This window comes from Doryrhamphus excisus, linkage group LG23 (assembly GCF_037039965.1).
Source record: "Doryrhamphus excisus strain RoL-2023G ecotype Guam linkage group LG23, RoL_Dexc_Guam_v1.1, whole genome shotgun sequence".
In the NCBI taxonomy this organism is placed as follows: Eukaryota; Metazoa; Chordata; class Actinopteri; order Syngnathiformes; family Syngnathidae; genus Doryrhamphus; species Doryrhamphus excisus.
Genome location: NC_136379.1, coordinates 4,683,520 through 4,809,472, shown reverse-complemented (window position 1 = coordinate 4,809,472; position 125,953 = coordinate 4,683,520). Strand labels below are relative to the sequence as shown.

Genomic DNA, 125,953 nt, shown 5'->3' with positions numbered 1-125,953 from the left:
GTTATGTAAAGCATGGAATTTGGGGTAAAGTGGTAATTTTGGAGATCAGGAAACTTGTTGGTCCAAATGCCCAAAATGAGCTCAATGGTTTCATGTTGGAATGACTTGAATCAGTCGAGAAATGTGAAAAATATGGAACTTCATTTATAATGGGAATTTTGCTGCAAATCATTCATCAACGAAGAGTTGTGTCTCAATACTTTTGTAGTGGGGGTGTTTTCTCTCACACTGTCATTCACTTTCTCTCTATACTACACACACACACTCTCTCACACACACACTATCCCCTGCATGGCTCCAGGCTGTACAAATGAGCTGGGCCACTTGAGAGAACTAAAGAAAACTATTCTCTTGTCAGTTGGAATTATTGAGGACCGTTTTCCCACAGCGTCACCCCCCCGGCCCCCTTGCTTCCTCCCCTCACACACACACACACACCTCCCGCCTTGCAGTCTCTTCATCCGAGTGTGACAGAGAAACTTCTCACTTTAATCTGATCCAGATTTCACACTTTGTCACAGTGCGTTTTAGTGTGTAAATGTAATCCCCCGCGGGCAAGACGTGACATGAACTAAATGATTTCACAGCACAGATATTTTGTCTTTTGCGAGGAGAACGTGAGGCAGATGAAGACCTTAGGCTTTGACACATACGTTTTAAAAACAGGTTCAGTGTTTATTGTAAATGTTGCGGTGTGTGTGTGTGTTTTTTTTTTATATATATAAACCTCATACTTCAAATGTCAGGCTGGTGTGCTGAGTCAGCAAGGTGATGTTGTTGCCACAGTGCATCCAGGAAGTATTCAAGGTGCTTCACTTTTTTTTAATATAATTATTTTTTCCTCAAAAATCCTTAACGGCATCATATTTAATATTAGATATAAAAAATATTATTTTTAAAATATTATTTCATATTGTTAATATTAGACATATTAATGAGTATCAATGAAAAATTAACTACAAACACACATATTATTGTGTGAATATATAAGGCTGGGAATAATATTATTATTTTTTAATATTGTAATATTATTTTGAATATTAATATAATTTTTAATATTAATATTATATCATATTGTTAATATTAGAAATATTAATGAGTAATCAATGAAAAATGAACTACGAACGCACATTATTGTGTGAATATATAAGGCTGGGAATATTAATATTATTTTTTATATTATTTAATATTATTTTTTATATTATTTAATATTATTTTTTATATTATTTAATATTATTTTTAAATAATATAATTTTTATTATTAATATTATATCATATTGTTAATATTATAAATATTAATGAGTAATCAATGAAAAATGAACTGTGAACGCGCTTTGGACACCCATTTATGATGGAATGACCTGCAATACATGTTTTTGCCCTGAGGTGGCAGTATAGTTAATGTGTATATGATGCATGTCATTGACAGAGTTGGGAGTAATGATGTTATTATCGGAGTTATTGTTTTCCAGTATTAGATAATTCAATTAATTACAAATTCTTTAGAATGTTTTTTTTATTAAAAAATATAAAAACATATTTCTGAACATGGGCGGCACGGCAGTCGAGTGGTTAGCGCGCAGACCTCACAGCTAGGAGACCAGGGTTCAATTCCACCCACGGTCATCTCTGTGTGGAGTTTGCATGTTCTCCCCGTGCATGCGTGGGTTTTCTCCGGGTACTCCGGTTTCCTCCCACATTCCAAAAACATGCTAGGTTAATTGGCCACTCCAAATTGTCCATAGGTATGAATGTGAGTGTGAATGGTTGTTTGTCTATATGTGCCCTGTGATTGGCTGGCCACCAGTCCAGGGTGTACCCCGCCTCTCGCCTAAAGACAGCTGGGATAGGCTCCAGCAACCCCCGCGACCCTTGTGGGGATAAACGCTAGAAAATGAATGAATGAATATTTCAAATCAGCAGCAAAATATGGTGTGTCGCTTCGGTCACCACTGTTCACTACTACTACACAGGAAGCTAAACAGCTAGTCAGCAATAGTTGTATTTGTTTACTTCAAGCATAACACTGCGTCTTAGCTTTCTGGTAGACAATTGCAAGCCACGAGCTCAAACCTCGGTGTCTCATATCTCACGGGCATACGCTGCTACAAAGACATTGACCCTTATTAGAAAATCAAACATGATGCACACGTGGTCACAAAGGATGTGTTTGAGGACCCCCTCCCCTCACACACACGTTCCACATGTAAAGGCAGGCAGGCTGTTGTTTTTCGGGGAGGCCCCTCTCTCCAACTGTCCAGGGCATACTTGAGTGATGTCAGCATGGCTGCCGAGAGATTGCAATCTCCATACACCCATAGATTGCAGACGTGGAAAATATGATCATATTCAGGTTTATTTTTTGTATTGTTAAACTATGCACCTGTACTTCTTAGTTTGACTAACAATAACATTCAATCTAACATTTACTATCGAATTCTTGCTCACATATGTGGGCCAGCATATGTGTGTGTGTGTGTGTGTGTGTGTGTGTGTAAGGAAAGACGACAGCAAGATTAGGATTTGTCACGCCTCCATGGCAAACTTTAAAGGTCTCTGCTGCCATCTTCTCCGTAGTTTGCCTCCTTTTTTGTGTTTTTGTTTTTCTACTCTTAATGGTGGCTTTGTGTCCCAGTGAAGGATGAGTTAGGAGAGAGGCAAACACAGCCAGGTGTGTGTGTGTGTTGTGTGTTGTGTTGTGTTGTGTTGTGTGCATCTGGGCCTTTTGTGTGCCAGCAGCATATACAACTTCCATCGTGTACTTGATGTGTCTTTTCATGCTTTCCTCCCTCCTTCCTAGCCTGTGCAGCTTTATGTTTTGTGAGAATGTGTGTGTGTGTGTGTGATGTGTGTGTGTGTGTGATGTGTGCGTGCGAGGCCTTCATGGTGGCTGCTTCTATTCACCTGAGCGCTTCTTTCAAAGTGAAAAGCTCTTTGGACAGCTCCTCTTCATCACCAAGCACAGCTGCTGTTGACTCAAACGTACAAGAATCTCCTCCATTAGATCCACACCCTTTTTCTAAGCAGCCAACGTCATACTAGAACCAGCCCACAGTGGATTTGTGATGGACTGATTAGCACAGCATCAGCCGGACTGGCCACAACATTAGGTACACCTGCACTATCTACTTTCCGATGCTGCTAATGAAGCCTCCAGACATCTTCCTCTCATCCCAAATATTACATTTTCACCCCAAAACCTTCTTTTCTGCTTTTTCCTTTGAAAACAAAATGTAAGGTAATGTTGGTGCTGTTGTTGGTGGCCTGGTTGTTAGTGGTGTTCTTCCTGTACAGTATGCGGTGGTTGTAGGCGTTGTTCTTGGTGTTATTGGTTGGCTGTTGCTGTTGTCGTCAGTGGCGCTTATGTAGATGATGGTAGTGCTGTTGTTGTAGTTAATGGTACTATGCGGTGGTGCTGTTGTTAAAGTTGTTGTTAGTTTTGTCGTCGGTGGTCAAATTGGTGTTTTTTGTGGCGTGGTTATGTTGTAGGTAATGGTGCTGTTGTTGTTAGTGTTGTTGGCACTGTTGTTGGTGGTGTTGCCATACATTATGTGGTGGTTGTAGGTGTTGTTCTAGGTGGCTGCTGTTGTTGTAGTCGGTGGTAGTGCTGTTGTTGATAATGTTGTAGTTGATGGTACCTTTCTTCTATTTGGTGGTGCTGTTGTTAAAGGTGTTGTTAGTTTTGTTGTCGGTGGTCAAAGTGGTGTTGTTTGTGGCGTTGTTCTGTTGTAGGTAATGGTGCTGTTGTTGTTAGTGTTGTTGGTTGGTGTTGGGGCTGTACAGTATGTGTTGGCTGGAGGCGTTGTTGTAGTTGGTGGTGATGGTAGTGGTGTTGTTGGGGGTGCCGCTGTTGCTGTAATTGATGATGCATATGTAGTTGGTGGTGCTGCGGTTGTAGTTGTTGGTGAAAGTGTTGTTGTTGGTGGCATGGTTGTGTTGTAGGTAATGTTGCTGTTGTTGGCATTGTAGGTGTTGTTGTTCCTGTACAGTATGTGGTGGTTGTGGGTGTAGTTGGCTGTAGTGGTGGTGTTGTAGGTGCAGTTATAGGTGTTGTTGCTGTTGTTGTCGGTTTTCCTGTCAGGGGTTGCTACAGCGTATGGATCACACAATTTGTCGTAGTTTTTACAGCAGATGCCCTTCCGGACCCAAACCGGGGTTTGGGACCAGCACTGGACGTCCAACGGCCGGGTGTTGGTGCTATCCAGTTTGAAGGTTTGAATGAGTCAATTAAAATATCAGAAGTAGTTCTCAATATGATGAACTGCGGTTGAATGATAAACAAGAGTGAAATCCTGTGTTGTCACTTTTTGCAGCGGTCTGTTAAAGCCCGTCATTTGAAAGCATGGAAAGCAGAAAGGAACATACATTTTTTTAACTATAATGTAAAGCAGCTGGAGGTATCTTACGTAGCTTTCCATGTGCTCTGGAAGACGTCAAAGTTCCCAAAGAGCAAATCACAGTGATCTTTGTGATGGAACGCTGGGATGAATCACCTTGGAGAGATTGATGAAAGACACAAGGTGTTGTTTCATCTCAGACGTGATCCTCTTCCTCCTTTTTTCCTCCATTTAGGGAGAATGAGGGAGGAAGATGGACAGAAGAGGAGGTGAGGAAAGGACAAGCAGATGTGCGGAATTCAAAAAGGAGGAACATCTCAAACATTCCCCCTTGGACATGGAATAACCATCCTTGACAGTGTGCAGGAGATCCTCACATCACTCAAAATCAATACGGTTCTTGATCCCAAAAAGCTGGGAAGCATAGCAGCACACCGTCCAGTTACCACAGATTGGAGTTTTTAATGGCAACAATAACGTGATTAATGATGAGGCAACTGTACAAGATTGTCCATACAAGGATTAATGACCTAGAAGGTTTTGTATACTCTGCCAGCACGTATAAATACAATATCTTACACTGAAACCAACTCATGCAGTATAATGCCCACAGTCAATAAATTACAAATAAAATACACTTTTCTTTTGGGGTGGCTAATTTATAGAACATTTTAGGTGGGGTGATTCCATGTAGCAGTGGTACTCTAAGTGCACATCAGCCGCTGTGCTAGTGGTTAGGCTCTTTGCTTTAAAGCAGGGGTGTCAAAAGGAGCCAAAGGTTGCCAGCCGATCACGCCTATGGATATTTATTGATTTTTTTAGAGCTGCCAATAAACATAAAATGCATATTTATGGAATATGGGAGGAAGCCGAAGCATCCGTAGAGAACCCACCCAAAGGGGAGAACATGCAAACTCCACACAGAGACGTTAAGTTATACATATATACACTATATATAAATATTCAGTATATACAGTACATGTAAATAGACAGTATATGTATATATTTTAAAGTTGACAAAGCATACAGTATTAATAGTTATTGTCTCAACATTTCAACTTTTTTTTTTTTGCATTTTATAGCCATTAAATAGCCTTTTTAAGTAATCTAATCGCATTCTTTTTATAATTTAATAGAATTATTTGGTTTTGCAATTTAGTAGAATTTTTAAGTAATTTAATGCATTTTTGTAATTTAATTGCATTCTTAGTCATTAAATTGCATTTTTAAGTAATCTAATTTCATTTTTTTCATTCTTTTCTATTGTAATTTAATATAATTTTAAAATTACTTTAATGTATTTTTTTAGTAATTTAATGGCTTTTTTAGTAATAAAATTGTATTAAGAAATTATTTGTTGGCATTTTTTAGGAATTGAATTGCATTTTTAGTCATTGAATTGCATTTTTAGTCATTAAATAGCATTTTTAAGTAATCTAATGGCCTTTTTTCTATAATTTAATAGAATTTTAAAACTAATTTAATGCTGTTTTTTGTAATTTAATGGTATTATTTTCGTAATTCAATAGAATTCTTTCTTTTTGTAATTTAATATATTTTTTTAATATATATATATTAGTTTAATGTATTTTTTTAGTAATCTAATGGCAATCATTTTGTAATTCAATAGAATTCTTTTGTGATTTTTTTTAATTAGCATATAAAATTATTTATTGGCATTTTTTAGTAATAGAATTGCAGTTTTAGTCATTAGATAGCATTTTTAAGTAATGTAAAGGTATTTTTTTACAAGCAGCAAGCTCCAAAACATCCCCAGTGCTGCACTTTGGAAACCCCTGCTTTAAACGGGTCAACATGATGAGAAAACAAAACAAAACAAAGACAATATTAAAGCATGCAAGAGTGGAAGGAAACCAATTTTAAAAACCTGACGTAGCTGCAGTCCCGTCAGCTAGCAGGAGGCTCACCGATTATCGCCAATATGGCAAAACATTCATTTCATTCATTACTTTATCGCTTGCAAACTGGAGAGTAAAGCTTTTTGATTGAACAATGACAGGTCACGTTGACATGGCAACAAAACATCAAAATCATACGCAAAACATCTGAATGACCTGTGGAGGGGAACTGTACAAAAAAGTGATAAAAATAAGAGTAGAAAAAAAGCTTCACAGGTTCAAGAAGGAAGATTTGATACGCAGTAGCAGGAAAACTGGATGGAACAGAAGCGGTAAAATATATATTTTTATAGAAAATATATATATATATATTTTAACTCCTTGGTGTCTCTGATATGAAAAACTATAGTTCATACAAGCAGCATGCTAAATGCTAAATACTCATACCGGACTATGCAGGCTGGCTCCAAAACAACGAAATGTTGAACAAAAGGCCAACATTTCAAAATAAAAAAATCACTTTGCGATGGTTTAAAAAAAAAAAAAAAATCTTTACATTCTTCAATCGTGCTCCAAAAGTCCGTGCGCGGGCGCCGCTGCTAACACTGGTAGTGGATGTGCTGGTGTTGGTGCACTTTGCCGTCCACGTGCGAGTGCGTGTGCGTGTGGATGTCGGTGTAGATTTTAGGGTACAACTTCGGGGCCAAGCCGGAGCCGCCCTGAGCGAGCAGCAGCTGCTGCTGGTGGGCCACGTAGTCCTCGTAGGACAGGCAGTCCTTGTCCGCACCGCCCGGCTGAGCCGAGGGGCACGCTCGCTCTCGCCCCGCCACCGGGAGGCGCTGGGCCGCGGGAAGAGCGGAGGACGCGTTGGGAGAGGAGGGGCAGGCGCGTTTGGACTGGCAGAACCAGAGGAGGGCGGTGCCCAGGATGAAGGCCACGCCCGCTGGTATCCCGATGATGACGGGCCAGGGGAGGCTGGGGGACGCCGCTGAAACCACTAAGTTGTTTTGGGGCTTCACATCTGCAAGTACACGATACAACTCATAGAAAGCTAATTCAATAGCGAACGACTGTAAACGGTTGGGGCGTAGAGCGTATCTGGCCTACAGAGCACGCCCATATAAGGAAGCCTGGCTCCTTGTGACATCACAGGGAGCCATTGCTAGAAAAACTCTCTGAAACGGAGCATTTAGTGCCATCCCAAACTTTTTTCAGGACTCACGTCCAAATGCAAACTTTTTCATTATCTGAAACTTTGGCCTCGTTTAACACGAGAGTATAAAACATTTTATCTACATTTATAGGTCAGAAAAGTGGAAAAAGCATCATGGGTCCTCTTTAATGGTCATTTTTTAACAATAAAATAAAATGTTCATATGTTTCATGGCAGTTTTGGTAATTTTATTGCATTTATTGGCATTTTTTGACTTATTTAATGGCATTTGTTATTGTTTTTTTTAAATGTATTTAACATTTTTGTAGTAATTCAATATTCAGTTATTTCGTGGCATTTCTTAGTAATTTTATGGCAATTTAAAAAACAAATGTAATTGTTTGCATTTTGAGTTATTTTATTGCATTTTTAGTAGTTTAATGGTATTTTCTGTTACTGGTGTTCTTTATTTATGTAACAATATTTTTTATAGTAATTTAATTCCATTTTCTGTGCCATGTTTTCCTAATTGTATGGCATTTAAAAAAAATAACAAGTTTAATGGCATTTGTTTTCATATTTTAATGATTTTTTTTTATTTAATGGAATTTTCAGTTGTTTGATGGCATTTTTAGTAATTTTATTACATTTTTAGTAATTTATGGAAGTTTTTGACATTAAATATATACATTTCTTTAGTTATTTAATGGCATTTTTTAGTTATTTAATATTTTATAATATAAAAATAAATTTATTATTTAGATATTTTGATTTGAGCAATTTAAAGGCTGTTTAACAGCATTTTTTTGTTATTTGATGGAATTTTGTAGTTATTTAATAGTCATTTTATTTCATGAAAATCCACATGGAATCTGGCATTTGTTTTCATATTTTTTTGTAATTTAAAGGAATTTTCAGTTGTTTGATGGCAATTTTATAAAATTTTTAGTAATTTGTGGATTTTTTTTACATTAAATGTATACATTTCTTTAGTTATTTAATGGCATTTTTTTAGTTATTTAATATTTTTATAATATAAAAATAAATTTATAATATTATTTAGATATTTTAATTTTAGCAATTTAAAGGCTGTTTAACAGCATTTTTTGTTATTTGATGGAATTTTGTAGTTATTTAATAGTCATTTTATTTCATGAAAATCCACACGGAATCTGTGGAATTTAAGGCAAGGTCGGAGTTGGTGGAAGTGGTGTGTGGGGGTGTGTGGGGGGGGGGGGTACCTGGCATCACGGTGAGGTAGGCGCTCCTGAAGCTGTATCCCATGGTGTTAGCGCCCAGGCAGATGTACATGCCGGCGTCCTCCATCTTGGCTCGGGTTATCAGAAGCTTGTTGAGGTAGGACCCGTCGGGTCGCGACCAAACCTCCCCCGTGGGCAGAACCACGTAGTGGTGGTCCCCCACCTAAACGACAAACATCCACACGCTCATCTTCCCAGTTCTCGAGCTGGTTTGTAAACCTGGTTTGTACCTCAATGGTGGAGTTGAACTTGCTCTCGTCTCCCGCCTCCACTCTCTTCAGCCATTGGATGACCGGCTTGACGTCACTGCGTACTTTGCACTGTAGAGACGTGGTCCCTCCGTAGTCCACGGTGGTGTTGACTGGGTGGGTTCCCGTCAGGATGGGTTTGGAGTTGGTCCGCTCTGTGGACGCAGACAAACTCACTAAAAAGTGAAATGACGTCACTTCCCCTTTAAGAAGGCGATGGCTGACGACTTACGTATGACTTCTACTTTGTAGGTGGCGTTGATGTGGCCCGCCGGGTTAGTCACATGACACGTGTACTTCCCGCTGTGCTCCGGCGTCAGGCTCCTCAGACTCAGAGTCCACTTCTTCTTCCTGGCCGCTTCCACGCCACCACCGCCGCCGCCGCCGCCGCCGCCGTCTTTCTCGCCTCCCGCCAGCGGCCGACCGTCCTTCATCCACACGATGTCGGGTCGAGGGTTGCCGCTGGCAGCGCACTTGAGGCGCACGGAGCTGCCCACCGGCCGAGCGATGACACGCTTCCTCATCTTGGCGGGCTGGGTGAAACGAGGCCGCACTGCAAGCCAATGACGACAATTACCATAGCTGCTAAGCTAGCTAACAATCGACCTCTTCTTCTTCTTCATTCATGCATCAGGTCACATGGCTAATCAAGCAAAACGAGTCGTTCATAAGCCACTCACCATTTTTCTACCTATTGGTGCATTTTTGGCCTTGTGCGACTTATACTCAGGTGCGACTTATGTATGTTTTTTCTACCAAATTATGCATTTTTTGGCCTTGTGCGACTTATACTCAGGTGCGACTTATGTATGTTTTTTCTACCAAATTATGCATTTTTTGGCCTTGTGTGACTTATGTATGTTTTTTTTATACCTAATTATGCATTTTTGGCCTTATGCGACTTATACTCAGGTGCGACTTATGTATGTTTTTTCTACCAAATTATGCATTTTTTGGCCTTGTGTGACTTATGTATGTTTTTTTCTACCAAATTATGCATTTTTGGCCTTATGCGACTTATACTCAGGTGCGACTTATGTATGTTTTTTCTACCGAAATATGCATTTTTGGCCTTGTGTGACTTATGTATGTTTTTTTCTACCGAATTATGCATTTTTGGCCTTGTGCAACTTATACTCAGGTGCGACTTATGTATGTTTTTTTGTACCGAATTATGCATTTTTGGCCTTGTGTGACTTATACTCAGGTGCGACTTATCTATGTTTTTTCTACCGAATTATGCATTTTTGGCCTTGTGTGACTTATGTATGTTTTTTTTCTACCGAATTATGCATTTTTGGCCTTGTGCAACTTATACTCCGGTGCAACTTATGTATGTTTTTTTCTACCTAATTATGCATTGTTGGCCTTGTGCGACTTATGTATGTTTTTTTGTACCTAATTGTGCATTTTTGGCCTTGTGCGACTTATACTCAGGTGCGACTTATGTATGTTTTTTCTACCGAATTATGCATTTTTGGCCTTGTGTGACTTATGTATGTTTTTTTCTAGCGAATTATACATTTTTGGCCTTGTGCAACTCATACTCCGGTGCAACTTATGTATGTTTTTTTCTACCTAATTATGCATTTTTGGCCTTGTGCGACTTATGTCTATCAATGTCAATCCGGAGCGACTTGTAGTCCAGAAAATAAGGTATACACCCTGACCACACTGACCATTTATGTAAATATAACACTTTGAGCATACCTGTATTACATGTATGCTAACATGCTAACACCACAAATTTACACCCTGAACTGGTTTCACGTGGTTTTACATTAGGCATCAGTTAAGTCCTCTGCTCCTGAACCACGGCACACAAAAAAGGTGAAAATGTGTCAAAACATCCACCTCTACCGTGTTAGCCGTGCTATTGTTTTTCTGACAAATACACCACATGGTGGCGCTGTTATTAAACCCCATTGACTCCAAAGTAACTCTGTATTTAGACAAATTACCACTCAATTTCGTACGCTCTCTTATGGGACCAAAATGCTAATAAAATTAAAATTTTAGCAAGATTGACTGAAAAAAACATGGCTGCAATCAAACAAACGTCTTTGCGGGGCCATGCACAGGCAGGACCATTTGTGCGTCGTGTATTGTTGACATGTTGTGTTGTTCGGATGGCTTTTTTTTTTACCACCAGCCATACATAGGGGGCGCCAAAAATGTCATTCCCAGTCCTGTACTGATTTAAAGGTTCCTATCTCGCTTTTGCAGCAGACGACTTGTCTTGCATGCTTGTTATGGCAGCAGCGTGTAAGCAAACAGGCGGAAAGAGTTATGTGACACCTCCTTATAAATGGACTCTAAAACCGGGCGAGATCACACAACAAAACATTCCCAGAAGGCTTTCAAGTCTCGCCTTTTGTCCCTAGCGCCTCGCAGAGAAGCTACGGGAGCGCGGCCGCTCCAAATAGACGCTCACCAGAGGAGGAGTTGCTTGTTTGGACAACGTGGCGGAGATAAATTCTACAGGAAAAACATTCGAAAAGAAGCAAAAGGCAGATTTATGTTGTTTAGCATGAATGAAAGGAAAGAGGAGGTGAGCAGGGAGTCGATGGAGAGGGAGGTTCACAGCGGGGTCGGCCAGTAGCAGACGCCTGGAAGAAAAGTGGCTAAGAAAGAAGTATAAGTACTAAGAAGTATGAAAACAGGCGAGGGTGCAAAAACGCATGGCGGTGAAGCGAAACAGCGGGCGCAGAGACACGACGAGGTCACGCTTGTTTTACGTCTCAGGAGTCGCATTTCATTGTGTAAAAAAACAAAAACAATTCAGACGCCCCGACTCCAGTGCGACTTATGTATGTTTTTTTCTACCCAATTATGCATTTTTGGCCTTGTGCGACTTATACTCACGTGCGACTTATGTATGGTTTTTTTTGTACCTAATTATGCATTTTTGTTTTTTGTGCAACTTATACTCCGGTGCAACTTATGTATGCTTTTTTTCTACCTAATTATGCATTCTTGGCCTTGTGCGACTTATACTCACATGCGACTTATGTATGGTTTTTTTCTACCTAATTATGCATTTTTGGCCTTGTGTGACTTATACTCAGGTGCGACTTATGTATGGGGTTTTTTTGTACCTAATTGTGCATTTTTGCCTTGTGCGACTTATGTATGTTTTTTTCTACCAAATTATGCATTTTTGGCCTTGTGCGACTTATACTCAGGTGTGACTTATATATGTTTTTCTCTACCTAATTATGCATTTTTGGCCTTGTGCGACTTATGTATGTTTTTTTCTACCGAATTATGCATTTTTGGCCTTGTGCAACTTATGTATGTTTTTTTTCTACCTAATTATGCATTTTTGGCATTGTGCGACTTATACTCCAGTTCAACTTATGTATGTTTTTTTTCTACCTAATTATGCATTTTTGGCCTTGTGCAACTTATACTCCAGTGCAACTTATGTATGTTTTTTTTCTACCTAATTATGCATTTTTGGCATTGTGCGACTTATACTCCAGTGCAACTTATGTATGTTTTTTTTCTACCTAATTATGCATTTTTGGCCTTGTGCGACTTATGTATGTTTTTTTCTACCGAATTATGCATTTTTGGCCTTGTGCAACTTATGTATGTTTTTTTTCTACCTAATTATGCATTTTTGGCATTGTGCGACTTATACTCCAGTGCAACTTATGTATGTTTTTTTTCTACCAAATTATGCATTTTTGGCCTTGTGCAACTTATGTATGTTTTTTTCTACCGAATTATGCATTTTTGACTTGTGCAACTTATACTCAAGTGCAACTTATGTATGTTTTTTTTCTACCTAATTATGCATTTTTGGCCTTGTGCGACTTATGTCTCTCAATGTCAATCCGGAGCGACTTGTAGTCCAGAAAATAAGGTATACACCCTTCTGATCCAGCAGGGTGACCCTATTTCTGCACCCCAGTGCACAAGCAAGGCCCATAAATGGCAGGCTTAGACGATGACAACAGAGCAAATACTGGCTACTGGTTCATCAGTGATAAGTAAGCCACAATAACAACAGATGGCATAAAAGGTATGTGAGAAAAACATTCGCAACCAATATTTTTAATAATGCTTTATTCAGTCAAGTAAGACTGCATACAACAATGTGAATATAATTACATATAATTCACTATGTAGCAGAAAGCTTGTATTCGGCTAATTAAAGCAATCTACCACAATGGGGATTTTTTTATACGCTTCTGAGGAGATCTACTTCAGAAGAATCAGAGTAAATGTCATTTCACATTAAAACATTACCCATAACACCACACTGCAGAAAGTTACATTATCTGTGAGACCAGAGGGCCACTTTGATATTTTTCTAAAGCGACACAAGCGACATGTATGATGCGTATTTATTAATTATGCTGTTATGCTATTTTACTTAGTTAAATATGAGTCAATGACAACACAAGTGAATGCAGTTTCTCGATGAAGCTTTTTATTATTAAGAAAAAAATTGCATCCTTATTAAAACACAACTTAGCTGAGATTATTTGAGATCTATCAGTCTGGAAAAGGTAATACAGCCATTTCTACAGATTTGGGACCCCAGCTAACCACAGTGAGAGCCATTATCCACAAATGGTGAAGACATGGAAGAGTGGTGAACCTTCCCAGGAGCGTCCAGCCAACCAAAATGACCCCAAGAACGCTGTGATGACTCAGCCAAAAGGTCACAAAAGACCCCACGACAAGAACTGTAGGCCCTTCATGACTCCACCATAAGAAAGACACTGGGTAAAAACGGCCTGCATGGCAGAGTTCCAAGACCAAAACCACCAAAAGACCATCTTGATGATCACCAAGACCTTTGGGAAAATACTTGGTATACAACTTGGGTTCTGCAGCAGGACAAGGATCCAAAATGAATGTGAGTGTGAATGGTTGTTTGTCTATATGTGCCCTGTGATTGGCTGGCCACCAGTCCAGGGTGTACCCCGCCTCTTGCCCGAAGACAGCTGGGATAGGCTCCAGCACCCCGCGACACTCGTGAGGATAAGCGGTAGAAAATGAATGAATGAATGAATGACCGTAGAAGGTGTTCATCCAAGTACAAACTTCCTTTGCAAATCTACGCCAAAATGGCTGACTTCCTGTTTGTTTTTGAACAGGGTTTCTTCAGACTTTTTAGGGTGTCTCGTCACGATAGACGTCTCCACCAAATTTTGTGTCAATCCATGAAAGTGATGGCAGGGGCTAATTTCTTCTAAACCTATAGGGGGCGCCACTAAGTGTACTAAATACTACAAAGTTTCATTTAAAACCTGTTCAGTTGTGTTGTCAGTATTATTAAAATCGGTTTAATGATCTCAAACATTGAAGTGTGACAAACCGGGGTACCCGGGGCCGCACTTTGGACACCCCTACGTTTCAGAATGGCTTCACAGATAGTAGATTCCTCTCTCCAAAAAATGACCACAATCATTTAAAAAAGTACACAAGGAACAGTAATTCATACTTTGAAGTTTTCTTCACTTTCATTTACTTCAATTTGTAAAATAGTGCAACTTAATTTATCCTCATTAGCTGGTTTGATAGACCCCACATCACATGACTTTTCCCACAGGGCAAAGCAATAGAGTACAGAAAGCTGGGTTTGCTTTTTCCTATTATTATTATTATTATTATTGCAAAAACGACAATCGTTACGTGCATACAAATAGTTGTGTATTGTTTTGGTATATTTGTTAAAATTTATATAGCGAGATCGATTCCCAGGTACCAGGTACCGGTACTGTATTGATTAAAATGTGAAAGGTACCCATCCCTAAGAAGACACCACCAATTAAAAGGTCAGTATGAAGAAGTATTGTTTTCATTACCAAGCTTCAGGGACAGATCTGGAGCATGGTCCGTTCCACTTCCTGCTGTTCTGGAACTGGAATCATCTGCACGGAAGAACAGACAGACACGTCATCGTTATAAAGTTATCACCAACCTGTCAATGTCGTACAAATCATCAAGACCCGATACACCGTGTTCGTTTATTCATAAACAGCTGATGTGTGTCAACGTCCACATTTACATGAGTTTTTCCTCTTTACGAATGACTTTTCCGAAAACAATGGTATCCATGGAAAAGGAATATTCCAATTTCTTGTCTACATGTGTTGCTATAATCAACCAGAATAGTCAATGGGGCATGCTCAGTAAACGTAAACATCAACATCACGTGATACAGACTTCCGAGTTTTTCTTTCACTTGTTGGAATAACTGTCAGTTTTTCATTCATCCGGTCTTGAAATTTAGTTTGGATCAAAAACTTTCCGCAGCAGTCCAGTGCCGATTACTGGCCTCCATTTTTAAAACCGAAGAACGTCAATCTTGCTAATATTGCATAATTAAACTATACACGGTGGCCTAGTGGTTAGCGCGTAGACCTCACAGCTAGGAGACCAGGGTTCAATTCCACCCTCTGCCATTTCTGTGTGGAGTTTGTATGTTCTCCCCGTGCATGCGTGGGTTTTCTCCGGGTACTCCGGTTTCCTCCCACATTCCAAAAACATGCTAGGTTAATTGGCGACTCCAAATTGTGAGTGTGAATGGTTGTTTGTCTATATGTGCCCTGTGATTGGCTGGCCACCAGTCCAGGGTGTACCCCGCCTCTCGCCCGAAGACAGCTGGGATAGGCTCCAGCACCCCCGCGACCCTCATGAGGAAAAGCGGTAGAAAATGAATGAATAAATAAAAACTGGATTTGTGACTAAAGTAATGAAGGGTTTAGATTCTGTTCCAGAGATGGCGCTAATGCACACGAAAGCTGCTTGCCAACCGCTAATAAACAACAGAAGAAGAAAAACACCACAACCGTTTGAGCGGGTACAAGATACCTCAATCGGATTGGAGAAACGAATATTCCACCCCTGGGAATGCCATTATATATTCATTCGGATTGGCACTTTTCTTTCGGAATGAGGTGTATACAAAGGTTTGAGCAAATAAACCGATTGCAATTGGAATATTTGGGTCCATGTAAACGCGGCTATTGGTGCCTATTTAGAATCACCAATTAAGATAATGTTTTTAGACTTTTTAACAAACCCCCACACAGGGAGAACATGAAAACTCCACACAGAGATGCCCAAGTGGAGATCCAACAAACATTTGCAGAGCTCCAGTGTCCTTATCATACAAACACACACACACACACACACACACACTGGATATATGTCTAACAGCTGTTTGCATGCTGGAAACATGAGTCCCAACTGTCTCGTGTGTGTGTTTGAGTGTGTGTGTGTGTGTGTGTGTGTGTGTGTGTGTGTGTGTGTGTGTGTGTGTGTGACCAGGGGGCCAGTATTTTCCTAAAGGGTCATGTCCTTCCAGGATTTAATACACAGACACTGGATATGTGGACACAACCTGTGTGAGAAAAGAGAGCATTGGTGGTTGCGGCATCTCAGCCAAAAGCAGCCGCCATGACGCCATGACGGACCGACCAAACCACGGTTAGTCCGGTCCAACCGAAACAAAAACTATTACCGCACCGATGGAATAAAAACTGCAACACAATCCATCGAATTAACCTTTTACGTTATATGGGCAATACTTTTTGGTATAATTTGGTTTCCGACTAAAAATATTCACCATGATTTTGCCTGTCTCGGTTACAAACACACACACACACACACAGTGTTGGTGTGATTTATGTGTTGGCTATGCAGCCTGATGGAAGCCATTATCTCCATCCTCCATTAAGACCAGAGAGGAGCGATGTGATGAAAACATGAAGGACGGCGGAGAAGAAGATTTATGAAGTGAAGCCACAGAGCAGACAATCGCACACCATCGTTAACGACGACACAACATTGTGATGACATGCAGTAATGTGACATGTTAACAACATGGGCCAGAATAAACGACAGACTACAACTTCCCTCGCACACACACACGGTGTGCCTGGTTTTTTTTTAGATGATGAACTTTGACCTGAGCTACCTCTAGCGCCCTGGATGGCATATCCTTGTTTTTTATTGCAATATGAATAGCAATGTAATTCATTAAGGAAGAGCGGTTAGCGCGCAGGCCTCACAGGTAGGAAACCCGAGTTCAATTCCACCCTCGGCCATCTCTGTGTGGAGTTTGCATGTTCTCCCCGTGCATGCGTGGGTTTTCTCCGGGTACTCCGGTTTCCTCCCACATTCCAAACCCCAAAGTGTACTCCGCCTCTCGCCCGAAAACAGCTGGGATAGGCTCCAGCACCCCCGCGACCCTCGTGAGGATAAGCGGTAGAAAATGAATGAATGTAATTATTAAGGACTGCACGGTGTACAAGTGGTTAGCGCACAGGCCACACAGCTTGGAGACCAGGGTTCAATTCCACCCTCGGACATCTCTGTGTGGAGTTTGCATGTTCTCCTCGTGCATTCGTGGGTTTTCTCCGGGTACTCCGGTTTCCTCCCACATTCCAAAAACATGCTAGGTTAATTAGCGACTCCAAATTGTCCATAGGTATGAATGTGAGTGTGAATGGTTGTTTGTCTATATGTGCCCTGTGATTGGCTGGCCACCAGTCCAGCTGGGATAGGCTCCATCATCCCCCGCAACCCATGTGAGAATCAGCGGTAGAAAATGAATGAATATCCATAGAAGGAGTTCATCCAAGTACTTCCTTTGCAAGTCTACGCCAAAATGGCTGACTTCCTGTTTGTTGTTGTGGGGGATGTCAGGGTGCTGGGATAGGCTCCAGCACCCCCTCGACCCTTGTGAGGATAAGCGGTAGAAAATGAATGAATGAATGAATGTCCGTAGAAGGTGTTCATCCAAGTACGACCTTCCTTTGCAAGTTTACGCCAAAATGGCTGACTTCCTGTTTGTTTTTGATCAGGATTTCTTTCATTTTTTGGGGCGTCTTGTCAGGATAGACGTCTCCATCAAATTTTGTGCCAATCCATGAAAGTGATGGCAGAGGCTAATTTCTTCTAAACCTAAAGGGGGCGCCACTAAATGAATGTTTTTGATTGGTGAGTTTCCATGCGTGTTAACGGCGAGGTTTGAGAAAAGCGCCGTGTCATGAAGAAAAGTCAGACGCCGTGAACTTTTCCTCCTGAAGTAAATCCATCATAAGTCCGTCTGTAAGCGAGAAGAGTGTAGTCTCAGGTGAGGCCGCTTCAAACGTGTCTCCTCGCTGCCGATCTTCCTGTGTGTGCGTGTGTGTATCCGTACAATAAATACGTCTGATCTACACCCAGACGTAGCGGAGCTCTCGTTCTCCTGCAGACTAAACAGTACGCTTTACAGGGAATCGTACACATTCAAGGCGTGTGTGTGTGTTTAACAAAAAGCTTGTACTTCCTGGTTTGATGTGGTGCCATGAGTGGACTCCATCCACTAATTAGACCCACCTGCGTGAGTATGAGTCAGCATAAATATGACATCACCAACGCAGTCGACGCCAGCATTACTGCGAGGTGAGGTGTTCTCTTTAAGAGCGACGGAGGTGGTTCTGCTCCAAGTTCAATTCTCTCGTTTGTGTTAACTGTCCACTATAGCGCCATCTGCTGGATTTGGAGGGTCACTGCCCCCACTCCCACCCCATTAAATCGAGATTCATTCATTTTCTACTGCTTTTCCTCATGAGGGTCGCGGGGGTGCTGGAGCCTATCCCAGCTGTCTTCAGGCGAGAGGCGGGGTACACCCTGGACTGGTGGCCAGCCAATCACAGGGCACATATAGACAAACAACCATTCACACTCACATTCATACCTATGGACAATTTGGAGTCGCTAATTAACCTAGCATGTTTTTGGAATGTGGGAGGACACTGGAGTACCCGGAGAAAACCCACGCATGCACGGGGAGAACATGCAAACTCCACACAGAGAAAGGCCGAGGGTGGAATTGAACCCTGGTCTCCTAGCTGTGAGGTCTAACCACTCGACCGCCGTGCAGCCATAGAGAATAATCGAGATTAATTAACAAAATAATCAGCAAACTGACTTATTTGTTCATATGATGCATACAGAGCAATAATATGCCTTATGAAGTGAGGCGTTCAGGTGCACTTGCCATGTCATGACAATGAATGAATTAATGATCTTACAGCCTTTTATTTTTTAATACGCGGTCCACTGTGGAAAAAGTTTGGACACCCCCATACTATACATGAATACAAGCAAGGTTAGACCTAAAAAAAATCTGCTTTCCTCCCGCTGACCCCGGTCTATAAGAGGCATGAAAAGAGAAATATTCCCACTTGGGATGGATGAAATATCCCATCATGCGCTCGTGTTTCAGTGGCGCTTCCTGCAAAGTGGCGCTCGGCTGGTGGGGCTGAAGAAAGACCTCCATTGTAACAAAGCAGCACAAACCTTATTCTTCTGTCCATGTGAGATTGTCCAAATACACACCATGTGATTAACAAGCCACATTTTTATGGCACGTCCGCTATTCCGGATCTGCTTTCCATCACTTACTCACTGATTCAACTCTCGTATATTTGCACACAGCGGAGCCAAACCGGGGTCGCTTACGCTCAGCGGACAGCTAAGAGACGCAGCAATAATATTTGGAAGTGTGTGTTTGCGTGTGTGTGTGTAATCATACTGTATTGTGTGTGTGTGTGTGTGTAGGAATGCATGGAAGAATGGAAGAAAAAGAATGCACGCAGAGATTAGCAACTGTGGACAAAAAGTGTTTAGAAAAATGTGAACAGTTTACTGCAAAAAGGACTGGACAAATAAAAAAGGAGTAGATTTTTTTGGGAGGGAAAAAAAATCTGTACATTTATGTCTACAATATTAGGTAGTAGGGGTGTTATTTTATGTCTAGAGGGCTCTAATAATGTTTAAAAAAACATACCGTATTTTCCGGACTATAAGTCACAATTTTTTTTCATAGGTTGGCTGTTCCTGAGACTTATACTCCAGAGCTCCATGTTTATTTTTTGTGTAGCTGAACAACCATTGTGTTAGCATATCTTACATATATTTAGCCTGTTCTCTGCTCTTTTATTATTGTTAGAACTTGCTTTCCAAGATGACGTAATGTCTGTTTTAGTCAAGTAGTTTGTAAAATAAATTACCCACAAAAATGCGACTTATACTCCAGTGCGACTTATGTGTGTTTTTTTTCGACCGAATTATGTATTTTTGGCCTTGTGCGACTTATACTCCAGTGCAACTTATGTATGTTTTTTTTCGACCAAATTATGCATTTTTTTTTTCCCAACTTATGTATGGTTTTTTTCTACCTAATTATGCATTTTTGGCCTTGTGCAACTTACACTCAGGTGCGATTTATGTATGTTTTTTTTTCTACCTAATTATGCATTTTTGTCCCTGTGCGACTTGTACTCAGATGCGACTTATGTATGCTTTTTTTTTATACCAAATTATGCATTTTTGGCCTTGTGTGACTTATACTCAGGTGCGACTTATGTATGTTTTTTTTGCTACCTAATTATGCATTTTTGGCCTTGTGCGACTTATACGCCAGTGAAACTTATGTATGGCTTTTTTTCTACCTAATTATGCATTTTTGGCCTTGTGCGACTTATACTCAGGTGCGACTTATGTATGTTTTTTCTACCGAATTATGCATTTTTGCCCTTGTGCGACTTATACTCCGGAGCGACTTATAGTCCAGAAAATACGATATTTAGATGGTTTATAAAATAAAGTAAAAATGCTAAATACTTGGTAAGACTTTTATATCTAAAAATAAGCAGGACCTTTAAGCTGAAGATACCTATTTTCAGAATAAACGAACAGCACATTCCTACACATACTTATGCTAGTTCCGTCAACAGCAGCATAGATACAGCAACAATAGTTAGGATGTCCATTCCCCTTGGGGTGGCTGTGTCTTCCAGCACGAGACGTGTGCTCTGATCCTCAGGTAAAAATGCTGACGCCATTCGAGTAAACCCTCCAACATCTAACGACCCTGAGGTGGTACGATTCAGACGCTGAAGACGCACAAACACACGTGTTGAACGCGTATTATTTACTGACATGGCCCTTCAGCAACTAAGAGGAACTATGACCCGAACTCTACTCACAGGACCAATTGGCAGGGGTAAGTCACCGTTGCTGCAGTACACTGCCAACAACAGAATCAAGTTTAATGATAGAAATGTCAGCAGGACCAGCAGTGGGATTTTGTGCGAGTGTTTCCACTCGGCGGCGTTTCCAACTTTCAAAAACATCCAGCATCCTGAGCTGGCGTGTGTTTTTAAAATGGAGACAATCTGGTCATTTTGTTGCTGTAAGCCTAGTTTTTTTTTTTTTTTTTTTTTTAAACGCAAAAGGTGGCCTTGCTTCTCGACACATTTGTCCACATCGCTGCATTGCATCCACATTCACACCTCGTTAACGCTACACGGAACACACGGGGGAGATTGGCCAAACAAAATGGAGAACATGTGGGCGTCAGAAAGCCAAACAAGCGCTGTTACTGTCTTGTATGCTGCATACCGTGTTGCTGCTACTGCTAATGGGAATGGTTTTATTTCATTTGAACATGCATCCGATTACAATTGAATGCATCACATAATCAGTTCACAGTTCCACATGTCCAAAAGGAGTAGGAAGAAGCAAAGCTTATTAAATCCTACCCCTCCATCTGGTACTTTTACAATCAGTTACATTTGTTTACTTCCTGCTTTCCATAATACAGTTTAAGGTTTCTTTTTTTTGTTTTTTTTATATGACCATACTAATCTAATCTAACATAACCTCTAAAAAGTGTCTGCGTTTAAAATCTTACTCCAATGCAAATGTTCCATAAAGCTGCATTCTTTGCCGTGGCCAGCAGAGGGCGACTTCATTGTCTCAAGATAACTTTCTTCCAGTTTTATCAACATAGTAAAAATCTTTATGATCACGTTTAAAATAGTCACAGGATGGCATTTAGGGCGATTCCTCTAACTGGGGAGGGGGGGGGGTCATGCCCACTTTTTTATTTATAGCGAGGTTAGCAAGAAGTATGATGGAAATTTAAATACTATACAGAAGTCAGATATATTTAGACTTTGGCTTCAACCTCAAACCACCCCGCGCTATAAAAAAAACGCTGTCACATCCCAAAAATAGATCACGTCGCTGTGATCAAAGTGGCGGTGCACCCTGCCCCTGCCTCCCCACCTCCCCCGCACACACACACACAAACACATTCATATATGACATGTGAAGGTCGTGATGGGAAGTTCATTCATTCATTCATTTTCTACCGCTTATCCTCACAAGGGTCACGATGGGTGCTGGAGCCTATCCCAGCTGTCTTCATACACCCTGGACTGGTGGCCAGCCAATCGCAGGGCACATATAGACAAACAACCATTCACACTCACATTCATACCTATGGACAATTTGGAGTCGCTAATTAACCTAGCATGTTTTTGGAATGTGGGAGGAAACCGGAGTACCCGGAGAAAACCCACGCATGCACGGGGAGAACATGCAAACTCCACACAGAGATGGCCGAAGGTGGGATTGAACTCGGGTCCCCTAGCTGTGAGGTCTGCACGCTAACCACTCGACCTCCGTGCAGCTGCAGATGCATGATCAATCTGATGCAAAATAAAACTTTGTTTTGTTTTCAGTGAGACCCAAATTATCCTAATTTTTATCCTAAACATTCCATCAGAATGTTTGGAATGCTGTCGGAAGACCCTAAGAATAATTTAGAATGCAGTCAGAGTGCAGTTAGAATCCCTTTTCAATGCACATCAGAAGTTTTTAGCATGAATAACAACATACGGGCCAGCCACAAGAGTGCTCCGGAATATTTGGAATGCACTCAGAATGCGGTCGGAAATTTTTTGACTATCCAGAATTAAACCTGAATTTTTCATTCCAAAAGGCCTTCCGGCTCGAATGTGACCAGGATTTAATTGATACATTAATTGACTAGTCCGGCGATTATTAACCAGTGGGTACTCAAACTCTTTAAGTGCAGTGACCAATATTTTTTTTTTTTGTATCAGGGTTGTCCAAACTGTGGGCCCGGTGTTTATTCTTTACATTTATTGAAAAAAATCACCATATATTTACCCACAGTAGATCAATATAAGCCCATTTTTCTACATGCAGCCCCTCAGTGGAAAAAGTTTCGACACACCAGCTCGAAATAATGTTCGTGTGTGTGCATGAGTATGCTTAGTGTATTTGTTTTTAGGTGATATTGAGTGATTGCATGTTATTCTATTTCAACATAATTCTACAAGAATGCAATCTGTCTTCTATAAGTATGTATACGTGTGTGTGTGCGTTCCTCCCAGCTGTGTAACTCTAGTCGACATCAAGGCAGCGCTCCTCTCTGATGAATCAAACAATCTCTCACGTCGGCCGCCACGTGCCGCCTTTGAAGCAAACGCACCCTCGGATTTGTCGCTTTCAACTTCCAATCAACCCCGGCCCGCTTTGGCCCACACGGGATAGTATTCCCGTTAAAGGGTTACTCATTAGTACTTGCGAAGTTTTCTTGGCAATTAACAACTGGCTCGTCTTACATTTCTGGACGCTGCAGAGAAGAAACTCGCGGCTGCTTATTTTGTTCTTAGTTTTGCTTTCTTTGGCTTTTATTGTCTCACGTTCTGCCCTGTTTTTCCTGAGCCAGACACACCACACGCACGTTGTGGGCCATGGAAGTCGTTTAAAACATTAAAAGTGTGTCACATCATCCACAAGGACAGGAGGTCCATCAAAAAACAGTACTGAGTTAACCCAATCTATCACCGTTTTTCAAAACTATATGAATAAATGATGCTGTTTTTGTGGTTGAATAGAGTCTATGACTAAAAATGGCTAAATGATGGAAAAGGAAAAGTATACACAAATATGGTGAGACCAGCCATGTTTGGTCTAGAGACAGTTCCACTGAAGAAAAGACAGGACGCAGAACTGGAGGTAGCAGAGATAAGGATGCTGAGGTTCACATTGGGAGTGACCAGGATGGATAGGATCAGGAAGGAATACATCAAAGGGACATTACATGTTAGGGGCCTTGGAGAGGCCAGACTGAGATGGTTGGGACATGTCCAGAGGAGAGCAAGTGAATATATTAGTAGAAGGATGCTGCGTTTAGGGCTGCCGGGTAGGAGGCGTAGAAGACCTGTGGTGACCCTGAAGAAAAAAAAAGCCCAAGGAGGAAGAAGAAGAAAAAGAAGACTAAAAATGACTAAAAATATGTAGTATTCCACACTGGTGTCAGTAATGTTACTGTAATGTTTGGTGAGACACACAAGCACCAGACTTGAACGCCGAAACAACAGACTTAACCCTCGGCAACATTATTTTTATTATATATATATATATATATATATATATATGGTCAAGTGGTTAGCATACAGGCCTCACAGCTAGGAGACCAGGGTTCAATTCCACCCTTGGCCATCTCTGTGTGGAGTTTGCATGTTCTCCCCATGCATGCGTGGGTTTTCTCCGGGTACTCCGGTTTCCTCCCACATTCCAAAAACATGCTAGGTAAATGCTAGGTACCTTCATAGGTATGAATGTGAGTGTGAATGGTTGTTTGTCTATATGTGCCCTGTGATAGACTGCTGTGATACCGCTAACTGGGATGCATTGACGGGGCCCCACAGTGAAAATATGGAAGAAATGGTTTCCTGCACTACGGATTACATAAACCTCTGCATGGATGTTGCTGTCGGAGATTAAAAAAAATACATATTTTACATATACATCTTCTTTTTACACTTGAATGACAATTTTGACTGAAAACATTGACATTATTTCTATAGACCAGAGGTCCCTTAAAAGATGCTGATTGGTCCTCTCGTGTTTACATTGGGTCCATATCAGCGGTGCATTCATGTGTGTGCTTCAAGTCACACACCAGCATTACATTACACACCTGAAAGGTCACCAATCAAGCCGCCCGGCCAGGCCACCACTCACCTGATGATGTTAAGTGTCAAACAAATGAAAGTGTTAACGCTGCAACGGGACCCGCGTCGGGCACCAGTCCAGTATCAACACACAAACCGTGGCACATTTCCAAGCTGAGCCTCCCTCAAGTGTCAACACGACACATGTTAGGCTTTGCACACGTCGGCGTCCACTCGCACGGGGGAATGTTTTTAACTTCAAAGATGGCATGGTATGGCGTGGTATGGCGTGGCGGTGTGAGGCTTCACGCTGACAACTCTTCTTTGATCAACAACTCTTTACAAGAATGTAAAATCCAGGTGGACATCATGACACGCTGCTGGGCCGCAATCGGCGTGACACATTCCTAAATACTGTCAATCATGCATCATGTATTTGGATGCAGCCGGGCTGATCTCCATATACGAATAAAAGTATCAGGATGTCTACAGGAAGTGAAAAAGTGAAGTTTTCTGATGGGCTTGTATATCATGCACTATCTTGACTATTCCAGTGTAATCAAAGCACTCCTATGATAAACAAAACAACATCAAAGTACAGCACATCCCCGTGTGACATTCCAAGAGCCCACACAAAATGGCAAAAATCTTAAAATGCCTATTTTTTATAATCGGAATCATATTCTACATTCAGTTTTGCACATTAAAAATGGATTACCAACACTAATCGCTGTTAGTAAAGATGCCTTGATGCTCCAGCGAACAAACGAAAGCAGAAACACCATGAAAGTGGTTCAAATAAGGGCGGTGGCGAAAGCTGATTGGTCCAGGACTCCCGCCTTGAGTGTATAAAAGGCCGGGCAGGGAAAGAAAGGGTGCTTTTTGCAGCTGTGCTGTAATAAGACCCGCTTACTTGTAGGCATACAGGGACTGCAGATAAGCCCGGAGGTCTGTATTAGGTATTGTTGTCAGGAATAAACAATCTGGTTCTCATTCTATGATTTGGTTCTTTAAGATTCCCTCAGCCTCTATTCGAAACCCACTTAAGAGTCCTCAAAGGGGAGGATTTCTACAAGTTTTGCACATTAAAAATGGATTACCAACACTAATCGCTGTTAATTGGTCATGCAATTTCCTTGCAAAAATCTTGCAACCTTCTAAAAACGTTTTTTTTTTACATTATTAGAGCGCTGTGGACATGAAATAACATCCCTAGAGTAAAAAAAAGTGGCTCCTCAAATGAGGTAGATCAGTGTGGATTAAGTGAGGGTATTTGCTCAGTTTTGCTTGTTAAAGATAAAAGCTAAAACAAACACAAGATACTTATACACGCACCGACACAATAAAGGACTAACGTGACAACTGACAGTTAAGGTGTAAACATCGAGCACGCATATGACATATAGCTTGCTTTGCAACAAAGGAAAAGCAGAATGTTCCAGGTGCCTTGATGCCCTTGCGAATAAACGAAAGCAGAAACACCATGAAAGAAGCGGTTCAAACAAAGGCAGTGGCGAAAGCTGATTGGTCCAGGACTCCAGCCTCTTACACAATCTTGAGTGTATAAAAGGGCGGGCAGGGAAAGGAAGGGTGTTTTTTGCAGCTGCGCTGTAACAAGACTTGCTTACTTGTAGGCATACAGGGACTGCAGATGAGCCCGGATGAAATTATTAGGTATTGTTGTCAGGAATAAACAATCTGGTTCTCATTCTATGATTTGATTCCCTTATCCTCTATTTGAAACCCACTTAAGAGTTTTGCACATTAAAAATGGATTACCAACACTAATCGCTGTTAATTGGTCATGCAATTTCCTTGCAAAAATCTTGCAACCTTCTAAAAATGTTATTTTAACATTATTAGAGCGCTGTGGATATGAAATAACATCCCTAGAGTAAAAAAAAGTGGCTCCTCAAATGAGGTAGGGGTCCGTGTGGATTAGGAAAATACAGTATATACTGTATATATAAGAGTATATCTTGTATATTTATATACAAGAGTTATTATCATAGGAATGGCTGTATTGTGAGATCATTATTATTTTGGGTGACTGGTTCGTATTCTCAGAGTAAACCAGGCAGTTCGTTTAGAGTCAGGGTGGTCTGCTGAGAAATTCTCATACCCCCCAAAAAAAAGGTCAAGGTCACATCCCACGAGAATGTGTTCCAAAACGTTCACCTCTCAGTATTATCTCTGACTTAATGAAACATTTAAGAGACGACACGCTGCGTCTCCGCTTGAAGAAGCTGACAGCCGCCTGTGATCCACACACACATGCTCTCCTGTCCTTCTGCGTGTTTCTGGAGATTAAAACACTCGTTAAACATACGCGCTAACTCCATGTTGGCACGCACCCCCCCCCCCCCCCCACTCCTCCCCGCCACACACACAAAGAGCCATCTTTACAAAAAGAAGAAGACTTTAGCAGCGTGTGAAGATGAAACCGCTGCTTGTTGACGAGACTTGTCTCACACACACACACACACACACACACACACACACACACACACACACACGGTGTGAATGGCGTCAAAATAGAGGAATGAAAGATTATGGGATGCATGCTTGTGTGTATCAGTTTTCAGCTGTCAAACTTGAGGCCGATAGCCGTGGCGCCGGAGAACCTTCACAAAGTTTGCATGAGGAACCACAGAGAACACACACACATACACACATACACACACAATGTACATTAGTGGGTGTCCAAACAGAGACAATAAAGAATGCAGGGGGTCAATTTGATACATTTTGTTCATTAAAGATGCTAAAAACAATCCAGTAAACTGTACGTCAATATATGTAAACAAGCTGACATCTTAGGTTTTTATATTATAGGTGACAAAGCAAATAGGTATCGGTGGTCGAGTGGTTAGCGCGCAGACCTCACAGCTAAGAGACCAGGGTTCAATTCCACCCTCGGCCATCTCTGTGTGGAGTTTGCATGTTTTCCCCGTGCATGCGTGGGTTTTCTCCGGGTACTCCGGTTTCCTCCCACATTCCAAAAACATGCTAGGTTAATTGGCGACTCCAAATTGTCCATAGGTATGAATGTGAGTGTGAATGGTTGTTTGTCTATATGTGCCCTGTGATTGGCTGGCCACCAGTCCGGTGTGTACCCCGCCTCTCGCCCGAAGACAGCTGGGGTAGGCTCCAGCACCCCTGCGACCCTCGTGAGGAAAAGCAGTAGAAAATGAATGAATGAATGAACTATATTGACAGTTACTATGGTACCCATTGTGTCATTGTATGGTCATATCACCTCGTAATACCTTACACCTTACGTAATAAAAAATAAAATAAAATAAATAAAAAAAAATTTAAAAACTATATTAGGAAAGCAGGAAGTGAACAAATGTAATGTTATGTTAGATTAGATTAGTATGGTCATGTAAAAAAAAGAAAAAAGAAACCTTAAACTGTATTATGGAAAGCAGGAAGTGAACAAATGTAACAGTTACTGATTGTAAAAGTAGCAGATGGAGGGGTAGGATTTAATAAGCTTTGCTTCTTCCTACTCCTTTTGGACACGTGGAACTGTGAACTGATTATGTGATGCATTCAAGTGTAATCTGATGCATGTTCAAATGAAATTAAACCATTACCATAACCATATTTAATAGTGTTATTACTGCAAGGGACATGCTGCATGTTATAAAAGTGAGATGTTTAGTCTTCCCCCTCCTATGCAGGAATCACATGACAGGAAGCCCCTGACATTATCACGACGAGATGGCTTCATGACAAATGCAGCAAGATGTTCCATGCAGGAAAAACAGGAGATGTGCAATACGGAGCATGGTAAGATGGCCGAGGATCAAAGCAACCTCACAACGGACAAACACGTCCGCCAGAAAAGGAGAAGAAGAAGAGGAGGGTCGCAGAGGAAGGCGGCAGGCGGGCATCTTTGAAGGCGACACAGACAAAAGTTTCTAAAAAAAACTTCAAAAGGGCTCTTTTCTTTTTCATTCCTCCTTTCCATGCTCTTCTACCTCCTCTCCTTATGCTCGTCTTCGCTAATTGCTAAAGCCCGGCCTGCCCTTTTCCCGGGCTTCCCACCCTTGTGGGCCACATGGGGCAGAACAGCCCGCTAACACGTGCTTGTGGAACAATGGAACCTGCACGCTCGATCCCTGCACTAATGAGAAAAAGCTCCTTGAGGGAAGGAGCAGCTCAGTCAATAGACGGCACTATTTAGTGTGTGTGTGTGTGTGTGTGTGTGTGTGTGTGTTGGAAAGAAGTGTCTTTTTTTTTTTTTTTTTTAAGTACAGGTTGAACAAAATTTGTGTTCAATTTCCCCTAACAGGAAGATAATGTCCAGGGTCAGACAACTTTCATACAAGTGTAAAAAGAAGTGAAGCCAGTTTTAGAAGTTACTTTAGAAGCAGTGGTGCTCCAGAGCATGGCCCTGGGGCCATTTGCGGTTCGAATATTGCTTTTTTTTGGCCAGTGAGACAGTAATTAACTTGAAATTTAAATACTAATAACAACACGTTTTGTCACCTTCATTCACTCATTCATTTTCTACAGCTTTTTCGCGGGGTCGCTGGAGCCTATCCCAGCTGTCTTCGGGCGAGAGGCGGGGCACACCCCGGACTGGTCGCAAACTCCACACAGAGATGCCCGGAATCGAACACCGGTCTCCTAGCTATGTGACCTGCACGCTAACCAGTCACATACCATGCAGCCTGGATGGATGATAATTTTTTTATGATAATGTAGTAGAGCTGTCAATCAATTGAAATCAAATAAAAATAGTTAATTTTGATTAATCACATTTAACTCACACTTAATCACAGTTAGTAGTTTGTATTCAATTTTTGCATGTTATTTCATTGATTCATTTTCTACCGCTTTTTCTCACGAGGGTCGCAGGGGTGCTGGAGCCTATCCCAGCTGTCTTCGGGCGAGAGGCGGGGTAAACCCCGGACTGGTGGCCAGCCAATCACAGGGCACATATAGACAAACAACCATTCACACTCACATTCATACCTATGGACAATTTGGAGTCGCCAATTAACCTAGCATGTTTTTGGAATGTGGGAGGAAACCGGAGTACCCGGAGAAAACCCACGCATGCACGGGGAGAACATGCAAACTCCACACAGAGATGGCCGAGGGTGGAATTGAACCCTGGTCTCCTAGCTACGTTTTGTCACCTATAACACAAAATATATACTATATACTATATATCTAGAACTGCTTTCAGCCAGTGAAAAATGAAGACTGTCAAAATGAGGTTCCACAGAGACTGAACTGTATGTGTGTGTATGTGTGTGTGTGTGTGTGTGTGTGTGAGCGCTCCAAACAATAGCAAGGCAGTCTAATCCTCCCCAGGCTGTATAATAGCCACTAAGCTGTCTATTCACCAAGTACATGCTAACTGCTCTGATCAGACACTCGCTCCATTCATTCCACATCTTTCCCTTCCATTCTTTTATTTAATTCCCCATTTCACTATTGTACTTCTTCCCTCTTTCATCTCCTCTGTGCTTTCTTGTCAATGTTCACTTCATTCATCCTAAGGAAAAAAAAACAACAAAAAAAACATCTGCAGAACATTATGAACTCAGACTAAAACATACAGAAAAAAGTTTTGGACTTTTCTGTCGGTTCAACCACCTGCCATCTTTTCATCCACTCTTGCCTCGTCTCCTCTTTCCTCCCTCTAATCACAGTGATGAAGTTTGTTAGAGGTCAAGCCATCCATGGTGAGAACGTGCATGGCAATGAATGCATGCTTGTGCATGTGTGTGAAGGACTACAAGGTATGCGTCTGAGGATGCTGAAGCATCTTCTTCTTTTATTTGTCGGACTGTGAAGAAGAGGAGGAGGAGGGGGAGGAGGAGGCGAGGGGTGATGAAGTGTTTGGAGTGTGTTCAGAAGCCACTTTCACGGTAATGAGCGTCTTGTTGAACATAATTACTGATGGCCACCATGCATGAAGATAAATCATCTGGTCGATGAGTGAGTCGTTCAACTCCAAACCAGCTTGCTTCTCATTCTCAGACTACAAATAATTAGTAAAGGTTGCTAACCCCTAGCATCAAAAAGAGCTAACAAGAGACACACCTATTTCGACTATGAAGCACTCATTGCAGTATCTTACTGCATTTTGATGTATATTGACGTCACATACACATACTTTTAATTAGCGACTCCAAAATTGTCCATAGGTATGAATGTGAGTGTGAATGGTTGTTTGTCTATATGTGCCCTGTGATTGGCTGGGCACCAGTCCAGGTTGTACCCCGCCTTTCCCTCTCGCCCAAAGACAGCTGGGATAGGCTCCAGCACCCCTCCCCCTCAGTGTGTACATATTTGTCTTGTACGGTAGTGTTGTGAGTTATATACAAATTCTTTACGGTCTGTGTTTCTGCAGCAACGCTATCTATCCATCTCGGCCTGATGTTCCAAACGTGTCCCATCTTGAATGTGCACAAATATTCCTTACTTCCACTTGATGACATCTTCTGTTGGAAGCCCGAGAGAAAAAAAAAAAAACTTCATCCCATCCATCGTCTTTGTGTCTCTTTCAGTGGAGGTGAAACCAGGCATAACCAGAGGATGTGGGACAGACAGCCGTGAAATGGAGGAGCGTTAAAACATCCGTGTGTGTGTGTGCTTGCGTGTGCACGGACATACAAGCAGTGTGCAGTTTTGCCTGTTTTTTTTTTTTCTACACGCCACCCAAAGCATCTTTTGAAATGCAACCCCCCCCCCCCCCTAAAAAAAAAAAGTCAACCCACAGATTGTTTCATAGCAGCCAGCATGTTTACATCTGGCCTTGTCACGGTGCCTCCTTGATTTCCGGCCGTGGGACCGACTCTGAACCACCATAGGGGTGGTGTGCTGTTTCCTCATCGTGACCTACCCTACTAAAGCAACCATCCATCCATTTTCTATTCTTATTCAATCACATTCATTCAAGTGTAGCTCCATTTCTGGTCATTTGTAATGTGTGAACGCTGTTTATTCAGCTCCATGAACGCAATCACTGACAATGTCTTATCAGTGAAACTGCATCCAATCATCAAGTCTGGTCCAGATTTTCAGCAGTTAAACCGGTTGAGACTCATAAGAAAGATCCCTAGTCACTACAGTGGAACCTGCTTACGGCAACGTCGACATGTTGACATAAAACCCGGTAAAAAAAAATGCGGAAGGCAAACAAGCATCTTGTTGAGTCAGTTGAGAGCTAGTAGGTAACCACTCTTCCGTTTGTGAATGACGCCTAGACTAGCGATGGAGCTTGACATCAAACCCGCCGAGACGCAAAAAGGTCAGTCGCAAAAAAACGTGTTGGGGTATTGCTAATTGCATTACTATCGAACAACACTAGCTACTTACACAGTATTAAAACAGTATTGAAGCATCGCAATAAAACCATACAAACCAGAAAAAAGCTTTCTAGGGCTGGGTTAACCAATTATTTCTGTAATCGATTAATCTAGAAAATATTTTTTCGATGCATCGATTAATCCCTGAAAGTCCCTGAAAACATAAACCACAAACACAGGTTAACAAATATATATATTTCTAAATGATCAGCTCATATCAATAAAGTATTCCCATACTTCGGATACTCTGTTGAGCGATATTTTCTAAGTAGTGGTGTGGCGTTCGTGAACAAACTAGTCAAAAGAACTAGTTTTTGCGAACGAATGAACCGCCTATAAAATACCCGTTCAGTCCGCCGTCCGTTTTGTTCATGACTGACATAGCACTGGCTGGTGAGCTGTTGAGTCGGAACGAATGTGAATGAGTGAACGAACTGACTCAACATGACTGACCGGCTCTATACACAGAGCGAGATCACAGGCTAACGACCAATTGACCGAAATGAACGGCTCCTTTTACTGAACGAACTGGAATGATCCTGTTCACTGAAATGAACGGTTTTGCTTTCCGATTGAGCGGGTACAAGGTACCTCAATCGGATTGGGGAAAGGAATATTCCACCCCTGGGAATCCCATTGTATATTCATTCATTCATTGGCACATTTCTTTCGGAATGAGGTGTATACAAAGGTTACATTCTTTCCGTTTGAGCAAATAAACCGAATGGAATTGGAATATTTGGGTCCATGTAAACGTGGCTAATGTAGACCTTCGTTATTTATTATTATTTATTCTTCTAATTTCTATATTTTGTACTGTCATAGTGTCTTTTACTGAAAATTCTACTATATGTAAAATGACAATAAAGGGCATTCTGATTATGATATTGTCACTGTCACTGTAGTCAAAACACACAAAGAAATGACTGTAAACGTTCGTAGGTTGTTCCTAACAATGTCCATCTGACTCGTTCCCTTTCTCTAGTGGGTCACTCCCCAATTTGGCGCTGATGCAAGTGGACTGTAACAACCCAAAGTGGGGAAAAAATTCCTGAATCTACACCTAAATCCGGAAGAGGTGCCTTGTTAGGGCAGTGTGAAAGGTGCTGCCAAGGTGCAACCAAAGAAACAGTCATTTCTCATGGTTTACCGCTTGGCTGAATCCGTTCCATGTTCACACCGGCTTTGGGCCCCACTTCCCGTCCTCTTCCTTTCCACAAATCGGGACAAATGTGTGCATGGTAGTTAAATGCCGAGCACACACTGACGTTCACGTTGTGCATTTTTCTGCCATTCAAGAAGCAAGGCTGCGTGTAACATGAGTACAAGAATCTGGTGGTAGACATAGTAAACCACCCCCCCCCCCAAATCACACACACACATTCAGAGCGGTCAAACACTGCAGGACCGGTCCAGATGGGAGATGGGAGGCTGGGCTTGTTGAGGTGAGTGTGTGACAAAGTGAGGTCGGGTTATTTGAGCTGCTTTTTAGGCTTTGTGCAATCACACGGACTCATACGTTTGTGCACATGTGTGTGTGTGTGTGTGTGTGTGTGTGTGTGTGTGTGTGTGACTCACAGTAATTAGGCTGCAAAACCTTGGCCACCTTTACATCCTTTCCAGACAGGCAGCCGATATCTCAATTAAACACTCAGAAACCTGAGAGCGGAAAAACCAGAGGAGAAAAAGAGAGATAGAGAGACTAAAGAAATAACGGATAGCGGACAGAGATGTGTCGGAATGGGGGTACTAAAAGGCAGAAGAAGTAGAGGTTGGAGGTATGAGGGATGGGGAAACTTCAGGACAGAACACAGGACTAAAGGATTAAGCATGAAGGAGTAGGAACACAAGAACAAGGATAAATTGGAGGTATGGAGAATTTGAAGGAACTGAAGTGATGTATAGAAAGACAAAACAACTTGAAGGTACCAAGAAGTGGGGAACCAAAAGCAGTACTTTGTATGGAATTGAGTACTTTTGTCGTAAGCACAATGCAGGTGGTGCGTACCAAAGTGAATGCGTTACCTCACACTTGACTTAAACAGCACTTAGGTTTACATAAGTCCTGCGGGAGGGTGGCATTTTGTGCAAATGTGCACCATTTTCACTCAAGGATTGCATACCTTATGTGTAAGGATCGACCAATATAAATATCGAGCCGATATTTGCGTTCTTTATATGAATCGGTATAGGCCGATACATGCGTGTGGGTTCGCCGATGTATTTTTCCACCGCATGATTTACAGACAGGCATCCGCTGGGCAGCTTTGTGTTGCCGCAGGACCCTGTAGACCCACGCAGTCGCGGTACCCGTCCCCCACTGCAAGAGCGGTGAATCACAAGGGTACATTTTCAACTTTTAATTAGTCTCTAACAAATATAATTTAGTTCGTGGGTCTGGAATATTTGTTATCATTTTCATTTTTTCATGTAAATCAGGGGTCTCAAACTCAATTTACCTGGGGGGCCACTGGAGCTAGGGTCTGGGTGAGGCTGGGCCGCAGCAGGTTTTCCAAAAAAAAACCCCAAAAAAAACGCATTTATTAAAAACAGAAAAATAAATGAACTTTTCTTTGGTTCCGATTTTCTACAATAAAAGCTCTGATAAAACATTCCACTGTTCTCAAATATCTTCATTTTTATTTTTCTACACAAAATAAGATGAAAAATAAATAAACAAATCAAGAATAAAGAAACTCAATCAGTAATAAATATAATAATAATAATAATAATAAAACAGCAAATAATAAAAACTTAAGAAACCACGTATAGTTGGTGGGTAGACAAATAATTTTTTTCAGATTAAAATGAACAAAGCATTATTAGAGCCCTGTAGACATGACAAAACACGACTATAGTCACATTTATACTCTTTTTATTTACAACATATTGCGCAACTGCAGGGTCTTGAGACACATGCTAACTCGCAAGAGAGCTAGCGACCTAAACGGTAGCCTTCAAGTTATTTCCTTTAAACTTAAATAGCCAAAAACTTACCACTTCCACACGGATAAGGAGGATAACTATTAACAGTTATTTAACCTTTAACATGAACATTAATCAAACGTGATCATTTTTTCTGGGTACATAATACCATACAGCATCCAGGCGGGGGCCTCAAAACTAGTGTCCTGCGGGCCACATTTGGCCTTTACTGATGTAAAGCAAAAAGCAGTATCAGCCACAAATATCGCCCTAAGCAAAGAGTGATGGGAAAAAAAATCGGCATCAGCCCGAAAAAACCATATCGGTCGATCCCTACTTATGTGTATCAGAATGTGCAAGCTAGCATCTAAATGACACGTATTGCACCACTGAATTGCAGAGACTAAATTCCTGCAAGTGTGAAGGTCACCTAATGAACGCAGATGTAAAGAACAGAGGAATTTGAAGGAAAGAACTGCATAGTGGAGATGTGGTGAGGTAGAAAGATATGGAGGGGGGGACACGGGAAAGACTCAAGCATGGCGGTCTAGAAGGACAAAGGACTGGACGATGGCGGAATAGCGCCGATGCTAGACTGCAACCCGATCCCACATGTTGGTTTTAGTCCAGTGGACAGCTGCAGTCTCACTTGGGACGAAGTCAGATGGAAAGAAGATAAAGTGGATGTGCTACTGCAACGTAAGAGTTTTGCGTGGGACGGATCGTACTGGAACGGGTCAATACGGATCCGTCCTAATCTGCTGGTGGGATTAATGGATGAATTGTGACATAAAACCACGCAGTGTTACACTGAGCTCTTGTCTGCGGGTCTGATGAGCTCAAATCCCTGACAAGCTCTTTTTTTTTTTTTTCAACATGCAGCACCTCCGAAATCCAGCGGCAATTCAAACCACATGTCAGATGTTCGAGCCCGGATCTTAAATCACTACGAATCATCGCACGACTCGCTTGTACGCGTTTGCAGAAGGACCTCAACACACATGTACGCACGCCAAACAGCTTCCTTCCTTTTTCCGCACGACTTCCCATCCCTGTTCCAGACACGCTCCCATTGTCAGCACATCTGGTTCAAACTATTGTGAGGTGTACTTTTTCAATCACTCATCTTCTACCAGGCGCGGCCATATTTCCATCCTCACTTGCGAGAGCGACACACTTCCAACAAAAACCTTCCATAAAAAAAAAAACGAAGTGGACATTTCATAGCCAATGAGATACGAAACTGAGATAATATTGACAAGAATGAAACAGCGGTCGGAGAAAACGGAGAAATGACGGGTCAGATTAAGCAATAAATACCGAAAAGGCAAACAAGGAAAAAGGAGACAAGGGGACAGGACGCCTGAAAGGCTCTCAAACCCTTCCTCTGTGTACTTCATTACATATGCAGATTACTCCAGCTATGATAACAAGGCGAGCAACACTAAATGGAGACGTTTGCTTTTGATACCCAGAATGGATTGCAGAAGAGGGGTCATCTTTGAAGGTTAACCTTTCCGGCCGCCATTTCAAACGCGGCAACTCTAAATTAAGACTAAGAATTTTATTACGCCGGCTCGCTGTTTGATGTGATGGGAAAGAGGCCATTGTGAACTTTAAAAAGGGTGGAAAGACTGCAGTGTGTTCGTGCTTCAAGTACTTCAGCTCTATTTTCTGTATCTTACAAAATAACATGATTGCATATAAAATGGTTTATTATTCATGTCTATAATCATGAGAGGCAATATTGCTCCTGAATGCAGCAGCAAGAGAGCTTTATTAACCAAAGTAGCTGCTATTGTTCATTTATTCATTCATTTTCTACCGCTTATCCTCACAAGGGTCATAGAGGTGCTGGAGCCTATCCCAGCTGTCTTCGGGCAAGAGGCGGGGAACACCCTGGACTGGTGGCCAGCCAATCACAGGGCACATAGACAAACAACCATTCACACTCACATTCATACCTATGGACAATTTGGAGTCGCCAATTAACCTAGCATGTTTTTGGAATGTGGGAGGAAACCGGAGTACCCGGAGAAAACCCACGCATGCACGGGGAGAACATCCAAACTCCACACAGAGATGGCCGAGTGTGGAATTGAACTCCTAGCTCAGAGGCCTGCGTGCTAACCACTATGCCGCAGTGCAGCTAGCTGCTATAGTAATGTATAATTTATTATTACAAACATCCATCCATTAGAGTCGGGAGGTATGCTGGAGCCTATTCCAGGTGACTTCGGGCGAGAGGCGGGGTACACCCTGGACTGGTGGCCAGCCAATCCCAGGGCACATATAGACAAACAACCATTCACACTCACATTCATACCTATGGACAATTTGGAGTTGCTAATTAACCTAGCATGTTTTTGGAATGTGGGAGGAAACCGGAATACCCGGAGAAAACCCACACACGCACGGGGAGAACATGCAAATTCCACACAAAGTTGGCCGAGACACCCTAGACTGAGCACCAGCCAATCACAGGGCACATATAGACAAACAACCATTCACACTCACATTCATACCTATGGACAATTTGGAGTTGCTAATTAACCTAGCATGTTTTTGGAATGTGGGAGGAAACCGGAGTACCTGGAGAAAACCCACGCATGCACGGGGAGAACATGCAAATTCCACACAAACTTGGCCGAGACACCATAGACTGGTCACCAGCCAATCCCAGGGCACATATAGACAAACAACCATTCACACTCACATTCATACCCATAGACAATTTTGGAGTGGTCAATGAACCTAATATTGACCCCCCCTTCAGGTCCCCACATGCACCTAAGCTGCCCCGCTGCCTGCTGAAGCCTAAACCCATAAATGCACGTGTGAACATGTCCTGCCACTGGCAGCTATGTCGTTAAGCTGGATGAGGACAGTAGCCATCGAAGACAAACACGGTGCAGACACATTGATTAAAGACGTCTGCATGATGATGACATCACTGCAGGCATACCAAACATGACGCAATCGAACACAAACACGGCTGGCGTGGACACAAAAACAAAATGATTGTGGTGTCATTTCTCACAAGCTTCTAAGAGACAATAAAAGAGTCCTGTTCAAAATGTGTTGTCGTAGAATTTGACAATAAACAATAACAATAAGCGCACGTTTGGCCTCCACTCACCGATGATGATGAGGGTGACGTTGACGTTGACGCTGCCAAAGCCGTTGATGGCCTTGCAGACATATGTGCCGGCGTCGCCCGCCTCCACGTCTTTGATGCGTAGGCCGTGCTGCAGCACCCGGAAGCGCGTCCAGCCACTGTGGATGTTGCGGTTGTCTTTGGTCCACATGAGGAGCGGCGGCGGGTCGCTCTCCACGGGACAGGGAAGCGTCATGGTCCGACCCAGGCGGGCACTCTGACGGTGGGCCACTGCTTCAGAAACCCTGGGCGGACCTTGAGGGACAACAGGGAGAGGTGAGCGTCATTTTAACTTACATACAATTTATGCTTATGTAATGAAGTCTTCACAATAAGCCTAGATCAGGGGTGTCCAAAGTGTGGCTCAGTCGACATTTGCGGGTCGAGGATTGTTTTCGATTGGTCCAATAAGAGAATGAGATGGATGGATGGATGGATGGATGGATAGCCTGGCTCCTGTACAATAATAAATAATAATAATTATAATGTGGAGGATAATGATGTGGATAATAAATGTATATTAAGGCGAAACGACAAAATGTGTATGAAAGGCCGTAAGACGTTACGATAAAAAGTAGTGAATGTTGAATTACACTGACAGACAATAGCTAGCTAGCTAGCTAGCCTGGCTCCTGTACAATAATAATTAATAACAATAATAATTATAATGTGGAGGATAATGATATGGATAATAAATGTATATTTAAGGCGAAACGACAAAATATGTATGAAAGACGTTACGATAAAAAGTAGTGAATGTTGAATTACACTGACAGACAATAGCTAGCTAGCTAGCTAGCTAGCCTGGCTCCTGTACAATAATAATTAATAACAATAATAATTATAATGTGGAGGATAATGATGTGGATAATAAATGTATATTTAAGGCGAAACGACAAAATATGTATGAAAGACGTTACGATAAAAAGTAGTGAATGTTGAATTACACTGACAGACAATAGCTAGCTAGCTAGCTAGCTAGGCTCCTGTACAATAATAAATAATAATAATTATAATGTGGAGGATAATGATGTGGATAATAAATGTATATTTAAGGCGAAACGACAAAATATGTATGAAAGGCCGTATGACAGACGTTACGATAAAAAGTAGTGAATGTTGAATTACACTGACAGACAATAGCTAGCTAGCTAGCTACCCTGGCTCCTGTACAATAATAAATAATAACAATAATAATTATAATGTGGAGGATAATGAATGTATATTTAAGGCGAAACGACGTTACGATAAAAGACGTTACAATAAAAAGTAGCGAATGTTGAATTCCACTGACAGACAATTTGTGGGAAGACTTTGGGCACAAAGCAATGGCCACAAAGATGCTTTGATGACTATGTGGTGGAGGAACTACAACTTAAACAGAGCACAGCCATCAGTGACCGTACAAAATTGCCAAAAATTCCCCACAGGCATAACCACGAGGCGTGACCTTGAGCGGCGAGTGAAAGAGACGGTGTAGCGGGAGGACTGAAAGGCGATGATGCACGGAGGAAGGAGCACAAATGAGGAAAAGACGGCAGGGGAGGGAGCGTGGTGGAATTTAAGGGAGTGAGTGCGTGGCTGCAGAAGGGGATACGATACGTCAGAATGCGAAAGGGGAGCGGAGAGCGAGGCAAACAGGAAGACGAGAAAAAGGAAGCAGGGGAGTGGAGCGAGGTTCAGTGGCTTCTCATGACTCCTTGTGGGCTTCAACAATAGCCTCCATATTTAGCAGTGACACGCACAACGGACCTCTGTGGACACGCTGACATTGGACGCTATAAAAAGCGCCGGTTTGCAAATCCATCATTAAAATCTCAAAGCGACTCAGTGGACCTGAACTATTAACGAGCAAATAAATACATCCCTTTGGGACACTGATTTGTTGCGCTTTGTCCCGGTGGAGCTTCCATTTGAAAGACACTAAAGATAATAAGCCGTATTTTAACTGCAGGAGACATTAAACCAGGGGTCTCAAACTCAATTTACTTGGGGGCCACTGGAGCTCAGGTCTGGGTGAGACTGGGTCGCATCAAGTTTAAAAAAAAAAAAACGCATTTATTAAAAACAAAAAAATAAAAAAAAACTTCACCTTGGTTCTAATTTTCTACAAGAAAAGCTCTTATAAAACATTCCACTGTTCTCAACACAAAATAAGATGAAACAAATCAAAAAACAAATCAAGAATAAAGAAAATCAATCAATCAGTAATAAATAAATATAATAATAATAATAATAAAACAGCAAATAATAAAAACTTAAGAAACCACATATAGTTGGTGGGTAGACAAATTATTTTTTTCAGATTAAAATGAACATAGCATTATTAGAGCCCTGTAGACATGACAAAACACGACTATAGTCACATTTATACCACTTCCACACGGACAGGGAGGATAACTATTAACAGTTATTTAACCTTTAACATGAACATTAATCAAACGTAATAATTTTTTCTGGGTACATGATACCATACAGCATCCATATCAAACTTGCGCGGGCCGCACTAACATTAAACTTTCATATCAAGGCGGGGGCCTCAAACTAGTGTTCTGCGGGCCACATTTGGCCCGCGGACCGCATGTTTGAGACCCCTGCGTCACAAACAAAGTTTGCGTCACAAAAGTTATGCTTTCATTTGTTTGTGCAAAACTCAATATGTTGACTCAGTATGTTCCCATGCAATGTACTGCTTTTCTTGTCCTTTGTATAATATCCATCCATCCATTTTCTATGCCACTTATCCTCAGTAGGGTTGCGGGTATGCTGGAGCCTATCCCAGCTGTCTTTGTCTTTGTCGATGAGTTCCATTTCCTGTTCACGTGTCGTCATGACTAAGGATCGACTGATACGTACATCGGCCGGCCGATATATCGAGTCGATATTTGCGTTCTTGACTTGAGTCAATGCGCGTGTGGGTTCGCCAATGTATTTTTCCGCCGCATGATTTACAGACAGGCATCCACCGGGCAGCTTTGTGTTGCGGGAGGACCCTGCAACACACGCAGTCGCGTTACCCCTCCCACACTGCAACAGTGGGGAATCACAACTAGGGTACGTTTTCAACTTTTAATTAGCCTCTAATAGTTAAACTTAGTTGAAATATTGGGGCGGTGGTCTAGTGGTTAGCACGCAGACCTCACAGCTAGGAGACCTGGGTTCAATTCCACCCTTGGCCATTTCTGTGTGGAGTTTGCATTTTCTCCCTGTGCATGCCAAAAACATGCTAGGTTAATTGGCGACTCCAAATTGTCCACCACCATTGGCTCATCGTTGTGCATTGTTTGAGGGTCTTACTCAATCCATTTCATAGTTTGATTCCACATACTGAAATACACATACTTTTTAACTATATTGACAGTTACTATGGTACCCATTATGTCATTGTATGGTCATATCATGCATTAAATTAAAAAAAAAAAACCCTAAACTGTATTGTGGAAAGCAGGAAGTGAACAAATGTAACAGTTACTGAATGTAAAATTACCAAATGGAGGGGTAGGATTTAATAAGCTTTGCTTCTTTCTACTCCTTTTGGACATGTGGAACTGTGAACTGATTATATGATGCATTCAATTGTAATCTAATGCATGTTCAAATGAAATAAAACCATTACCATTACATTTCAATAAATATTTGTTTAAACTTGAGACCTGTAATATTTGTTATCATTGTCATTTTTTCGTGTAAATTGAGGGAGTATCGGCCACAAATATCGGCCAAAGCAAAATCGGCCATCTGCTAAGGGTGATGAAAAAAAATCGGAATCAGCATCAGCTCAAAAAAAAAAAACATATCGGTCGATTCCTAGTCATGACACTGACAAAGACACACAAAAAACACGCTAGTTGTGTTTGTTGTTTTTTTCCATTTGTAGAAGCATAAACAACATCATCAGTGGAATTCAGGTTCCAAAATAGGGAAGCATCAATAAAGTTGCACTAGAGTTAAAAAAAAAAATAAAAAGGTTTCTTAAGTGTTTGCTTTCACAGGAGGAGGCGGAGTCACTGATGGATGGCTGAAGGTGAAATGTGTGAAAAAGACATTAGTCACAGCCTCCTGGATTGGGGGGTCGGGGGTAGGTGGGGGGGGCTATAAAGTGTATGGATTTCTCATCAGAGGCCTCAGACTCTCTTTGTCACCCTTTTACACTCCCCGTGCTGCTCTTTTTGCAGTATTCCCTTTGCCAGGGTTTTCTTTCCTGCTTCCAACACATTGAAACATAATTCCACAAACAACCTCCATGCTTGGCCTTCCTGTGGAGCCGAGAAGACCCCCACTAACACTAACTCACCCCTGCCCCCTCACCACCTCCACCACCACCACCAATGAGACCTGTTCCTCCACATCAGTCCCGTCACGCATATTCACACTCTTCTCTCCGCTTGAGTCGTATATCAACGCTTTATCTCTCCGCAGTGATTTACTCACACACACACACACACACACACACACACACACACACACACCAGCTTCACAGGAGCCGGACCTCTCAGTGAACCGCTCACTTTGACAGCTAACCTCTGAGACAGCCTACACCATGATGAAGAGAAGACCAACAAGAACCTTCTCCCCGTTCTTCCTCTCTTCATCACACTCCAACCAACCTCCTCCTCCTCCTCCTGGGGCTTAAAACTAACTTTTATTATTCCTTTGGCTACAAAAGGCTGGTTTATTCCAGAGTGCAGTTATCCACCAAAACACTAGGGGCGCTGTTTTCCTGTGAGTCAACTCAACGAGCGTAGCAGGTTAGCCAGCCTCCTTAGTTGCTGATGAACAATGGCAATTAAAAAGAGAGGCGGAGTATTAAAAGAGCTGGAATGAATTAGTCACTTTTATTGCAAATGTCTATTCAAAAACAGAGACGGCCTTCACAAATGTGAGCTGTCAGGAAATACCGTACAAAAACTCACCAATCAACACATAGAGGCATTGATTTGTGATATGAATCACCTTAGTATTACAGGTGGAGTAAGGCTTTTTAGTTTTATGTTTGCAGCTGGTTTAGTTTTGTGTAATTGTGTCTTGGAATGTCGTACATCGTCGAATCTCAGCGACATAAGCTTTTTAAATGATTTATTACATACACACATATGGGGCATTTTGTGTAATCATTACGGGGTTAAATATGGCAATGGTAATGGTTTTATTTCATTTGAACATGCATCAGATTACAATTGAATGCATCACATAATCAGTTCACAGTTCCACATGTCCAAAAGGAGCAGGAAGAAGCAAAGCTTATTAAATCCTACCCCTCCATCTGGTACTTTTACAATCAGTAACAGCCACATTTGTTCACTTCCTGCTTTCCTAATATAGTTTTAGGGTTTTTTTAATAAATAAAAAAATAAAAACCCTTAAACTATATTAGGAAAGCAGGAAGTGAACATTTTTTAAAACAAATTAAATAATAATAAATACATAAATAAATAAATAAATATATATATATAATTTTTTTAATAAATTAAAAAATACAAAAACTTAAACTATATTAGAAAAGCCGGAAGTGAACACATTTTAAAAAAATTATATATATATTTTTGAATAAATTTTAAAAATAATATAGTTTCAGGGTTTTTAAATATATTTTATTTAAAAAATTATTTAAAAAAAAATATATATTATTTATTTTAAAACATTTGTTCACTTCCTGCTTTCCTAATATAGTTTAAGTTTTTTTTAAAGATTTTTTTTGGTCACATACGTACCAAAGTAGGAGGTGATATGAGCATCCAATGCCATAATGGGTACCATAGTAAGTGTCAATATAGTGATATGTATAGCACATCATGACTGGTTCAAGACTCTTCATCCTTGTATTTAGCAAACATCAACTGCTTGTATTGTTTCTTGAATTGGCTCATCGTTGTGCATTGTTTGAGGGTCTTACTCAATCCATTCCATAGTTTGATTCCACATACTGAAATGCTATGGCTAGCATAACGTAGTCCTAGCATAGAAGTGTTTCAAATGTACTTCTTCCCTGAGATCATATTTCTCCTCTCTTGTAGAGAAGTATTGGATGACATTTTTAGCTAATTGGTTATTTTTAGCCTTATGCATTATTTTAGCTGTTTGAAGATGAACTATATCAGCAAGTTGAAGTATTTGTGATTTTAAAAATAGGAATAAGGAGTTAGTAATATGTACAATTAAAAATGTTGCCTGGACAGAACTGGCTATTTTTGTTCCACTATGGCTAATAAAAAAATTAGAAGTCAACCAGCAACCTTCACAGTTCAATGTTGGTTCCAAAGTATAGCTGGAGAATAAAAAGCTCCAGTCCATGTGTGGTACACCAGAGGGGCAGGAAAGGAGAAGAAGGGTTTTTACAACTTTGAGTCTGTTTAGTCCATTTGGCTTTCCTTTATTCATTTGCCACGTGACATCCTAGTTGTTTGTGCGACCGTAAAAAAAAATGCAAAAAAACGTGTGTGCCCCGCCCCCTCTGCAGTGGTGTGTTGGCAGGTTTTTATAGCATATTGTGAAGACGGGAAAACACAATAGCAGACACGACCTTCCAGTTTGGAGCTCATTTTCTGTTTAATATAATTTATTTCCCATAAAGTAAACATGGGCCGTTTTTGGTATTAAGTCACTTTAATGTGCTTTCTTTGGTTCCTTCCAGACTTGGAAACTTAAGTGCCTTCTAGTGTCGGAACATACGGTGCTGTTTGTTTGGACCAGGGCCGCCGCTGCCGCTGCTTTTCTCTGTGCAAAGTTGCCATAGATGGAAATAAAAATCAATCAAGAGGAGCAAAAGCTTCATTTTGTCAGCACCACTCGGCTTTCTTGACACGGAAAATGAGCTTGAGCTTCCCTACACGTCAGTCGATCCGTCTTTTAAATGGCATGAATGTTCTTCTGGTGCTGAAATAACACCTGCTCAACGGCAGCTTGGAGACATTGAACTTGGGGAGGGTTCTGAAAAGGTCCACCACAAAACTGTTGTTGGCAGGCAGGAAAGTAAGACGGGAGCGAGAAGAGAAGCCATGTTTGTCATAATAAAAGATATTTACTAATTCTTAAAATCACGCCACAGAGTCATTACTACTTACATAGTGGAAGGCAACCTTCACTCGCAGGATCGGCCGATCACCCATCCCCAAAATGAAGGGAATCGGGGCAGATCAATTAACCTTTTACTCTTCACAATAAACTTTTTTTTACACTTGTGTGAAAATAGATGGATGACGGAAAATGGAACAATATGTCGCCAAAATTGTAATCAGCAAATGTAAGAAATATTCCAAGTGTGGTGTGAATGAATGATCTCAGTAATAAGACATGGAAAAGGATGTAAGATTAAATAAGATGAGCTTCTTCCTACTCCATTTTGGACAGGTTGACTATGTGATGGTAATGGTTTTATTTCATTTGAACATGCATCAGATTACAATTGAATGCATCACATAATCAGTTCACAGTTCCACATGTCCAAAAGGAGTAGGAAGAAGCAAAACTTATTAAATCCTACCCCTCCATCTGGTACTTTTACAATCAGTAACTGTTACATTTGTTCACTTCCTGCTTTCCTAATATAGTTTAAGTTTTTTGTTTTTTTTTTTATTAAATTTTTTTTTTGTTTTTTGTCACATACCGAAGTAGGAGGTGATATGAGCATCCAATGCCATAATGGGTACCATAGTAAGTGTCAATATAGTGATATGTATAGCACATCATGACTGGTTCAAGACTCTTCATCCTTGTATTTAGCAAACATCAACTGCTTGTATTGTTTCTTGAATTGGCTCATCGTTGTGCATTGTTTGAGGGTCTTACTCAATCCATTCCATAGTTTGATTCCACATACTGAAATGCTATGGCTAGCATAACGTAGTCCTAGCATAGAAGTGTTTCAAATGTACTTCTTCCCTGAGATCATATTTCTCCTCTCTTGTAGAGAAGTATTGGATGACATTTTTAGCTAATTGCTTATTTTTAGCCTTATGCATTATTTTAGCTGTTTGAAGATGAACTATATCAGCAAGTTGAAGTATTTGTGATTACCCCTGATTTAGGAGGACAATACACATTTTATACACACAACTGTTGCATTTGTCTACAAAAAAAAGCCATCACTGGTAGTCTTTGTGGGACTGGAAAAATTGACAGCTACACATACACATGCACAAGCGCACACACATTAACCGCTGCTTGTTTCACCGTTGTGACAGCTAACATCAGGCCTGAAGCTATCAGGGGTGAAGGGTCTGAGGGGAGGTTTAGGTGTGTCATTGTCATTGTGCACCCATTCACTTAAACATACAACACTAATAGCGAACACAAAATCACACACTGCGGTGGAATCTGCTGAGCAACACAAAAACAACCCCAGAGATTGTTGCTTTGTTTTAATAAGACGTAGGAGTGGCTGCACGGTGTATGAGTGGAGTGCAGGCCTCACAGCTAGAAGGCCCGAGTTCGATTCCACCCTCAACCATCTCTGTGTGGAGTTTGCATGTTCCCCTCGTGCATGCGTGGGTTTTCTCCGGGTACTCCGGTTTCCTCCCACATTCCAAAAAAAATATGCTAGGTTAATTAGCGACTCCAAATTGTCCATAGGTATGAATGTGAGTGTGAATGGTTGTTTGTCTACATATATGTGCCCTGTGATTGGCTGGCCACCAGTCCAGGGTGTACTCTGCCTCTCGTCCGAAGACAGCTGGGATAGGCTCCAGCATACCAGCAACCCTAGTGAGGATAAGCGGTAGAAAAGGAATGAATGAAGACGTAGGAGTCCACCTTCCCTGCCTTGTTCCACCTGCGGCCGACTATCAGATCTTTGCCTAACTTATTCCACTTTCAGCCCCACCTGTCCATCTCCTTGCCTACCAGTTTTCCATGTCAACCAAACAGCTTCACCCGTCTCCTTCTGTCACCTATGCCTTAGCATTAGTTGCTAGCCTACCTTGTTCCATCTCGTTCCACCTGTGTCTACCAATCAGTTCTCTGCCTACCATGTCCATGTCGGCCATTGGTATCAATGCACTCATTATTCCACTTATAGAACCAATGCACACAGGTAGATGCAGAGTGAACCCTCCTGTCATCCAGCCTGTGTTTCACAGAGAAGAGCAGACACGCAAACACGCATAAATCAATGCATATCAATTTATCAAGGACGTCATAATTATCCGATAGTCGATTTCTCCATTACCGTGACAGGCCTATTTGCACCTGTAGCTTATCAGTTACTTACCAACCGTATTCCATCTTTGTCCATCTTACTATCGACTACTTGCCTTACTAAACCCTCCCCGAGAGTTTAACTGTAACAGCCAAGACTGCGTTCAGTGAGATCAGAGTGACCGTGACCTTTCACCACAACGTTCCAATCAGAGCATCCTTCAGCCGAGTGGACAAACACAAAATAGAAACAGGAGACCGAAAACAGAAGCAGGAGAGCATGAAGTCCTCCAAAGCAGCAAGAACCTGAAGCTGGTGTTCACCCAAAGCTTATAAAATGTTTACAGAAACCACATCAACGCTTGAGAATGCACTGTAAAAACTGTTGTGGGGGGGTGTTTACAAAATTAAAGATGACGAGAAGAGAAGGTGGCATTGACTACACGACCACTGCAATAAAAAAAAATACAAATATATAAATATGTGTAAGTATGTAAGTCAGCAGGTCTGAGGGGTGTCAATGTTCCACTGTACTCGATGTACGATGCTATGTTTTAGCATATAGACCCCCCCCCCCCCAAGGTTTTTGGTATTGAAAGATTTTATTTATTGATGTACATTTTATTAAATCTACCTCAGGTCCCTTTCCCGATAAAAGGCCACAGCGCCTGCACGTGAAACAAAGATGAAAGAAAGTCATCATCCCAAATGATGCTTCACTGGACGTGTGAGTTCCTCATTGTTTGGCTGCTTTTAGTCTTTGTGAGACGTTTAGAAGGTGGAGCTAAGCCAGAGATTAGGACAAGACACACGGAGATGAACAAATGCACTTAGTCACGGCTGAGGATTTGTGTGGAATGTGGGAGGTGGGCATGGTGTGTGTGTGTGTGTGTGTGTGTGTGTGTTGGGTGCATGCATGGAATGTCGAACTCCCCACCCTGTGAAGCAGAAACACACACACACACACAGGTGGAGCAGTAGGAGGAAACAGGAAGATGAAGGAGGAAAAAGATTTAATACTGAATCACCACGTACATCATCACAACCTTTCACGCTTTTTGCTCAATGTTTCACTTTCCTTTTTTCCATACGTCAGCCACTGTGGTGAAATAAGACATCACAACTTGGTCCAACTAACTCGAGACCAGATTGTTAGGTCAAAAAGTTTAAAATCCAACAGAACACAACACATTTCACAAAACCTCTGATATTAAAAATATGGCAACTCAGGATACTCTTATATAAAAATTAAACAGGGTGCAGCAATAGGGCATATAGCATGTAATGGTTTTATTTCATTTGAACATGCATCAGATTACAATTGAATGCATCACATAATCAGTTCACAGTTCCACATGTCCAAAAGGAGTAGGAAGAAGCAAAGCTTATTAAATCCTACCCCTCCATCTGGTACTTTTACAATCAGTAACTGTTACATTTGTTCACTTCCTGCTTTCCTAATATAGTTTTTTTTTTTCACATACCGAAGTAGGAGGTGATATGAGCATCCAATGCCATAATGGGTACCATAGTAAGTGTCAATATAGTGATATGTATAGCACATCATGTATGTATGTGATGAGTTTGACCTAGATTGATGATCACCACAACTTCTTAATATTTATTTATTTACATATTCTTCTATTGTTTGTGTGGGCTCATCACAGACTTTATTGATCCACAAGAGAAATTGCTTGGTTGCAAAAAATACAATACAACTCATTCGCTTCCAAAGACGTATTTACAGGTAGTAGTCTTTAGTCTTTAGTCTTTTATGGAGTTTTTTTGCGTTAGAGGCATAAAGAAGTGATGATGTAACTCTACAACAGAAGAGATCATTTGGTGCGGTTTTAAGATGAAAAAACAGCCACAAGATGGCAGAAGTGCATTTTATAAGAGCATGGCGTGAATCTTTGACATTTGAAATACATGCTCCGCAGCAACCAGGAAGAGAAAAGGCATCTCAACCGTCTTGCTTGGAGGAGGTTACATATTGAAGGGAAATTTTAGCGAGTTTAGAGTTTATTTATTCATTCATTTTCTACCGCTTATCCTCACTAAGGTCGTGGGTGGGGGGTGGGGGGGGGGGGATACTGGAGCCTATCCCAGCTTTCACACTCACATTCATACCTATGGACAATTTGGAGTGTTTTTGGAATGTGGGAGGAAACCGGAGTACCCGGAGAAAACCCACACATGCAAACTCCACACAGAGATGGCCGAGGGTGGAATTGAACCCTGGTCTCCTAGCTGTGAGGTCTACGCGCTAACCACTCGACCACCATGCAGCCTGTGAGCTTTGTGTGGGAGGAAACCGGAGTACCCGGAGAAAACGGGGAGAACATGCAAACTCCACACAGAGATGGTTGAGGGTGGAATCGAACTTGGGTCTCTGAGCTGTGAGGCATGTGTGCTAACCACTCTTACACACATTTAATTAAAAGTATTTTTTTTTTATTCTGCTAATCATACCATGTTAAGACGTGGACACCGCCGCAGCATAAAAACCGTATGTACGAAACCATTTTCTCTTTAAATTATTGGGTGCAGCTTATAAACCTGTGCCTTGCATAGTACAGAAGTATAGAATCTATCTGTAGTCCTTCCTTGCGTCTTATTGTTATCTTCAATTAAGAGTGCCTCTCTTTAACTGTGTTATATCAACATGGCAGGCTGGCTTACAGCAAATATTGTCTTTATCTCTAACAACAGCAGGTGGCGGGCCGAAATGTGTGCGTGTGTGTGTGTCTATGTGTGTGTGTGTGTTATCACTTGTGTTAATGTGTAATGGCGTCTGCCTCCAGAAAGCTGATAAAAGATAGGTCGAGGACAGCGACACACACTCTAACGCAAATAAACACACAACTATTTCATATCTTTTGACAAATTGCGCACAACCTTGCTTGGTGTTGACACATCAACACACGATGCGTACAACAATGAGATTGCATGTGTGGAGTTGGAACTCACCCACTGGCTGCCACACAAACAGGCCCACCCGACACTGACAGAACTGGCACATTGACCTGACCCTGCGCATTCCACACACACACACACACACACACACACACACAAACGGTACGACAACAACACCTGCTGTGTCTACATCACAGTAGATTGCACCACAACGCAGTTTCTACCATAATAGTACTTAAAGTCAAAAGGAGTCTCATTTCATTTTCATTTCCTACCGCTTTTCCTCACGAGGGTTGCGAGGGGTGCTGGAGCCTATCCCAGCTGTCTTTGGGCGAGAGGCGGGGTACACCCTGGACTGGTGGCCAGCCAATCACAGGGCACATATAGACAAACAACCATTCACACTCACATTCATACCTATGGACAATTTGGAGTCGCCAATTATTAAGTCGTAAACAGGTTTTCTATGCTCTGACTATGAAAATATTCCGTTCATTAATATTAAATCCTACTGTAATGGAAATTCACTTATCACTGTCGAGTTGGGAACCAATTAACTGTGATAGACAAAGATTGGTTGTTAGTCAAAATAATCATTCATTCATTCATTCATTTTCTACCGCTTTTCCTCACAAGGGTCGCGGGGGTGCTGGAGCCTATCCCAGCTGTCTTCAGGCGAGAGGCGGGGTACACCCTGGACTGGTGGCCATCCAATCACAGGGCACATATAGACAAACAACCATTCACACTCACATTCATACCTATGGACAATTTGGAGTCGCCAATTAACCTAGCATGTTTTTGCATGTTTTTAGCATGTTCCACTAGACTGCCGTGCCGCCCAAAAGGAGTTTCATCATTTTGAAAAATAATGCAGGTGCCAGTTCCACTCCAGTTGTGTAATTGGCGGTAATCCACCTTAAAATGCCACCGGACTTGTTCTGGTTCTGCTGGGTCACTGCCTAATTTGGCCCCAATACAAGTATAATACAAGTAGCACTAAATCCACCAAATATGGAAATTTCATGATTGCATCACCTCCTGTTTCCTTCACCTTGTAGCAGAGGCATTAATAACAATGTCGGTGACTATTTTATCAGAGGCCGACCATTAAATATGGAAGTGTACCTAATGTTGTGACCAGTGAGTATACATGTCTGTGTTGGATTTGCCGAGACACGCGAGGAACAAAAGCTTCCGAGGTGTTGACTGATGGTGGACGTTGACACGCACAGACGAAATCAGTCATCACAGCGCTTTTACTTGTCGCTATGCGCCAATATCTCCTCCGTCTGCACGTCTTCTTCTAGTGTTTCCTCTCATCGTGATGCAAACATCGAAGAATGTCTGAGAAAGGGGACCTATTATGCTCATTTTCCGCCATTTATATTGAGTTGTGGAGTCCTATAGAGCAGCTACATACAATAACCCATACAGAAAGCTTTCTAGATCTTCCGGAATCTGCACCTATTCCAGCTGTATTATGTATATTTCCAAAATGATTTATTTTAATTTATTCCACTCAGGGTTTACCACTCCACTTGTACATTTATAAGTCACAAATATAGAAAAAACATAACAGGTCCCCTTTAAATCTGATGTATTATGTTGAGGGTGTCACACTTTTGAACACCCTGGACATGTCAATATATATATATGCATGCATTGAGATAGTATATCTGCCTTTTATGTGTTATCTGCAGCCAAATAATACCCATATGACAGTCAAAATATTAGGAACATACATTAACTACCGGTAGCTTAATGCAATGCTGTTACTGTACACACCTTTGCAAACAATATCAATTAAGGATCGACCGTTACATCGGCCGGCCGATATATCGGAGCGATATTTGCGTTTTTTCCTTGCATCGGTATCGGCCGATACGCACGTGGGTTCGCCGATGTATTTTTCCAACGCATGATTTACAGTCAGGAGGAGCGGTCATCAAATCGATGCCAGATAAATTTAAACTACGACAGAAATGTTTTGCACATGGTTGAATATTTATTCCTTTTAAAGATGATAATTATAGGTTATCACATGGTTTGTCTGGTGCCATGTATCATACTGATACTGACACTTGGGCCTGATACCAGACAAACCATGTGATGATCTTATCATCACATACTATTTAATCATGAGCTTATTATCACGTACTATTTCATCAAAAGACCATTTTTTTTCCAGAAAATGTTCAGTTTATTACATGTATTCTATCTAAACAGTGTAAACACAATAATTGCAAAAATATTTCAACAATAATATTTTAGCAACAGTCTTATCTTATCAATGTCTGACAATTAAAGTTCCATTAATCAAGTTTGGGCAGCAAAACAAACGCTGTGTGTTCACGCTTGTGCGCTGTTCTCTGATTGGTTGTTTCACGGGCACGATACCAGAGCAGCGCGCTCTGAGTGGACAGCTACGGGGGCTGATACTGGACATGGTTAAAGTCTATATTTTATCAGTATCACTGCCCTGGGCTTTGGCACAGTATCATTTTCGGCCTTTTCCCGTATCATTCATGGGCAGTTTCTAGGGTACAGGGCCAATTAATACTGTACTATGTGATAATTATAGGTTATCAGGCCAGGTATCATGCCCCCAAGTGTCAGTATCAGCCCGAGACTGAACTGTGTTCAGTGTTTACATTTCAATAAATATTTGTTTAAACATGAGACCTGTAATATTTGTTATCATGGTCATTTTTTCATGTAAATTGAGGGATCAAAAGCAGTATCGGCTACAAATATCGCCCCAAGCAAAATCAGCCCATCGGCTAAGGGTGATGGAAAAAAATCGGTATCGGCATCGGCGCCCAAAAAAAACATATCAGTGGATCCCTAATATCAATCCATAACAGTGACGTCATGGGGTGTGACTAGGAGGTAAATCTACATAGACACGGCTCATATGAAATGAAATGATGAAAATGATACAGCACTCTCCAAGAAGCAATGAAGTCTGTAAAATTGAATAATTAAAAATAAAAAAATTGTTAACTATAATGATGAAAATGGTAATATTAATGATGATTATAATGATGGTAATAATGATAAAGATTATAACAATAATGATAATGATCATGCGGCACGGCGGTTTAGTGGTTAGCGCGCAGACCTCACAGCTAGGAGACCAGGGTTCAATTCCACCCTCGGCCATCTCTGTGTGGAGTTTGCATGTTCTCCCCGTGCATGCGTGGGTTTTCTCCGGGTACTCCGGTTTCCTCCCACATTCCAAAAACATGCTAGGTTAATTGGCCACTCCAAATTGTCCATAGGTATGAATATGAGTGTGAATGGTTGTTTGTCTATATGTGCCCTGTGATTGGCTGGCCACCAGTCCAGGGTGTACCCCGCCTCTCGCCCGAAGACAGCTGGCATAGGCTCCAGCATCCCCCGCGACCCTCGTGAGGAAAAGCGGTAGAAAATGAATGAATGATAATAATAATAATAATATTACAATGATAATAATAACAGGGGAAAACAAGACAGTGGCATGAACATGATTATATCTTGCAAAAAGGGGAAGCTTTTGCTTCAGCCTACTCCTTTTGGGCTTGTTATCAGATAGTTGAATACAAATGTAAATAATGGAAAGTTATATTTTGATTGATGTAAGAAATACACTGTAATGTTTCATATATTTGCCCAAATAAGGGGAAAAAAAATATGTATGGTACAATCGGAGAAAAAAAACAAAAAAATGCTTTTCTCAGTATAGCCGTCACTATCTCTCACCCCACTAAAAGTGCCAGCAAACAACAATTAAATCCACAAAGCAGCACATAAGTGGCTCTGGTGATTACGTGGACAACAATGGGTCTGTTGTGGCCCACTGTGATAACGCCGCCAACACAACAGAGGGATTACGTGCACTGAGCTGACCGGTGTGATGGGGAATAATTAACACAGCTAAACCACTCCTCGGTGGTTCGCTGCGTCCAACACTTGTGTCTTTCTGCCATTCAAGCCATGAATGGAGGAAGCATCGTCTTGTTTCGGCTGCCTGTGAGGTCCGAGCGATGCACGCAAAGACTGCAGACAGAACAACTTCTGGCAGAAACACAGCACAAATTCCACTTTGTTGTCAAACGATGCTGATTTTAGTCCACTTGAAAAGCATTGCTGCTCAACCACCTCATAATGGAGCCCCCCCCCAGGGAAGGAAAACATGTATGCTACAAATAAATTACTTTTCCTTGTTAATTAACCAAATAAAAGAGCATGGTTCTACTGAGCGGTTTACCAAATATGGGATGAAATTTAGGCTTTCCAAATATTTTTCCAGGGGACCTTTCAACCAAAACAACCAAACATCGAGGAAATGATTAATTTGATCTTGCAGCACCAAAAAAAAAAAAAAAAACACATTAAATTGAAATACTTTACTAAAAGACAGACAACTCTCTGCAGTGCAAACGGCGCCTTGAGAGTTGACGTCTCGCTGGGGGCTCACCCACCCCCACATCTCTCACACTGCTCTCACATTCCCCCAGCGGTGTGGATTCCACATCAGCAGCTGGCACTGGAGGGGTAAGGATGGCGGGGGGGGGGGGGGGGTGGTTTGCACATTTCAGCCATGTTTTGCCACAACAATGACAGACAGGCTTCTAATTCTGTCTGCCATATTTCGTATTTTCCTTGAGGTTTTCTTTTTACTGGAACAACCACAACTTAACAGTGAGGCGACCAACACTGAAAGTTAAAGAAGGACAACGAGCACATGTGGACAAATGTATTGGGACGCAGCTCTTAATCGATGAATGCGGAATAAGAAGTCGGCCCAATGCCATGTTGGGCTGCTGGTCATTTTCATCCTGCAGGTTGTTCATTCAAGAGAAATAAATGTGCAAGAATTGGCTAGTTTTGGTATTGGTTATGTTGACAACAGCCAGCTAGTCCGAAGGGGGGGGGGGATTCAACGTGTTAAACTATGCCAAATTTTCCGATAATGAGGTTTATGCATTTGGAAGTGAGCCCTGAAAGAAGTCTGGGATGGCTCTCAGAGCTCCGTTTCTGAGTTTTTTCTAACACCGGCTCACTGTGACGAATTCCTTATATGGGCGTGCCGAAGTACAAGCTGAACGGGACCAATCACAGAGGAGTGGGCGTGCCCCAAGGCAGGCCCTGGGTGGAATAAATTAAAATTGGCTGTTTTGGAAATCCAAGTAAATACAGCTGGAATAGGTGCAGATTCTTGAAGCTCTCGAAAGCCCCCTTTACCTGCCCACACGCAAACCTTTAAATTACTCATTCATTCATTTTCTACCGCTTTTTCCTCACGAGGGTCGCGGGGGTGCTGGAGCCTATCCCAGCTGTCTTGGGGCGAGAGGCGGGGTACACCCTGGACTGGTGGCCAGCCAATCACAGGGCACATATAGACAAACAACCATTCACACTCACATTACCCGGAGAAAACAGTACCCGGAGAAAACTCACGCATGCACGGGGAGAACATGCAAACTCCACACAGAGATGGCCGAGGGTAGAATTGAACCTTGGTCTCTGAGCTGTGAGGTCTGTGCGCTAACCACTAAACCGCTGTGCCGCCCTTATTCAAAATTATTTAAATTATTTGTACAAATTACTGTTTACGCTGTACATTGTTGTTCATATTTGATGTCCTCTATTTATTCTCCACATTATTATTATTAATATTATTATACGGGAGCCAGGCAACGACATTTCGTTGGCAATTTCACTGCTGTGTTATTGTGCAATGACAATAAAGGAAGTCTATCTATCTATCTGAGTGGGTTATTGTGTGGAGCTGCTCTACAGGAGTCCACAACTCTATACAAAGGGTCCCCTTTAATTCTTTATCTTTATATAATGCTAACTCCACACAGTGATGTCCAATTATAGAATTATTCTTTATATAATCCTTTATCTTTATCATTTTGAACAATTGGATGTTTCCAAATTGGATTGGAGGAGTTTGGTGTAGAAGAACCAGAACAGGTCCCACAATCAGAAAGTTGTTCCAGAAGACTATAAGAGCTTCTAGCTTAAAAACATCTATCTTCCAAGTTACCTTCTGACATTTCTCCACCACGAGCGGCAACAAAACATTTCTATGACCAGACAGAATAAAAGATTTAAAAATACAATATACAAACACGGGATACATAGACTGTAAAACCGCATGCTAACAACACAGCATTATGGCGGCGGCGGCTATTTTGGTCAAACCACTGTGTTGTCCAGTGGGGGTCCTGATGTGTTGTTACTGTCTCCTCCTGAGAAGGCGTGTGCTGTGTCACTCGCACACACACACACACACACTCGCTGACCTCTCCCTAATGCACTGGCCGACCTCCGACCTCCAGAGCTGTGACGCTGACCAAACATACACCAACCCCACAGAGAGAGAAGGAGGCATCCATTTAATGCTGCACTGCAGTGGCCATAGAGTGCTGCCTTCACTTACACTTTCCACAATATGTAAAATTTGAACTTTTTGGAAAGTGTATGATGTCCCATTACAGCTGGCATAAATATAATGCCACATTTCAGAAAAAGATCATAGCAACAGTAAAATCTCTTATCTTTATCTTTATCATTGTTATTATTATTTTGGGCGGCACGGCGGTCAAGTGGTTAGCGCGCAGACCTCACAGCTAGGAGACCAGGGTTCAATGCCCACCCTCGGCCATCTCTGTGTGGAGTTTGTTCTCCCCGTGCATGCGTGGGTTTTCTCCGGATATTCCGGTTTCCTCCCACATTCCAAAAACATGCTAGGTTAATTGGCGACTCCAAATTGTCCATAGGTATGAATGTGAGTGTGAATGGTTGTTTGTCTATATGTGCCCTGTGATTGGGCTCGCCCAAGTCTCGCCCGGAGACAGCGACCCCCGGAGGAAAAAGCGGTAGAAAATAAATGAATGCATGAATTATTATTTTGATTGGCAACCAATCATTTGTTTATCACAGTTAATTGGTTCCCAACTCAACAGTGATAAGTGAATTTCCATTAAAGTAGGATTCTATATTAATAAACAAAATTATTTTCATAGTTATATATAGTTCATAGAAAACCTGTTTTTTTACCATTATTAGAGCCCTGTAGACATGAAATAACACCCCTACAGTCACCTTTACACACCTGTTATTCTTCATTTAAGCCACATTGCTAATGCGCAGACTACAAGATCACTGCAGGGATGTAAGAGAAGGCTGCCGATCGTAGCATATACAGTAGCAAGCTAACTAGCAGGCTAACTAGCTAATCTCCAATTCATATGTTTAATGAAAAAAAGTGCTTCAAATGTACAAGGGAAGAAGGACGAGGTAAGAAGCCAAAATGTACCACTTCCACACAGAATGGGAGGTAAATGTTCTTTCACTCTGTCGTGTCACATAACATGGCTAACTCCATGGAGTTAGCTACATATGACACATTTTATGATAAGCTAACCACAAAATAACAATAATTTAGAGCAAATAGAGCATAACAAGGGGCTGCTGTGCGTCAGTGGGAATTTTGGGAGTGGGCTTCTTCCACACCAAACACCTCTAAGGATGCATCTGAGCACTGGGAACAGGTAAGGGTTCTCTGTGTCTCGATACTTTTGTCCATATAACATATTTCTGTATACGTATATTGAGAATAGAAGAGGCTTTATTGTCATTGCACAGCTTGATGTGACGAAATTGCAGGGAGGGGGGGGGTACTCCACGGCAGTGCACACAGCAAAGCAACCATTCCCCACCAAAGATCTTATCTCCTCACATCCAGGTGACACCTCAAACCCCCTGAGACAACATCCAGACCACCATGCCGCTGCTGATGGCCCCACCATTAGCCGGCTCAAAGCAAACGTTGACTTTATCTAAATGTGGGCTAATAGCCTCTAACAACAACAATGTCTGTAAAACTACAATATACCGACAGCGGAGGTGACCTGAACCCAAGCTGCAGGGGTTATTACGACAATCAGTGCCATATTGTGTCAAATATTTTAAATGGACAAAGTTCTTGCAGCGAAGAATGATACTATTCTGGTTTAATTGGGAGTATGTCAGGGGGCTGGGTGATGTCACCAGACAATTTTTAATAACTTTTTTTAAAATATATTTTTAAAAAATATATTAATTGTAATTCAACACAATCGATCATCTTTAATGCACAAATACTTAATAATTTTTTGTGGAGCAAAAAATTGGTGAACTTTGACCATTAAAAGAATATTTAATCACTCAAAATCAAACAACAACAAACAAAACAATTTTAAATTTAAAAAGCCATAGCACTTCAGTATGTGGAATCAAACTATGGGATGGATTGAGTAAGACCCTCAAACAATGCACAACGATGAGCCAATTCAAGAAACAATACAAGCAGTTGATGTTTGCTAAATACAAGGATGAAGAGTCTTGAACCAGTCACGATGTGCTATACATATCACTATATTGACACTTACTATGGTACCCATTATGGCATTGGATGCTCATATCACCTCCTACTTTGGTATGTGACAAAAAAAAAATCTTACAAAAAAAACTTAAACTATATTAGGAAAGCAGGAAGTGAACAAATTTTTTAAAATAAATAATATATATATTTTAAATAAAAAAAAAATAAATAAAAAAAATTTAAAAACCCTTAAGCTATATTAGGAAAGCAGGAAGTGAACAAATATTTTAAAATAAATAATTTATATATATTTTAAATTTAAAAATAATTAAATAAAAAAAAATTAAAAACCCTTAAACAATATTAGGAAAGCAGGAAGTGAACAAATTTTTTTAAATAAAATTTAAAAACAATTTACATAAAAAAAAATTTTAAAACCCTTAAACTATATTAGGAAAGCAGGAAGTGAACAAATGTAACAGTTACTGATTGTAAAAGTACCAGATGGAGTGGTAGGATTTAATAAGCTTTGCTTCTTCCTACTCCTTTTGGACATGTGGAACTGTGAACTGATTATGTGATGCATTCAATTGTAATCTGATGCATGTTCAAATGAAATTAAACCATTACCATTAATGGCACAAACCTAGAAAAATACCCCTTGGATGAAGTCACTCCTACTCAATGCTTAACATATTAGCACACGCTGTTGTCATCACATGGGCTTATCCACTCAATATTGCATCAAACCACTAATAATTTCAGTTTTAATTATTAAAATTGTAAAGCTGGCAGATATTCTATCAAGCTATTCAAATGTTGGCGATAATATTCTGTAGAGTGGTTGCAATTCAACATAAACAAATTAAATCCCAGCCATTTTTCAAAAGCCGTCCTTCTCGGTGTCGGCCATTTTGGATGATTTTGACTGTAACAGATACTCGTTTGAGACACGGCCATAAAAATAAATAGGGCATTGACAAAAAACAATAATCTGAACAAATATAGGAAGATGTCTAGGTCTGGTAGAAAGATGACAAGGGACTGATTTTACTAGCATCGTATAGATACACTGGCACTGAGGACATTTGGACTGCAGCTGTGGCGGTCCAAAGGACAGCAGGCCAACATTTGGTCTTTACATTAGGACTTAACAAGAGGAACTTTAGGAGTCATTTATTTAAGCCTTTTGAAGTTCGCTGCTGTTTGTTCATTGCTGTCGTATCAACAAACATGCTTCCCACGCTTATTTGGCTTTTTTCCTAAGCTGGTTAACTTCTTTTTACACTTTTGTGATTATTAAGAATTAAGAAACAAGATGTTTGAGGCGCAACTGTGAAGCAAATAACCTTTTAGGATGTTTAAAATGGAGTTAGAATGTTTTTACTTTGCACTATTAAGAGTGCCCGACTTACTTTTACACTTGTATGGCAGATAGGGGCATCAAGACGTGACGCAAAACACTGCCTGTACAGCTAGTAAAGGTTTTTTCATAATCATAGTTTATGTCCTCGGAGAAATATCCTAATCCTAAAACTGATTTCTAACTGTTTAGGTAATAAATTGATGAGGATTTGCATTTAAATAATTTTGAGCACACTTTTGTCACGTATGTGCTGATGGGTGCGAATGAGCACCTTGATGACTTGTGCAGCTGTTTGACTTCTCTTCCTGTTAAAAAAAAAAAAACACCACACCAGCCTGCGCCCACCCCCCATATAAGCCCCATAAGCCACATCAACCACAGTGTGCTGTGTGGGCTTCTCCTCCTCCACCTTCTCTATTACCTCTCACAGTTAGCGTTAGCGTGCTAATTACATTCCTCAGTGAACTGAAGCTGCAGAGTCATAGTTGACACTTAAAGGTACTCCAGGTATCAGTAATGTTACATTGATGAGACCAGGAAGTACGCTGTCAATGCTAACGTGTGAGTCTTTTCTACTTTATTTATATTTTTCTATTTTCTATTATTATGTCTACAATATATGGTAACGCAAATGTAAAAGTGACTATAGGGATGTTATTTTATGTCTACAGGGCTCTAATAATGGTAAAAACTGTATTTAGAAGGTCATAAACGGGTTTTCTATGCTCCAATTCCATTAATTAATATTGAATCCTGCTTCACGAAAATTCACTCATTGCCGTCGGGTCCGGAACCAATTAACCGCGATGAGTGAATACTGATTTTTAAGCATATAATTTGTCAACTTCTGAACAAAGTTGTTAAAAAATAACAAATTATTGTATGTGAAAATTCATTCATTCATTTTCTACCGTTTATCCTCGCAAGGTTATGCTGGAGCCTATCTCAGCTGTCTTCGGGTCAGAGACAGCCAATCACAGGGCACTTATAGACAAACAACCATTCACACTCACATTCATACCTATGGACAATTTGGAGTCGTGTTTTTAAAATGTGGGAGGAAACTGGAGTTCTCGGAGAAAACCCACGGTATATAAACAGTATATGAAAAATAACAAACAATACTAATAATAAAAATCAACTGTGGGACAAAAATGGCCCTGGGGCCGCAGCTTGGACACCCCTTCAGTAGTACAAACCTTGTGGGAGGTCACATGACAATAATAGAGCTATCCTTTGCCCTCTCCTTTACTTTCCCGCCTCTCCACCCGCTGTTACGTTTGTTTTTTTCTCCCTTGGCCCGTGTCCTTCCTGCCCTCCAACGACCCTTCCTGCCTTTTGCGTTGCTTCCGTGTCTGCGGCCTCGCTTCCATTGACAGGCTGCGGGCGGGGGTTAGGAAATGCCTGGCAAACATCGCTAATAGGCTAATCTAATCTCATCTCATCTCTTTGCGCTCTATGGCCCTGTGTTTACTTTTGGCCCCGTGTCTGCGCGGCCTAGCTGAATGCGGCTTTGTTCCCGCTCCAAAACTCATCATCGGAATGATCTCAGGCCCGGGCGCCGAACCCCATGGCAGAGACGACGACGACGACAACAACAACAACGCATCCACATGCTTGTTTGTTTTTCTTGTACTGCTCTGTAAATGACCACCCACCCTCTCTGCAGGCATGTTGTCTCTCTTGGACTAACAGGACCACCCATGGTGGGGCACATATAAATACATTAATGAGGCAACAAACACTACACACTCAAAAGTATTGGGACGCTAGTTTTGCAGCTACAGCTTCCATTTAATACAAGATTTCACATCTGCATCAAAACATACCAAGCCTATGCTCCGCCCCTCTTTACACCATCTTAGTACTAATTACTAGTACTTTTGTTTTTTTACTTTCTGCAATAAAAAACATATAAAGTGATCTTAAACTACTATAACAATGTCCTCACCTCTGGCAGCGCAGCACATCAGGACCGACTCCAGCAGCAGCAGCACCAGGAAGAAGGACAGTGGCCTCATGCTGGTTTTACTTTGAGAAATGGACGACAGAAGACGTCTTCAACCTGAAGAAATATAACATATATGTATAGAAACTGGGACACACTGAAGGGATACCTGGCTATTATACTAGAAAGTCAATATTTAAATATAAATACAATACTGTTAATAAAACACAAGGAGTTTCAAACAAATGACAGGTCCACGACGTCTCTATGCGCCCCTTGGTGGGAAAATAAAGCTGTCAAAACCCGATAGAGATGTTGTACATGTCCGACATATATTATTGATTTGGTCGCTCCATGACTTATGACATCCACCTGTCCATCTGAGCAAGTGTCTCTTGTCTTTTGGCAGTGATTTGTTCACCAAATGATTCTTATTTTTAAGATTGACTTCACCAGGAACCGTTACAAAAGTCCATAAACTCCAAGTAAAGTCGTTTTTATTAAGACAAATCAAATTGTGTGTTGATGTTACCAACACAACACAACACTGCCAAACAGTTCATTCATTTCGATTAATATCAGTCATAAATGTCACATTAAAAGTCAAAACTTTGAGCTTGTTAAATGATCTTACCAAACATTTTTCTTGTGCATTGCCTTTTAGAAGATAGCAACAAAGTCAATATAAACAGTATAGCTGGGTTTTACTCAGTTTTTCCACCGAGGGCAGACACTCATACATTTGGTGCATTAAAAGATGCTGAAACCAATCCAATCACTAATAATTAATTCATTTTACTTGTGCTAAAGATAAAAAAAAACAAGCAGTGGGCCAAAAATGCGCCCAGGGCCGCACTTTGGACACCCCTGCAGTTATTATGATCAATAAATTAAAAGGTACAAATCAAAAAATAATTAACAAATGTAAAAATAAAAATCTCAAAATTTGCAATTTGCATTTGATTATTTATTATTATTATTATTAAATGTGACTTACGTGAATATTTCCAGCAGAGAGAGGATGTCAGCACGGTGAGTTAGTCCCGCCAACGATGAATTATTTAATGACGTCAATCAGCTGATCCGTGCCTAAGTGGTCAGTTTAAGTTGGAAATAGGATCCAAATGAAACTGCAACAAAAGCAACAATGAAGACTTTTGTCAAAGTTTGATGCCAAACGCCCCCGAGGCGGACACGAGCACGAGGAGGAAGGAAGAACTGCGAGCACCAACCAAAACAAAAATAAAAAATACGAACAATTCAAAATTAGTTGAACGAGAGGGGCTAAAAATGACGCCGCGGGGTCCGGTTCCACTCCAGCGGTAAGGCACAGTGCTCAAACTTTGAGCCGCAGGCAGACAAACAAACTGCTGGCCACTGACTGTCCCTACCCGGAACTTTCAGCCAATCACGTGTGAGGCCAATCAGCGACGCGACCAATCAGAGGGCAGGACACTGATTTGGAGGGGTAGCGTTGAAATAATGACATACAATTAATGCAATAAAATTACATCACATAATAGAGTTTCTTTTCTTTTTTTTTAAACATATAATTAGAATTTCAAATGTACAAGCATAACATCCTATGTTGTGCATGTTTTTCCAATAAAAAAATAAACGTAATAGATTCTAAAAACAATACTACTAGAAAAAAAAAAAACACTACAAAGAAAACAAAATGTTAAATCTTTACAGTCTCGTTTGGGCTCTGATTTGAGGTCACGTCATGGGGAAATGCTGCCACCTGGTGGCCTTCAGGAGCTACTGCACACTGCAAAAAATATGCAGAACTCACTCTTATTACTCTGCGGAAACTGCTCTGTGTATTTACTTTAATTCCACCACCAAATCACGTGTGAGGCCAATCAGCGACGCGACCAATCAGAGGACAGGACACTGACTTGGAGGGGTAGGGTTGAAATAATGACATGCAATTAATGCAATAAAATGACATCACATAATAATTTGAGTTTCTTTTCTATAAAAAAATTAGAATTAATAATTAATTACAATTTAAAATGTACAAACATAACACCTTATGTTTTGTATAGTTTTCAAATAAAAAAATAAACGTAATAGATTCTAAAACTAAATGTTAAGTCTTTACAATCTCGTTTCACGACATGGGAAAATGCTGCCACCTGGTGGCCTTCAGGAGCTACTGCACACTGCAAAAAATATGCAGAACTCACTCTTATTAGTCTGCTGAAACTGCTCTGTGTATTTAGTTTAATTCCACCACCAAATATACAATACATTTCACCCCATATGGTGAAATATTAAGCTTGCATATTTCTCTGCGTTTTGGGTTCAAATGCTTCCAAACTATGCCTAATGGTTCACCGGAAAATATTAGAGCTAGCAGTACTTCATTGATTAAAAATTGCCCAGAAGGAACACATGTATACAAATAAAAGCTCTTTTTTATTTGAAGGGCTGCTATGTACAAATGTTAATTAAAATATTATTGGTCATCCAATTCATTAGGAATACTAGTACACCTTTCTGAGAGACAATAGAAGAGCTATATAAAATATAGATGTGGTTTTAAGTGGCGTTCAAAGACTCTGTTTCATGCTGAGGAGTGTTTCTTACAGCTCTTCTATTGGATGTCAATAGATGGTGTACCTAATGAAGTGGCTGATTAGGATCACCGTGTGTTTATGTCCAGCTGGTCACTTCACATCCTGAGGGATTCTGGGACGTCCATCGGTGCACTCGCACTCCTCTTTGCGCGGCGCACTGTCCTGTCCTTTGCTACCGCAGGTAGGGCAGCAGGCGGTGTGCGTGTCTGACCTGCAAGCGGGACAGGAGAGAACCAGCTGGCAGCAGAACTGGGTGGTGCACAGCTCGTACTGGTCCCAGGGGCATCCACAGTACCGGCAGCCTGAAGGACATAGAACTTAGTATGACATCTCAGCAAGATCCAATATTTTGAAGGGTCTTGTCTACGTACTGGAGATGACGTCATGGTTGGAGGAGATGGTGTAGCGCTCGTCAAAAACAAAAAGCTTCCCACGATAGAAGCCATCTGGGAATTCCTCCAAGTATTTATGTATTCCACCTTTCAGTTGGTAAACCTCTTTGCAGACTTCCTACAGGGGTGTCAGGAGGAAAGGAGTCAGAACAAGGGGCTTGAACATTTGTGAAACTACACCTAATACAAAGTCAATTAGGGATATATCAGCTTTAAAGCCATAGAAAGGAACGAAAACATTGATTAAGGTATGAATCTGTCATTAATATGGAGCAGGGGTCTCAAACACGCGGCCCGCGGACACTAGTTTGAGGCCCCCGCCTTGATATGAAAGTTTAATGTTAGCGCGGCACGCGCAAGTTTGATATGGATGCTGTATGGTATCATGTACCCAGAAAAAATTATTACGTTTGATTAATGTTCATGTTAAAGGTTAAATAACTGTTAATAGTTATCCTCCCTATCCGTGTGGAAGTGGTAAGTTTTGTTTGTTTCTTACAGCTTTTTCCTCCCAGTCTTTTTTTTTAAAGACTTATCCATACGTCTTTGGTATTGAATTAGTTCAGAATTAATAAACTGTGGCATCTGGAATGAAAAACTCACTTTTGAGCGAAGGTAAGCGGAGCCTCGCTCACAGCGGATACCTCCTGTGCAGTACATGAGCACCTTCTTGTCTCGGAAAAGCTCCAGGTTCTGGTCCACGTAGTCTGGGAAGTAGCTGAATTTGCGGATATCAGGGGCCAGACACCGGGTAAACTGCCCCTGATGGCGACCGACAAAGTGTTCCATTCAAGACTTAGCATCGGTCATCGAACTTAATAGCATTAAAAAACGATATCATACAATTTTACTCTCGTAAAAGTTGCGGCAGTCCAGCAGGACGGTGTCATTGCACGAATCCCCTTCAGCCAAAAGTGCCTCCACTTCTTTGTGGAACTCCGCAGGCTCCAAATGAACTCCTGGCAGACCAAACAAGACACAAGGAACATTTTTAAATACTCTAAAATTACAGTGGTGTTGTTGACTGAAACAATACCTGCTAGTTGGTAAGAGACGATGTCAGGATCCAATCCCATTGGTACGATTTCCTTGAAGACCCCGACCTTTAGACCTGTGAAACATTCTGGACCGCCATCGCTTGTCTGATCAATGAAATAGTGTAATGAAGAGGTTATTTTACGACTTTGATGGGACACATAAACCAAAGTGGATGTCGATAAAATGTGCATATGGAGGAACTTATAGCATTAGCATAGTTAATTTAAGTACTTGCAGTTAGTATTGTGAGTATGTGTGCACTGCAAAATGCAACACTTACCTTAAAATCCTCTTTGTCCATGCTGAAAAGAGGATGCAAACACATGGCTTGCACGTAAAGGTCCGTGGCGACATGAGTCCCACCCACCGTCCCGTTGATGCCCTCTGTGGCCACCCTCACCTGTCATGATGTGTTTATTGGACACACAACAGTTGGTGTACATGGGAACTGACTTTGGCCGATTGCTCACCTTGCCGGTCAGGTGCAGGAGCTCACATAAAGTTCTCTGCCAAGCACAGATGACGTGTGGCTCCTTCACTTGGCAGTAGCGATAATACAACAGAACTTTGCCGGGGCCTCTGGGGAGAAACAGAAAAATGGTAATGGTTTTATTTCATTTGAACATGCATCAGATTACAATTGAATGCATCACATAATCAGTTCACAGTTCCACATGTCCAAAAGGAGTAGGAAGAAGCAAAGCTTATTAAATCCTACCCCTCTATCTGGTACTTTTACAATCAGTAACTGTTACATTTGTTCACTTCCTGCTTTCCTAATATAGTTTTTTTCTTATTATACAAGGTGATATGATCATCCAATGCCATAATGGGTACCATAGTAAGTGTCAATATAGTGATATGTATAGCACATCATGACTGGTTCAAGACTCTTCATCCTTGTATTTAGCAAACATCAACTGCTTGTATTGTTTCTTGAATTGGCTCATCGTTGTGCATTGTTTGAGGGTCTTACTCAATCCATTCCATAGTTTGATTCCACATACTGAAATGCTATGGCTAGCATAACGTAGTCCTAGCATAGAAATGTTTCAAATGTACTTCTTCCCTGAGATCATATTTCTCCTCTCTTGTAGAGAAGTATTGGATGACATTTTTAGCTAATTGGTTATTTTTAGCCTTATGCATTATTTTAGCTGTTTGAAGATGAACTATATCAGCAAGTTGAAGTATTTGTGATTTTAAAAATAAGGAGTTAGTATGTTCTCTGTAGGCGGCATTATGAATTATCCTTACTGACCTTTTTTGCAGTACATTTATCGAGTGAAGATTGCTTTTATAGTTATTAGCCCATATTTCCACACAATAAGTAAGATATGGTAGAACCAGAGAGCAATAAAGAGTGTGGAGTGATTTCTGATTGAGAACAAATTTTGCTTTTTTTCAATATTGAAATATTTCTGGCCACCTTATGTTGTATATTTGTAATATGAGGTTTCCAGCTCATATTTTCATCTATTGTGATCCCCAGAAATGTATTTTCCTTCACCCTTTCAATGTCTACACCAGGGGTCTCAAACATGCGGCCCACGGGCCAAATGTGGCCCGCAGGACACTAGTTTGAGGCCCCCGCCTTGATATCAAAGTTTAATGTTAGTGCGGCCCGCGCAAGTTTGATATGGATGCTGTATGGTATCATGTACCCAGAAAAAATGATTACGTTTGATTAATGTTCATGTTAAAGGTTAAATAACTGTTAATAGTTATCCTCCCTATCCGTGTGGAAGTGGTAAGTTTTTGGCTATTTAAGTTTAAAGGAAATAACTTGAAGGCTACCATTTAGGTTGCTAGCTCTCTAGTTTGCGAGTTAGCATGTGTCTCAAGACCCTGCAGTTGCGCAATATGTTGTAAATAAAAAGAGTATAAATGTGACTATAGTCGTGTTTTGTCATGTCTACAGGGCTCTAATAATGCTTTGTTCATTTTAATCTGAAAAAAATAATTTGTCTACCCACCAACTATATGTGGTTTCTTAAGTTTTTATTATTTGCAGTTTTATTATTATTATTATTATTATATTTATTTATTACTGATTGATTGGTTTTCTTTATTCTTGATTTGTTTATTTATTTTTCATCTTATTTTGTACAGAAAAATAAAAAGTAAGATATTTGAGAACAGTGGAATGTTTTATCAGAGCTTTTATTGTAGAAAATCGGAACCAAAGCACTGAAAAAGTTTGTATATTTTTCTGTTTTTAATAAATGCGTTTTTTTGGAAAACCTGATGCGGCCCAGCCTTGCCCAGACCCTAGCTCCAGTGGCCCCCAGGTAAATTGAGTTTGAGACCCCTGGTCTACACCATCTATTTGTATTTGCTGGTGCTGTTACCAAACAACATGATTTTAGTTTTACTTGGGTTAATTTATAATCTATTGAAAAAAGAGCGTTAAGCTGATAAGAAATGTGAAAGAAGTGTTAATTAAGAAGGTACTTTTCAAGGTGCTCCTGAGGGATGTGACTCATGTCTGGGATCCACGCTGACACGTCCACACGTTCATTCGTTGGCTGATGTTTAGGTTCCTCTTCTGCCTGGCTCAGCATGCAACTGTACTCGGACAGTGCCAGCTTCTGGATCTCGCTCCCGTGCGCCCTGGCGACATGCTTGTGAATGGCAGCGTCCTCTTTGAAGATGTGGTCACAGCAGCACCAAGACGGGCTTCCGTCTTCCTGGCCGCCTTCCCTCTTGGATGCCACAAAGGCAGCAAACGACTGAGGAGGAAGAAACATCTATGAAGCGCTTCCAGGACAGCAAACAATAAGAAATGCAATGTCGTAGATGAGCACAATGTATGCCACCAGACATCAGGTATATTAGATAGTATTTCTAATATTAAAGGTCTAAAATTGACTTTTTAAAACCTTACTAACAAGGTACTGAGTTCTACCAAGTAACTTTAAATGTTATTTATAAAGTTCTTGCTAAGCATGCTAGGTACATGCTAGGCAACCCCCCTCGACCCTAAGACACATTATTAACATGTCATACATGTGTGTTACATAACACTGCACAAAATGACACCCGGAAGTCAATAACTTTAAATTGTAAAACATGACAGTGTTGCACATTTCTGATGACTCAAACCAAAAAGCTCAGTTTTACATGTCCACACACAAACACTAATTTTTGTGTCGTGTTCCACTGTACAAATTACACGATCATACACGACTACACATAACTTCATTGGCCCCCGGGCCACACTTTGAACACCCTGACATACGTTACCAGGTGACAGTCCAAACCATGTTCAGATATCATGCACTGTTTTGTACACATGTTTCAAACACAACTACACACTTATTTTGTATTTTTATTTTAAAAATCACCCACCTTCCTCTTGTTTAGGTTGTAGAACCGTCTGAGTGGGGCAGAGAGCTGCTTCTCATGTTTAAATCCACTGGGCGAACACTCGTCCACTTCCCAGTCTAAAAACTCTGCCGCCATGTTTTTGGGTTTTTTTTTTAGCAGCGAGGATAATGCTAACTCATCTTCCTGGTATCTTATTTGAACAAAAAAAATATGCCTTGAATGTCTAAATAATTGATACTGGTTGTTTTCGCAGACCGGCAGAAAAACAAGCAAGCTTCGGTTCATCAGACCGGACAGAAAAAGCGGTTGCACTTTCCGTTCAGCGCAAGGCTTCCCCGGATGTGTCTCACTTGAATGGGCCCGCTAGCTCAGCTCTTCGTTTAACCTCCCGCCGCCAGACGGAATATACGCTGAAAGAAGGCGCCCTGTTGTTTTGTTTCGCGCTCATCTCTTCTGTTTTTTCTGCCATTCCTTCTCACAGTGAGATATATTAAAATATGTCTCGGAGACGACACAGCGACTCTTATGACGGTAAGTTAGACATTACGCACTCACGTTCCACGTTGAGGCAACTAGCTAGCTAGTTGTGGGTTGTTGTTGTTGGTATGCTAATTGTAGCTGCACTGCTGCTAAGAAATCTTTAATGGCAGAAAGTGATGCTTTAAAAAAATACTCATATATTTGATAGTGTTCTATCGTATTCATGTGCAGTACTTTGGTCGTATATTTGCAATACTGTTCAATTAGCGCCACCGTTCATTAGCTAGCATTATTTTTAGCCTAGTGTTGGTAGAAATGGGGGCAATTCTGTTAGCAGGTTTTGTTGTTTTTAATCACCGCAAGGATTAAGTCATTTATTGCTTGTTGTTATATGGTCAGAGTGTTATTTACTTCTATTTGCGTGAATACACAAGCAGTGTACTGTTGTACACTTCAAGTGCTCAGTTATCAATTACTCTATTTGCATTCTATGTACAGCACTTTAATACAACTATATACGTACTATTCCCTAAGTATCATCTGACTGTCTACTTCCATTGGTTCTAAAGTAGAAGATCAGTATGTTTAAAACGAACGGATAAGAATGCTGTCTCTCTATAGTTGTTGTTAAACTAATTGGTGACTATTTTTCGCCTGCAACAGGAGGCCAGGATCACAAGAGGAGGCGCACATCCGAGCCGACTAAGATTGAAGACAGTCTGGAGTCACTGATATGTAATGTGGGAGAAAAGGTGAAATAAGTCGCATTTAACTGAGGAATTGTTGAGAGAGAAGCAACAATAAAACGATAACTATGATGCCATGTTTGCGTCTTCAGAGCAAGTCATCCTTGGAGAGCAACCTGGAGGGCCTTGCAGGTGTGTTAGAGGCGGACCTTCCCAACTACAAGAACAAAATCCTGCGCATCTTGTGTGCCGTGTAAGTTTATACATCCCTTTTTGCCCAGCCTGACATACGCTTGTAGTCATCACACACTTGTGTACACAGGGCCCGCCTCCTCCCAGAGAAGCTCACCGTCTACACAACGCTGGTCGGCCTTCTCAATGCCAGGAACTACAACTTTGGCGGAGAGTTTGTGGAGGCCATGATCAGGCAGCTGAAAGAGACGCTGAAGAACAACTTGTACAATGAAGCGGTCTACTTGGTAAGGAAACTTCGTTATGCGTGACCGGCCGTTTCTCGACATGCTGACGCTGTTTCGCCATAGCAACTCTCGTCTTATTTCTTCTTGAAGGTGCGTTTTCTGTCCGATTTGGTCAACTGCCACGTGATTGCTGCTCCCTCCATGGTGGCTATGTTTGAGAACTTTGTTAGCGTGACACAGGAGGAAGATGTACCACAGGTAGAACTTCCTTCAAGTGATTTATATGATGTGCAAGGTCTTTTAAGGTTTTATAATACTTGTGTTATGTGTTTTTGTGTGTGTGCAAAGGTTCGGTCGGATTGGTTTGTATATGTGGTGCTGTCCTGCCTGCCCTGGGTTGGCAAGGAGCTTTATGAGAAGAAGGATGTCGAAATGGACCGACTCCTCAGTCAGATTGAAGGCTACCTCAAGTAAGAATTTAATTTCAAACCCTTGTCTCTCATTTATTGCGATTAATTGGTTCCAGAACCAAATGTGTTAAGTGGATTTCCGCAAAGTGGGATTCAACATTAACCCGTTAAGAATCAGAATCAGAAATGGTTTATTGCCAGGTATGATCAAACACATACTAGGAATTTGTTTTGGTGAAGTAGGTGCAGACACATCTGTTAAAAACGAAAATACAAAATATACAGTGTAAATATATGTGCACAGCACCAAAGTCACACAATTGCAACAAGCCAGAGAGACAATGGAGACGGGCAAAATGGGTAAACAAATATGGTAGAGTCGTCGAACTGCGAACGTGAGCGACCACACAAGCTGGCATCGATGAGCTCGTAGACCGTGACAAGCCAACGCCACATTTCACCGACTTTTTGTTAGTTTCTTTCTGCTTTTTCCCTGATTATGGGGTCGCCGCAGCGGACTATTCGTTACTATCAAGACAGTAAGGGACAATTGTCGCCAACTCAACTCAATACAGCACACTTGTGCGAGTAGATGAAAAATTTACCAGCAATGTCTCATATTTTACTCAGAAAATGCGACCGTAATGTAGAAGTTTCTAGTACTTCATGCGGCGGCTATTGTCTCAGTTTATTTTTAGCTTGAATTTTTGCTTGCTGTGCATTGTGTACAACAGTAGCTAATGTTGCTATTATGTTATAGCAACATTAGCTCATCAATTAAACCTGCAATAAATGCCTGTAACGTCTGGTGCTCGCTGAACAGTTGCTGACATCTAGTGGCCAATGTAGAACACTACATTCACATTTAGACTTTCTTTTGCCTTTATTTGTATTTTAGTTCACTTAGTCATTTTATGCTTGGTATTGCTTAATATAGGCCAAGAGTAAGTACAAGGCCAGTGGAACCCGCTTAAGTTGGTCTTGCTTGTAGATAGATACTTTCTTATTCCCCAGCAGGGGCAATTCGTGTGTCTGGAAGCACATAGAAATCACAAACAATGTACAAAATATTTTCAAAATATACGCTAAGCCTGTTTAAAATGAATTTTATCATAAGTCAGATCTTCAGTCTTGTGTAATAAGCTTTTATGGCACTAGAAGGTGCTGTTGTTCAGCACTTGGCACTAATTGCAAAACAGGCTAATGTGTCTTTTGTCATTGTATTTTATTAGGAGGCGAGTAAAGACTCACCTCCCCATGCTGCAGGTGTGGACTGCAGAGAAGCCCCACCCTCAGGAGGAGGTGAGAACTTAAATTAACGTCGATGACAGTTTTGTTATTGCCTGCGTCATCTTTTGATGTCCCCCCACAGTACCTGGACTGCCTTTGGGCCCAGATCCAGAAGCTGAAAAAGGACCGTTGGCAGGAGCGCCACATCCTGCGTCCGTACATCGCCTTCGACAGCGTGCTGTGCGAAGCCCTCCAGCACAACCTGCCTCCCTTCACCCCGCCGGGCCACATGCCCGACGCACAGTACCCCATGCCCCGCGTCATCTTCCGAATGTTTGACTACACAGACGCCCCCGAGGTTCGTCACACGGGTTGCCTTGTGACCCCTATAAACTACTGCTAGTATGATACTAAGTGTGTGCTGCCTTCAGGGTCCGGTCATGCCCGGCAGCCACTCTGTCGAGAGGTTTGTCATTGAAGAAAACTTGCACTGCATCATGAAGACTCACTGGAGAGAGCGGAGAACCTGGTAACCGCCTTCAATGTTGTTGTGCTGGTTTTGTTTGGTGAATTTTTATCACGTGCAAACATGCAACTGAACCAATGTTTACTTTGCAGTGCCGCCCAGTTGCTCAGCTACCCCGGTAAAAACAAGATCCCGCTCAACTATCACATTGTGGAGGTGGGGTCCTTTCTTTCATGTGCTAGAGAAAATCTAATATAATTTTATTAAATGCATCCCCTCCATTTTTTTCCCCCCTCAGGTAATTTTTGGAGAACTTTTCCAGTTGCCCTCGGCGCCTCACATTGAGGTCATGTACACATCGCTGCTGATCGAATTGTGCAAACTGCAGCCCGGCTCGCTACCACAAGTTGTATCCTTAAAGTAGTAGTTTTCATTTACAACCATGACCTGGTGAAGAAGCAGCAAAAAAGGGCCGCTACATTAAAAAAAGAAAAACATGACAAGAAATAGACTATGGTTCAAAGCAAGAGCAATGCTCCAAAGTCCTGCTTTTTGTTATATGACAATTGTTATTAACAATCTGCTGAGGAGGTTGTTGAATTACGCTTTAACGCCGACCCCAGCTGGCCCAAGCCACCGAGATGCTCTACATGCGCCTGGACACCATGAACACGACCTGCATAGACAGGTACGGGTCTCTGCTCCCTCCTCTGCTCCCTCCTCCGCTCTCACCGCGCAACTTCCTCCTATCTGACTGTCATCTATTTGCCTTTCCAGACTCATCAACTGGTTCTCCCACCACCTGAGCAACTTCCAGTTCCGGTGGAGCTGGGACGACTGGTGAGCGCCTTCCAAATGAGCTAAACGGTTGGCAGTCTCCATTAATCTGTGTGTGTTTTTACGTAAAGGGCTGACTGTTTGACGGTGGATTTGGAGAAGCCAAAACCCAAATTTGTCAAAGAGGTTCTGGAAAAGTGTATGAGGTATGCATTTGTTTAGTTTTAGGAGTTTTTTTTAGGTGGTTAAATCAACATCTCTAAGTAGTATTTGTAGTAAATCATTATTTTTGGACCAGTCAAGTGAAATTGGATTATTTCTCGCTGAACCACTGATGATCTCTTATGACACACCAACCACCACAGTGGGTGAGAGTCACTCGGCTAGTGTGGGCACACTGATTGCAGCAGGCCAGGCAAGTCACATAACGACTGTAATGCGATTGCTCCTCGCTGGTTTGTCATAATAACCAACATAATTCCTAATTGGAGCGCCATACAAAGACTCCAAAGAATACAAAATTCAAACCCATGCATGCTCACCAGCGACTGTTGGTAATGACGATGTGTAGTTGAAGTGATGCAATGGTTCATCTAGCAAGTAATTAATGATAGCAGCCACCTTCCATTGGAGTAATAATCAGAATGACTCCATATAAGACTGGAAACAATCCACAAAATCATAACTTGAATGACCAGCCGACCAACCGCCATTACTCCCGTAATGACTGTGTCTTCTGTCCCGCTTTGCAGGTTGTCCTACCACCAGAGGATAGTGGACATTGTCCCGCCCACCTTTGCAGCGCTCATCCCAGCCGAGCCTATCTTCATTTATAGATACGCAGAAGAAAGCGCTTGTAAGCCATTTCCTTGTATAAAGATTAAAAACAACAACAAATGTGACGTGACATCAACTTTCGGCCCCGCAGCTTCGTTGCCGGGTTACGCCATCTCCATCACTGTCGGCAACGCCATCAAGAACCGAGCGTCCAACGACGAGATCCTGACCATCCTCAAAGACATGCCCAACCCGAACCAGGACGACGATGACGGTGGGTTGTTTTCAGGGCCGCAGCGATCATTCCAATAATTAGATGACCTCATTTTACAAAAGAAAATTGAATGAGGAATCGCTTATGTCACACGCATGCGTCACCTAAAAGACGCAGGAATATAAGAGGCTTGAAAAAGCGACAAGGCAATGAAAGAATGTATTATTGCGTGACTAAATGACTAGCTCTGCTATTGGCTTAAGTTAAGTTGTGTTACCTTGATTTTGCCAGGTTTTTTTTTTTATATAATCGTCTCTGTTTATTGTGTATTTAATGGTTGCTGACCAGTAGTAGAACATGCACTGTGTATGATGGATGCTATTGAATCAATGAGCAGAAATCTGAATTAATTGTGTCATGATCTTTATTGCCACATCAACCTGAAGTGTGAATTATTCAAAACTTATTTTGATAATATGATTATTTTGTTGTTTTCGGCAGCAGCGTTGCTAGATCAGAACTTTATCATGTGCTTCTCTCCTCTCAGACGAAGGGGAGAGCTTCAACCCTTTGAAGGTGGAGGTCTTCTTGCAGACGCTTCTTCACCTGGCAGCCAAGTCCTTTAGCCACTCATTCAGCGCCCTTGGCAAGTAAGTTCACCGCTTATAAAAATCATATTGACTACTTAATATTCCCCTTCTACACCCAAAACTGTTACACTTGATGTTAAAAAAAAGAATCCGATACATCAACATTGTAGCTGATCTGAGTGGAAAATGAACACTCTGTCAATCAGACCTAAGCGGTATCATATTTTATCAGACTTCAGGGATGTCCAACACGTAATACTCATACAGAAATATGAAAAGGTACGGGGTCCATTTTGATACATACAAGTCAAAGTGGTTAAGTTGGCAACACTCTTTCTTCTTACAGAGTCTGGCAGACCAAATATGGCTTTACAATGTTTGCCGCCACCTGCTATAGGAAGTTGTACCGACAACCTCCATTCACAAATAGTCCCATTATAATGTGTTTATGAGCAAGGGTGAACATGTATGCGAAACACTGCTTTGACGTGAAATCTATGAAGAAAAAAATAGCTGCAGGCAATCTCCCGTATTTGTTGTGTACCTAATGAAGTGGCAGGTGTAGTGTCACCTGGTCTCTTGGGTTATTCCAAACATGCTGGCCGTCTAACTTTTTATACCTGACTGCTGTGCCCCGCCCCACTTTTACTTATGTTTTAACTGTGTATAAACAAATGAATGTTGTATTTTAACGTATATTTTACTTTGTTTACTTGTTTTTATTCAAATAAATTTTCTGTAAAGTGTCTTTGAGTATTTTGAAAAGCGCTATACAAATAAAATGTATTATTATTATTTATTATTATTCTGCAGGTTCCACGAGATCCTGAAGAACCTGACAGACAGCGATGAGGGCAAGCTGCACATCCTCAAGGTGGTCTATGAGGTGTGGAGGAACCATCCGCAGGTACGTTCGTTTGCATTCAACTCGCAGTAGCTGACGGCTAACCTTCATGCTAACGAGTTGTCCTTTTTTTTTTTTTTTGGTAGATGATTGCCGTCTTGGTGGACAAAATGATTCGTACGCAGATTGTGGACTGCGCCGCCGTGGCCAACTGGCTCTTCTCTCAGGACATGGCTCACGAGTTCACCAGGTATGTCGCGGCAAAGCTTTGTGTCCCTCTTCAACAAGCAGAACCATACTTTGTTTGTTTTGTATCCAGACTTTACATTTGGGAAATCCTGCACTCCACCATCCGGAAGATGAACAAGCATGTTCAGAAGATCCAGAAGGAGCTGGAGGAGGCCAAGGACAAGCTGGAGAAACAGCAACATAAGAGGGTACGTCATCTTCTCCTAGTTCAGTACAACACTTAGAGCTGCTGGTCTAACGACGCCTGCTGGCTGCAGAGGGACAGCGGCGATGACGAGGACATGGAGAAGAACAGCGAAGACGAGGAGGGTCAGCTGGAGGAGCAGATTGAGAGGCTACAGGAAAAGGTGGAGTCGGCTCAGAGCGAACAGAAGAACCTTTTCCTCGTCATCTTTCAGGTGCCTAAAACAAGCCTTTTCTGCTCAGAGCATAAATGTTTTTTTGGTAAAACTGTGAAGATTGGCGCACATTTTTGTTAAGGAGTCAGGCAAGTGACATTTAAAGTACCATAAATGCTTGATGCTACGTGTTAAATGCTACAATGTGCAACTCAACTCAATTTTTCAACATGCAATATGTAGGCTGCGACTCCAAATTGTCCATAGTTATGAATGTGCCACAATATTTTTATGTTTGTAACTGTCTGGTTCCTAACCTTAACAGTGAAGAGGATCTCATAAAAAATATAATAAAAAATAATTAATAAAATAAACTATGGGGTACCCGTAATGTTGATACTGAGGTAGTACGTATGTTTGGGTCTCTTCACAAGACTCAGTGCTTCTTTATGGTTATTGTCACTTTTTCCTACCTACAACAAAAACGTCCACCATTTAACCACTTTTTTTTTTGGCCGGCAGCGTTTCATCATGCTGTTAACGGAGCATCTCGTCCGATGCGAGACGGGTAGCGTCAACATCAGCACGCCGTGGTACAAAAACTGTGTGGAAAGACTGCAGCAGATCTTCCTCATGGTAACACACACACACACACGCAGTCATGGACAAAATATTAGTTATTATTAAAGTTAACTTTTATTAAAGTATGTATGTATATATATATGTGTGTGTGTGTGTGTGTGTACGGATGCACAATGAAGTATTCCCCCCCTCACGCTGTTATTGTTCCCTGCCAGCACCATGTGACCATCCAACAGTACATGGGAACACTGGAGAACCTGCTGTTCACAGCCGAACTGGACCACCACATCCTGGCTGTCTACCAGCAGTTTTGCGCCCTTCAGCTCTAAAAGGAACAAAAAAAAAATCTCCCATAGCACCTTGGCTCTTGCATCAAGAATCTCCTACATTACATTGGACGTGTGCCAGCTAGGCAGAGGAAATCCATCAGCAGTCGGCTCATTAATTTACTGTTTTATTTTATTCTTTGTTGTTTCATCATGGGTTTTTTTTTAACATGGTCTGTGTTTTCAGAGAACACATTTTTTTTATTTGTTTTATGTGGAATTGGAGAGGAATTAAAACAAAGTCCTTTAATCTGTGTGGTTGCTTGGACGAAGAGAACATTATATTGAACAATGAACACACCAACACCTTGAAGTTTCAATTAAGATCAGCTTTTACAGCGGCAGACATGGAATTAAGACTAAGTGCAAAGTACATTTGGCATATTTGGTACCTGGAGCACCATCCAAGTGTGTCAGTCTATAAAATGAGTCTAAAAGTTTCAAGTGGGCTTAATTAAAAGTGACTGTACTACTTTTAGCATCATCGTTTCCTCTGGAAATCAAAACATTTTTAAAACCACAAGTGGTTACTTCCTCTTTGGCATATTGACATGTCAAAAATATTTTCTTGTTACAATGTAAATCTCAGCTGGGTTGTGCGTCCTCGGCGGCGGGGGTAGCCTTTCCGTTGCCTTGGCTGGTCCCGTAGATGGCGGCTTCTTCGGCCTCTAAGCGTTTGTAGCGCGTGTGGAAGAAGATGACAAAGATGCAGGTGGAGAGGACGCTCAGTCCTGACAGCACCATCATGGGAACTGATGGACCACACGGGAGGGGAGAGACGTATTAAGGTGGGAAGTAGACAATCTATACTAGCTTTTGTTGTCCTGCTATATGCATGCTCTGAATGTGAAAACATAGGAAATAATGTAAATAGAAACCATCTGTTCCAGGAAACTTGCACAAATCTAAAAAGAAGTGCAGCAGTGTTGTAATTGTCACATAAAACCAGGAATGGGCAAGATTATCAGTGCAGTACTTAGCTGCAACCAGCAGAGGCGCTGTTAATTCCTTTTTTTTTAAACCTCCCCCTGGTTGAGACTGCTTGTGTATAGTTCAACATTCATTCATTTTCTACCGCTTTTCCTCACGAGGGTCGCGAGGGGTGCTGGAGCCTATCACAGCTGTCTTCGGGCGAAAGGCGGGACACACCCTGGACTGGTGGCCAGCCAATCACAGAGCACATATAGACAAACAACCATTCACACTCACATTCATACCTATGGACAATTTGGAGTCGCTAATAACCTAGCATGTTTTTGGAATGTGGGAGGAAACCGGAGTACCCGGAGAAAACCCACACATGCACAGGGAGAACATGCAAACTCCACACAGAGATGGCCGAGGGTGGAATTGAACCCTGGTCTCCTAGCTGTGAGGTCTGTGTGCTAAACACTCATCCGCCGTGCCACCCATAGTTCAACATTTGATGCACAAATTTAGAAGCATATTTGCCCTCCCAAAATGTTGATGATACTAATTTGACTTTTTACCCTTCCAGCTCTGAGGAGCAACGCTGCAGGTTGAGCGAGGAGACTCCGCGATGGGCGTGGCCAATGACTGAAGCAGGATCATGCAGACGAGCGACTGAATTTGCCTGCAACAAAAAGCTCTTCAGTGTCCAGCTGCCAAATGAACGAAGGACTCGGTGTGTGCTGGAGCACCCTGATATGAAGATCAGTCCGGATGAAGTTGCTTCTCCCACAGGGTAAGAAACCTCCACAGACATCTCCATGAAGGGCGGGTAGGTGGAGAAACCGAAGAAGCCGAAGAGAGCGCAAATGGTTGCCACTGCGGCCTTCTGATCTTGCATCAGACACACCTGAAGATGACTTGCGGTGAGATGTGTTGACAATGGACAAAGAAATGCTCGGAGATCTTCTCACCACAGCAAAGATGCAGGCCACCAGGGTGGAGAGGCTCGTGTTGACCTTGATGGCTTCCATGAACTTCTTGGTTTTGTCGACATAAAGCCCCAGCAGGCCGGCGCCCACGATGCCGGACACGATGAAGATGGCGGCACACAGGCCTGCAAAATCCTAAGAGGTGAGACAACGTTCATTATTGCATAATACCAATGATACGGTACGATTAGCCACACCAAAAAGCGGCCTCACGTTAGTGTAGCCCTGCACACACAGGATCTGGTCCAATAGCGTGGAGAAACAGGTGAACACGGCCGTGCCCGAGCCGAAGCACAGCAGCAGTAGCAGGTACGCTCGGTTCCTCAGCAGCTGCGCAGGACGACGCAAAGATGTCAACCACATATACGTTTAAAATTACAACCGACAGTGTTTACCTACCAGTTTGATGCCACGTACGAAGGGTTCCGAGGTGGAATGTTCTGCGCCGGCCGATGGCGGTGTGGGCGGGGCACTGCTCCGCATTCCCACTGTTGCTAGGAAACAGATGACGCAGGCCGGGAGCGAGTACACCAGCATCTGGAGGATAACAGGAAGGTCAGGAAGGATAGCATTTCCTACAAAAGACCCAAGAATCAAGGTCAGATTTATGTACCTCTGCATGCGCTTTAAGTGTTGCTGCTGAGCTGTCTGGTGCTGTTGTTTATGTTGAACCCATCAGTGGTATTAATGCTGACTGAGCAGTTTGCGCCGTATCGCTATTACAACATTGGTTCTTGTTGCTGCTGTGTTGTGCAAAATCCTTGCCACTGTCTCCTGCACGTCAAATCATTATTATGCGCTTAAGTGTGTTACACTTGCCCTACTGCTAATACAACATAGGTTCTGTTGCTTACGTCACGTTACATCACGCTACATTTTCTTCGGGAATTACTCACTCACACTCCAAATCATTATTAAAATTGAAAAGAAATGCCTCTGCACATTGGACGAGTGGTTAGTGCGCAGGCCGCACAGCTAGGATACCTTAGTTCAATTCCACCCTCGGCCATCTCTGTGTGGAGTTTGCATGTTCTCCGGTTTCCTCCAACATTCCAAAAACATGCTAGGTTAATTAGCGACTCCAAATTGTCCGTAGGTATGAATGAGAGTGTGAATGGTTGTTTGTCTATATGTGCCCTGTGATTGGCTGGCCACCAGTCCAGGGTGTACCCCGCCTCTCGCCCGAAGATAGCTGGGATAGGCTCCAGCAACCCTCTTGTGAGGATAAGCGGTAGAAAACGAATGAATTAGTGATTTTAAAAATATACATATGGGGCTGTATGGTGGACGAGTGGTTTGTGCGCAAGCACCACAGCTAGGAGACCCTCGTTCAATTCCACCCTCGGCCATATATCAAATCAACTTTATTTATTTGTATAGCATTTTTCCTGCAAAAACATGCGACACAAAGTGCTTTACAGAATAAAAAAAAACAATTACCACAATTAAAAGGAAAAACAAATAAATATGAATTATTAATAATTAAGTAAAAGTAATACATTAACATATAATCATCTAATATACAGTGGTGTAAACAAACTTTACCCCCTTCCTGATTATTTATTATTTTTTGCACATTGTCACACTTAAGGGCTGCACGGCGCGAGAGTGGTTAGCACGCCAGCCTCACAGCTAGGAGACTCGAGTTCAATTCCACCCTCGAGTTTGCATGTTCTCCCCGTGCATGTGTGGGTTTTCTCCGGGTACTCCGGTTTCCTCCCACATTCCAAAAACATGCTAGGTTAATAGCGACTCCAAATTAGCTAGCTAGCGACCAGTCTAAGGTGTACCTCGCCTCTTGCCCGAAGACAGCTGGGATAGGCTCCAGCACTCGCCTCCAGGTAAACAAACGGCCTAACTATAATTACAACAGTGCAGTTGTCAAACGAGATAAGTTGTGTTGTTGCTTGGACTAACCAAAGTCGGGATTTGCTGTGCCGTGCGAGCGACCTTCGGCGACACAATGTTGGCAACGAGGAGGCCCAGAGGGTTGGCTGCGGAGAGGCAAACAGGCTTGACGTCATCAAGACGATCGCCACCACGGATAAGCGGGCGGCGCCTCACTCACCCATAGAGGCCATCATGTTGGCTGTGGCTCGCTGGCCATCTGGGAACCACAGTGCCGCCATCTTGGTGGGCGTGAAGATGATGAGGGGTTGCGCCACCGCAGCCAGCGTCTGACCCAACATCACTACTGAATAGTAGATTTTAAAGTTTTCACCTGGTGGGCTCCCAAAGATGCGAATCACCGCCCCGAACATGTTTAACCAGGAACCCAGGATGATCTAAGAGGAAGGAATATTTAAATATCAGCAACTGACGCTATCAGCTATCAGTAACTTTGTAGATCTGATGTCTCACCGTGACCCGTAGCCCGATGGTGTCCAGCATCCACGTGGTCCCGAAGCTGAGTGGAATGGCCACCACCATGTACACCACCGACAACCAGTTGATCTGATTCAAGGTGGCATTCAAGTACTGGGCTGACTGGTCTGCTACTGGTGCAAACGTCAGCCATAGCTGGAAAAAATCATGGAATATGATGACATTCAATTATATTGTCACTACATTCATTCATTCATTCATTTTCTACAGCTTTTCCTCACGAGGGTCTCGGGCTGGTCTCCAGCCAATCACAGGGCACATGTAGACAAACAACCATTCACACTCATTCATACCTATGGAGTCGCTAATTAACCTAGCATGTTTTTGGAATGTGGGAGGAAACCGGAGTACCCGGAGAAAACCCACATATGCACGGGGAGAACATGCAAACTCAAGGGTGGAATTGAACTCGGGTCTCCTAGCTGTGAGGCTGGCGCGCCATGCAGCCCTTCAGTGTGACAAACGTGCAAAAAATAATAAACAATCAGAAAGGGGGTAAAGTTTGTTTACACCACTGTATATTAGATGATTATTTGTTCATGTATTACTTTTACTTAATTATTAATAATTCATATATGGCCGAGGGTGGAATTGAACTAGGGTCTCCTAGCTGCGGGACCTACGCACTAACCACTTTCCGCCGTGCAGCCACATATGTATATTTTTCAGATCATTAAATAATTCGTTTTCTACGGCTTATCCTCACAAGGGGGGGTGCTGGAGCCTATCCCAGCTGTCTTCGGGCGAGAGGCGGGGTACACCCTGGACTGGTGGCCAGCCAATCACAGGGCACATATAGACAAACATCCATTCACACTCACATTCATACCTATGGACAATTTGGAGTCGCCAATTAACCTAGCATGTTTTTGGAATGTGGGAGGAAACTGGAGAACATGCAAACTCCACACAGAGATGGCCGAGCTGTGAGGTCAGCGCGCCAACCACTCGACCACCGTGCAGCTCATTGTCACTACATTTAGATAAAAAAAGTTGATGTTTCTCTTTCATAACTCAAGTTGAACCACACCGTGAATGACGATACGCGCTACAGAAAGTGAACGGAAGTTAAAACACACTTGCTGATGCTGATATGAGATCATGTGACCACAAACGAGGAAGAAAGATTAGTTGTATGAAAAAAATAAGCACTTCTGCACTCATAACACTGTAAATTGGGGCACAAAGAGTTAACATTGGTCACTTGATTAGGTACAATACACAATTAACACATTCTACTAATGGTTATTATTGGAGCCCTACGATTGGCTGGCAGACCCTCGTGAGGATAAGCGGCATAGAAAACTAATGGTTATTATTGGATTGTGCCGGGGTAAGTAATGAAATAATCGCAGCGTTAATCACATAGTGGAGTCAATACCAAAATTAATGTGTCCAGTAATGTGAAATATTTATCATAAGAGTAGAAAGTCATATTTGAGCGACACAAATAGAAAATGGTGGTAATTACTGTTGACTACAAGGAATATCTGATGCTAAACTGATGATAAGAAATGTCACCGTAGCGTTGGAGCAGTTCAGCAGACAAAGCAGCAGCAGGACGAACCACCTCCTCTTGTAAACTTTGAAATGCAGCAGTTTCCTGAGAGCGGTGTTTGGAGGTCTCTCCCCCGGCGAGGCGGCGTCGATGAGGGGCTTCGCTTCGTCACATTCCGCGGATGACATGTTAGCTTCCTAAGCTAGCTCGGCTAACTACACTAACACATTGTCAACTTTTAACGGCAATAAAAAGGTGATAAAGACACTTTCTGTGAGGGGAAAACACACCGTAACGGATTCCGCCGTGTGCTGTCAGCTTGTGGGGTGATTTAAAAGTCAGCGAAGAAGCCAGAAAAAACACAATTTGATGGCTGAATAATGGACAAAACATCACTTGTTATGCGGTTAATGTCAATGTACACGGGTTGGGCGGGTCGAGCCAGGTGTCGATACTGTCGATCTCAGTATCAGTATCGGGCCGATACTACCGCGTTGGGATTGATATTTTTCTGTTCTTGTCTAAAGTAATCTGAAGGCCTCATTGCCTGTTGCGACGATTTATGTTTCATACACATATAATATTTATATACTAAATATATGTACAGTATATACTGTGTATTTATGTTTTGTATACCTCATATTTTTCCATTGTTCTGATATACACTGATACCGTTTCTACTTTGTACTTACAAGATAATTGTATTATTTTGTGATTTTTGCCTTTTAATTGGTTGGTCATCAAAATAAAACACAGAATAAAGATTGCAGGCAAATAAGAAACATGTTTTCATCAACAAACAATTTATAACAATGCAATAAAGTACAATATATATCACATATTATATGGCGATATCATAAGAAAATGTCAAAATATCCACAAAATTTTATTACATTTAATAGTTTGACAAGAATAAAGTAAAAAAATAAGAAAACAAAAGCAAAACAAAATTTGCTACTATCCTGTTTTGTTGCTTCAGGGCCTGGAAGACTTGCTGTGATAAATGGAACCATCAATTCTGCTGTCCGCCAAAACATCAAGAAGGAGAATGTCCAGCTATACGTTTGTGACTTCAAGCTGAAACCAACATGGGTTCTGAAGCAGGACAATGATCCGTAACACACCAGCAAGTCCACCTCAGAATGGCTGAAGATTAATGATAATAATAATAATACATTTTATTTGTATAGCGCTTTTCAGAGTGCTCAAAGATGCTTTAGAGTACAGAAAAAAGAAATAAAAATAGAGTTGAGTAAAAACAGAGTAAACGATGCATTAAAATACAACATCCATACATTCATACAGTCTCCCCATAATAATAATATTAACAGGTAATAACAGGTTTCATCTAAAAACTGCATTTTGTGTTGAGTTGTGTTGTCACTAAGTAATATTTAAATTAGTTTGATAAACATTTAAGTGTGACATTCATTCATTCATTCATTTTCTACCACTTATCCTCACAAGGGTCACTTACGGGGGTGCTGGAGCCTATCCCAGCTATCTTCATGTGAGAGGCGGGGTACACCCTGGACTGGTGGCCAGCCAATCACAGGGCACATATAGACAAACAACCATTCACACTCACATTCATACCTATGGACAATTTGGAGTCGCCAATTAACCTAGCATGTTTTTGGAATGTGGGAGGAAACCGGAGTACCCGGAGAAAACCCACACATGCACAGGGAGAACATGCAAACTTGAGGGTGGAATTGAACTTGGGTCTCCAAGCTGTGAGGCCTGTGCGCTAACCACTCCAAAAAAAAAGAAAAAATAAGAAAAAAAAAAGAAATAATCAGGAAGGGGGTAAAAATTTGTTTACACTTTTACTTAATTATCAATAATCTATATATAATAAATAAAGACAAATGAAAGATATTAATGTGATCACCGGTATGGATGCGGGTTGCACGGCGGGCGAGTGGTTAGCGCGCAGACCTCACAGCTAAGAGACCAGGGTTCAATTCCACCCTTGGCCATCTCTGTGTGGAGTTTGCATGTTTTCTCTGGGTACTCCGGTTTCCTCCCACATTCCAAAAACATGCTAGGTTAATTAGCGACTCCAAATTGTCCATAGGTATGAATGTGAGTGTGAATGGTTGTTTGTCTATATGTGCCCTGTGATTGGCTGGCCACCAGTCCAGGGTGTACTCCGCCTCTCGCCCGAAGACGGCTGGGATAGGCTCCAGCACCCCCGCGACCCTCGTGAGGAAAAGCGGTAGAAAAATGAATAAATAAATAAATGATATGGATGCAATACTGATACCACTCCTAGTATCAATATTTGGATCGATCTTCAACCAACCCCCCCACACTCTGTTTCCTTTCATGTCAGTTTTTGCACAAGCAGCACTTTCAACTTCCCACAGGGAAGTGAAACCTGTTTAATCACGGCTCAGGATGTGATGCTTTTCTTCATGTAACACTGCTATATTGGCTAATATACACTATACACAGTGTAAAAAGACCTACATGTGTACTGAATACAACGTCACAATACTGACACCTCAAAAGAGCCAATGGGACAGGAGTTGACTTTATCATCCTGTGATGATCCCAGCAGGTGTCACTGAGTGTTGGGTGGACCAGTTCAAGAAAGAACAGGGCGGAAGCAGTTATAGGAACAGTTGATGAGTCAAGTGTCACTTGGCGGTAAACAAGGTGGGAGTGGCTTAGAGTGTTTGACCCACATGACCCTCATTTCTTTCCTTGCATCTGTGTTTTTGACATGAAAGCTGCTTAGCTATGTTTTGGATGGATTGGCTTTCAGGTGATTGTTATTGCAGTATTCACATCTCTTGGAGAGAACTTGTGAGTAGATCATAATATTTGTTTTGTTTTCTGATGGTTTATGGGAGGCTCATTATACTACATGTTTGATGTTGAACCATGTGATGTCTACCAGCCAATCAGAAAATATATCATTTCGTAGTGTGTGTGTGTGTGTGACAATGTATATACAGTACATATATTTATATATATATACACAAGAAATTGTTATTGTAGTACACTGACATCTCTTGGAGGGAACTTGTGAGTAGATCATAATATTTGTTTTGTTTTTTTAATGGTTTATAGGAGGCTCATTATACTACATGCTTGATGTTGAACCATGTGATGTCTACCAGCCAATCAGAAAATGTATCATTTGTTTTATTGTGTGTATATATATATATATATATATATATACACACAATGAAACAAAAAGTTGCTTAAGTTCGGGTGATTTATCAAGTCATAAAATGCAGTTTATTATTTTATTATTTAATCGTTATAATTATTTTAAAAATATAATATGAAAGTACACACAAAGTCTTATAATATGACTTTATTTTAACTTTATTCCTGTGATATTGTGACTTTGTGATTATGACTTTAGTCCCGTACTTTTGTATAATCATGCAGTAAAAAGTTGTCTTTTTTATGTATAATTACAACTTTAAAGCTACTGTTTTGAGCCTGTCAACATGAACACACACACACACACTCTCTCTCTCTCTCTCTTTCTCTCTCTCTCTCTCTTTCTCTCTCGCTCTCTTTTTTTTACCCCCTCCCTCTCTCCCGCTGCTTCCCCGGCTCAGTGCGCATGCGTCGCGCTGCTCCGGGAGCGCTGTTCGGCCTGTTCCGCGGCCGCTCGGTCATTTTCGCCTCTTTGTTGTACTGCTAGTGGATTTAAACTCGGATCCGACCCAATATCCAGCTGACTCCGGCGCCCTCAAACAGGTCAGTTCTCGCACTTGAACCGGGCAGCCCTCGATGCTTCGGTGGCCGGTTTCGGGTGCCGGTTGGTGGCCCCCCTCCTCCTCGTTTTTTAGCATGTCTTTCCGCTGGCTGCTACGGGGCATGCTATCTATACGTGTTGTTGAATGTGTGTGTGCGCGTGCGTGTACGTGTGTGTGTGTTTTTGTGTAAGTGGTGGATGGCGGCGCCGGGCCCTGCAGTTGCACGCCGGCGTTGGGGGTGTTTTTAAGGGGAAAAGGAGGCTGGAGGCTGGCCGGGATGCACGCGGTTGTCCGCCCCGAAGCTGAGGCTGTCTTGTCTTCATGTCTCGTCTTGCTCTGCTTGGTCAAACACCTCCCCTTCTTCACCTTCTTTGGTCCTCCTTGACGCCAAGCCCTCAAAGATCAAGGCTCCAAAGTTGTGGTGATGTTGTGTGGAGGTTCTACATGAGATTTGGATTATTATTTTTTTTTGAGGTGGGGGGGAAAGTTGCTGCTTCCCCCTTTTTCTGTGTTGTTTTGTCATGAGGGTGGATGTGGTCGAGACTGCTGCTGCAGACTGTGTGACATTGTGCGTGGGGGTGTGCATGCAGAGCAGCCAACAAGTCTGTTCAGTTTGGTATTTTTTTTGTCTTTTTTTTTTTTTTTTTAATGGAGAAGAGCCATCTGCATTGTGTTCTTTAGTGGTGGTTGACAGGGTTCAAGGTCCAAACCCACCAAACTAGAAAAAGATCCACAAACACCATCAAACAAATGCAATGGGAAAAAATTAATGAGAGAGATTAAGATTAAGATATGCCTTTATTTGTCCCTCAGTGGGGAAATTTGTATTGCACAGCAGCAAGAGTCCAGAGTCAGTTAAGCAGTACAAAATACACAATATAGAAAAATAAACAATATAAACAACCCAAGTATTAGCAAATAACATTAACAAATGAAATGCCGCAATTACAGAAACACTGCAAATCAAAAGAAAAATGCTCAAAACGCAATAACAAAACTTTGCCAATCTATCAGGTTAATGACACTTATGCTACGCTAACATTAGCCACATCATTGTAAATTGCAGTTTTATGTTGTATAGGGTTAGGGGTCAGACGTTTAACTAAGACATCAAGAATAAAGTCGTCCAGCTTTCTTCTGGGTGTCCCGCCCATGTCTTTAAAGACAGACCTCCATTAAATATGGCTTCCCTGGTAATTGTCTTGCTGTGTTCACTGAACTTACAACATTGTTTTGTAGATTGTTTGTGTTTCGGGGATTTGCAGTATTTTTCTGTTGTGTATTTAAGGAGAAGATGATGCAACAGGTGTCCTGACTTTTCCGAAATGAAAAAAGGTGTAAAGGATGTCTGTCATCATTATCAAAAAGTTCAGCAACATTAAAAAAAACCCAAAAAACAAGGGGCATCGTTGAGGCAGAGAAGCGAGCCGAAAGGAACAAACGAGCATCTGACAAAAAGCAACAGCGATATCGCTGAGAAAGCATGTGATTTAAGGAAGCGGGGGAAAATTCAAGGTTCAAGTTAAATGGAGGGGGCGGTTGAAGCCAAAGCACTTGTTGTCAAAGACATGAAGGAGAACTGGGCAAATCAAAGATGACATCATCTGTACTACAAAGAAATAAACAGACAACAAAGAAAGGCCTGATAAATCTTGAAATCAACTATGAAAACTCCACAATAATTCTGTATGTTTGCCCCCCTGTCCGCCATTGTACTAATCTACAAAGTAATTCCGGTTGACACAAGGTATACTGGGTATACTGAGTGAAATTGTGTATGTAAACGTGTACAGAACGGTATCGACATGCAGTGCAAAATGATAGTTAATGGCCTCACACATTCACAGACATGACGCATGGATGGCAAATCTCCACTGGTGTTATTGGAAACTTCCACTTCATGAATTACGCCGGTATTGGAATGTGATCGCGTCAACTGTGGACGATACCATAATTTCCATTGTAAAAGACACAACTTTTTTTCTTAAAACTTTGAACCCTGTGGCTTACACAGAGGTGCAGCTCATTAGTTAGTGAGGAAGTGGTTTGTCTTTGCTTGGCACATTAAATCAAATTAATGAAAAAATACGACTGCTTGTGAGTTAGTGAGGAAGTGGTTTGTCTTTGCTTGGCACATTAAATCAAATTAATGAAAAAATACGACTGGCCAAACAGTTTTATTTAACCACAAAACAATACAGGTGCATTTTGAAATGTTGATTGCCCCATAAATTGATGCTACGCAGCATGCTATGTCAACATATTTATATATTTATGTATTTATATATTTATATATTTATATATTTATATATTTATATATTTATATATTTATATATTTATATATTTATATTTAATTATTATTATATTATTATATAATTATTTATTTGAGACCAAATAAACCACCAATATTATAATGATGTATAATATGTCATCTTTCACTCTATAAACTTGTGTAATTTCTATTTGTGACGTATTTTCTCACAGGTAATCTGTACTGTCTATACAACATTTGCAGCATTTCTTGAAACAGTTTTGCGCGGTTCCATTTGTAATTATTTACTCTGCCAACCAAACGTCTCATCGAATGTTGACTGACAAAGACTCTGCAGCTACATGTGTAGTATTTCCCCAGATGGGAAAACTGGGTCGAGTGGGTATGTTTGAGGTGGGCAGGTTTGTTTTGTTGCCTTTCATGTTGTTTTCGAATAAGTTCGGCATACTGGCTTGCTTTTGTTGTTTGGCTCACCTTGCCTGATTATTAATTTTATAGCTGCCAAATGTGTTCATGTGTCTTTCTGTGCTCTAGACACGTTCATCTATGACTGTTTTTTTTTGAAGATCTAAAACAGGGGTCTCAAACACGCGGCTCATGGGCCAAATGTGGCCCGCAGGACACTAGTTTGAGGCCCCCGCCTTGATATGAAAGTTTAATGTTAGTGTGGCCCCCGCAAGTTTGATATGGATGCTGTATGGTATCATGTACCCAGAAAAAATGATTACGTTTGATTAATGTTCATGTTAAAGGTTAAATAACTGTTAATAGTTATCCTCCCTAACCGTGTGGAAGTGGTAAGTTTTTGGCTTTTTAAGTTTAAAGGAAATAACTTGAAGGCTACCATTTAGGTCGCTAGCTCTCTAGTTTGCGAGTTAGCATGTGTCTTAAGACCCTGCAGTTGCGCAATATGTTGTAAATAAAAAGAGTATAAATGTGACTATAGTCGTGTTTTGTCATGTCTACAGGGCTCTAATAATGCTTTGTTCATTTTAATCTGAAAAAAATAATTTGTCTACCCACCAACTATATGTGGTTTCTTAATTTTTAATTATTTGCCGTTTTATTATTATTATTATATTTATTTTATTCATTTTTTATAAGACAGCACATACTTGGCAAGCATCAGCTCTTGTCTGCGTTACCTGAATTGACCCAAGGACCGCCTGTCCCAAATTGATTAATGACATTATGCTTTTCTCTCCTTCTTAATAGTCAATTGCAACCACTCTACAGAGCAATAGGGCCAACATTTGTATTGCTCCATAAAGGATCGGCCAGCCCCGCCCCCCTTTAGACGTTTGCAGGCCTACTGATTCATGTTGGCTCATTACAGGCTAATGACACTAAATAACCAGAATTATTAGTAAATAATTTCAAAGAAGACAAATTGGTTAACGATAATCGGTTAAGCTCCAGCCTTGTTGTGTAAAGCTGATTGGACATTACTAGATGCATTCAATGAGGCAGATTCTGTAGGGAAATTTGACGTCTTGCCGGAAATGACCTAATAATGGTCACATAGAATTTATTATTGAATTTATATTGAAGTCATTAAACAAAAGTTTGAGTCGACTCGGAAGTCTTTGATGATATTGTCAAGTTGAGTCATCAAAATGTATGCAAATTGATGATGTAACCCACCACCGTCACAAATAGATTGCGGTCCTGTGGGAAACACTGTAGTGTTTGTTTTGTTGTTCTTGTATATGGAAAGTTCTGGTAGTCCGTCCCCTCCGCTACTTAGAAAAGATGGCGGCTATTGATGGTGTTAATTTTGATAGTTTTGCAACATCCGGGTCGTCCCGGTTAATACAGAAAGGTGCAAATGCAGACGCAAAAAAATGCACCCAACAGCATCATAAGAGTGTTTGATAAACAAACGGTCTGGTTCTGGATGCTTTCCTAAATGCAGAACATCTCGCCTACAAGTGAAGCTTCTGTAGTCTGGCGAATGTGCCCACATTCCTCGCGTCTGTTGTTAGGCTCTCCTTCTCAGTGTAGCTTTCTTTTGACTCCATAAGAACGCAACTGATTGGAGATGATGAGTGGAAGTCAATCGATCTATTGCTTTTTTTTAATCAATACGCTGGAATTCTTGTTTGTTTGGAATTTGGAATCAACCTTTCCCTTTTATGAAAGTTGTGTAAAGTTGACGCTTGTTTATCGCGCTTTACTGGTTCCAGACCCGACCACGCTAAGTGAATTTCTGAGAAGTAGGATTCAATATTAAGAATTTTTTTGTTTGCTGTTTGGCTTTGTAAATGCAGTTTTTACCATTATTGGAGCCTTGCAGACATAATATAACACCCCTACAGTCACCTTTGCACACCAATCACCAATCACAGGGCACATATAGACAAACAACCATTCACACTCACATTCATACCTACCAACCAAGGGAATTAATTTGACATATAACTTACTGTCCCTCAAGTTTGGAGCGGTACGAGCCACCAAAACGCCCTCATCATGCCCGTTTTATTTTGAATTATTTAGCCTGAGCAATTAAAAGAATAAAATTAGTGTAAAAATTACTATAGGGATGCTATTTCATGTCTACGATGCTCTTATAATGTTAAAACCCTGACTATGGCCTATTATTAGTCAAAAACTTGACAGATAAAGATAAAAACAGAAAAATTTTGTTTGATATGCTGGAGCCTATCCCAGCTGACTTCGGGCGAGAGGTGGGATACACCCTGGACTGGTGGCCAGCCAATCACAGGGCACATATAGACAAACAACCATTCACACTCACATTCATACCTATGGACAATTTGGAGTGGCCAATTAACCTAGCATGTTTTTGGAATGTGGGAGGAAACCGGAGTACCCGGAGAAAACCCACGCATGCCCGGGGAGAACATGCAAACTCCACACAGAGATGGCCGAGGGTGGAATTGAACCCTGGTCTCCTAGCTGTGAGGTCTGCGCGCTAACCACTCATCCGCCGTTTCCGCCCTAGTCAGGAACATTTGAATGAAAATTGAGGTTTCACTATAATTGGGGAATCCGATGTACGAAACAGTGAAGTGGTGAGATCTTGGAAGGTCATCTTCCCATTGCTGCTTGACTCTGGTGTAGTTGCACAGTTCTTACATCTGGAAAAGAAACTTTCTGGCTGCAATTTTCAAGGGATTTTTTTTTCTTGGAACTTGTAAATAACTTTTCTGATACAAAATAGTGAAAATAAAAGGTGGTGTTTACTTGCTTAGCTTAGGAAGGGCACTGGTTTCTCCACAAAGCATCAAAAATGTGTCCAGTGTCAGCAACGCTGATAAATAGATGGATAAGAGTGTGTTGCAAGTAATCAACTAAAACAACATCTTATCACCGCCGAACTGAGACACAACAATGGCTGAAAATACTCTGATCTTTGAGCAATATTTATCCAGACCAGGGGTGTCCAAAGTGCTCCCCATGGGGCCATTTTCGACTCGCAGCTTGTTTTTTTATTGGCTGTCTGCCTTTTTATTTAAGCATCTTTCACTCACAAAATGTCTAAGCGGCCCTTGTTGTATTGTCCTGTGTGTTGTTGTGTTTCCTGTATGTGACTCCCCTGTGATTGGCTGGCGACCAGTCCAGGGTGTACCCCGCCTCTCACCCGAAGTCCGCTGGGATAGGCTCCAGCATATCAAACAAAATTTTTCTGCAATTTTTATGTTTTTATCTTTATCTGTCAAGTTTTTGACTAATAATGGGCCATAGTCAAGGTTTAAACATTATAAGAGCACCATAGACATGAAATAGCACCCCTATAGTCATTTTTACGCATTTTATTCTTTTAATTGCTCAGGCTAAATAATTCAAAGACAGCTGGGATAGGTTCCAGCACCCCTGTGACCCTCGTGAGGAAAAAGTGGTAGAAAATGAATGAATGAATGTATGTGACTCTCTTTTAGCTTGACAGTCTGTCTCCTTTAGGAGAAACAAACGTACGCCAACATGTTCTGAAAGGTCAGCAAAAGGTTTTAGGCCAACGCTGACATCCGTAATGGAGCGTTTATTCTTCTATTTAGCATCTTTGTCACATTAATGAGGCCGGAAAATGTCTGCAAAGAAACATCAGCCGGCCAAATGAGAACTTAATTGCTTACTGGTTTGCTGATCGGCTAATAATTGTCATCACTGTTGTGTATGTGTGTGTTCATATAGAGTAATCCCTCATTTATCACAGTTAATTGGTTCAGGGTGGCACTAAAGTGTAGTGTTATATTGTTTTGTTATATTGTGTTTGTATGTGTGGAGACAGGAACAAAGGAACAGTGACTATATTACATAATCACCAATATTTATTGAGACTCCAAATTGTCCATAGGTATGAATGTGAGTGTGAATGGTTGTTTGTCTATATGTGCCCTGTGATTGGCTGGCCACCAGTCCAGGGTGTACCCTGCCTCTCGCCCTAAGAAGACAGCTGGGATAGGCTCCAGCATACCTGCGGACACTCGTGAGGATAAGCGGCATAGAAAAAGAATGGATGGATAATCCCCCCCCACTATAAGACTACCCATGGAATTATCATAAGGCACATTACTTGCTGTAAATTAATTCCAGAAATAACATGTCATCATTTACAAACACCTCTACTGTCTTTTCCCCCCAGTTTTTTCTTTCTTTCTTATTCTAAGAAAATGTAATTTTTTTCTCTATATTTATTTTGTCTACAACTTTTAACTCATGAAATTATTAATTTTTTTCCTAAAAGAAACCCATTACTTAACAAAAAAAAAGATTAAAATTTTTGAAACATTTTTTTTTCTCTTTCAAACTTAATTAAACCTTCTTTCTTTAAAAATAACAAAACTGCGTTTGTATGTGTGGAGACAGGAACAGAGGAACAGAATTTCCGCATAGTCAAAAAAGTGACTATATTACATAACCACCGATATCGATTGAGACTCCAAATTGTCCATAGGTATGAATGTGAGTGTGAATGGTTGTTTGTCTATATGTGCCCTGTGATTGGCTGGCCACCAGTCCAGGGTGTACCCCGCCTCTTGCCTGAAGTCAGCTGGGATAGGCTCCACCATACCAAACAAAATTTTTCTGCAATTTTTATCTGTTTTTATCTTTATCTGTCAAGTGTTTGACCAATAATAGGCCGTAGTAAGGGTTTTAACATTATAAGAGTACTGTAGACATGAAATAGCACCCCTATAGTCATTTTTACACTCATTTTATTTTTTTAATTGCTCAGGCTAAATAATTCAAAGTAAAACGAGCATGATGAGGGTGTTTTGGTGGCTCGTACCGCTCCAAACTTGAGGGACAGTAAGTTATATGTCAAATTAAATCCCTTGGTTGGGGCATTTTAAATCTGTCATTGCTTTGTCAATGGACTTTAACATAATATATGTTATCATATAATATATTACATAATCGGGGCTGCACGGCGGTTGAGTGGTTAGCGCGTAGACCTCACAGCTAGGAGACCAGGGTTCAATTCCGCCCTCGGCCATCTCTGTGTGGAGTTTGCATGTTCTCCCCGTGCATGCGTGGGTTTTCTCCGGGTACTCCGGTTTCCTCCCACATTCCAAAAACATGCTAGGTTAATTGGCGACTCCAAATTGTCCATAGGTATGAATGTGAGTGTGAATGGTTGTTTGTCTATATCTGCCCTGTGATTCTGGCCACCAGTCCAGGGCGTACCCCGCCTCTCGCCCCAAGAAGACAGCTGGGATAGGCTCCAGCAATAGAACATGAATGAATAAATGTCATAATCGGCCCACTGATATATCAGTTGGACTCGTACTTTCTATCGTATTGCCCCTTGACAAGATCTTATGCTCATCTAAAAATTGGCAAAATAATGAAAAATTGAGCCTTAAATTGAAGGAGAATTAACAATACAAGATGTGCTTTTACTTTTCTTCATTGTTTCCCTGCCTCGTCTGCTCTCTCCTGGCCCCATTTAAGTGTTTTGACCTCTACTGACACCCCCTGTCTCCCCCGTCATGGGTGTCACTATCCCTGATGTCATTAGGTCAAGAGCTTTTGGAGAGGACGTCCGCTCTGACCTCAGCACGTTGGCAGTGCAGTAGGTGACAGGTAGTCAGTTGGGATTTATCCGCCTTTTGGAGGTGAAGGTGAAGAGATGTCACAGTACTTCAAATACTAGAGTATGTCTGCGGGAGGTCAGGGGTGAGAGTAGTACTTCCACAACTAACCCCTCCAAGCGGACCTTGATTGGTTCACAAGGAACAGAAAGGGGTCAAGCAGACAATTGTCCACAATGTCTTGCTAAGATGAAGACCCAAGACTGATGGTTTTCTGTGGCCACGCAGGACACAGAGAGAGCACCAGCCCGGATGAAAACAACAAACCCTGCAGTATTTGGCTTGTTATTGATGATGTGTTGTAATGTTGTGTGCACAGGGCAGCAAGACAAAGTACACAGTGTTGACACGAAGGCCGTCAGTGGCACCTTGATGCATGATGTCAGGAAGACGGCGTCCGCTGGTGAGGTGGTCTCATGTGATGCATTTATATACGGAATGATGCTGTTTGATGTCTCCTTCTCCAGCGGCTTGTTTTAAACCTGAATTAGGAAGTCACACCATAGTCACTTGAGTTAACATTAGCCACGTATACATGGAGCCAAATATTCCAATTCCATTCGGGTTATTTGATCAAACGGAATGATTGTAACCTTTGTATGCACCTCATTCCGAAAGAAAAGTGCCAATCCGAATGAATATATAATCGGATTCACAAAGGTGGAATATTCCTTTCCCCAATCCGATTGAGGTATCTTGTACCCGCTCAAACGGAAAGTTGTCAGACTGTGTTCTTCTTCGTGGTGTTTTTCTTCTTCTGTTGTTTATTGGCGGTTGGCAAGCAGCTTTCGTGTGCATTAGCGCCATCTGTGGAACAGAATCTAAACCCTTCTATACGCCATTCACAAGTCCAGTTTTATTAAAAAAGAAAGCTCAATTAGAGCTTAATTATAAAATATTAGCAAGATTGAATTATCTTTTCCTGTTCCCGGGTGTGATCTTTCAGCGAATGCTGAGATATGACGTAACAATCAGATCAAGATTTTCTTCGATTTAAAAAAAATGGAGGCAAGCAACCGGTTATGTGCTGATGCTTATGAGCAAACCAAAATAGAATTGTATGTTGAATATACCTCGTACCTTGGTTTTCGTACACACAAGTTTTTGTATGATTTGGTTTTCATCAAATTGTCACCAAAATTTTGCCCCAGTTTTTTTTTTACATATTACTAGTCCGCATGCCCTGCACTGTATCGTTCTGCAAAATCAATTGCCCAAATGCATTTTTTTATGATTGAGTGCGACTACTGAATAACCCACCATGGGGCCAAAGAAAGTTGCCAAATGTACTGTATGTCTATTCATTCATTAATTCCTTTTTTCAGAAGATTAATTGGCCTTGGTTTCATACATTTCGATTTTAGTCAGGAACATTCATTCATTCATTTTCTACCGCTTTTTCCTCACGAGGGTCGCGGGGGGTGCTGGAGCCTATCCCAGCTGTCTTCTTGGGGCGAGAGGCGGGGTACACCCTGGACTGGTGGCCAGCCAATCACAGGGCACATATAGACAAACAACCATTCACACTCACATTCATACCTATGGACAATTTGGAGTCGCTAATTAACCTAGCATGTTTTTGGAATGTGGGAGGAAACCGGAGTACCCGGAGAAAACCCACGCATGCACGGGGAGAACATGCAAACTCCACACAGAGATGGCCGAGGGTGGAATTGAACCCTGGTCTCCTAGCTGTGAGGTCTGCGCCCCACTGGACGAACAAAAAACTGGAAATACGGAGTTATTCCAACAAGTGAAAAACTCAAGGAAGTCGGTATCACGTGATGTTGGTGTTTACGTTTTACTGGGCATGCCCCATTGACTATTCTGGTTGATTATAACAACGCATGTAGACACGCGATTGGAATATTACTTTCCATGTATATCATTGTTTTCGGAAAAGTCATTCGGAAAGAGAAAAACTGGCTATTGTATGTGAGCGAGAGGGGTACTAAAAATTATCCTGTTTGGAGGATTTTTGGTCTCATGTTTCAATATGGCGGCGCCATATTAGTGTTTAATAGCACTTTATTTATTACTTTTGTTATAGTTTTTTGTGTCATGCCGACCCCTTAAGCATGCGTGCAGCTATGGATGTTCATCTTGTTATGTTTGTAGCTCCGTTGTTTACACTCGGGAGCAGGCGTTAGTTTTGAGCACCCCTTCGCTATGCCAAGCAACGAAAGACCCCCGTGGAGATACGGAGGAGCGGTTGAGTGAACAGCGAAAAAGACAGAATAAAGGTTGCTGGATAAAAACGGTATCAATCATGTTTACCCTCGGTCTTCATGGGGTCATTTTGTGGAAAAATATCGGGATATATAGCGTACTGTATATCGATATTTAACCTAAATATATCGGGATATGGGTTTTGCTTCATATCGGCCAGCCCTAAAATGACGTATGAAAGGAATAAATGAACATTTACTGAATGTTCCCAAAGCCTTCCTGTTTAAAATAGTTTTTAAACAGTTTTTTCAAAAGTACCGTATTTTAGGTTGGCTGTTCCTGCGACTTATACTCCAGAGCAACTTATAAATGAAAAAACTGTTTGTTACATAAACACGGGACACCTTTTCTGTTCATGTTTATTTTTTGTGTAGCTGAATAACCATTGTGTTAGCATATCTTACACCTATTTAGCCTATTCTTTTATTAATGTTCAAACTTGCCTTCCAAGATGACATAATGTCTGTTTTGGTTATGCATTTTTGGCCTGGAGCGACTTACAGTCCAGAAAATACGGAAACCTTAAATGTTCATTTATGCCTTTAGTTCATCTTTTGTATGTATTTACATGCATTTTAAATAGTTTTATTTATTTAAACACACTTTGTGTGTAACGTTTTTGGCTTTCTGTAACGGATTAATTCGGTTTACATGATTTCTTATGGGAAAAATTATTTTGGTTAGCATCTGTTTTGGTTTGAGTTGCACCTTCTGGGTTGAATTAATGACGCTAACCAAGGTTTCATTGTACATGAAAGGGGAGCTTTTTCCTTCATGATGTCATGAAAGCAGCAGCTTCAAAAATGGAGCAAATAAGTTAGGGAAATTTGTTATGTTTTGTGCTCGTAAATCAGCTCCGGGAATATAAATTACTGATGGAAAATCATCAAAAGACACTTTAGCACTTTTTATTTAAAGGTCTGATTGTCGTTATTTGTCACATGGATAATGGAGCAGTTTGTTGAAATGATTTTTGACGTTTGAAGACTGCCGTACTTCTTGCATCGGGTGAGCCAAATGGAACTTTAAAGTCCAGTCGCAAATTTTGTTATTAATTTCATATCAAGTAACTACAGGGCCAATATTACCCTGTATTGGTTTTCTCAGCACAAATCCTTCCTGTTCTATGGGTCTCTCTCCGCTAAGAAATGATACCCATTTTTCTGCTAGCAGCTCCGGTGGGAATCCAAAAGCTTTTAGCATAAGTGCAAATGTGCGGCTGGCGGGAAAAGGTAGTTTTACTGCAGCAGTCCATCCTCATCAAAACATCAATTAAGATCTTTCCATCTGAGCTTGACGTGACCGAACATAATTAATGTCAGGTTGTTGTCTTGTTCCACGAACTGGCAGTGCATTAGAACGTTGTATTGGTCTTGCTGCTGGTCTAGTATCATCACATCACTCAACATCTCGTATCGTGACCACGTAATAGTTAGTGGACGGTTATGTTGATTTTTCCATTTTTTTAATGAATTAGTTTCTCTCAGCAGGATTATTAAACCTGAGACATTATTGTTAAACAATGACGTGCTTGCATTTAATTGTAATGGACACTGAATTAGAGAGGACTAACATCAGAGACAAATAAATACAAATAAATAAATATAAAAATGACTTAAAAGTGTAGAAATATAAATTAATGAAGGAATAAACATAAAAATAACTATAATCTAAATAAGTGTAAAAAAAACCCATAAATACAATGACTTAAATAAAGGTGTACAAAATAATATAAATAATGAAAGAAAAAATATCAACTAAAAAGAACTTAAATAAAAGTGTAAAAAAATATAAACAAAAATATAAAAATGACTTAAATAAAAGTGTAGAAAATATACATTAATGAAGGAATAAAAGTGCTGAAAATATTAATAATGAAAGAAAAAATATAAAATAAAAAGAACTTAAAAGTGTAAAAAATATAAACAAAAATATAAAAATGACTTGAATAAAAGTGTAGAACATATAAATGAATGAAGGAATAAAAGTGCTGAAAATATTAATAATGAAAGAAAAAATATAAAATAAAAAGAACTTAAATAAAGGTGTAAAAAAATACACAAAAATATAAAAATGACTTCAATAAAAGTGTAGAAAATATAAATTAATGAAGGAATAAAAGTGCTGAAAATATAAATAATGAAAGAAAAAATATCAAATTAAAAGAACTTAAATAAAGGTGAAAAAAATATGAACAAAAATGTAAAAATGACAAAAGTGTAGAAAATATAAATTAATGAAGGAATAAAAGTGCTGAAAATATAAATAATGAAAGAAAAAATATAAAATAAAAAGAACTTAGAGATGTAAAAAATAAAAAGAAAAATATAAAAATGACTTAAATAAAAGTGTAGAAAATATAAATTAATGAAGGAATAAAAGTGCAGAAAATATAAATAATGAAGGAAAAAATTCAAATAAAAATAACTTAAATAAAGGTGTAAAAAATATAAACAAAAATATAAAAGTGTAGAAAATATAAATTAATGAAGGAATAAAAGTGCAGAAAATATACATTAATGAAGGAATAAATATAAAAATAACTTAAATAAAAGTGTAAAGAAATAATGAGTCGGCGGCAACAGTGGTCCTCAAAAATGATGTCAACAACCTGCAGCATGTTTTAAAAAAATGTTTGTTCCCTAAAATGTTTGTTTTGATGCTACTATTCACTGTTTTTAATGTTTGTCAACACGAGCGGTGTGAAGTAGCGCATAAAAAGCCTTGACTGCTGTATGTGTCAGGGACTCAAGTGTGCGTCCTCCCCTGTTATTGTGTGAGGGCTCTCTCCAGCGGCGTGAAGCCTGGTCTGCAGGACTGAGGAGCCTTCACACAGAATTAAGACAGGACAATAGCTGTGTGAGAGTGTGACCCACAATGGGCAAGCTGTGCACATTCACCATCACTAATGTGTGAATAGTTACACTTGGGCATGAGTGTGTGTGTGTGTGTGTGTGTGTGTGTGTGTTTCTGAAGCCAAGCCACAAGAGGAAGAAGCCTCTCCTCGTCTTTCTCCCCCTCCGGTGGCCAACCATACAGGCCTTCAGTGTCCGTGTCTCCAGCTGGACGCCAAATGACACGGCCACCAAACACTCCAATGGCCAGAGGCGAGCCAACAGGAGCTCTTTGTGATGCCAGAGTGTGTTTTGAGTGTGTGTTTGACTCCGCGTGGCTGCTAAAACACTTTGACTCTTTATTGTATTCTGGCCGCAAACGTTGGATTTTTTAGTCACAGCTTTGCTTGGAACCTAATCAGTTTGTGTTTACACACGTTCCTCATCCAGACTGCAAAGTGACAGTCATTCACTCACACTAGTTTTCACCTCTGTGAACCATATCTCCTCCGGCGCTGGCAGCACTCGTGCAGCACAGATGTCCCAACCATCTCAGTCTGGCCTCTCTGACTTTATCTCCAAGGTCTCTAACATGTAATGTCCCTCTGATATACTCGTTCCTAATCCTATCCATCCTGGTCACTTCCAATGAGAACCATCTCAGTCTGGCCTATTTGGCTTTATCTCCAAGGCCTCTAACATGTAATGTCCCTCTGATGTACTCGTTCCTAATCCTATCCATCCTGGTCACTCCCAATGAGAACCATCTCAGTCTGGCCTATTTGACTTCATCTCCAAGGTCTCTAACATGTAATGTCCCTCTGATGTACTCGTTCCTGATCCTATCCATCCTGGTCACTCCCAATGAGAACCATCTCAGTCTGGCGTATTTGGCTTTATCTCCAAGGTCTCTAACATGTAATGTCTCTCTGATGTACTCCTTCCTGATCCTATCCATCCTGGTCACTCCCAATGAGAACCATCTCAGTCTGGCCTATGTGACTTTATCTCCAAGGTCTCTAACATGTAATGTCCCTCTGATATACTCCTTCCTGATCCTATCCATCCTGGTCACTCCCAGTGAGAACCATCTCAGTCTGGCCTATTTGACTTTATCTCCAAGGTCTATAACATGTAATGTCCCTCAGATGTACTCGTTCCTGATCCTATCCATCCTGGTCACTCCCAATGAGAACCATCTCAGTCTGGCCTATTTGACTTTATCTCCAAGGTCTCTAACATGTAATGTCCCTCAGATGTACTCGTTCCTGATCCTATCCATCCTGGTCACTCCCAATGAGAACCATCTCAGTCTGGCCTATTTGACTTTATCTCCAAGGTCTCTAACATGTAATGTCCCTCAGATGTACTCGTTCCTGATCCTATCCATCCTGGTCACTCCCAATGAGAACCATCTCAGTCTGGCCTCTCTGACTTTATCTCCAAGGTCTCTAACATGTAATGTCCCTATGATATACTCGTTCCTAATCCTATCCATCCTGGTCACTTCCAATGAGAACCATCTCAGTCTGGCCTATTTGGCTTTATCTCCAAGGTCTCTAACATGTAATGTCCCTCTGATGTAGTCCTTCCTGATCCTATCTATCCTGGTCACTCCCAATGAGAACCACCTATTTTGATGACTCATTTCCAGTGGATAGTATATCCATACTGCCATACAAGCTGTACACTGTCTACTCTAAAGTTGACTTTTTATAGTATTGTGCGTTAGAAAGGCAAACTACAGTGCAGTGAAGGCGTGGCATTGCCATGTTGCTAACCTGTCTAATAGTAGACTGTCACCAGAGATAGTCACCGGCCATTCTTCTGCCTCTGAACACTGAATCACACAAAGTGACTCACGCACTCGCTACCGCTATATTCCGTTTTTACTTTCAGTGTACGCTTCTCTAAGGTAGAGGAAAAACGTATTGAAATGTTCATTTCTCTTCTGGCTAGGCTCTGATGAGAGGCTGTTCATGATGCGGAGCTAACGCTGTCGGCTGCACACCCGCAGGAAGAGTCGTGGACACCTCCACATCCACAGCCCACGCATGGCGGTATTAGGGGTAAGAAATGACAATTACTTCAACACAGTACTGTGTGCCTTCTTGATGTGTTAGATGTCTACACTCTGAGTACAATCATGGGTCATTAAGCGATATACTATATATATATAGTACATATATATGTATAATATACAGTACAACTGCACAACTCAGTGTAGTGGACACCGGAGGATACTATAGTACTCTGTGTACTCCGTTACTTACTTTGTCTAAGTATGGAACTAAATACTGTGTCGTGTTGTCCTAAATCATATCCCCCAGTTTTTTTCCCCCGGGGCCTGCAGGAGTGGTAATCTCCTCAACTTGCATTATTTATCTCCAACCACAAGGTGGCGGCATTGCTGCATCTTTGTGCCATCTATGTGATGTTGTCTTTTTAATATTTAATTTTAATTTATGCATGCAGTTATCTTGTTTTTCCTCACTTTCATGATGAAATGCCTTAATACGTTTTGTAAGTCTGGATGTTATTAATGAGTATTATATAATACAAATAAATAAATATAAAAATGACTTAAAAGTGTAGAAATATAAACTAATGAAGGAATAAATATAAAAATAACTATAACCTAAATAAGTATAAAAAAATTACAAATAAATACAATGGCTTCAGTAAATTGTACAAAATATAAATTAATGAAGGAATAAAAGTGCTGAAAATATAAATTAATGAAAAACAATCAAATAAAAAGAACTTAAAGGTGTAAAAATATTTGAAAAAAATGACTTGAATAAAAGTGTAGAAATACACATTAATGAAAGAATAAATATGAAAATCCAAATAACTTAAATAAAAGTGTAAAGAAATACTAAAAAATGACTTAAATAAAAGTGTAGAAAGTATAAATTCACAATGGAATAAAAGTGCTGAAAATATAAATTAATGAAAGAAAAAATATCAAATAAAACTTAAAAATATATAAAAATGACTTAAATAAAAGTGTAGCAAATATACATTAATGAGGGAAAAAAGTGCAGAAAATGTACATTAATGAAAGAATAAATATAAATATCTAAATAACTTAAATAAAAGTGTAAAGAAATATTAATAAAAATATAAAAATGACTTAAAAGTGTAGAAAATGTAAATTCATAATGTAATAAAAGTGCAGAAAATATACATTAATAAAATAATAAATATATAAATACATTTAAAGTGTAGAAAATATTTTTAAAAAATGAATAAAAATACAAAAATGAAAACAATTAATATAAAGTGACAATATAGTGTCTAAAATACTAGATATACATAAAAATGTAAAATGACACAGGAACCAGGAGTGTGTCGCAAAATAATGACCATGTGAAAACACGGATCCCGGGTTGAGCCCATTTGAGAACCCCTGCTATACATAAAACCAGTACAATCACATCCTACTCGACACACAGCACCTGTATGTTGCAACCGTGACATCACCATCATCATCATCATCATCTTCCTCCTCCTCTCCACAGAACCCCGACATGCTGACGAGGAAAATCAAGCTGTGTCACATCAACGCCCACATCACATGTCGACTGTGTGAGGGCTACCTGATCGACGCCACCACCGTCACAGAGTGTTTGCACACGTGTACGTCCTCTCACCTCTTGACTTTAATTACGTGCTAATATATATTTACTTAATTAATTTACTGCTTATATTTTATTGTATCCTTATTTATAACTATCCATACATAATAATATATTTAAAGAATAAATCTCAGCTTTGTTTAAAACATGATATATATAGTTTGTTATTATTGTGATGAGGTGTTTAGAATAAAACTAAGCTATTAAAGCTGTATTAGACAGTTATTTCCACTAGAGGGCGCCTTCTTACTTCATACACTGTGAGCGCATTCATCATCTAGACGCTTTCGCCTTTTTAGAAAAATCATCTCCATCGCAGCGTTTTGAAGAAAAGTCAATAACATCACGTCACCACTGCAGCTTTTTGCCTGCATGAAATCAGGATGACAGCGAAGAGACGGAGACGCGAGTGCAGTAAATCGTACCGCTGCCTTGATGTCGCAATAAAAGTCCCACAAATAGAACGATCAACAAATAAAGAAGAGTGAGACGAGTGGGAGTGGAAAAGTGATTTAAGGCCACTTGAAGCAGTTATTTTCTGCAACGTTTTCAAGTCCCCATGATTTGAAATTATTTATTTATCTGTACTGCACAGACTGAACTACAAATGGAAACCAGCAAAATGCAACAAAATGTAGACAAGCATCAGCATGCTAAACTAAGCTAACTAAGCTAACCCCCGCTAGCTTCAATTGAGCCATCCATCGGCGAAAAACTCCACCTCACGGGGGTCGAGGGGGATGCTGGAGCCTATCCCAGCTGTCTTCGGGCGAGAGGCGGGACACACCCTGGACTGGTGGCCAGCCAATCACAGGGCACATATAGACAAACAACCATTCACACTCACATTCATACCTATGGACAATTTGGAGTCGCCAATTAACCTAGCATGTTTTTGGAATGTGGGAGGAAACCGGAGTACCCGGAGAAAACCCACGCATGCACGGGGAGAACATGCAAACTACACACAGAGATGGCCGAGGATGGAATTGAACCCTGGTCTCCTAGCTGTGAGGTCTGCGCGCTAACCACTTTGACTGCCGTGCCACCCTTGAATTAAACAATAAATTCCATTTTTATTGACCAAGATCTCATAGTTAAAAGTCCTCCCTGCTTCTCACAACCCCCCCACAATTCACTGCTCACCCCCCAGGGGGGCCCCCGCCTCACTATTTGAGAGGCACTGACATGAAGTAACACGTTGATGACAATAAAGACCACAAATTAGATATTAATAGCTTCTGAACATATTTGATGCTAAACAGGATCATAAACAACAGGACTATGCCCACTGGGATACATGGTGGTTGTCTATTTCTCTGCATTGCCAGATTTGGACAAGGAAATGAATAATTTGATGTCTAAATATGCAATCTAGTTTAATCTGTGATTTATGTGTGTGTAGTCTGTCGAAGCTGCCTTGTGAAGTATTTGGAGGAAAACAACACGTGTCCCACATGCAGGATTGTTATTCATCAGAGCCATCCACTACAGTACATAGGGTGAGTGAGTCACACACACACGCACACACACACACACACACACACACCACCTATTTGGTCCCATTTTCAATTTTATCCTCAGTGGGGTCACAGAGGTATGCTGGAGCCTATCCCAGCTGACTTCGGGCGAGAGGCGGGGTACACGCTGGACCAGTCGCCAGCCAATCACAGGACACATATAGACAAACAACCATTCACACTCACATGTCAACAGGGTTCTAACAATGTTAAAACCCTGATTATTTGTCAAAAACCTGATAGATAAAGATAAAAACAGATACATTTCAGAAACATTTGGAGGAAAACAACATGTGTCCCTCATACAGGATTGTTAGGTCTGAGCCTGAGCATTTAAAAGAATAAAAGGAGTATAAAAGTGACTCTAGGGGTGCTATTTTTTGTCAACGGGGCTCTTACAATGTTAAAACCCTGACTATGGCCTATTATTTATCAAAAACGTGATAGATACAGATAAAATCAGATATAAATTTCAGAAAAAAAATGAGGAAAACATGTGTCCCACATACAGGATTGTTAGGTCTGAGCCTGAGCAATTAAAAGAATAAAAGGAGTGTAAAAATGACTATAGGGGTGCTATTTCATGTCGACAGGGCTCTTACAATGTTAAAACCCTGATTATTTGTCAAAAACCTGATAGATAAAGATAAAAACAGATATACATTTCTGAACAATTTTGAGGAAAACATGTGTCCCACATACAGGATTGTTAGGTCTGAGCCTGAGCGATTAAAAGAATAAAAGGAGTGTAAAAATGACTATAGGGGTGCTATTTCCTGTCGACGGGGTTCTTATAATGTTAAAACCCTGACTATGGCCTATTATTTGTCAAAAACCTGATAGATAAAGATAAAAACAGATATAAATTTCAGAAAAATTTGGAGGAAAACAACATGTGTCCCACATACAGGATTGTTAGGTCTGAGCCTGAGCAATTAAAAGAATAAAAGGAGTGTAAAAATGACTATAGGGGTGTTATTTCATGTCTATGGGGCTCTTATAATGTTTAAACCCTGACTATGGCCTGTTATTAGTCATAAACTTAGATAAAGATAAAAACAGATGAAAATTTTTTCGTGTTTGTGTGTTTTGTGTACCCGACCGCTGACCTAGACCGGGGGGCGGGGGGTTCAAAGTACGGCCCGGGGGCCATTTATACCTATGGACAACATATACATTCATACAACTCTCTAACTTTCCATATGTAAAGTTATGGTGTAATCCTAATAACTATCAAATTACCAATAAGACTACTAAGATAGCTGCTTAGATGTTTTTTTCCATTCAGTTTATCTTTCAATTGTCCAAGAGTTGTAGAACTTTGATGCAAAACGGATGCACTACCAAGGCTGGCCATCGGGGGGCACTGTTGCCCTGCTCTAGTTTGTACATCTGGCGACAACAAGAGGCAACACGTGTTTATTTAATTATTATCATAATACAACAAACTCTGCCATTGTCACACACATCACATAACGAGGTGTTAATTTTTAATGATAAAAACATTTTAATTCAACCATAGCCACCTTGTGATCCTCAAAGAACACACAAAGTATTTGGACACGCAACAAGTGGTGCTAATGTGCTGACAGCCTTCTCCTCTGCTTCCCAGCCATGACAGAACAATGCAAGACATTGTGTACAAGTTGGTACCCGGACTTCAAGAGGGTATGTTTCATCTTGACATGGAACATGTAACACGTATGAGCCCTCATAACGCCCTCATGCTTCGTCCTTCTCCATGTTTTTCCGTGCTGCAGCGGAGATAAAGAAGCAGAGGGACTTCTATCAGAAGCTGGGCATGGAGGTTCCTGGCGACATTAAAGGGGAGCTTTGCAACATGAAGACGCATCTAGACCAGCACAATGGTACGAGCCACCAAAACACCCTCATCATGACTGTTTTACTTGAATTATAAGTGACTATAGGGGTGTTATTTCATGTCGACAGGGCTCTTATAATGTTAAAACCCTGACTATGGCCTATTATTAGTCAAAGACATATTATAATGCAGTATTGATGACACATGGCATTATATTACATTATCGTAACACTGCATGTCGTCATAACAACATGATCGAATAGAAAAAAAGGTCTCCTCTCATCCCATGTGGAAGTGGTTTTTGTCCTTCCCTACTCAGTTTGAAACACTGTCTTATGTTAAATTGGAGACTTTAACAAGTTAGCTTGCAATGCTAGCGGCGGGTGTCTGTTATGTCCCCGTGCAATGTGATGTAAACAAAGACTAATAGGCGTGTGAAGGTGGCTATAGGGGTGTTATTTCATTTTGACAGGGCTCTTACAATGTTAAAACCCTGACTACGACCTATTATTAGTCAAAAACTATTCAAAGACATATTATAATGCAGTATTGATGAGACATGACATTTTATTGAATTACCATAACACTGCATGTCGTCAGCCATGGCATGATCAAATTGAAAAAAAAGGTCTCCTCCAATTCAATGTGGAAGTGGTCCATTTTTGTCCTTCCCCACTCAGTTTGAAACACTGTCTTATGTTAAATTGGAGAGTCTAACACGTTAGCTTGCAATGCTAGTGGCGAGTGTCTGTTATGTCCCTGTGCAATGTGATGTAAACAAAGACTAATAGGCGTGTGAAGGTGGCTATAGGGGTGTTATTTCATGTCGACAGGGCTCTTATAATGTTAAAACGCTGACTATTCAAGGACATATTATAATGCAGTATTGATGAGACATGACATTTTATTACATTACCGTAACACTGCATGTCGTCAGCCATGGCATGTCCAACATGATGGAATAGAAAAAAAGGTCTCCTCCCATTCCATGTGGAAGTGGTACATTTTTGTCCTTCCCTACTCAGTTTGAAACACTGTCTTATGTTAAATCGGAGAGTCTAACAAGTTGGAATGCAATGCTAGCGGCGGGTGTCTGTTATGTCCGCGTGCATGTGATGTAAACAAAGCAAAATAGGCGTGTGAAGGTGGCTATAGGGGTGTTATTTTATGTCTACAAGGCTCTAATAGTGGTAAAAAGTCATAAAACGGGTTTGCATGCACTAACTATGAAAATATTGTGTTCATTAACATTGAATCCTACGTCTCGGGTCTGAAACCAATTAACCACAATAAACGAGCGACAAATAGTGGCAGTATTTTGTCAAAGCGACATGATAGAATGAGTTGATGTTCTTTGTTCCCTTGAAGAATCCAACAAAATACTTTTTGTTGGGGGGGGGGGTGACAAAGCATTGACAAAGCAATGACAGATCTAAAAAGCCCCCACCAAGGGATTTAATTTGACATATAACTCACTGTCCGTCAAGTTTGGAGCGGATCAGATAAATATTGAAGACGGACCTAAACCAGTACAATGGTACGAGCCACCAAAACACCCTCATCATGCCCGTTTTACTTGAATTATTTAGCCTCAGCAATTAAAAGAATAAAAGGAGTGTAAAAGTGACTATAGGGGTGCTATTTCATGATGACGGGGCTCTTATAATGTTAAAACCCTGACTACGGTCTATTAGTAGTCAAAAACTTGATAAATGTAAAATCAGATATAAATTTCAGAAAAATTTAGAGGAAAACAACACGTGTCCCACATACAGGATTGTTAGGTCTGAGCAATCAAAGAATAAAAGGAGTGTAAAAGTGACTTTAGGGGTGTTATTTAATGTCTACGGGGCTCTTATAATGTTAAAACCCTGACTACGGCCTATTATTAGTCAAAAACTTGTTATATAAAGATAAAAACAGATTAAAGTTGCTGAAAATTTTTTCACGTTTGTGTGTTTTGTGTACCCGACCGCTGACCTAGACCCTGGGGGGTGGATTGTTCAAAGTACGGCCCAGGGGCCACTTGTGGTATCATTGTCTGAGATAACATTTGTTTTGCTTTTTCCATACAATTGAAATGAATCTAAACAATATATTGACGTTAGTGGGTCAATCCAAATGGGTTATACCACTGTATGAAATGTCAAGGTAAGGAATGAAAGAACTGTGCTGATGTTGATGTAAGTGATGCAAAGACTGGGGATCTGGAAAAAAAGCACTACCAGCACAGCAACACTTGAATGGAGATTATCCGTGAAGACTTTCCCTTTAGCCAATCAGGGGGGGGGGCTCCTTGTGCTCAGGCAGCATCTTGTGAAAGCAGCTCCGAGTGAGGGCTGTCACGCTGGGGGGCGGAATCGCTCATTTAATCCCTGCCTCTGATTCTGATAATTAAGGCGCAAATAGAAGAAGGGTTCCTCTCTCGCCTTCCATTTGAAAGGATGTTTTGCTCACATGCTAACAGGACGTTCAAACACCAACAACGCCACTTGGTTGCCAGATAGATTTATTTATTTTCAGTTTCTTTTTTTTAAGCTGATATTCTTCTGGGTGCGAGCATAGTTTTATTCGTTATGTGTGTACAGTTTTTATGCCACATAAATCGTACACCCCGAGCTTAAATATTTCCGCACAGCATCCTTATTGCGTTCACACACACACACACACACACACACACACATTTGGGTTCAGCCCTGTTGGTTCTAACGGGAGAAGTGATGCTCCTCATTAGCTCCTATTTGAGGACAAAGCAAAGTTAACACTTGCACAGATCACACAACACGCTAACTGCGGGCGACAGCGGTCCCGGGCAGCGCAGCAGAACGGCATTGCACTTAATTAAAACAACCCCCCCACCCTCCCACCCACCCCCATCTACGAGAAACAGAAGTAGAAAGTTCCTCTGGGCATCCGCAAGAGCAGCTGATGGAAATAAAAATCGACACTTCCAAGTATTTGCTCACATGGCGGCGATTCCCGATGCCACGAGTGGTGCTGTTGATGCCAGGAAATGGGAGGATAGTGGGAGTTCGAGTCTAGCGGCATGTTCATTCATTCATTTTCTACCGCTTTTCCTCACAAGGGTCGTGGGGGGTGCTGGAGCCTATCCCAGCTGTCTTCGTACACCCTGGACTGGTGGCCAGCCAATCACAGGGCACATATAGACAAACAACCATTCACACTCACATTCATACCTATGGACAATTTGGAGTCGCTAATTAACCTAGCATGTTTTTGGAATGTGGGAGGAAAAAGGAAAATGAATGAATGAATAATCATATACACTACACTGCTGGTCAAAAGTCGTTCAAGTCCAATGTATGTGATTTTTCAGAATTATTTCAGAATTTCAGAATTATTACACAAAATGGGTCAACAATTCGAAGCTGTTCTGCAGAAATGGTAGCGTCCATCTTGATCTTAATTAATTAATTTCATTATATAAAGGTCAGTGGACATGGATTGATGTTTGTTTACATGTACTCGCTTGTCTTCAGTGCCGCTCGGCCGTATGGACGCTAAGACTACCCGCTAGTAGGCAAAACTAAAGCAATTGACCTATGACCGCTCGATGGCGCCACCTTAAACTCCCAGGCTCAGGTGGTGGCGTGAAGGTGATATGGCAACAACAAGAACCAGGTCCTCTTGATAAGCAATCACGTAGCTTGACTCTGGAGACGGTCTCCGTGGAGACTGCACAGCACACACACACACACACACACACACACACACACACACACACGGTGTAGGGCAATCCTCTCAGGGATCAGTGACAGTTTGCCCAAATGGAAAATGGCTTCTAGATTGGTAAATGCAATCCCATCTCCACACACACACACACACACACACACACACACAGCTATACCCATTACTTGCACTGAATGAAGAGCGAATAGAGTGAATTTCTTTGTTTTTCGAGGAAAGCAATACCTTGGTGCATCGTGTCTTGTCGCAACACAGCAATTACGTGCGTGAGAAGCGCTGCTCGTAGCCAAACATTTAATACGAAAACACACACAGACGTCTCACTTGTCAGCATCCGTGATATTGCCCATAAACGTATTTTTTTTTATTATATACGCGTGTCAACAATATAGACAAAGCACCCTACAGTCTTAGAATGTTGTTGTCATGTGAGCAAACATTCCTTTTATACACTTAAAGGGAGACAAGAATGGAACGCGGCATCGACAGGCGAATTGGTGCGGCGTCTGCGGTGATGCGGACTCTACATCAGTCCGTTGTGGTCAAGTGAGAGCTAAGCCGAAAGGCAAAGCTCTCAATTTACCGCTCGATTTACCTATGGTCACCGAAATGAGGTTCCACACCGCAGGGTGGCTGGGGTCTCCCTTAGAGATAAGGTGAGAAGGACTGTCATCCGGGAGAGACTCGGAGTAGAACCGGGAGAGGAGCCAGATGAGGTTGGCTTCGGCGTCTGGTTAGGATTTCAGGGCACGGGGAAGACCCAGGACACGTTGGAGGGACTAGGTCTCCCAACTGGAATGGGGACGCTTCGGGATACGCCGGGTGGAGCTGAACAAAGTGGTTTGGGGGAGGGAAGTTTGGGCCTCCCTGCTTGGGCTGCTGCCCCCACGACCTGACCTCGGATAAGCGGTAGAAGATGGATGGATCAAAACAAAACAACTTTATTTGTACAGCACTTTTCCTGCAAAGACATGCAACACAAAGTACTTTACAGAATTAAAAACAATTACCACAATTAAAAAGAAAACAATTACAAAGAAAAGCCCCCCCTCCCACCCTCCATACTAGGACCCCCCCCCCCCCCCCCCACACACACACAATCACACACAGTAGGGAGACATGGCACGGCACTGAGGATCAAGGAAACGCCACCTTTGGGGCCGTCCACACTGGGAGTCCATCGGGGGACCAGCACCCGGGCCCCCCCGACTCCGAAAGACCCCCATATCAAAGGGAGGAACCCCCAGCCGGCCGGGTCGAAGGGACCCAAGGACAGCACCCCCATCAGCAGACCCGACACAGCCCCCAGTGTGGAGGACCCCCCTCTGAGAAAACACTGGAGTTAAAAGCTAAAGACTAAAAGCATAAAATAGGACTAAAAAGATAAAAACAGAAGAAGAGTTTAAAATATTAGTTAAAAGCCAAATTAAAAAGGTGTGTTTTTAATGGGTGCTTTTTAATGAGTCTATTTTTATCTGTTTTTATATCTTTAAAAAGCACAGAAAAGAGAAAAACGTGTGCTGGTGTGTCAGGATTGTGGACGATGGGCAGATTTCCTGTGTTTTATTTTCTTGTCAAAGCTCATTAAAATGTTTTTTTTCCAAGAAAGGTTGTGATGGTAACCGGGGATGCTGATTAGAGGGTAGCTTGTACCAGACAGACAGCCGCCCGTATAAAGGATGCCCCTGACGTCTTCAGACACCCCAAAAAAATAAATAAAAATGGCCCAGCGTTCGAATTAAGTGTTTTCAAAAGCGAGATCTGAGAAGTCTCACTGCGCTAGCTCTTGTTTCTGACAAATATTTGTGCATCAACAGGGGACGCCAAGTCGGAAGACACGGCCAATAAGGAAGCAGGAGAGGAGAAACCAGAGGAGGACAACGACTATCACCGTAGCGACGAGCAGGTATGCATTTTTTTGCTTCATTTAAAAAAAAAAATTAAATGGTTTCTTCAGATGTCCCACAATAGTGTAAAGCAGGGGTCTCAAACTCAATTTACCTGGGGGCCACTGGAGCTAGGGTCTGGGCAAGGCTGGGCCGCATCAGGTTTTCAAAAAAAACGCATTTATTAAAAACAGAAAAATATACAAACTTTTTCAGTGCGTTGGTTCCGATTTTCTCCAATAAAAGCTCTGATAAAACATTCCACTGTTCTCAAATATCTTAATTTTTATTTTTCTACACAAAATAAGATGAAAAATAAATAAACAAATCAAGAATAAAGAAACTCAATCAGTAATAAATATAATAAAAATAATAATAAAACAGCAAATAATAAAAACTTAAGAAACCACATATAGTTGGTAGGTAGACAAATTATTTTTTTCAGATTAAAATGAACAAAGCATTATTAGAGCCCTGTAGACATGACAAAACACGACTATAGTCACATTTATACTCTTTTTATTTACAACATAAATTCCTTTAAACTTAAATAGCCAAAAACTTACCACTTCCACACGGATAGGGAGGATAACTATTAACAGTTATTTAACCTTTAACATGAACATGAATCAAACGTAATAATTTTTTCTGGGTACATGATACCATACAGCATCCATATCAAACTTGCGCGGGTTGCACTAACATTAAACTTACATATCAAGGCGGGGGCCTCAAACTAGTGTGGCCCGCAGGCCGCGTGTTTGAGACTAAAAAATTAAAATGAATGCAATCTAATGCAATTCTTTTAGAATAACGTTGTAATATTATGCAGCAAAAATATCATTTTGGTAGCATAGGTATATTCATTCATTTTCTATGCCACTTATTCTCACTAGGGTTGCTGGAGCCTATCCCAGCTGACTTTGGGCGAAAGCCAATGGGAGGGCTCATATAGTCAACCATTCATACTTCATTCATTCATTCATTTTCTAACGTTTATCCTCACGAGTGTCATAGTTGATGCATAAACAATTCTTTACGACCTTCTTAATATACTTTTGAACATTATTAGAGCCCTCTAGACATGATATAACACCCCTATAGACACCTTTACACTCGTTTTGTCCAATATAGTAGATACTATAGTGTAGTAGTGTGTGTGTGGGGGTAAGGGGTTGGCAGGGTTTGACGTCAGATCAGATGTGGGTTATGGCTGCAACAGCCAAGTCTGGTGCTTGTGTGTCCATAACATTACTTAAATTACTTGCCTGGGTAAATAAAGGTAAAATAATAAATAAATAAATAAAATACTGACACCTAGCGACCAGTGTAGAATACTACATGTCACAATATCTTTCAATGACTCTTCTGAATGCCTCATATTTGTCTTTTATTTGAAAATGCTTAATTTAGGCCAAAAAATCTGTACAATTTGCTTAAAAGATGGATGGGTGAAAAGGAATACACAGCGTTCATTCATTCATTTTCTACCGATTATCCTCACAAGGGGGGTGCTGGAGCCTGTCTTCAGGCGAGAGGCGGGGTACACCCTGAACTGGTGGCCAGCCAATCACAGGGCACATATAGACAAACAACCATTCACACTCACATTCATACCTATGGACAATTTGGAGTCGCCAATTAACCTAGCATGTTTTTGGAATGTGGGAGGAAACCGGAGTACCCGGAGAAAACCCACGCATGCAAACTCCACACAGAGATGGGATTGAACTCGGGTCTCCTAACTGTGAGGTCTGCGTGCTAACCACTCGACCTCCGTGCCGCCTCATTCATACTTATTTTCCAATTAAAACATGCATATTTTTGGAATGAATGTGGTGTGTGAATACCTGGAATAAACCCACACAGAACATGCAAACTCCATACAGAAGATGCCCAAATGGAGATCTTCCAGTTCTCCCAGTTTTGCGGCTATTTTGGGAACCTTTCCAAGGGAAAGACAATAACATGCACACTGCAACTGTGAAATAGGATGAACAAGTCTGTGTAAAGAAGCACAAAGATCAACTTGGGTCTCCCTAATGGTTCGCTCCTCCGCTGCTTCGCCTGACAAGGGCGGAGATGGCGCCCTTTGGGTGCTCGGCAGCGGCGGAGAATGCATCGGGAATTGGTTATGTGGGCTCGCCTGTCTGCGCTGAATGCAGAGGTGTCAGATGTCACAGAGCCGGGAGGATGAGAAAAATGAGAGAGGAACGCACAAACGAGTTTGAAACATTTTTTACATTTCAGTGTACTAATTCTTGGCTTATATAGTTTTTATATTGCTGTTGAATGGTGGGGCGGGGGGGGGGGGGCAAGTCCACCTTGAACAGAGGTGGGATTTCTCCTGTGTGTAAGGGTATGGGTATGGAGTTTAACATGTGAGGTGTCTCATATGGATATACTTTGAACATTATTAGAGCCCTCTAGACATAATATAACACCCCTATAGACACTTTACACTCGTTTTGTTCAATATAGTACACATAATAAGACTTTGCCATCGCTGCCCCCACCCTCTGGAACTCTTTGCCCCATTCACTTCGTGCTTGCCCCGACCTTCCCACCTTCAAAAAACAACTCAAAACCCATGTGTTTAAATCCGTTTTTAATGTCTAACTTTTTATACCTGACCGCTGCGCCCCGCCCCGTCCCGCTTTTAGCCTTTTTTTTAGCGCTGAATGAATGATTGGATATTGTATTTTAATGCATCGTTTACTTGTTTTTATGCAACTCTGTTTTTATTTTTTTTTCTCTACTGTAAAGCACGTTTGAGTACTCTGAAATGAATACTCTAAAATGTATTATTATTATTATTATTATTATAAATAGGACTTGTATGTGTGTGTGTGGGGGGGGGGTGGCAGGGTTTGAAGTCAGGTCACATGTGGGTTATGGCTGCAACAACCAAGTCTGGTGCTTGTGTGTCCATAAAATTGCTGACACCTAGCGACCAGTACATATCACAATATCTTTGAATGACTCTTCTGAATGCCTTATATTTTGTATTTTATTTGAAATTGCTTCATTTTCTTAAAATGCATATTTTAAAATGAATAATAAGCCGTATTCAACCACGAAAGAAGAAGATTTATTATGTCGAGCACTGATTCCCAAACTGTGGGCTGCGGCTCCCTGGTGGGCCGTGGTGGTATTGCAGGTGGGCCACGGGCGGTCATTAAAAATATTAATCATTTTTGCAAATATTAGTTTTAAAATTATTTTTATTGTAAAATATTTATTGCACGATTTAAAAATATTCTAGGCTTGTTATAATATTTATCATATAAATAATATATATAATATATTTATAATAAGTAATAACAAGTAATAACCTTGCTGGGGGGGTCATTAACGGAGGAGCACGTAGTATGTAGTGGCGGAAAAAATGGAGCCCAGTTGAAAAAATAAAAAATAAAATGAAAAAATTATATAATAATAAATAATAATAATAAAAAATAATAAGTTAAATGCTCGAAGAACACAGCATTTGGCCTATGTACTGTTTATAGGATAAAGGTGGGCCGTGGACATATTTTATATTTTCAAGTGGGCCCTGAGTGGGTACAGTTTGGGAACCCCTGATGTGGATTGAAGCTGGGAAATTTGAAGCACCAAGTACCGTATTTCCCGTTCAACACCATTTTTACGGTATCACCGCATGAAAGAGCAGCTCTGTCGCTATCTTCCCTGGCGGAATATTATATATTATATATATATATACCAATATAATATTGGTGTTGGTGCCGTTACGGTAGAACAGTGTAAAAAAAAAAGGTGGAAAAATACCAGCTTTTCCTTGGACTGTGAAGGGGGCTCAGTTAAGCAGACAGCGTGTGAAGTCTTATCACGCCGTCTCATATTTCCTTGTGAGGAATAAGGTCATGTTTTAATCAACTCCTGTGGGGGTGGAGGTTAGGAAAGCTCTTGTAAATGTGATGAATTATTTTGGGCTTGAAGTCTCGACTCCTTTGGAGAAAAACAAAATGTTAAAAAAAATGTACTTTTACTGACCTTTCAACGAGCGTGTGTGATTTTTTTGGGATCCTTCACTGAAATTCACCACTGAAATACCCAGACGAGGGTGTCTAATATGTGGCTCGGGGGCCATTTTCGGTTGATATTTGATAATCGAGCAGAAATGGCTTCCATTACTGCAAATAGCTGTTAGTATTTGTTTGATATCTCGTGATTTCACAACTACTTCAACTTGCTGATATAGTTCATCTTCAAACAGCTAATTGGTTATTTTTAGCATAAGGCTAAAAATAAGCAATTAGCTAAAAATGTCATCCAATACTTCTCTACAAGAGAGGAGAAATATGATCTCAGGGAAGAAGTACATTTGAAACACTTCTATGCTAGGACTACGTTATGCTAGCCATAGCATTTCAGTATGTGGAATCAAACTATGGGATGGATTGAGTAAGACCCTCAAACAATGCACAACGATGAGCCAATTCAAGAAACAATACAAGCAGTTGATGTTTGCTAAATACAAGGATGAAGAGTCTTGAACCAGTCATGATTTTGGTCCTTAAAAAAAATGAGCGGCAGGCATCAATAGGGCCCTAGGCCACACCTTGAACACCCTTGATAATGAGCCAAATGCTAAGGTACACTAAATAGTTGTTCCCAGTTTTAACCACCATGTTTGCGTGTTCACAGGTCAGCATCTGCTTGGAGTGTAACAGCAGCAAACTTCGAGGCCTAAAACGTAAATGGATCCGCTGCTCAGCACAAGCCACCGTCCTCCACCTCAAGAAGTTCATCGCCAAAAAGCTCAACTTGACGTCCTTTAACGAGGTAAATTCAGCAACACGTCGGAGCCTCAATTCCGTTTGCGGAATTCCACACTTGTACTACACCATCCATCCATCCATTTTCTATACCGCTTATCCTCACGAGGGTTGCGGGCATGCTGGAGCCTATCCCAGCTGTCTTTGGTCCAGAAGCGGGGTACACCCTGGACTGGTCCCCAGCCAATCACAGGGCACATATAGACAAACAACCATTCACACTCACATTCATACCTATAAATAAAGAAAATAAACTACAAATAGGGAGGCACGGCCTAGTGGTCGAGTGGTTAGCACCTCACAGCTAGGAGACCACCAGGGTTCAATTCCACCCTCGGCCATCTCTGTGTGGAGTTTGCATGTTCGCCCCGTGCATGCGTGGGTTTTCTCCGGGTACTCCGGTTTCCTCCCACATTCCAAAAACATGCTAGGTTAATTAGCGACTCCAAATTGTCCATAGGTATGAATGTGAGTGTGAATGGTTGTTTGTCTATATGTGCCCTGTGATTGGCTGGCCACCAGTCCAGGGTGTACCCCGCCTCTTGTCTGAAGACAGCTGGGATAGGCTCCAGCACCCCCGCGACCCTTGTGAGGAAAAAGCAGGAGAAAATGAATGAATGAATGAATGAACTACTAATAAATATAATTTCATTACATTTTTTAATCCATTTTAAACCCATCCATTTTTTTTTTACACCACTGGTCCTCACTGGTGTCACAGGTATGCTGGAGCCTCTTCCCAGTTGCCTTTGGGCAAGGGTACTGGTGGCCAGTCAGTGTTAAATCACATAGCTGACAACATGACTTGCATTGATTGCTATTGTGGCAGGCTGTAGAAAAAAAACAAACCTGATATATATCCATGATATATATACCAAGCGCCCGCAAGGTATGCTGGGTAGTCTGTGGTACTCTTTTGACCAACATTTTGCTTGTCACATTTTTGCTGGGAGGAGTTAACACACTCCTCACATTCAATTAACAATATTGTTGTTGCAATTGAACTACCCAGCATGCCTTGCGGGCGCTGGGAAATAACAGTTTTCAGTTACGTGTCATGTTTATCGCTCAGTTGTTGATTTACGTCACATGTTGACTTGCTGTGATTGGCGTTGTGTTTTTATTTCGTTGCACCGTGAGCAAGCATGTCGCTTCTGCTTGATGCTACATTTATACAGGTGTATACGGTGGGAAGTGTGCATTACAGCACACTCGCCCGTGTAGGCAACACCCAATCGGGTACCCCCCGCGTGGACGCGCTCAAAAGCACGCTAGTACGCACTTTGAGACACAGCCATCAATTACGAGCTGTGTCCATTTCCTGTTTCGTCCATGCGGCGACTTCATCAGTAGGACCTGGTGAAGATTATACTAAGACTTCCACGTGTCTTGGAAAAGTAGAAATACTGTACTTTCGTGAGACTTGACGTCTTTTTGGTGAGGATAACGAGCTTCGCCTCAAAAGCCGAGCGACTTCCTGCTCAGCTTCAGGAAGATCAAGACCACTTCTCTGATGTCTTCTCCTCTTAGAAGTCTCAGAAGGCTTTCTTCTTGACTTTTTTTTAGTTTTTGTGGCTTCTTTTGCTCAAGACAAACCGCATAGTAGTGACCTTTAGAGCCAACAGGGGGCGCTGTGGCGGCGCAGCTTGAGCATCTTTTTTTATTCGCAGAAAATGTCCTTAATTTCTTCTGCGAATAAAGTTTTTCTTTAAATGTTGTGACTTTATTCTCTTAAAATTACAGCTGTTTTTCCCATTTAAACTTTTCTTGTTGAGATATATTTTTGGACAGAAAATGTCCTTAATTTCTTATGCGAATAAAGTTTTTCTTTAAATATTTTGACTTTATTCTCTTAAAATTACAGCTGTTTTTCCCATTTAAACTTTTCTTGTTGAGATATATTTTTGGACAGAAAATGTCCTTAATTTCTTATGCGAATAAAGTTTTTCTTTAAATATTTTGACTTTATTCTCTTAAAATTACAGCTGTTTTTCTCATTTAAATTTTTCTTGTTTCAAATGTCCTTAATTTCTTTTCCGAATAACTTTTTTCTTTAAATATTGTGACGTTTTTCTTTTAAAATTACAGCTGTTTTTCCCATTTAAATTTTTCTTGTTTAGATATATTTTTGGACAGAAAATGTCCTTAATTTCTTCTGCGAATAAAGTTTTTCTTCAAATATTGTGACTTTATTCTCTTAAAATTACAGCTGTTTTTCCCCCATTTAAATTTTTCTTGTTTAGATATGAGTCATAATATGAGGAAAAATGTCATTTCAGTAGCATGGAGTTGAAACATTGAAGTTTATTTTTTAAGTCATTATATAATGAAAACAAACAACAAAGTTTTTGTAAGTTCAGGGAAAATTAGGTTGCTGAAAAAAATGACAATGTTTGGGGAATTAAATTACGGAATTACGGGAATAAAGAAAATGTACAAAAAGAAAGTTGAAATTGCTGGAAAATTTGGAGAATGGCAGTAAAAAAAATGGAAAAAATGCTTTATATTTACTAAAATAAAGTCAAAATATTATGGGAATAATATTATGAAAATAATATTATGTGACTTTATTCTCTTAAAATTATTTTTCTCATTTAAATTTTTCTTGTCTAAATATATTTTTGGACAGAAAATGTCCTTTATTTTTTCTGCGAATAAAGTTTTTCTTTAAATATTGTGACTTTATTCTCTTAAAATTACAGCTGTTTTTCCCATTTAATTTTTTTTGTTTCAAATGTCCTTAATTTCTTCTGCAAATAACTTTTTCATTCGCAGAAAATGTCCTTAATTTCTTCTGCGAATAAAGTTTTTCTTTAAATATTGTGACTTTATTCTCTTAAAATTACAGCTTTTTTTCCCATTTAAACTTTTCTTGTTTAGATATATTTTTGGACAGAAAATGTCCTTTATTTCTTCTGCGAATAAAGTTTTTCTTTAAATATTATGACTTTATTCTCTTAAAATTACAGCTGTTTTTCCCATTAAAATTTTTCTTGTTTCAAATGTCCTTAATTTCTTCTGCGGATAACTTTTTTCTTTAAATATTGTGACTTTATTCTCTTAAAATTCCAGCTGTTTTTCCCATTTTAGTTTTTCTTGTTTGAGCCGAGCCCCCGCCATGTTGGAATGAACTACAGCGTCCTTGTCATTAGCTTTTATTTAAGTTTTCGAATGTAATGATTTTATTTTATTTTTTTTCCCTCTCTCACAGTTGGACATTTTATGCAACGAGGAAATCCTGGGCAAGGACCACACTTTAAAATTTGTGGTAGTGACAAGATGGAGATTTAAGGTATGATTCTGTATTTGAATGTTGACTCAAACAGGATGTGAGGTGCATGCCAGAGCTGCAGGTGGCGCTCTAACCCTTCACCTTAAGGGTGTTGAAGCCAATAAAAAGGCTGAATATTAAAATTCCTGGAAAAAGACAGAAAAACAACAATAGTGATCCGGTTGTGGCGATACATGAGCGCCCCCACGTCTACCACCGATACCACTTCTTGTCTTTCTTTTCCAGAAATCGCCCCTCCTGCTCCATTACAGACCCAAGATGGATCTGCTGTAGCGAAAACGGACACTTTTTATTTTTTATTTTTATGTTGTTCCTTCCCCCCCCCCCCCCCCCTGGCGTCCGCAGACTGTGCTGACTCATCTTTTTAACAAACGTATGCAAAGACGATCAACCAACAGCGAGCAAACGCCACAACAGACGACACTCACACAAGCCAGCAGCTCGGGATGGTCAAAAAGGAAGGGGAGGGGCTTACGCCTCCCGCGCAGGTACTGCAACACTGGCGGCTTTTTTTTTGTCTTGTTTGTTTTAGGAACAAAAAACATTTTTTTTTGTAAATGTTGATTTTTTTTGCGCTACATCCGAGATATGTGAAGAGGAAAAGAACAAAAAAAAAAACTAGAAATGGAGATAAAGCATATATTTATACTTTTGTACAGTTTAAGAGACTAAAGACACTACTGGTGCTCTGTTTACATGCAAACGAGATGTCGGGAATCACATGACCATCTTTTGGCCAATGGAAACGGAGGATGGTTTTATATGAAATGTTTTTTTTCTTCTTTCTCGGGAGCACGGAAAGTTTATGGCAAAGATTTTTTATAACAGGCGTCCATCCTAAGCTGGTTATCAAGTAAAATGTCTCTGAATGTGCCCCCCCCCCTCCGCCCCCCCTTCTTTTTTTTGTCGTCTCTTTGCTATTGATGATTGTCAATTGTGAATAGGCTGAATTGTGTAGTAATTTATGTTCTATATAGCGATATTGTACATAGAATGTGCGCCTAGAGAGTGAGAGAGACTTGAGACTGTTAATTTGAGCGCATCCAGAAGTGCTATCGGTATCTGTCGGTATTATTTGTTCTTTTCTTTTTCCACTTGAAACCAAAAACATGTGGAAAAAAAACAACTATCTTTTATTCTATTAAGTCAATCAAACGTCTGGCGTGTAGGTAAACAACAAAAGTAAAGCAGCAAAGTACACTAAATTATATAATAAGATTACGCAATACCATCACAGCCCCCGCGCCCCCCTCCAAACTATTTCCGGGTTAACCCAGAGGTGTCCAAAGTGCGGCACGGAGGATATTTGCTGTTTTTTATCGTCCCGCAGAGCATTCCAAAAATATATCTAAACAAAAAAATGTAAATGGGGGAAAAACAGCTGGAATTTTAAGAGAATAAAGTCACAATATTTAAAGAAAAAAGTAAAAAAAAAATTCTGCAAATAACTTTTTTATTCGCAGAAAATGTCCTTAATTTCTTCTGCGAATAACTTTTTTCTTTAAATACTGTGACTTTATTATCTTAAAATTTTCTTGTTTAAATGAGTCATAATATGAGGAAAAATGTCATTTCAGTAGCATGGAGTTGAAATATTGAAGTAAATTTTTTTAGTCATTATATTATGAAAACAAACAACAAAGTTTTTGTAATTTGAGGGAAAATTAGGTTGCTGAAAAAAATGACAATGTTTGGGGAATTAAATGAAAATATTACGGGAATAAAGAAAATGTACAAAAAGAAAGTAGAAATTGCTGGAAAATTTGGAGAATGGCAGTAAAAAATGGAATAAATGCTGTATATTTACTAAAATAAAGTCAAAATCTTATGGGAATAAAGTCAGGATTACAAGAAGAAAGTTGAAAATTTTGGAAAATAAAAACAACAAAAAAGGGGGGAAAGGCTGTAATTTTAGAATAAAGTCAAAATATTAAAGTGTAAAAGTTGATTTTGATGGAAAAAATTTTAAAATTTCTGAATCAACTTTTTATAGAAAGAACAAAAAAATATTTTTTGGTACAGAAAAGTTATAATCTGATGGGAATAAAGTCATAATTGTGAGAAGAAAAATTAGAAAATAAAAATGAGAAAACAACTGAAAAAATTGTAAAAAAAAAAAAAAACAGTAGTTTTTGGAGAATAAAGTTGAAAAAAGTTGATTTTGATGGGGAAAATAATGTGAATTTTTATGAATAAAGAAGTAAAAAGTCATGTAATTTTAGTGGCAAAGATAGGATATATTAAAGAACATATATATTTTTTTTAAAGAATGAAAAAACTCCACAAAATCTGTCTTTTTTGGAGCATTTGATTCTAAAAGGTTATAAAAGGAAGACTTATAATATTATGGGAATAAAGTCAAAATATGATTGGAATAAAGGCATAATATAATGAGATGAATATTTACTAAAACAATTTAAGATGCAAGTTAAAAAATCTTGAAAAAAACAGCAAAAATTAATTAAAAACAGATACCAATTATTTTCTTTATTTAAATTTTTGATGCTGATACTGAGCAATAATTATCGGACATCCCTAATATCAAAATATTCGTCATTTCTAAAATAGAACGTATTTGTTTTTGTGTGTTGGTGTCGAATGGAAAAACAAAAGAACGAATGATCGAGACATTAATTAACATCAGAGTCTATACTTTTCTTTATTTGTGGAGAAATAAGTTCTATCAGTCCCGCGGGCCACGCCAATATGTTTGGTACGTTCCGACAAAAGCTTCTAAACTTGACCCGTCCTCCTCGCCTCGTCTGGCCGACGTCTGGAGTTACGACATGAGCAACAATTCCAAAAGTGGCACGCAGGAAACGTGTTTGAGGAACGTGCGGCGCATTTGGTTTCATGCAGAGTGGTCATCCCTCCACCCTGACGATGTCTGTTGTCTTTTTTTTTTTTTATCATTTTGATGATTTGATCTCACAGCGAATAAAACCCATAAAATGTAAGTCAATATTTGGTATATATTGATGAATAACTCTTAATAACTGATTTGTGGTTGAATATGGCCTATTATTATTTTCCAGCATAAAAATGGCTAAATTAACTAAAACATGAATGTTGTGATGACATGTAGTATTCTTTACTGGTCCTTTGATAATACTACATTGATGCGACAATAGCCACTGCAGGAAGTACTATACAGAAACCGAAAGTTATAAAAATATATAACAACAACAAGGAACTCCCAAATCTGACACGTGAGTCTATATTGTGTTTTATTTTCACTTATTAAATCTACTACACTGGGTAATAGGAGTGTAAAGGTGACTATAGGGGTGCTATTTCATGTCTAGAGGGCTCTAATAATGTTAACAACCCTATTCAGATGGTTGTGAACAGGGTTGCTTTGCTAAATATAAAAATATTCAAGGTACTTTGCGGAACTTTACTCGGCACCTTCGCGTCTGGAACCGATGAACCGGGGATTACTGTCAATAAAGTTGCTAAATAACAATAACAAAATACTCATATTACATGTTATTACTTATATTAGACAATAATATAGACTATATTCTGTGTAGGAACTCCTTGCTGTATGGTCCTGAATGTTCCATACCAACTTTAAATCGACTTTAAACCAACTTTTTTTTTGTTTGAGGTGACAATAGGGGTGCTATTTCATGTCTAGAGGGCTCTAATAATACGAACCGTATTCAGATGGTTGTGAACAGGGTTGCTTTGTTAATATAAAAATATTCAATGTACTTTGCGGGACCTCACTCGGCACCTTTGCGTCTGGAACCGATGAACCGGGGATTACTGTCAATAAAGTTGCTAAATAACAATAACAAAAATACTCATATTACATATTATTACTTATATTAGACAATAATATAGATTATATTCTGTGTAGGAACTCCTTGCTGTACGGTCCTGAATGTTCCATACCGACTTTAAACCGACTTTTTTTTTTATTGTAGTCAAGCACAAACTTTTGAGTGGTTTAGCGCCCCCTCCAGGATGTCCTCTGCATGAAACCAAGCCGTCCTTTCATATTTCGTAGTTAAATAAATGACTCCTGGTCATTTGGTGCTTCAGCTGGTACGTTCCTATTGTGGAGGAATTGATGTCGTTACCTCATGGAAGTCCACTGCTGTCGTCTTCAGGCTTCCGGATCCGTAAGCGTAGAATTTTCTGTCGGGAACATGTGACCTGTGAACCAGGAAGTCCTATTAAATCCGTCATCATAGAGCTGATCCCCTCCACATGGGCCTTTTGTCTCTACACCAAAGGAGTACATATTCATATAAATGTATTTTTTCAGAAAAAAAGTCGTAATATTGTGAGAATAAAGTGAGTGAAAAACGTACAAAAACTCCCAAAACAAATTATTTTTTTTGTTTGTTTTTTTTATGTCACAACAAGAGCTGCCTGCCACAAATAAATAAATGAACAATTGGACTCTTGGAAACGTGATGCGTTTGTGGGAGTTTGTAAAATCACAGCTTTAGTCTCGTAATGCGTCCAAACTAATCATTTTTATTCTCATTAGTTTACGACTTTTTTTTCATGTGCGCCCTACGACCCTCCAGGTCTAGATTTAGTCCAGACCCTGAAGCTGTAAACATCCTCCAAGGTGCTTTGATACCATCAAAAAAATTATTTTGTCTTAATATTTCACATATTTTATTTGTACTGTTGGCCGCTGTTCATTTTTCGTTGGTTTGGGACCATCATTTCAAATGATGCCAATTTTTTTATTTTTATTTTTTCAAAACAATCTGCAGCTGTTACCATAGCAACTGTATTCACGGGGAAACGGTTAGTGCAGTAAATCGTGCTACTTGAGATAAGACCTTGAAGAGAAGCTACGTTCACAGTTCCAAACAACCGACCTCCAA

General features: G+C 40.8%; 5 protein-coding genes across 6 annotated transcripts; 2 read left to right on the top strand and 3 right to left on the bottom strand.

Moving 5' to 3' along the window:
* Positions 1 to 4,761: 4,761 nt before the first annotated feature.
* fgfrl1a (fibroblast growth factor receptor like 1a) lies at positions 4,762 to 63,205 on the bottom strand. Its single transcript, XM_058064322.2, has 8 exons — positions 62,791 to 63,205; positions 61,797 to 61,910; positions 38,052 to 38,324; positions 14,682 to 14,747; positions 9,089 to 9,409; positions 8,839 to 9,011; positions 8,591 to 8,771; positions 4,762 to 7,217 (listed from the first exon to the last, which is right to left on the bottom strand). The coding sequence occupies exons 2-8, from the start codon at positions 61,864 to 61,866 to the stop codon at positions 6,796 to 6,798; spliced, it is 1,506 nt and encodes a 501-aa protein (XP_057920305.2). The 5' UTR covers positions 61,867 to 61,910; positions 62,791 to 63,205; the 3' UTR covers positions 4,762 to 6,795.
* Positions 63,206 to 63,883: 678 nt separating this feature from the next.
* Positions 63,884 to 69,446, bottom strand: tstd2 (thiosulfate sulfurtransferase like domain containing 2). The gene is made up of 9 exons (XM_078788553.1): positions 69,160 to 69,446; positions 68,263 to 68,540; positions 66,279 to 66,387; positions 66,089 to 66,208; positions 65,807 to 65,912; positions 65,614 to 65,729; positions 65,374 to 65,532; positions 64,750 to 64,888; positions 63,884 to 64,680 (listed from the first exon to the last, which is right to left on the bottom strand). Exons 1-9 carry the CDS (start codon positions 69,421 to 69,423, stop codon positions 64,469 to 64,471), a joined length of 1,503 nt encoding a protein of 500 aa, XP_078644679.1. The 5' UTR covers positions 69,424 to 69,446; the 3' UTR covers positions 63,884 to 64,468.
* On the top strand, positions 69,444 to 77,776 carry ncbp1 (nuclear cap binding protein subunit 1). The gene is made up of 23 exons (XM_058064320.2): positions 69,444 to 69,669; positions 70,282 to 70,370; positions 70,457 to 70,557; positions 70,627 to 70,783; positions 70,874 to 70,981; positions 71,072 to 71,193; positions 72,366 to 72,435; positions 72,506 to 72,721; positions 72,795 to 72,892; positions 72,982 to 73,045; positions 73,128 to 73,238; positions 73,453 to 73,517; positions 73,607 to 73,669; positions 73,738 to 73,812; positions 74,359 to 74,462; positions 74,535 to 74,657; positions 75,145 to 75,247; positions 76,001 to 76,094; positions 76,178 to 76,281; positions 76,351 to 76,468; positions 76,538 to 76,678; positions 77,141 to 77,254; positions 77,416 to 77,776. The coding sequence occupies exons 1-23, from the start codon at positions 69,636 to 69,638 to the stop codon at positions 77,527 to 77,529; spliced, it is 2,388 nt and encodes a 795-aa protein (XP_057920303.2). The 5' UTR covers positions 69,444 to 69,635; the 3' UTR covers positions 77,530 to 77,776.
* On the bottom strand, positions 77,349 to 83,747 carry slc49a3 (solute carrier family 49 member 3). Its single transcript, XM_058064324.2, has 10 exons — positions 83,334 to 83,747; positions 81,789 to 81,947; positions 81,496 to 81,712; positions 81,345 to 81,421; positions 79,827 to 79,964; positions 79,641 to 79,757; positions 79,410 to 79,562; positions 79,188 to 79,345; positions 79,017 to 79,120; positions 77,349 to 78,278 (listed from the first exon to the last, which is right to left on the bottom strand). Exons 1-10 carry the CDS (start codon positions 83,496 to 83,498, stop codon positions 78,112 to 78,114), a joined length of 1,455 nt encoding a protein of 484 aa, XP_057920307.2. The 5' UTR covers positions 83,499 to 83,747; the 3' UTR covers positions 77,349 to 78,111.
* Positions 83,748 to 86,873: 3,126 nt separating this feature from the next.
* pcgf3 (polycomb group ring finger 3) lies at positions 86,874 to 123,664 on the top strand. 2 transcript variants are annotated; one of them, XM_058055938.2, is made up of 11 exons: positions 86,918 to 87,036; positions 95,689 to 95,772; positions 102,392 to 102,501; positions 103,957 to 104,074; positions 105,479 to 105,575; positions 107,206 to 107,261; positions 107,354 to 107,461; positions 112,941 to 113,029; positions 117,678 to 117,815; positions 121,020 to 121,100; positions 121,326 to 123,664. In XM_058055938.2, exons 3-11 carry the CDS (start codon positions 102,487 to 102,489, stop codon positions 121,371 to 121,373), a joined length of 750 nt encoding a protein of 249 aa, XP_057911921.1. In that variant the 5' UTR covers positions 86,918 to 87,036; positions 95,689 to 95,772; positions 102,392 to 102,486; the 3' UTR covers positions 121,374 to 123,664. The 2 variants fall into 2 exon arrangements, with proteins under 2 accessions (XP_057911911.1, XP_057911921.1); XM_058055928.2 differs by lacking the exon at positions 95,689 to 95,772 and having other exon boundaries at positions 86,874 to 87,036.
* Positions 123,665 to 125,953: the final 2,289 nt, after the last annotated feature.

What these genes read in the sequence shown, in the direction of transcription:
- fgfrl1a (XM_058064322.2), bottom strand. Translation starts at nt 61,866, where the DNA reads ATGAGGCCACTGTCCTTCTTCCTGGTGCTGCTGCTGCTGGAGTCGGTC. An exon ending in AGATCTGTCCCTGAAGCTTG is followed by an intron (nt 9,410 to 14,681) that starts GTAATGAAAACA and finishes ATTGGCTTGCAG; the next exon opens with TGCGGCCTCGTTTCACCCAG. An exon ending in CTACAAAGTAGAAGTCATAC is followed by an intron (nt 9,012 to 9,088) that starts GTAAGTCGTCAG and finishes CTGCGTCCACAG; the next exon opens with AGCGGACCAACTCCAAACCC.
- slc49a3 (XM_058064324.2), bottom strand. Translation starts at nt 83,498, where the DNA reads ATGTCATCCGCGGAATGTGACGAAGCGAAGCCCCTCATCGACGCCGCC. An exon ending in CACAGCAAATCCCGACTTTG is followed by an intron (nt 79,965 to 81,344) that starts GTTAGTCCAAGC and finishes GTTATCCTCCAG; the next exon opens with ATGCTGGTGTACTCGCTCCC. An exon ending in TCGTACGTGGCATCAAACTG is followed by an intron (nt 79,758 to 79,826) that starts GTAGGTAAACAC and finishes CGTCCTGCGCAG; the next exon opens with CTGCTGAGGAACCGAGCGTA.
- tstd2 (XM_078788553.1), bottom strand. Translation starts at nt 69,423, where the DNA reads ATGAACCGAAGCTTGCTTGTTTTTCTGCCGGTCTGCGAAAACAACCAG. An exon ending in ACAACCTAAACAAGAGGAAG is followed by an intron (nt 68,541 to 69,159) that starts GTGGGTGATTTT and finishes CTTCCTCCTCAG; the next exon opens with TCGTTTGCTGCCTTTGTGGC. An exon ending in CCTCAGGAGCACCTTGAAAA is followed by an intron (nt 66,388 to 68,262) that starts GTACCTTCTTAA and finishes GTTTCTCCCCAG; the next exon opens with AGGCCCCGGCAAAGTTCTGT.
- ncbp1 (XM_058064320.2), top strand. Translation starts at nt 69,636, where the DNA reads ATGTCTCGGAGACGACACAGCGACTCTTATGACG. An exon ending in TGGAGAGAGCGGAGAACCTG is followed by an intron (nt 72,893 to 72,981) that starts GTAACCGCCTTC and finishes TTTACTTTGCAG; the next exon opens with TGCCGCCCAGTTGCTCAGCT. An exon ending in AGAAACAGCAACATAAGAGG is followed by an intron (nt 76,469 to 76,537) that starts GTACGTCATCTT and finishes TGCTGGCTGCAG; the next exon opens with AGGGACAGCGGCGATGACGA.
- pcgf3 (XM_058055928.2), top strand. An exon ending in GCATCTAGACCAGCACAATG is followed by an intron (nt 107,462 to 112,940) that starts GTACGAGCCACC and finishes GTGCATCAACAG; the next exon opens with GGGACGCCAAGTCGGAAGAC. An exon ending in ATCACCGTAGCGACGAGCAG is followed by an intron (nt 113,030 to 117,677) that starts GTATGCATTTTT and finishes GCGTGTTCACAG; the next exon opens with GTCAGCATCTGCTTGGAGTG.